This window comes from Athene noctua, chromosome 9, assembly GCF_965140245.1.
Source record: "Athene noctua chromosome 9, bAthNoc1.hap1.1, whole genome shotgun sequence".
Taxonomy (NCBI): domain Eukaryota; kingdom Metazoa; phylum Chordata; class Aves; order Strigiformes; family Strigidae; genus Athene; species Athene noctua.
In genome coordinates, this window is record NC_134045.1 from 963119 (window position 1) to 1107297 (window position 144179).

Below are 144179 nucleotides of genomic sequence, written 5' to 3' on the forward strand. Positions count from 1 at the left end.
AACATACCTACTTTACAACTTCACGGTTGTAAAGTCTTATCTCTGCAAAACATCTTGGCACCCCAGGTGGGACATTCTCTACTCAGCTGCCGGGACACTGCTGAAGGGTGGACGTCTGAGGTGCGCACCCCGAGCTTTTCTCAAGGCACTCCACTCCCAGCTGTCCACTGCGGGAGTAGACAAGGACCGTCTGAATTGCGGACAAAGGTATGTTTAAAGGGTAAAGGGCTGCTGGTAAGACGTGCAGAGACGTCTGTCACACAGCGTAGTCCCAAGGGAAACCGCGGAAGGAAACTCGGGGTTCATGGGAGTGTCATTGACAACCTCGGGATTGGTACTTGTTGCAACTTGTTGAAACTTGTAAGATTCTGTCTGGTTTTGAACTTATGCCAAATTGTTAATGGTTTATGATATATGCTATACAGACTTGGTTATTTTCATGTCTTATGATGTGAGTGAAAAAGTGAGACGGGCCCTTTAAGCGCGAGTGAGAGCGGCCGCTGCTCTGTGTCTGTGTGCCTACAGGCCTGCAGGGCATGAGTGAGAGCGGCTGCTGCTGCTGTGTGTCTGTGTGCCTGCATGGTGTGGGTGAGACCAGCCACTGCTGTGTGCCTGTGTGTCTGCAGGGGCAGGGTGTGAGTGAGATGCTGCCGCTGTTGTGTGAGTGAGAGGCAGCCTCTGCAAAACAAATGAGAAGTTTCTATCTGTTTAAATAATGCACTGTCTTTGTATGTCTTGTGAAAACATTGTATGAATCGGAGATGGGAAAGTGAATCCCTTCTCTGTCGGTTTGGGTTAGATTTGGTTGAATTATTTGTGTAGAAGGAATGAATGGTCGGCACGGGGAAATGATTTATACCTGCTAGAAGGATTGTACACAGCTCCTTCTGGGCGACTGGTAGTACCAGATTGGGTTCGTGGGAGAATCCCCTGCTTTCTCTGTGCTCCTCTGCTCCTACCTTTAGTAATTTTCATCAAGCTTGGGTATTAGCAGAGTGCGTGGATTGTCGATGTAAGGGGTATTATGCGTCTGATAAGAGGAGGTCAAGGTGTGCAGAGTGCTGGGAAGAAGAGGTGTCGTTAGACCGCTCGGTTGAAAAACAGGAATAGATAATTATTGTGTGGAAGAAGCCATAAGATACCGGAACTTTGGGAAGTGAAGGAGGAAGAGTGGGAGAAGGTTAGAAGACAGTGTATAAGTGGAGAGAAAGGATTTTGGGAAGGATAAATAAAAATGGGAAATAAGCAGGGAAAAATTGTAAAGAAAAGCCCATTGGATTGCATACTCACGAACTGGAAAGATATAGCGGGGAGGGGAAGCACGGAAAGCAAGAAAATCCTGATTAAATATTGCAATCAGTGGTGGCCACTTTACAAACTAGAAGAGGAGGCAAAATGGCCACTAAATGGAACTTTAGACTATCATACACTGTTACAATTAATATTATTTTTACAGAGGGAAGAAAAGTAGGATGAGGTGTCTTACGCAGACATGTTCTTTACCCTCTGAAATCACCCGGGGTGGCAGAGGAACTGTGGACTAGTTCCACCACAAAATCCTTTAGTGCTTGCCCTGGAAAAAGATTGTAAGGAAGAAATGAAAGGAAAACTATATTATAGTGGTGGGAGCTACTAGCCAAAGTGAAAAGGCTTATTTTTGCAAACCTTTGAAATATAAACTAGGAAAGCAGTTAGGCATACACAAATTTCTGTATACGCCATACTCCACAAAAGTGCTCCTAGGAAGACACTTACTAGAACAATTAGGAGCAACCATTACTTTCAACAAGGGAGAGATTACTCAGGAGGTAAATGATCAAGAACTCATATAACTCATGAGCTTATCTTTAACTAGTGTTCCCACAGAAGGAGAAATCAGTGAGGAAATTATCAATCAAGTGTACCCTGGAGTGTGGGCTACTGACACACCTGGAAGGGCAAAGAATGCCTCACCCGTAGAAGTAAAACTTAAGGAAGGACAACAACCGGTAAGAATTAACCAATACCCTTTAAAAAGGAAGATCGGGAAGGGAACCAGCCAGTTATAGAAAATTTTTACAAATAGGATTATTAAAGGAGTGTAAATCTAATTTTAATACTCCCATATTACCTGTCCGGAAACCCAATGGGTCATATAGGATAGTTCAGGGTCTGAGAGTAATAAATAGATCTCCACCCAGTGGTGGCAAACCCATACACTTTGCTAACAAAATTAACTCCTTAGCTAATCTGGTTTACTGTTTTAGACCTCAAGGATGCTTTCTCTTGTCTCTCTCTCCTCGAAGCCAGTCAGAAAAGATTTACATTTGAATGGGAAAATCCTAAGAGTGGACATAAAACCCAGTTGACCTGGACGGTGCTGCCACAAGGATTTAAAAACAGCCCCACTAACTAATTGGTCAAAGACCTTGAAACTCCAACTTCACCTGAAGAGGGAAAGCTGCTGCAGTATGTAGACGACATCCTAATTGCCACCAAGACAAAAGAGGCCTGCATGACCTACACGGTAAGCCTTTTAAATTTTCTGGGACTTCAGGGCTACCGGGTATCTAAAAAGAAAGCCCAAGTGCTGCAGAGTGAAGTGATCTATCTGGGCTACGAAATCAGTGCTGGAAAGAGAACCTTAGGACAAGCTCGGAAAGAAGCAATTTGTCAGACTCCGAGGCCACAGACAGTGAAAGAACTGTGAACGTTCCTGGGAATGACTGGGTGGTGCAGACTATGGATTTATAATTATGGATTGCTTGTTAAACCTTTATATGCACTAACCGCCACTCAACAGAAAAATGTCCAATGGAATAAGAAGGCTATATGAGCCTTTGACCTGTTAAAAAGGCTCTGATGTCAGCTCCGGCCTTGGGACTCCCAGATGTAAGTAAGCCATTCTTTCTCTTTTCACACGAGAAACAGGGAACTGCATTGGGAATACTGGCATAAGACTTAGGCCCGTATCGTCGGGCAGTTGCCTATTTCTCCAAGCAACTAGATGCCTACGAGCAGTTGCAGCAGTGATCTTAAACATACAGGAGGCACAAAAATTCACCTTAGGTCAGAAAATGACTGTATTTATATCTCACACAGTGTCTACAGTATTGGAAATTAAAGGGGGACATTGGCTTTCGCCCCAAAGGTTCTTAAAATATCAGGCGGAATTAGTAGAACAAGATGATGTGGAGATTGTAGTAACTAACATTATTAACCCAGCTTCTTTCCTGAGTGGAAAGACAGGAGACCCAGTGCAACATGATTGCCTGGAGACCATCGAGGCAACATACTCAAGCTGCACAGATCTGAAGGATGCCCCTCTGGAAAATGCTGAGAACTGGTTTACAGATGGGAGCAGCTATGTCCTGAGTGGCAAAAGGTATGCTGGGTATGTTGTCGCTACCACCCAAGAAATACTGGAATCAGGACCGCTGCCTGTGAGTACATCTGCACAAAAGTCAGAGATAATCGCTCTAACCCGTGCTTTAGAGTTAGCCCAAGACAAAACTGTGAACATTTATACAGACTCAGAGTATGCCTTTGGAGTAGTTCATGCTCATGGAGCAATCTAGAAGGAAAGAGGACTGTTGAACTCACAAGGGAAACACATCAAACACGGGAAGGAAATTTTGAGGCTACTGGGAGCTGTCCAACTTCCAAGAAAAGTGGCAATCATGCATATTAAGGCCCACCAAAAGGTGAACTTGGATTTGGAAAAAGTAAATGAACTGGCAGACAGAGAGGCAAAACAAGCAACCAAAAGAGAGGTAAAAATGAAGGGAGCTTTAGTTCCTGATGGGCAAGTCATCCCAGAAGGTAAGCCTACTTATACGAAAGAGGATCAAAAGTTAATTACAGACCTGGAAGGATCATATAATGAAGAAGGTTGGGCCATCACTCCCCAAGGGAAGGCAGTAATTCCCTCTTGTTTAGCTAGACACCTGGGACGAGAGGAACACAGGAAAGGGCACTGGGGAGCGGAGGCCCTATACTGATATTTAGTCAAGAGTATTAGAGCTAGAAATCTCTATACCATAGTAAGACAGGTGACTCAACAGTGTGACCTTTACCTCCAGACTAATCCTAAGAATACCCCCCCACTCTAGAAGTAGGCCAAATTGGAAAAAGAAATGGACCAGGACAACAATGGCAAATTGATTTATCAGAACTGCCAAGAAAAGGGGGGTATTGATACCTATTAGTATTAACAGACACCTTTTCAGGTTGGCCAGAGGCATTCCCCACTAGAACGGTTAAAGCCAGAGAAATAACTGAAGTATTAATACAAGAAATAATTCCATGATTCGGGGTTCCAGTGACCATATCCTCAGATAGGGGTTCGCACTTTATCTCAAAAGTAGTCCAGCAAGTTAGTTGCTATCTGGGCATAGATTGACAACTTCACACTCCATACCGTCCCCAATCTAGTGGTCAAGTAGGGAAAATCCCTTTATAACACAAAATTAAACTTCATGATGTCCTGGTGACCCTGTGTGACCCCTCTTCAAACAGATCACCATTCTGAAACACCTCAGCTGCTTCTCCTGTGACACTGAACACCTGACAAATCTTTCACTGCCAGTGGTCCTGCTGCCTCTCCTGATCTGTCACATTTTCATCACCACCTTCAGATGCCTGCTGCTCACCACGGTCAGTGAAGGATGAAGGAAAACAGGACCATGACAACAGTAACCAGAGCAGAGTATTAAATACCTGACAGCAGAGCTCTGAAACAGAAGGCACAGACAGCAAGGCATTGCTGTGCACAAGCTTTCACAGTGCAGACGCAGGATAGACAGGGTAAGGATCTGCTCCCCAGCTCTGGAAAACCCAATCCCCTCAGCAGCAGCACTACTGACACCTGCAAGCTTCCTTCCTTAAGTTCTAAGGGCAGAGGAGCATCACCTGGATTCAGATGCAGCCCACCTCTGAGATGTACTGCCCTTTTGAGTTGTTGCATTTTTGTTTTTAAAGAGCAGTTTTAAAATGTGTTTCCATGAAAACCAGGCAATCACTAAAAACAGTTTTCACAGGGAGAAAACCAGGGAAAAGGAGGAGGAGGAAGTCGGTCGGCCTGGCTGCATGAAATGGGGATGACAACAAGCAGAGATACAGGGCAAAGCAGAACTGAACAGGAGCTTGAAGGTGACAGGAAGAAAAAAAACAGGCAAAATGAACTGCAAAATAAGGAGACTTATTTTGTTTAAGTCCTGATTAATTATTCTTTATCAATTATTCTGATGATTAATTCTATTTCCACATGGGCATTTTGTCAACATTTAAGAAGATGCATAGGAGACCCCAGGAGAAGCCCCAACACTCACCTAGGAACGAGGCCACGATCTGCAGACTGACAGCACATCGGGCGGGACAAGCTTGCAAAGCAAAAGGGTGGCAGTCGCTTACATCAATTTACAGCAATCCACAGCCACATGCAGTGAAAAGCTACTATTTTCTGCAGAGCTGGTGCAGAGCAGAGAGGCGCAGATGAAGGAGCGGCTGCCCAGGCAGGCTGAAGTAGTGCCCCCCCACGGCTGGAGCTCTGCCGGCGGTTGCGGCCTCAGAGCAAGTGCTGCTGCCGGATTTCCCAGCCAGAAGCACTCCAAGATTCCCAGCACACAGACACTTGTCCTTTAATTACTATTCAATTAGTTCTTCTACCTTAAGTGTGTGAGACTTCTACTCTGCCTGCAGATGTCAAGAGATTATTTTCTGACAGCAGAGCAGGTCGTTCAGCTTGAAAAAAACAGGATTTGTCTTTTGGCAAAGGTGCAAATTAGGAGCTCTACACAGAAACACCTTTGTCCAGAAAGCCAGAGGAGCCGCAGGGCTCTGCAGAGGGGCTGGGCTCCAGCACACCCCCCTGCTCACCCCCCCATCTCTCCCAGCACCTCTGAGCTGGGAAAAACTGTCCCACAGCCAGAAGGGAAGAGCCCGCCTGGGCCAGCTCTGGCCCTCGGGCTTAATGGTGGCTTCTGATCAGCACCTCTTGGCTCTGGTGACTGGCACCCTCTGATGCACTGCTCTGAGGCGTTTCATCAGATTGAACACCCCCACCCCAAATCACCACAGAGAGCATAGAATATTAAATGTGTCACTTCTTTCACACTTGAAGTAAAAATAAAGGGCTAAGATTCACTTTACCTGGGGTAACCTGACAGATAAACCCTGCAGACACAACAGACCCCTACAGACAGCAAATCCCCACCGAGTTCAAGGTAAAAGGACAAGCGCAGTCACACATCAGAACGTCTCAACAGCCCGACCTGTGACAACAAACCTTTTTTTTTAAGAAAAAATCAGAACCATGAAAAGGTTTGGTCTTTTAGACCAAAGCTTTCCCCTTCCCCAGTGATCCCACCCCCCCTCCAGGGAAATCGGGCCCAGCCCCTGCGCTCACCCACTGCTAGGCCGGAGCCACCACCACGAGTGCTGGGGCTGCTGGGGCTGGTGCCACCTTTGCAGGAGAAAAATTCAGCCACCCACCGAGAACAAAGGGAATGTTTTAAAAGGACAAACTTGAGCGTCCTATTAACAATGCACTCAGACCTCTGCCAATTGGTCCATGCACTGCAAGGGGCACCTTTTGCGCAGAAAGCGATGACAGTTACTTGGTCGGTGGTGGATACATCCATTCCTGCTGCCCCCACGGTTTGTGCTTCAAGTTGTTCGCAGAGGATAGGTTTGATGGAAATTGCTGGGGCATTGAAGGGAATACTTGTGTCAGGGTGCGTCCTTTCACACTCGACTTCCCGTTTCCCAACATTAGTTGTCCATTAATATGGTATTTAGATTTACAATGTTTCACGAAATATCCCATTTTTCCACATCAGTGACAAGGCATTACTACGGGACCAGATGGTTTTATTCCTTTCTTCTCAGGACAATTGGCTTTTAAATGTCCTGTGTGACCGCAGCGATAACATTTTTGTTCTTTCACTCGGACAGCTGACAGCACTGGCTAAGGCTGCCATCTTATGTTCCACTGACCCAAACTCAGCACAAGCAGTAACCATGGCTGCCAGGGTTGGAGCCACTGGCAATGCCTCAATTATCTTTCTACAATCTTCATTAGCATTATCCCTGGCTAACTGTTGTTAATGTCAATCTTAAATTGGCATCATAGACCTGTTTCTCTATGGCTGCTTGTAATTTCTCCACAAATGGTAGAAATGGTTCTTTTGGCCCTTTGTCTGGTTTCACTGCTAATAATTAAAGCATATGACTAAGTATTAGAAAACAAGGAAGATACAGAATATCACACTTACTTAATGGGGTACTAACATTCAGATCCCCAATTGCTAGGGAACCCTGGATGCAGCGAGGATTTAGAGTGCCCTTCCTCGCAATCCGGAAATCCTGACCGATGCGTCCATCCGTAGGTGAGGCATCCAAGGTCCTGCAGGCAGGTCCAGCCTCTAAATCAACAGGCAAAAATAACTGGCAATTTTCTTTGAGTGGAAACCTCTGATTTCATCTGTCTGTTGGGTTCCACCCTGAGCCTGACCACCGCTCAAGGGGGGAAACCAAGGGAGTTTCTAATAAGGTTAAACATTTGGGTTCTTAATACCGCTAAACAAAGGAAGTTGAATACACAGAATAGCTTTTACTAATCAAAGCAAAATGATTGCTGTTTAATTACAATTGCTAAATCATAAAAGTCATAAATCAAAGCCAAAAGCATAAATCCTATACCATAAGCCGTTTGCCATTTACCACAGATCCACACCTGACCGATATCGACTAAATTATAGAGAACTCCACACTCCACAGCTGCAGCTGGGCTGCGTCTCACACACGCAAAACAATCGCCCCTTACATTTATTACTCACACAACATAAAATGACAAACACTACAAACATCAAAACACCACTAAGAGTATATAAAGCCATTGCCAGTTGATTATGTGGTGTATCCAGAGAATTCCCCTTTCTTTGTTTTAAAATCAGGGCTTTTAGTGTACTGACCATCAGAAAGATTTAAAGTGTCTTTTTGGAATGAACGAGGGACGCTGCCTCACAGTGTCAGCACCTTTTGTAAAAGCTGCCGCTTTTGGTGTTTGGGGGGGGGCGGGACAGACGGACGGGGGCACGGTGCCAGACTTAGCTGCAGGCGGTCGCTCTGAGGCGGGGGGGGGGGGCCTGGGAGGCCTGGGGTCACCGCCACCAACCCCGCGCTTGCAGGAGGTGAGGTGCGAATGCTGAGAACAGCCATGAGCAATTGCCTCCAGTAGACTGTTGTGAGTTTTAAGCCCATCCTCATTAATGCTTTTCTGTAGTTCTTTAATAGCAGAAAAATGCCATCCTTATCAGCAGGTGGTGGACATGTGGAAGGGGCTCGCGGCTCTTCTGGAGGTGTTTCAGCCATAACACATAGGATTCGTCCGAGAATCGGATCCAGTAAGTGAGGTGGCATCGGCTGCAGCTGCCGTGGCAGTCCCATCACTCTGTAACTGTTTCAGGGGTTGATGTACCAGTAGCCCTGTAGTTAAAGACGACACAGCGATGGCATTCTTCCTTACGGCCGCCTCAAATAAGGCGCTCCCTGCCTCTTTCCATATTTCCAGATCAAGAGCAGACCGTGCATCTGCAGGGACCCCGTTCCTTTTGCACCAGATAAGGAAAGTGCGCAGGGCTTTCTCCTCGTCAGAGGGAGGTGGCTGCAGAGGGCTCCACAATGGGAGGCGAGGGGCGGCTGTCTGAGGGGCTTTCTGCTCATTCGGTCTTTGTGGAGGAAACAACTCATCTTGTGCTTCCTCATCAGAGTCCTCATACAATTCCCTCGCCCTCAACCGCGTCTACGTTTGGGACGGGCTCCCCCCGCTAGGTCCACATCTTGAACTCTCGCCGCCGGGACCCGGCCCGTGGACACCCCTGGATTATAAGGAGTTTCCCCTGAGCTTGCTTTCTCCGCCTTAAACTCTTTTAAAGTCTCTTTTAAAAACCTCCAGGTTGTAAGGAGGTCGACTGCATTCTTATTACCCCGTGTGCAGGTTTAAGCCCTGCCAGGACCGGAGAGCACGTTGCCATTGCCCCTTCCCCACCCACGGCCGGTCGGGCTGGAAGTTAGGCACAGACCCCGGGCTAAAATAAGAAGAAATTTAATACAACAGTGTGATAGAACAATCTGAACAACAACAGTAGCAATGGCAACAACAATAAACAGCAATAACAGTGAACAAGACAAACGATATACAGAGAAATACCGCTAGCTGGTTTACGGAAAAAAAGGTTCCCACCACTGAGCCCGCCAAAGAGCCCGCTAAAAATGTTCCGCCCCTGGACCTGATGCCAGCATGGTATGAATAACCCAGCTGGAGATCCCTTCCCCCTCTCTCTCTGCTGGGGAAACCTAACCCTATCCTAGCTGAACCAGGACACCCCGAAAGGCGCACTGCAGCAATTTCTGTTCCAGTTCTTCCCATTTGCTCACACTAAATGCAGTGCCAGTGCCAGCTTCATACCCTTGCGCTTTGCTCCACAACAACATTTTTCGGAGCTCTACGTCACCCAATCTGACTCCCCTGCGCTGAAGCATCAACTTCCACATTGTCAGAATCATACCCTCCTCCTTAGAGAGGATGGCACCCATCGCTTTGTTCCCAGCCACTCACCTGGACGGTGTCAAATTCCAAAAGGTTGTCGGGACTGTGCAGCTCTCCCCGCCGCTGCGCTTGGCTGGGCTCCATCTCCGCAGCTCTTCCTGCCGCCGTTATTTATTTCCTCGGTGTTGGGATCACATCGGGGTCACCATTTGTCGTTGTTGAGACAGACACAACAAACACCGAATTGTGCAAAACGGCTACTTTATTGTTCCAACAAGCCTTTTTATGACTTTATGAAGCGTATGTGTCCATGTGTGACTGGTTTTGGTAGAGACTAAGAGTTCATGGCTGGATGCCCTCTTCTCTGTTCCTCTCCTTGTGGGCAGTTCCTGTCTGGCAGTTCCTTAATCTTCTCAGCTCTTCTCGGGACTTTCGAGCCTCTTAAGGGTACGTGGTTATCTGCTCAAAGTCAGTATCAAACTTACATTCTGATCCCTCAGACCAGCCCAGGTCTCCCATAGTACCAGTACTGGTTCCCAGCTCCAAGCACGGGAAGAGACACTGGGCGGCTCAGGCAGCATGCTCTGCCCGAGCCAGAAGGTCGCTGGGGCACAAGGGGCAGCCCTGGCTCTGAGTTCAGGGAGGAGCAGTGTGGGAGGCTCCCATGCCCCAGCCTTACCGTGGGGGTCCTGGCTGATGGTGGGATACAGGCAGGTACCCCTGCAGTGCACCTGGTACTGTCGGTTCGTCCCCAGCACCTCAAAATGCAGCGTCTGATCAAACTGCTCCGGCACCGTGGAGCTGAACTGGACCCTCAGTTCTACCTCGCCGTGGGCAGGCACTATCCACCGGCAGCTGCTCAGCCTGGCAATGAAAGAGGAGGCTTCAGACATTGCTAACGAGCAAACGAGAGAAGGAGGCGGCTCATGGACTCGCCATCCCATGGAGGCCCCGGCAGAGGGTCCCTGCGGGGCTGGGGACGATGGACCCCGCTGGCAAGATGGACGTGAAGCAGAGGGATCACCTCCTCCCTCACGGCTCACCTGATGGATCTCCCCGGGGATGGGACCGTGTCCATGTCGCTTTGGTGTGCCCCGGGGCGCTGCGTGGGTGCTCCCGTGCCCGGCGCCTGGAGACCTCTCCTGCCTGGAGACCTCGCCCGGCTGGAGCTCCGCTTCCTCCTCACAGCCTCCGGCCTGCCCGCGGCTTTCTCCTTCCCCGACTGGCCCCTGCTTGGCGTGACCTGCTCCTCTGACACCTTCACACCAAGGCAGAGAGGAAAGGGAGAGAGGTGAGACCTGCCCTGAGACACCCCCATCCCAGAGAGAAAGCTGCAGGTTTGTTAACAGACGGGAGAGAGAATAAACCACCAACACCTCTGCCCATGGATTTGGTCTTCCGTATGGGACTTTGTTTTGCCTACAACACCCCTCCTTGCCCAGGACCCTCTCCTCAAGGGAAGTTGAAGGGTTTAGCTGATTTTTATTTCCTCTCATCTTACAGAACTGCCCCATGTTTCAAGCAGAGCTGTCTCTTTCAGACAGACAGGAGGGATGCCTGCAGACATGGGGCCCCGTCATGTCTTCACTGCCCTTCCCGCCCCCCATGCCCCCATCCAGCCTGGACCCTGCCCTGGCACCTCCACTGCAGGCACATCCAAGAGACTTCTGGTGTTCTTCTTTTCTTCTTCTGCAGTGGCACCTTCAGGCACGACAAAGGCGAAGTGCTCGAGGGCTTCTCCTGCTGCAGGGACCATCCGCTTCTCCGGGTAGCGGATCACGGAGTAGAAAGCCGTAGGTGGAATGGGAGGCCCCGAGGGACCCAGTCCCAAGTCATCCAGGATCTAAAGCATAAGAGAAAACCCTGTTTATGCTCCCGTCGCCTTCATCCTCACAGTCCCTGAAAGGCACTGAGCTTTTGGCAATGGGTTTTTTATGTAGATGGAGTACAGTGATTTTTTATGCCCAGCGGGGTGGGCAGGCTCCAGAGCAGTGCCAGGACCTACAAGTGGGACCTAGAGAGAAATTTGAGTGACTCGGCTGAAGGAAACAATGACCAGGAGCTGCCCTGCCCTGGGACCACTGTGAATGATTTCCAGACTGGGAAACTCTCTGAACAGAGAGGATGAGAGCCCCCCCTCTTCCCCCCGACCTGAGGGATGGCAAGAACTTCCCCAGCCACGTGGCTGCTGTGAAGCCATCGTGGAACATCATCAGTGGCCTGGACAAGGCTCTGTGCTGTTGTCACCTGGCGGGACACAATGCACCAGGACCCAGACCACGGCAGGCTCAGCATCTGAGCCTCACAGGGCTTTACCTGCTCTGCTGCTGGCAGCTTGCCACTCTCCAGGATCGCCCTCGTCACATCTGCAGAGCTCAGCACCTGGATGTCCAGGCAGGGCACCCCGACGTCCTGGCCTCTGGATGACCCTTCTGCACCTTCCCCTTCCAGCCCAGATAACTTGGAGTCCTCAAGAGCCTTCAGTTTTTCCAGACGCTCCTTCTCCAGCCTCTCCTGGTGCTCCTTCTCTCTGTCCTTTTGGCTCCTGCAACGGCGCTGGCCTTGGACTTGCTGCTGTACCACCTCCTGGTTCAGAGGGGACAGCAGGATACCCCGAGCCCTGTCCCAGGATGACAAAATATGTGTGACATCCTTCTGCGATGCCTCGTAGATAAACCTCAGGGCCAAGTTCTTGCTGTCACTCTGCACCTCGGTTTTGGTTTCCCCCTGTTCTGGGTCCGCAGGTTGTACAACCTCCACTGGGCAGAGATCTGTCAGGGGAGCCTTGCTCTGCTTTTTCTTATCTTCCTTGTCACTTGCAAGAGAGTCTGGGTGCTCCTTTGCAGATCCCTTCCTCTCTCCCCCCTCGGTGACTTCGGACAGGTTGCCGATGGATGCGCTGGTGTTGCTGGTGGATGCGTTCGTATTCTGGGCAGGAGGAGCAGGAAAAAGCGGTGAGCACTTCCAAGCACCAACTCAAATGCTGTAGGACAGCGGCGAGCTTTGAAATAGCACGCCACGCCTCATCTGAGACCTGTGCTAGGTGCTCTACAAATCCCAGTTCAGAGCGCAGCTGGTACCCAGTTGAGCTCAACTGAAACTAAACTCCCCAGCGCCAGACTGATGAGGAGTCCTGCAAACCAGCTGAGAAATGGAACAGCTTCCCTGACCCAAACAGGGAACTTAAGACACCTCCTTACTCCTGTGCAGTCCTCCGGGCACGTTTCTGGTGTGCTGAACATCCATTCCTGTGTCTGGCTGACACTTTGGGAAGTCTGGCTGCTAATGAATACCTAGAGGGCCTGGTGGTATCTCCTGCCAGACAGGTAGCAAAAGACACCACATCCCAGGCGGGTCAGGGCTCAGAGGTGTAAATCACATGCAGAACGGGGACAAATGCTGGACTAAAACTATCTAGGGCTCGGAGTTATGTGAAGCCATGACTCAAAGGCAGCATGACCCTAGAAGAGCAGCTCTACCCAATAAACCCAGGCAAAAATAGCCCTGGTGAAGCAGCAGCAGGATCAAACACTGGCTGCTGTTTCCCAGCTCAGCCCCGTGTGTTACCGACGGCCAGGTGCTCATCCCCAGCACTGCGGGTGGCTGCTGGCTGCGCCAGGAATGGTTCGGCTCAGCAAGAGGGGCCCCAGGGCTTTTACTCATCTCTATAAACACAACCACCCACCTGCCCGACTCCAGGCTGGCTTTTCTTCCTTGCAGCATTATCTTTCCCAGGCTTTCTCTTGGCCCACTTCGATGACTTCTTCAGCTCTTCTTCCTCCTTCAAGCGTTCTAGCTCCCACCGGTGCTTTTCCTCAAGCTCTCCAGCCAGCCGCTCCATCTCCCTTCAGCAAGACAAACAAAACATCCCCAAGAGTCACTGCCAGAAATCTGGGCTCGTTGCAATCCCAGCTGGTCCCGCACTTCATTCACTGACCCTGAGGCCAGGCACAACCGTTAGACCAGCTCTGTGGACTTCCCTCAATCTGGGGAGGCTGGGACATCCAAAGTGAGGGAAGGCGGGAGGGGACCTCCAGGGCCAGCCAAATCTAGGCTTTGCTGTCACAAGGCCTAAATTGCACTACTTCTCCAGTGAGGTCCACCTGGACACCTCCAGCAATGCTGCCAAAGAATGACTGATCCAGGGAAACAAACTTCAGCTGGGGCTGAAGGAAGTGCTGACACACAGGCTCGCTTTAAGCAAGTCCCTCCCCAAGTTTCAGGCAGGAGTTAAGAGAGCCATAAGCTTATCCTGTGTATCCTCCTGAACAGGGCTGCTTTGCTGGATCAGAGCTTCTTCCAGGCTCACCTGCTGCTGCAGCTGAAGCTGAGCCTAGGAGAAACCAGCTTTATGGCTGGTGTCACTCAGTAAAGGAAAACCCTGGGAGCTCAGCAGTGCAAGGGCCTCACCTACACCAGGACTGGGATCTAAACCAAGCCAGCACAGCTGTGCCTCACACCAACCCACACCACAACCCCTCTGGTTTGGAGAAGAAGGGCGATGAAGAAGATGAGAATGAACATCATTAACTAGAGACACCTGTAAGCACAGTGGCAAGGCAAGCACAGAGCCCAGCTCCCTGCAGCCTGTGTCCAAGCCGAAGGGCTCACCACTAAAGCGGAGAGAGGATGTTCTCATCTCACCGGAGGAAGGTGCCTCCTCTGCTGGGAACCAGGGAGGTGGAACTGGCAGTCCTTGTGCTGCTGGTAATTAATGCTTTTGGCCTTGGTAACCCCTCTGAGCAAAACCAAGGTCTCCGGAGCAGGGAAACCCTTTGGGGACACTATCCTGGGGAGACACCCATAGAAAGCTTACAGACCTCTTCTTCCTCTCACGCTTGACTTGCAGTATACTGTTATCAAACTGAATTTTCTCCTCCTCGGTGAGGGCATCATACTCGTCCTCGTCCATCTCCCAGAGGCGTGCTTTCTCCCTCCTGGCAGCTTCTTCCCGCTCCCGTCCTTCAGCACAGACCAGAGGAGAAACCGTCAGTGCCTGCAAGCAGAGCTTGCTGCTCTGGGTGAGCTGCCAGGATTCACAACTCTGTCCTGACCCAGCCTATCATCCTGCCAGGAGATACTGGCGAGCTCACATTCCCGCTTCAAAATTCAGACAAGCCCCCAAACTATCGCTGCTCAGTGAGTTCCCGTGCCTTGCCTGGCTCACACGCCCCAGCGCCGTGGACGGCTGGCCGGTGGTTAGTTATTGAGCCACAGCAGCTTACACTTGTGCCCAAGCTTTAATGTTAGAGACTGAGGTCAGCCTCAGCATAGCTGTATTTTAAGCAACTGTGAGCTGAGTGCTGGCTACACCGAGGCAGAAGGTGGAAGGATTAATAAAAACCCCTCTTACAAGTTCTGCTGGTAACCCAGATACACATGGGTAAGGTTGAAGGCTTGAGAGAGAACATGTCAGAGTTACGGAGACGAAGAGTCTCACCTTCCTGCTCTTTTGCAGCCATCTCCCTGGCTTTCCAAGAAGCATAATCCTGGAACAGGTTCACAAAATAGATGTAAGGCCGATTTCTGACAGCTCTGAGCAGGCAGAGGAGAGCAGACGCCGTGCTGCGTGCATAGAGGGTCTCCAGGCCATCAAACACCACTCCCTGGTAGCAGTCGCTCAGCTGCAGATAAAGCCAAGAAGGAAGAGAAAGTCAGCTGTCGCACGCATTGGGCTCTCAGCCAGTCACTAAAGCCTGTCGTCAGAGATCACCAGCCATCACAGTTCCAAGTGCAGCAGCTCAGACAAGCTCTGATCTTCCCCCGCGCTCTGCCAGCTCATGGCATCTGCAGCTTCACCCACGGATCCCTGCACGCAGCCCAGGACTCCTCCAAGAGCAGGCACAGCCCTCCTCCTCCTCTCTGAATTGTACCTCGCTGCCTGTCTCTCTGGAGCAAGAACGCCCCCACCCCACGTACCTGCAGCCTGTCAGAGAGGACGGCCACCAGCAGGTCCTCGGGCAGCACGCAGCTCCTAAAGCCCAGCTCTCCTGATGTGCTGCCACCGATGCTCAGCGATCGCTGCGCAGGAAAGCAGGGAAGGGGAGAGAGGTGAGAACTTGATGAGCCTTGCAATGTCGAACACCACCAGAAAAATCAACCGCTTTGGAAACCCCCAAACAATTCCAACTGCTGGGCTTGGAGCTGGGGTTTCTCACTAGCAGGAGACTAGAACAAAACTGCAGGCCAGCAGCTCCAGGGGAGCACGCTGGAGGGTGCGTGCGTGGCCAGCAGAGACCCAAGCTCGCAAGCCCCCAGCGCAGCATCCCGCAGCTTTGCCCACGGCTGCAGCCACATTAGCCAGGACTGCACTTTGCCAACAAACGGCTGAGATGCCGTAGGGTGTTTCTGCCAGGGTTTCATTCCCAGCCCGAGCCATGCCCAGCCTGCCCAGCTGGCTCTCTGCACTACAGACCCCTGCACCAGGCTCTGGGTGACACAGAACCTCCACTGGAAGCGGCCCCTTCACTTCTCAGAGGCAACAGAAAGGTCCCAGGCATCAACCAGTGCAGGCCGTGCTTCACCTGGGAGCCCGTCAGATCCATCAGATGCTGCTTCTGGGATCGGGCTGTGGGGCCATCCCTCTTCTTCTCGCCTGCCGCAGCTCTCACCTGGCCTCGGGAGCTGACGGACTGCCGGCTGACTTTGTCCACAGAGCTGGACCGGCTCGTGTCTAGGCTGCGCTTGGCCTTGGCGCGGAACTGCTTGCTGAGGGACTCATCTGCATTGTGACCTGCGGAGGGGACAGACGCTCAGTGGGGAGCAAGCAGGCACCTTCCACCCCAACGGACACAGCCCTGAACCCTGGCAGGGACACGGCCCTCGTCCCCCAGCCTGCCGGGCACTAGCAGCACCCATCTCCAGAAGCAGCTCCTGCCCTGCTTCTCTTTTTAGCATGGTAAAGCACACCACCTGATACTGGATTTTAAAGCCAGACAGTTTTTAAGGCACAGCTCAGCGTCCCTCCTCACAAATGTGCACGCAGGTGACGCCGCACAGTAGCTCCCCTATGGATCAAGCCGAGGCTCCATCCTCCAGGAGCATCATTTCTGTACCTTGCGCCCATCCTGCACTCTCACGTGGAGACGGTAACATGCAGCCCTGCCCCAGCTGCATCCCCATCTCCACTGGAGCCAAATCCTCCGCATGGGCTAACCCCACCTGGGGCCCAGACCCTTCTTCCTTCCGCCAGCTCCCAACCCAACCAGGTTCAAAGCTGAGCAATGCAAAACTTCCCCCACCAGAACCAGGGTCTGGCCTCACCCTGCAGAGCTCGGGGCACCAACTGCCCAACCAGGTTTTCTAAACGTCTCTGGTCTCAGGTGGAGAATGGCACCACATGCACGAGCTGTGTGACCTGACAGCGTGTATAGGGAAACCTCTGGAGAAAAGAGTCTCATCTGAAACTCTGGGAGGTTATTCTTCCCTTCCTCTCGTGTTTCTGAAGCCACACTCAAAGTCAGGGCTTCTTCCTTGTTCAGGTGGGCATCAGTTCTGCCTGATGGCCACGAGGAGTCAGCTGGATTCAGCTTTGAGGAAATGTAAAAAAACCCTGAGAAAAATTCAGGTGTGCTTCACCACTCCTAGGAAAAGGAGTGTGTGCTGAGAAGCCCAGAGGCAGTAAAAGTGCCCCTGTCTGAGCCCTTAAAACAGAGATTATTTTTCTTACTAACACGAGATGCTTTATGAAACGGCTTTGCATTTCTGCACGCTGCACCCATGTTCCCTAAGAGACCCAAGGGCTGTCAGACTCCCTCTCTGGAGCAAGCAGAAGCGGACGGTCAGGGTGGGTTTCTGAAGCGCTGCTCTGGGTCCAGCGTGTCTCCTTACCGGCACCCTCTGCCTCCTTGCAGCTCTGCTCGATGGCAGCCCCGATGCACAGCTCCTGGGCGCGCAGCCCTGCCGAGCTGCTCCTGTCCGAGATGGCTTCTGTCACCACGGCGTCGATGGACAAGCAGGCAGCGCCGTAGTATTTGGACAGGGCAACCGCTGCCGCTGTCTTTCCTTGAGAGAGAGGAAGACTGCTTGGTGACACTTGCACGTGAAGCGTTTTCAGGGACAGGCTCTAGAAAGTCCCCAGACAGGATTTCAAAGTTTCAAGGACAGTGGGAAATCAAGTGCCCCTTTAGGGGAGACCACGAGGGAGGGAGCTGAGCACGGCTGGAAGCGTTGTCCTCTAGAGCCAGGCGGATCACCTCCACCTCACACCCAGCTGAGCGCTTTGTCCCTCGTGGGGACCTCAACCCTGGGCCAGGACATTGTTTCGAGCCCGGTCCCGCCACCCCTGCGCTGGCCGGCGCTGCCTCAGGCAACGTCTGGGCACAGGCTGGGGGTCAGTGTGGGCGAGGGACCGCGCCCATGAGGCAACCTGGGCACTAGGCACCGTGCTCCCACCAAGCAACGGGGACACGGCCACCCTGTGTGGGGGGAGGATAGCCTGGCTCTGTGGACACGGGGTGAGCCACAGCACTTGCCCCAGCTGGTGAAGGCCTGGGAGCATTTCATGTACCAGCAGGGCTGTGGCTTACCTCGCTTCGCTTCAACTGGTCAACCAAGCAGCACGGCCCACCAGGACGTGTCTCTCCTGCTCCCCCCACCCTCCTTGCAGCCACGGGCTCAGCTCACCTACCTGTCAGGGGTGCCCCATGGACGATGACGACGATCCCTCTGCGGTCTCGGGCCGCGCGCCCCTCTGCAGAGATATCGATGCCAAGGTGGCGGGCGATGGCCCTATGCACAGGGCTGTCGGTCACTTCTCCCGAGGCCGCCCTGCTGCTGGTGACGCTCTGCCCATGCTCTGCTGTGCGGAACCAGATAGAAAAGTCAGCCTCCTGCCTACCTATGACCCTGATCATCCTCCCCATCCCCTCAGATCCTGGGAGAGAAGACTCTGCTGAAACCAACACATCTCACCATGCCCCTCCTTTAGGCTTGTGCAGATCAGGGTCTGCCCTAGATGGTGGTCAAGGTGCCTCTTCAGAGTATAGGAAATGGGCTGGCAGAAAGAGGAAAGAACAAGCCTTTGGCAATACCTAAAAGGACAGGGCCAAACCTCCCGTGACCTGTCAACATGGTCCTCATGGGAGTTTGGTCCCAGGCCCTGCTGAGTAAGGGGCGGACAGGCAGAACCAGGCATTTTACACCGTCCCAAGGGAGAGGCTCCATTTGGACATCAAGTGATTATCAAAAGCTGGATGCTTTAGGAATATTACTCCAGGAGATGTAGCTGGGCTCTGAATTCACCACAACAGCATTTGCAAAGAGCTCCCACCTTTGCCCTTAGGAGGTCACCAAAAGCCATCTCGGCTTGCAGTGTCACGCAGGACAGAGAGCGCGCTGCCCTGCCTAGGAAAGGGAACCGCATCACCCTGATCCCAGCAGCTCCTGGGGCAAAAAGGTGCTCATTTGGCAAAACTGGGGAGAACCTCTCTGGCCTCTCACTTGTCCCTGCCCCGTCTGCAACGTTACCCATCCCCTGTCTTATCTCAACAGCTTCCTCCTCCTCCTCCGCGTTCAGATTTAGAGTCCACCTCATTGGACTGGCTTTCATCAAACACGGAGGAGAAAACGAATGAGCTCTGGGATGAGACAGCGTGAATGATCCCAGCAGAGGACTTTCTTCCTTGATCTGACAGAGACTGGACATTTTCAAAGTCTGCGTGTTACAAGGCACAGACTTTCACGCTGGAATTCCTCCACCAAGCTGGGGAATGGGTGGCTGCTGAAAGCCTGGGCTTCCCGTGGAGAGCTCGGGGTGTGCGGGCTGGACTCCCCGCTGTGTCCACACTCAGGACAGCCAATGCCAAACCCTCACCGTTGTCCTGGCCTGCTGGTTCCCCAGTCTTGGACTCCTCATCCTGCAGCCTCTTCTGCTCCTGATAGTACTCCTCCACCTCTGGGGGCAGCTTCTCACCCGGGGCACGTGGAGGCAGCAATAAGGTGTTACGGCAGTCATAGTCTTTAAGCATCTGCAGGATCTGTGCATGTAGGGAATAGAAGACATATGCAGGACGTGTTTCTAACAACACGGACTATCCAGGCCCCTCCACAGTCTGCCAGCAGAGCTGGCTAACCCTGAAATGCCACCAGGCTTTGCCCTGGGGACTGTCTCCATCTCCCTGGCATGAACCCGGGAATGCTGGAGCACTGTGAAGCTACGGGAGCGTGCACATGGGGACCAGAGCTTCCCTCTCACCTGCTCCTCAGCAAGGTACTGCTGGTCGAACTCCAGCGAGTAAAACTCGATGGGGAACTCGCATGGGTTCTTCACCACCACCGTCCCCTCTGCTCCACGGCTGTGCGGCAGCAACGGTCCCAGCTCGAGCACTGGGGGGCTGAACTCCAGCCGTGGCTCCAGCCCACGCCCCGAGACCTGCAGCTGGAGGTTCTGGCTGCTCTGGCAAACAGTAATCTTCATCTCACTTCTGTAGGACTTCTGAAAAGAGAGAGGCACAGAAAGCTCCTCCATGAAGTCCCAAGTGACAGGGCCGCAAATTCAACTCTTTCCCCAGGGCAGGGGTGTCACCAGTACCTCTAAGGGAATGGAAAACAGATATTTACTTCCAGCAGGGGCTACAGCATCTGCATGCTGGCTCTGAGGAACTGGGATGAATCCTAATGTGAAGTCTAACTGGCTATTTTGGTGTCAGATGAATCTAAAATGCACTATCAGATGTTTTCACCTAGTCACAAGGGAGTGTGATGCTCATGAGAAAGGTCCTCAGGGTTACGTTTCCCAGACACAGTCCTGGCACTGCTGCATCAGGCAAACATCAGCTCGATGAATGAGGCAGGTGAGCTCTCACTGGCTAGAAATAAGGGTCGACTTCTCTGCTCAGTGTTTGGCTCTTGTCAAAGCCAGACACAAGATGGTTACACCTCTACAGCAATTAAAACATCCCTGGGACTGTTCCCAGGCACGGAAGCACCTGTGTCCATCCTGTTACCCACTGCCAGTTTCCAAGCCACGGTGGCCACAGGCAAACTGCCTTTGGGAACGCCCCGTCATTGCAGCTGACTCCCAGAGTGCCTGGGAACGCGCAGGCAGGCTGAGCCAGAGCCACAGGGACTGCTGGCAGCAATCACTCCAGGTGACTGTCCTGCCGTGCCCAGGAAGGTGCCCGGTGGCTGTTTTGCCTGCTGGTACCAGCAGCAGGACTTGCCTAGACTGGCCCTTGCAGGGTTATCCCCTGTGAGCGCGCCAGCTGCTCTGCACCAGGGCGCTGCAGCCTCAAACAGGCACCTGCAAGGGGGAGACGAGGGCAAACAGGCAGATTTCCCCCCACGCGCCGAGAGGCAGCCAGCCCAGCGTGCCCTGATGCTCTCTGAGCAAGCTCCCCAGGGGGATTTCAAAGCCCCTCTCAGAAGAGTGTGCTGCAGGGGAAACTGAGGCACAGTGGGTACAGGGCTTGCAGAAAGCTCTCTGTGGAGGCAGACGCCGTCTCCTCCTCCCCGTGCTGGGCTCTCGTTACCACACTGTCCTGCCAGACCTCCTGGGGGTGACACTCGCCCATCTCACCTCTTCTGTGGGCGAAAACCTCACTCGGACGTGGCATCGCTGTCCTGGAGCAAGGGTTCCAGCCGAGGGCAGCGCCTCGAAGACACACGGCTGGGCTTTCAGCTTCTGGGGCACCTTCTGACGCACCCTCGCTGGCCAATGCTTGTCCACCTGAGCACAGAAAACAATTGTGTGAGGTCTCCTCAGTCTGCGAGGACAGACCCTCGGTTCCCACAGTGCTCTGAGACACCGTCACGGTGCTGAGGGCACCCACAGCCAAACCAGCCGAGGCCACCCCTGGCCTGAACTGGAGGGAGAACACGTCAGCAGGGCAGGCAGATGGGGAGGCACCGTCCTCAGAAGAGGAGGAGCGGGGGAAGGTGGCAGAGAAGTGAAGCACCAGCTAATGCCCAGGTCCAGGTGAGCCAGCCTTGCTCTGTACCCTCCAAAGCTTCCTCAGACGAGCTGCAGCCCAAGTGCTCACGCAGCCACAGGGGCAGAAAGGGCAAGAGAGGCAAAGAAAACCCAGCCGAGAAGGTACGTGTTACACATGGTCTGTGCTTTACCTTCTTAACAGGCTCATTTATAGTGATGAGCCAGTTACAGGGGACCTGGACCTGATTGTGGAGCTGGATGGTTTCCTCCTGGCACTGCCCACACTGGAGAGTGGAGAACTCCAGCCTGTCCCTGGAGACGCAGAGGGCTGGCATGGCCACGCTGGCACGGAGGCGGACGTGGAACGTGGGGCCTCCTGCTACCTAGGGAAGGACAGAGCATCCAGCTGAGAGCCACGGTGACATCGGCTGCTGTCCCCAACCTGCCCCGAGAGGCGCACGGGCACAGTGGGGCGAGGAAGCACGCCGCAGGTACCTTGATGGGCAGGAGCACGTCCACCTCTCCCAGCGGCAGGTTGGCACTCTGTGGGTCGAAGCGCACTTCAAAGGTCTTGCTCTCGCGGCAGGGCAGGTGCTTCACGCTGTCCAGCTCTACACTGAAACCCTGAACAGATGAAAATAAAGCAGCTGAGATACATAATCCACATGAACGTGTCACAAGCACATTAAGGCCATATGTCCTGGCTGACAGCTGTGTGAAGGACCCCTTTGAACCTGTGGAGAAGACTGCCACTCCTTCTCCCTTGTCACCGCACAAGGAGAAAGGGTTTTCACAGCCAGAATCCAAGACCCACATGGTAAAAAGGAAACATCTGTGTTGAGGAGCTCCAGCCATTCCTTCACTAGGCATCCCAGGGAAGGGTGCCCAGACCTCTCCAGAGGATAATTTCCAATTTAGATTCCCCCATGCCATGGTACTCTTCAAAAAACAACTTAGAGGAGGCACCTGATCACCCTTCAGACACGGCGAGGCACCGTTTGCTGGTGCTGCAGCCTTACGTCACGGCCTGTTTCGAAGCCTGTTTTGATACAACAGAGGACCTCACAGGCTGTCTCCTCACTAAAGGCTGAACAGAAGTGCTATGGCATGATGAACTTTAAACAAAGCACTTCCAAACCACAAAGGGTCCATCTGTTTGCAACACAAGCCCATGGGGCACCCATCAGATGATGCTCATGGTAGCCAAGAGCAGAAGATGCTGAGAGGTGACCAAGGTGATCAGCCCATCCAGCCCCTGCAGGGAAGCATTAGGGCGGGCCCGGGCGGGCCGGGTCTCTGAGCGCTGCTGGCCTGGAGAACTCAGGCTCTAAAGCACCAGGCAGCAGGTCCCAAGGAGGAGAGAGTTACACATACAAGCACTCAAAAAACCTCCCCATGCCCAGTGGCTTAAGCTAATCTGTCAGAGACAGCTCCTTCGAGCCCACGTGAAGGCTCTCCAGCACTGGTTACCTGTGCCACGCAGGACCAGTCCGTCAGCGCGGAAGGACACAGGGAACTGCCCGGTGTTGGAGATCGTCACGACGTGCGTGGGGGTGTTAACGAGAATCACATACCCAAAGTCCAGGAGGTACTCGGGCAGCTCAGCTCTGAAAGGAGGAGTAAGGACAGTCCTTAAACCACAGCCTGGCTGCATTTCCAAGAGCATGAAAGATGCAAATAAAATGGGTATTTCTGGATTTGCTGCCCTAAAAACTCAACTCAAGCCCGTGAAACCCCAGGCCTGACCACCTGGTAATAAGACTTTGGTAAGTCACAAGGAGCATAGCACCTAGGTTTTATCAGTTACCAGTAGGACCTTAAAATAAAACTAGTTTAAAATGAATACTGGTGCCAGGTCCTCTGCTATGGAAAGCCACTGTAGGTAAGCCCAGTGGGCCTCCACTGGTCTCAATGAAACTGTTAAACCCTATGTACAGCCCCAGCCTGAAAGTGCTTCAAGACAGAATCACAGAATCATCTACCTTGGAAAGGACCTTGAAGATCATCTAGTCCAACCGTTCACCTAGCACTGACAGTTCCCAACTACACCATATCCTTAAGCTCTAAATCGACCCTACTCTTAAACACCTCCAGGGATGGGGACTCCACCACCTCCCTGGGCAGCCCATTCCAACGCCTAACAACCCGTTCTGTAAAGAAATACTAAAGAAAGACATCTCGTCTAAACTTTCCCTGGCGCAACTTGAGGCCATGCCCTCTTGTCCTGTTACTTTCTACTAGGCTAAAGAGGCTCAAACCCAGCTCTCTGCACCCTCCTGTCAGGTAGCTGTAGAGGGTGATGTGAGGTCTCCCCTCAGCCTCCTCTTCTCCAGACTAAACCCCCCCAGTTCCCTCAGCCGCTCCTCCTGCGACCTGTGCTCCAGACCCTGCACCAGCTTCGCTGCCTTTCTCTGGACACGCTCGAGTCATTCAATGGCCTTTTTGTAGTGAGGGGCCCAAAACTGAACCCAGGAATCGAGGGGCGGCCTCACCAGTGCCGAGTACAGGGGTCAGATCCCTCCCCTGCCCCTGCTGTCCATGCTATTTCTGACACAAGCCAGGATGCCATTGGCCTTCTTGGCCCCCTGGGCACACTGCTGGCTCCTGTTCAGCCGGCTGTCAGTCAACACCCCCAGGTCCCTCTCTGACTGGCAGCTCTCCAGCCACTCCTCCCCAGGCCTGTAGCCCTGCTGGGGGTTGTTGTGGCCCAAGGGCAGCCCCCGGCATTTGCCCTTATTGAAGCTCATGCAGTTGGGCTCAGCCCATGGCTCCAGCCTGTCCAGGTCTCTCTGCAGAGCCTCCCTACCCTCGAGCAGATCAACACTCCCACCCAACTGGGTGTCATCTGCAAACTGACTGAGGGGGCACTCAATCCCCTCATCTAGATCATCAGTAAAGATGTTAAACAGGAGTGGCCCCAAAACCCAGCCCTGGGGGACACCACTCATGACCAGCCACCAACTGGATTTAACTACGTTCACCACAACTCTCTGGGCCTGGTTGTCCAGCCAGTTTTTCACCCAGCAAAGTGTGCGATTGTCCAAGCCTCAAGCAGCCATTTTTGCCAGGAGAATGCTGTGGGAATCGGTGTCAAAAGCCTTGCTAAAGTCAAGGTAAATTACATCCACAGCCTTTCCCTCATACAATAAGCAGGTCGCTCTGTCAATAGGAGATCAGGTTTGTCAAGCAGGATCTGCCTTTCATAAACCCATGCTGACTGGGCCTGAGCATCTGGTTGTCCCCCATGTGTTGTATGATGGTGTTTAGGAGTTTAGGATGAGCTGCTCCATCAGCTTCCCTGGCACAGAAGTAAAGCTGCCAAGGACCTTGTCATAAGATTCGCCTGCACAGGAAATATTCACTGCTCAGCAACCAGATCTGTCCCCAAAGCAGCACCAGCAGATGTAGTAATCAACACCTACAAGATTCGTGGGAGGGTCCTTTTCCAGAGCAATCTCACTCGGCAAAGCACCTACGTGATCTGTTTTGCAGAGCATCTTCCTGAACTGGAGCCTACCGTGCCCATGCCTCCTCATGAGGAGCAGAGGCAAGGACCGAGTTACTGAGGTAAGCCCTGCGGTCCCACCAGCATCCAGGCCACCTGATTTAGGGTTTGTCAAGGGTGTGTCAGCCTCTGCGACTCCCTACTCTTTTTGCTCATTATGGTCTGTTAGCTGGAACAGATGCCAGCTTTGAGTTGCCTCTTTCAGATCTGGTCAGCAGGGACGGTGCTGGTGCTGTCTGGAAGGGCTTGATGCTCTGCACTGGCCCCCTCAGCCCTAAGAGCAGGACCCAGCGCCTGTGGGGAGCTGAGCACCTCCAAAGCTCAGGGTGGCTCTGTGGCAGTGAGGACACTCAGCTGCTCACAGGGAGCACGGCAAAGCTACCAGGATCAGACCCTTTCTGGAGTCCCCACTACCCCCAGCTCTCAGGAGCAGGGGTGCACTGCTGGGTGTTACCCTCGGGGCACCTGGAGACAGGGTACGGGAGCCCCTACTAACTTGAGAAGCCTCTGACGAGCGTGCTGGTCAAAGGCAGTGGCCTCTGGGGGACCAGAGGTGAGAGCTTTCTGCTGCTCCAGGGTGTGTTCTTCCATCAGCAGCTGCTCCATCTGCATCTGCAGCCCAGGGTCCAGCTGAGGGAAGGAAAGGCAGCGGCTGGTTAGCAACGGTCCTTCCCAAGGCTCCCCCCTGCTCGTGTTGGAGGGGTGATGGGGTCCTTCTGTCTCGCTGCTCAGTGTCTGTGACACCTCCTGCTCTCTCAGTCAGGGCCTCATCTCAGGGGCAATGAAGTCCAGCAACTTCGCCTGCCCAGTCACTGTTACAAAAGCTGATCTGGCCAGACAGACAAGCCAGGAACCTTCCAGAGCTCCAAGTCTTTGCCTGCCCCCAGCCAGTGCCAAAGCAGCTCGGACAAGAGCTCTCTTGTAAAGGGAGCCACGATAAAGCTGCTGTCTCTTAGAGATCAGCACTGGCAGCACAGTCCCAGAGCACAGTCAGGCTGCTGCTATTAAGCTCTGTAAACCTGGCAGGGCTTGGGTTGTGAGCAGCAAATCCCCCAGTGATGACCTACATCCCATCACGAAGTGCCATAAATTTCATCACTTGAGCAGGGTCTTCAGGATCTCTCCCTGGGGCAGCCCCGGGGGCACTGCTGAGCTGTGCAGGATCATGGGCAGGTGTGGGCAGGGAGGTCCCAAGTGCCAGCAGGGCCCCGGGAAGCCTGCTGCGGGCTGCAAGGGACCCAGTGACACCGGGGGAGGGTGGCACGCGTCAAACGGGGCAGCAGCCATTCTCACCACGGCGTCCAAGGGATCTGGGGGTGGCTCCGCAGCCACAGCCGCCCCCAGAACTGCTGCTTCCTCTCTCTGGCCATCTTCTTCTATCTTTTCTATCACCTCCTTGAGGACCTTCTCATATTTTTCATTTCCTGAAGGAAGAAAACATCCACAAATAGAAGCGGGGCACAGAGCCATTCCCCTCAAAGCTGGGAAGCCCCACTCCCCCGACTCTGGCCTCTCCCAGAAACACCCTCCCCAAGCAATGTATGGAAAGTCCATGCTGCTTCTCCTCTATCAACCCTGATGTTCATTCCCACTCATCTTCCTCCCCACATGGGAGCATCTCATCCCCTGCAATGTGCTGCAAATCCAACCCTGCCAAAATCCCTGCCAGCCTGTGCTCAGCTTTCCAGAGCATTTCTGTCTAGCCATCACCTTCCCAGGACTCCGACACATGCTGGAAAGATCTGCAGGATGGTTCCTGGGGCAAAGCCCACACGGGCTCATCTGCCAGAGGCTCAGGAAGCAACCGGGGGTTGAGTGTTGGTCTGACAGCCCTGAAACCTCCAGGCTTGGTGGAGGCAGGTGTGAGCTGCCCTACGGGCATGGGACATGGCAGAGCAGATGGGCCGTGCTCACCTTTGATGTTCCTGGGCAGGTCCAAGTAGATCCTGGGAAAGCTCCCCTCTCCCTTCAGGGAGATTTCTTCGGGTTCCAGGTGACCCACTTGGATCTGGAAAGTCCTGCGGAAGGCTCCAGGCACTCCTGGCAGGTAGTAGACTTTGAGCACTTGCTCCTTGCCAGGTCCAACGTAACCCTGCAGGGTGTGGGAGAAGAGGGAGGGAATGCACCAGAGAGGGTTTGGTGGAAGGATGGCTCAGAGGACAGACACGCCAAGAAGAGAAGGCAGGTTCTCATATATAAGAAAGTATCAGACAACATCCCATTCTAGCTTTCTTGTACCCAGCAGCTGAGGTCTCCTACACCAGGTCCTTCAGAGGGCCTGTAGGGATGCATTCCCCCAGGACAGACCCACAGACCACCCCCTGCTCAGCATGAGCACAGCTCTGCCCCTAACAGCGTTCATCCTCTGCTAGCAAGAGCCAGACTGAAGAAATAAAAGCTCTTTTAGCAGCCACTATGCAAAATAAGGGAAGTGCCCACACTCTCAGCATGGCCAGCAGCTCCTGCCACAGCACATCAGCAGTTCCCAGGCTGGTGTTGAAGGGCCTGACCCCTTACAATGATCCAACCAAACACCTCCTGCCTATGCGGTTACACCGGGGTGCGTGAGCCTATCCAGACTCACGGTGACCTGCAAACATGCATCTCTGGAAAGGCAGGAGCAGAGACTAGGATGAGATCTGGGGAAGGCGTTGCCAGGAAGGGCACCTCCTCTCCGGGCTTCCAGAAAGGCTGCCCCAGCCCCAGGCTAGGCTCACGACAGCCTGGCTGAGAGCAAATGCAAGCGGACAGCAACACAGCCCTGGGTGACGGGACACAGCCGCAGCTTCCCTCAGCTCGCCCTCTGCACGCTGGGCTGGACCCTCGGCTCCCTGCTCCCCTTCAGGCTGCAGGGAGAAGCTGCTGATTTTTTTACTATGCATTCTCAGACTACGTAAATGAATTCTGAGAAGCATTAGCATAAGACTGCCTTTTTCTGCATATGTGTGCTTTTTGTGTATATTAGAGAGTTTTGTCAGTAGGTGTGGCACTTGTGGTGGAGCCATCCCCAGCGGTGCCCAGTGCTGAGCAGTTCTACTCAATCCTGACTGCTGAGTGAAGCTCTTTGTTTCAGCACCCTGGGGGGGGGTGGGGTGGTGCTCCCATCCCAGCCAGCCTCCCCAGCCCCCAAGGGGGAACGGAGCCCGCCGTGGGTCTGTAACACACACACACACACCCCCGCTGTGGGGCAGAGCCCCCCCTGCCGTGGGTGTGAAGGGGGAGGAGCAGCTGGAGGATTTGGGGCTGGGGGCCTACACCCCCGTGGGGCTCGTGCAAAACTTCCTCCAGCTCCTGCACCTCCACGTGGGGCTGCCCTGGTGGGGCCATGGCCCTCAGTAAAAAGGGGGGCGCTCCGTGGGTCCGGGGGGGTGTCTCGGGTTTGTCTCTGGGGAGCTGGAGGGGATCTGGGGGGTCTCTGTGTGTCCGTGAAACGGCCCTGTGGGGCTTTGTGTGCGGGGAAATTGTGGGGGCTGCCTCGGGGCCGGTGTGGGGGGGCTCCCTGGGGGCTGCCCCTGACCCCCCCGCCGCCCCCAGGGACGCTGGGCCCCGCCTGCCCGCCCGCCTGCCCGCACCCCCCCGCCTCCAGCGGCTGCGCCGGCGCCCGGCCGAGGCCCGCGGGGGCAGCGACCAGCGGCGGGGGGGAGGTGGGGGGGGCTGAACCCGCCGCCCCGCAGCCGGGGCGCTCGCCGGGACGTCACGGCCCCCGGTGACCCCCGGGAAGGGCGGGGAAGGGAAAGGCGAGGGGGGGAAGAGGAGGAGCCGAGGGAGGACCCCAACCCCCCCCAGAGCCGCCGGGTTCGCAGCCCCCCGGGCGGGGGGAGGCCGCGGGGCGGGCGTGACGCCACCCCCGAGGTCCCCCCCCCACCTTCCCGCCTCACCGGAGCCCGCAGGAGCGGCCGCAGACGCGGAGCCGCCGCCAGGACGGCGGCCCCGAGGGGAGCGGGTCCGCCATGGGGGGTGCGGGCACGGGGGCGGGGCCAGCGGGGCGCATGCGCAGGACGCGGAGTGTGGCGAGACGCCGCGGCCGCCATGGCGAGTGTGGGCAGCCCGTTCATGGGCGGGGCCGGCGCCGCGTGAGGGCCGCGGGGCGGGAAGGCGCTTTCCTCCGTCAACCGCCGCCGCCGCCATTTTGGGGGCTGCGCCGGTCGGGGCGGGCGCTGTTGCCTTCTCTTCCTCTTCCTCCTCCACTTCCTCTCCTCGCCGCCGGCCCCTGAGATAGGCAGGGACTGCCCCCTGGGCGCCCCCTCCCTGCAGCACCCCCCCACGCTTGGGAGGGGTTCACCGAGTTCTCCTTGGTACCGCCATTCCTCTTCCCCCCCCCCGCCGGGGATCCCCTGACAGGGCACTTGGTATGATTCGCGGAAAAAAACCCCCACAACTCGGAGTTATACAGCAGGTATGTTTACTCCGGCCGGGGTGCAAGGGGATTTCTCCACAAAGCTTGCACACCCACCGCACATTTTACCAAAAACTGACAGTGTGGATATCCATATTCATTGGATTGCGTAACACAAACATACATGTGCATGAGTGAGGCTGGGTTAGTTCGAGAGGCTGGTGTCAGCAGTTGATGTCATCTTTGCACCTGCGCATCGCCTCCTGGTGGGCGTCTTTGGGAGGAAGGCTCGTAGTCTTTCTCACTTTGTTTTTTCCCCAGAGCATGCGCAGATTCTCTTGGCCAATTTCTTGAGTAACAAGAGTGTTTTTCAGACGGTTTACTTTTTATCTTACCTAAGAGAACCAATTGAACCTCTACCATCTGTATATGGCTATCTTTACTCATTAGCAAAATTCCAACTGGTTAGATCCACTTGTTCCTCAAGGCCAAAAGTATAATATTTTGCTGAACATTGTAATCCTTGGTAGATTTTCAGTGAACTGCTTTGTTTTGATGAACACAGCAGTCCTTGGTAAAATTCCACAGAACAGTCTGGGCAAGCAGGATTCTTAGCAATATTTTAAAATTACTATAACTTGCTATAAGTAAGTAGATAAGTTGCTAAGCAGTTTTCTATAAGTAAATAAATCTCAAAGCAAGTAATCATTTCTCTGTATCAATTCCCCCCTTTTCTTTTCCCTAAGCAAATTCTTTTGCAGTCAAAAGGGGTTTATTATATTTTATTACTGATATTTAAGATTTTGGTAGCTAATGGGGAATAGCCTGTAAATATATCCCACTAGTAGTGTTTTCCATCTGACTTCACTCATTTCATGGCTTGATGTATTCTTTTTGCCTCATGCTGGACAGTAATTAAATTTTCATGATGCAAAAGTTTTCTTCCATTCCAATAGGCGTGGGTTGCCGATCTTGGACTAATTTATAATTAGATCTTAACAACTGATAAGTTGTGACAGGAGCAGTATAATTGAAACCACATCCTGTAAGACTAACGAAATTGCAGATACAGAAGTTCAAAGGATTACTTGTATCTATTATAAGGTTATCTAGTTGTACACAATTCCATAGGGTTCTTAAACACATTCCATACCCATGTAAATTATAATAGTCTCTGTTGTTTCATTAGGGTAAATCTCAAATTGGCATGTTGTCATATATTAGAACAGAGAGCGGTTGCTAAATTCATCCCCAGTAGATTCTTTCCCATAACGCCTGTACGTCCAAAATAAGCATCTGACCAAGGCCCTTCCCAAGTACTTTTTTAATTACAGTTCAGCAAAATTCTAAGCACTTATACCCGTGTCACCATTTTTGGATGCACAGCTTTAGCAGTCCCCCAGGTGTCGATTTCTGTTTTGGCTTAGGGGCCGCCTTCACTCTGGTGTGGTGTATCCAGGATGTCTGTTCTTTAACCTTGGTTGCTGTATGGGAAGTTGTTAACACCTGAAACGGACCCTCCCATTTTGGTTCCAGAGGTGAATCTGAAAAATCTCTGATATATACATAATCACCAGGTTTAATGTTGTGTACAGGCCCGTCCAGACAATTCCAAGGACCAATTTCTTTATTTCTCGCAGCTGCTTTTGTAGACTTACAATATTTCATCTCCAACCTGGGTTGGTGTTTCTGCTTGTCTGGGTTTGGTTCTGATTCTTAGAAGGCCTAAGGGCAATGCTTGGGGCCAGGACAATGTAGCTTTCTGCCCTAGTGTTACTATTTGTTGTTTACTAAGCTGCTGGACGATTTTGCTACAAATGTGATCCTTGATCTGAGGATACTATTGCTGGAACCCCAAACCTTGATATTATTTCTTGTAACAATACCTTAATTAATTCTTGGGCTTTATTAGTTCAGCAAGGGAATGCTTCTGGCCAGCTGGAAAAGGTGTCTGTCAAAATCAAAAGGTACCAAAACCCCCCTTTTCTTGGGAGTTCAGAAAAAAATCAATTTGCTGTTGTTGCCCTGGGTAATTTCCTTTCCCTGTTCACCTAGGTTGGGTCTTTAGTCCTGTTTTAGGATTATTTTGTAAACAGATTTCACATTGCTCTGTCACCTGCTTGATGGTGGTATACAGATTTCGGGCAACCGTTTGCTGATGAAGATATTTATATAAGGCCTCTGCTTCCCAGTGGGATTTTCTATGTTTTGCCATCACTATCGTCCATAACAGTGCAGATGGTACTATTATTTTGCTTCCAGGAGTCTTTGTTCCCTTGCCCTCTTCCCTGTTTCCCTTTTAGATATTCAATAAGTTTTTGATCCTCCCTAGAATATTGAGGCTCACCATCAATGTGTATTTTACCGTCGGGGACCAAAGACTGCACTTCTCTTTCACCTTTCTCAGCCACTCTTTTGGCCTCATGATCTGCCATAGTGTTACCAATTCATGGCTAGAATTTCTTCTTTGGTGAGCTTTGCAATGCATTATAGCCACCCTTTCAGGTAGTTGCACTACTTCCCAGAATTTGAGGATTTCTTTGGCATGCTTTATATGTTTTCCCCGTGCAGACAAGAGTCCTCCTTCTTTCCACGCTGCCCCATGAGCACGGACGCATGGACCACTGCGAAAGCATATTTAGAGTCCATCCATATATTAATTTTCATACCGTTGGCCATCTCCAGTGGCTGTGTTAGAGCTATTATTTCTGCCTTTTGTGCTGAGGTATTTGGAGGAGGAGCTTTAGGTTCTATTACCTGATCTTCGGTGGTTACCGTGTATCCTGCCTTGCAGATACCTTGTCAAGTAAAACTGCTCCCATCTGTATACCAGGATTCACCAGCGTCCTCTAATGGCTCCTCCTTGAGGTCTGGCCGACTGGAATAAACTGCTTCTATTGTTTCCAGGTAGTCGTGTGTCACTAGTTCTCCCGTAGTTCCACTGGGAAAAGAAGCTGGGTTGACAGTATTAGTAACCTCTATTCCTATATCATCCTGTTCCACTAGGAGGGGCCTGGTATTTCAGGTACCTCTGAGGTGAAAGCCAGTGTCCTGACCCAATGTGCATTTTTGTGCTTTCTGGATATTTAAAACTACTGCTGCTGCTGCCCTCAGGCAGCTAGGCCATCCTTTGCTTACTTCATCAAGTTGTTTAGAGAAGTATGCCACTGCCCTTCTATCTGGCCCCAAATTTTGGGCCAGGACCCCTAGGGCTATTCCCTGTTTCTCGCGGGAGAATAACCAGAAAGGCTTAGTGATGTCTGGTTAACCCAAACCAGGGGTATCCATCAATTTCCTTTTCAGCTGATGGAATGCTCTGTTTGCCTTTCTATTCCAAATGAGGGTTTTCAGATTTGATTTCAATATTCATAAAGGGGTTTTACCATGAGTCTGTAGTTATATATTTACAGGCAACATCATCCGGTCGTTCCTAGGAACGTGCAGAGCTCTGCAGCTGTCTGTGGCTGAGGGCTCTGACACATGGCCTCGCAGTTCCTAGGGTCCGTCGACCAGCTGTGACCTCATGTCCAAGGTAGATTACTTGCTGCTGAGCTACTGGAGCTTTCTGTGGAGAGACTCGATAGCCATTAAGTCCCAAAATATTTAATAAACTAATAGTCCATGTAATGCACATTTCTTTAGTCTCTGTGGCTATTAAAGATCATCTGCGTACTGCAGGTCTTCCCCGATTTCATGTGGTCACTCCCATTGCAGCAGATCTTTAGCTAGTTGGTCTTCAAAAAAAGAGTGGGGCTATTTTTAAATCCCTGGGGTAGCACAGTCCATGTTAATTGCCTCTTCCTTCCGGACACCATGTTTTCTCATTCAAATTTGAACAGTAACTGAGTTTTGGAGCTCAAAGGCAAGCAAAGGAGGGTCCAGTACAGTGAACCTCATCCCAGTAAAGATTTTGGTGAATTTGGCATATATTCCTAATTTGAATTTTAAAGATTTCAGAAAATATGCCTTTTCACTTTGGCCAGTAGCTCCCTTTACCATTATAAAATCATCATCTAAGGGTGTTAAAGCTTCATTTAAAACCAAAAATGTTGCTCCAGTATCAGCTAAAAACTCCCTATCATGCTGTTGTTTCCCCAGCTTTATTACAACCAGTGGATCCGCTAGGGTAGATTCCCCAGGTCCCCCCCGTCAGTCATCATCTTTAACATGGGCTTGTATTCTGTCTCTTCCCCTCTGCTTCTCTGGGCGCTCATTTTGCCAGTGTCCTTTTTGCTTACACCATGCACACTGGTCCCTTCCCAAAGGCCGCTTGCGTCTTACACTCTTAAATCCCCTGCTTTCTGGTCGTGATGCCACTAATGCCCTCTTTTCCTTCCTTCTGTCTTCCTCCCTATTGCTAAATACTCTCCGTGCTACATTTAACAAGGTCTCCAAATCCCTATTCTCTGGCGGCTCCAGCTTTTGCAACTTCTTTCGAAAATCCCGTGCTGATTGTCCTATAAATAACGACACTAACTGTTGCATTCCCACCTCTGATCTTGGATCTAAGGGTGTGTGCCGCCTCATGGTATCCCGCAGCTTATCCAAGAATTCTGAGGGAGTATCTTTGGGTCCCCGCCGAAGGGCATATAGGGCCGACCAATTAATTGCTTTCGGTATAGCCCGCTCCATGCCCCTTACAATCCAATCTCTGTATGCATTTAGCAGTCTCATATGGGCTGCTCTGTTAGGGTCCCAGTATGGATCCTGTAAGGGGAAGTGATCTTTTATATCTTCGTCTGTACCCCTAAGATGATCGGCAGCCAGATCTTGGGCTGTTTTTAATATTAATTGTTTTTCAGTTTCTGTTGTGTGATCCAATAATAATTGTATATCACTCCAATCCGGATCATGTTATTTTATCATAAACTGAAAATGTCGAGTCACCCTAACAGGGTCGTCTCGGTACCCCTTCGCTGTATTTCTCCAAGTTTCGAGATCAAAGGAAGTGAATGGGACTTTTGATCTGACAGGGCCCGATCCAGCCCTACGGCCTCTCTCAGAGGAGCCGGCACCACCGCCGCTTCTCCCGTCTGTCTCCGATACGGGGCTGTGACGGGGGGGGAGCCTGGCTCTGGCGCCTCCAAACTTTCACCCTCCTCCTGCCGGCTTCCTACCGGTGGTTTATAGTACTCTGGTAAATCCTTTATTTCTGCCCCTTTCTTTTTTCCCTTCCTTCTTATTTTCTCTTTCCAGCCAGCACTAGTGGATCTCGTGGGGGTGCCAGGCCACGGTCTATCTGATATTCAAGATGGTCTCGGAGGGTGAAAAACATGTCTGCATAGGAGACTTCATCCCACTTTCCTTCCCTCCTTAAAAACAGCATCAATTGCAGCAAGGTGTTGTAATTCAAGGTCCCAGAAAGGGGCCATTTCTCCCCCTCATTCAATTTATATAGGGGACACCACTGATTGCAATACTTCATTAAGGTCTTCTTATTCGCACTTGTGCCTGGAGGTCCCCCTATCTCCTTCCAGTGTTTTACAATGCAGCCCAGGGGGCTCTTCTTGCTCTTTCTAACTCTTCCCCGACTCTGGCCGCTTCCCATCTCGTCTGCTTGACCTTAACACACTACCCGATTAAGCTGACAATATCCTCCTCAGGCAGATGGTACAAAGGTGCCCTCTCCCCACAGAGTACGCACCTAAATTGAAGACAACAGTGAACACAGGATTACTGCCTCCCACTAGAGGAGATATTTCACCTGTGACACTTAAAACCCTGAGCCCCAACAAACAGCAGCACTGATGACCCAGCGGGCAGGCACTAGGGCTCTGTATTAAGGAATGTTCACTCGTCCTACACTACCCCCGTACAGAGTCTGCCCTGCGCTTCGTTCCTCCCCGGCCGCTTCCCTGGCGGGATAACAGAACCGTGGGTCAGAGGACTCCGCAGCTGCAGCTGGGCTGCGTCTCTTTTCTCACATGCGAAACAACCACACAACCACACAAAGAGGCCCCTTACACTTATTACTCACACAGCATAAAACGACAAATACGACAAACATCAAAACAATTACAACAATTACAACAACTGCTAAATCATAAAAGTCATAAATGAAAGCCAAAAGCATACATCATATACCATGAGCTGTTTGCCATTTAGCATTTACCACAAATCCACACCTGATTGATATCGACTAAATTGTTATAAACGGTACCAGATTTTACATTTGATGGTAACACGGCAATGCCACACCACTCCCGTAACACCATACTAGGAGTACCCAGGTCGACCCAGGATACCAATGTGGTCAGAGTGTCAAAACCACTCTGTCACCACGGACCCACAACCACACTACTTGGGGACTCGCACCCCAACCCCAGGGGGAGCACAACGGCTCTTTACCTCGCGTAGGTCGTCTCCTTACGACTTACAGGTCTCCCCTTTCTCCCACATAGCTGATCCGCAGCCGATGGATGGTCCTTGTCTGTCCCTGCGAAGATCGGCAGAGCGAGGGAGGGTGTCTGAGAAAGAAGCCTCGGGGCGCGCCCAGAGCGTCCCCCTCTCAGCCGGTCCTGCAGCCGGACAGAGAGGGTCCCATCTGGGGTGCCAGCTGATTCGCGGAAAAAAAGACTCCACAACTCGAATGGAGTTATACAGCAGGTATGTTTACTCCGGCCGGGGTGCAAGGGGATTTCTCCACAAAGCTTGCACACCCACCGCACATTTTACCAAAAACTGACAGTGTGGATATCCATATTCATTGGATTGCGTAACACAAACATACATGTGCATGAGTGAGGCTGGGTTAGTTCGAAAGGCTGGTGTCAGCAGTTGATGTCATCTTTGCACCTGCGCATCGCCTCCTGGTGGGCGTCTCCGGGGGGCTTTGGGAGGAAGGCTCGTAGTCTTTCTCACTTTGTTTTTTCCCCGGAGCATGTGCAGTTTCTCTTGGCCAATTTCTTGAGTAACAAGAGTGTTTTTCAGACGGTTTACTTTTTATCTTACCTAAGAGAACCAATTGAACCTCTACCATCCGTATATGGCTATCTTTACTCATTAGCAAAATTCCAACTAGTTAGAGCCACCTGTTCCTCAAGGCCAAAAGTATAATATTTTGCTGAACATTGTAGTCCTTGGTAGATTTTCAGTGAACTGCTTTGTTTTGATGAACACAGCAGTCCTTGGTAAAATTCCACAGAACAGTCTGGGCAAGCAGGATTCTTAGCAATATTTTAAAAATACTATAACTTGCTATAAGTAAGTAAATAAGTTGCTAAGCAGTTTTCTATAAGTAAATAAGTAAATAAATCTCAAAACAAGTCATCATTTCTCTGTATCAGGTAGCGGGTGATGGGACCCCCTGACAGGGTGGAGACAGGGACCCACCCACCCACTGGGATCCCCCCACCAGGGGGTTTTGCGGGCAGGACCCTTCGGGGACCCCAGGTGAGGGGTGCACCCCCATTAGTGCCACCGCTGCCCCCTTAACTCGTTATTTTTGCTACACCCCGCTCCCCAAAATTTCCCTTTTTCTCCCCGTTTCTCACCCCTGAGGTGATGGCAGAAGAGGCTGAGTCCAGCACCCCTGTCCCTGTGGAGAGGGCTTCACCCACGTCCCAGGGGGGTCCCCTCCCCATCCCGGAGGCCTCTGAGGGGCCCCCTGATATCCTGAGGGCTCCCCCCACACCGCAGGTCCCTTTGAACCCCGGGGGGGGCGATAGGCCCCCCCAGCCCCAACTCGGGGTGCTGCGTGCAGCACTGGAGGCAGCTCTGTCCCGGGACCCCAGAGAGGCGACGCCGGCCAAGCTGAGCCCGATTTAGTGTGCATTAGGAATAGGCTGGGGAAGGCCGTCTGGGTTACTCCTGCATCGGGTAAAGCTAAACCCATACGTGGGATTACTTCAGCCCAAGGACCTGCGTGCACTTGATGGGGATTGCGGAAGGATGGAGAGGTCTGACGTGTGCCTCAGGTAGATTTAATTTTAGGTGAGAATAGCCCATGAACCAGACTGTCAGATAACCCTGTTATGGCAATTGGTGTCTTGCAGCATCCCTGTGCCACATCCAAAGCCTCCTGCTCCACCAGCTGAGCCAGCTCTGCCTCATTCCTCAGCCTTAGAGACTGTCATGACAGATGGAACCTGAAGTTACGGACTAAATGAACTCAGCAGACATTGTGGAAGGATGGCCCAGAGACTGAGGGAATGAGATCTGTGAGACCCAGGGAAGGGTGGTGGTTCCTTAGGATGTTTGGAAACCTGAGCATGATGCCAGTGGTATGGAATAAAGGTTGGAGACTGTCCTGCTTTCGGCCAGGATGGAGTTACCTTTCATTGCAGTATTTCACACCATGTGATGCCATGCCCAGGGATAGGGGGGGCTGGGCTCTCTCAGGCACGTGCCGATATTGGGTCTGGTCTGGTCGGTTGTTGCTGGGGGGGGGCGGTCACTGCGCTCAGTAAGGCACTGCTGCGTTTTACCCATTTCTTTATGCACTCAATATTTTTACTAAGTATAACAGGAGAACAACATAAATTCTTTCTTTTTATGCAACCTATGAATTTTCTTCTTTTTTGTCCCTCCCCTATGTCACTGGGGAGGGGGAGGTGAGCAGCGGGCACGTGGCATCTGGCTGCCGGCTGAGCTCAAACCTCTACAGCCTTCAACTTCCAGGGCACCTTCTGACGCACCCTCGCTGGCCAATGTTTGTCCACCTGAGCACAGAAAACAATTGTGTGAGGTCTCCTCGGTCTGCGAGGACAGACCCTCGGTCCCTGCAGTGCTCTGAGACACCGTCACGGTGCTGAGGGCACCCACAGCCAAACCAGCCGAGGCCACCCCTGGCCTGAACTGGAGGGAGAACACGTCGGCAGGGCAGGCAGATGGGGAGGCACCGTCCTCAGAAGAGGAGGAGCGGGGGAAGGTGGCAGAGAAGTGAAGCACCAGCTAATGCCCAGGTCCAGGTGAGCCAGCCTTGCTCTGTACCCTCCAAAGCTTCCTCAGACGAGCTGCAGCCCAAGTGCTCACGCAGCCACAGGGGCAGAAAGGGCAAGAGAGGCAAAGAAAACCCAGCCGAGAAGGTATGTGTTACTTATTGTCTGTGCTTTACCTTCTTAACAGGCTCATTTATAGTGATGAGCCAGTTACAGGGGACCTGGAGCTGATTGTGGAGCTGGATGGTTTCCTCCTGGCACTGCCCACACTGGAGAGTGGAGAACTCCAGCCTGTCCCTGGAGACGCAGAGGGCTGGCATGGCCACGCTGGCACGAAGGCGGACGTGGAACGTGGGGCCTTCTGCTACCTAGGGAAGGACAGAGCATCCAGCTGAGAGCCACGGTGACATCTCCTACTGTCCCCGACCCTCCACCTGCCCAAGAGGCGCACGGGCACAGTGGGGCGAGGAAGCACGCCGCAGGTACCTTGATGGGCAGGAGCACGTCTACCTCTCCCAGCGGCAGGTTGGCACTCTGTGGGTCGAAGCGCACTTCAAAGGTCTTGCTCTCGCGGCAGGGCAGGTGCTTCACGTGGTCCAGCTCCACACTGAAACCCTGAACAGATGAAAATAAAGCAGCTGAGATATACAATCGACATAAACGTGTCACAAGCACATTAAGGCCATATGTCCTGGCTGGCAGCTCTGTGAAGGACCCCTTTGTACCTGTGGAGAAGACTGCCACTCCTTCTCCCTTGTCACTGCACAAGGAGAAAGGGTTTTCACAGCCAGAATCCAAGACCCACATGGTAAAAAGGAAACATCTGTGTTGAGGAGCTCCAGCCATTCCTTCACTAGGCATCCCAGGGAAGGGTGCCCAGACCTCTCCAGAGGATAATTTCCAATTTAGATTCCCCCATGCCATGGTACTCTTCAAAAAACAACTTAGAGGAGGCACCTGATCACCCTTCAGACACGGCGAGGCACCGTTTGCTGGTGCTGCAGCCTTACGTCACGGCCTGTTTCGAAGCCTGTTTTGATACAACAGAGGACCTCACAGGCTGTCTCCTCACTAAAGGCTGAACAGAAGTGCTATGGCATGATGAACTTTAAACAAAGCACCTCCAAACCACAAAGGGTCCATCTGTTTGCAACACAAGCTCATGGAGTGCCCATCAGATGATGCTCATGGTAGCCAAGAGCAGAAGATGCTGAGAGGTGACCAAGGTGATCAGCCCACCCAGCCCCCGAAGGGAAGCGTTAGGGCGGGCCCGGGCGGGCCGGGTCTCTGAGCGCTGCTGACCAGGAGAACTCAGGCTCTAAAGCACCAGGCAGCGGGTCCCAAGGAGGAGAGAGTTACACATACAAGCACTCAGAAAACCTCCCCGTGCCCAGCGGCTTAAGCTAATCTGTCAGAGACAGCTCCTTCGAGCCCACGTGAAGGCTCTCCAGCACTGGTTACCTGTGCCACGCAGGACCAGTCCGTCAGCGCGGAAGGACACAGGGAACTGCCCGGTGTTGGAGATCCTCACGACGTGCGTGGGGGTGTTACCGAGAATCACTTACCCAAAGTCCAGGAGGTACTTGGGCAGCTCAGCTCTGAAAGGAGGAGTAAGGACAGTCCTTAAACCACAGCCTGGCTGCATTTCCAAGAGCATGGAAGATGCAAATAAAATGGGTATTTCTAGATTTGCTTCTGTAAAAATTCAGCCCAAGCCTGTGAAACCCCAGGCCTGACCACCTGGTAATAAGACTTGGATAAGCCACGAGGAGCATAGCACCTAGGTTTTATCAGCACCAGTGGGACCTTAAATGTTTAAAAGGGATACAGGTGCCAGGTCCTCTGCTAAGGAAAGCCACTGTAGATAAGTCCAGTGGACGGACCTCCGCTGGTCTCAATGAAACTGTTAAGCCCGATGTACAGCCCCAGCCTGGAACTGCTGCAGGACCTTGTAAGATTCGCCTGCACAGGAAATCTTCACTGCTCATCAACCAGATCTGTCCCCAAAGCAGCACCAGCAGATGTAGTAATCAACACCTACAAGATTCGTGGGAGGGTCCTTTTCCAGAGCAATCTCACTCGGCAAAGCACCTACGTGATCTGTTTTGCAGAGCATCTTCCTGAACTGGAGCCTACCGTGCCCGTGCCTCCTCATGAGGAGCAGAGGCAAGGACCGAGTTACTGAGGTAAGCCCTGCGGTCCCACCAGCATCCAGGCCACCTGATTTAGGGTTTGTCAAGGGTGTGTCAGCCTCTGCGACTCCCTACTCTTTTTGCTCATTATGGTCTGTTAGCTGGAACAGATGCCAGCTTTGAGTTGCCTCTTTCAGATCTGGTCAGCAGGGACGGTGCTGGTGCTGTCTGGAAGGGCTTGATGCTCTGCACTGGCCCCCTCAGCCCTAAGAGCAGGACCCAGTGCCTGTGGGGATCTGAGCACCTCCAAAGCTCAGGGTGGCTCTGTGGCAGTGAGGACACTCAGCTGCTCACAGGGAGCATGGCAAAGCTACCAGGATCAGACCCTTTCTGGAGTCCCCACTACCCCCAGCTCTCAGGAGCAGGGGTGCACTGCTGGGTGTTACCCTCGGGGCACCTGGAGACAGGGTACGGGAGCCCCTACTAACTTGCGAAGCCTCTGACGAGCGTGCTGGTCAAAGGCAGTGGCCTCTGGGGGACCAGAGGTGAGAGCTTTCTGCTGCTCCAGGGCGTGTTCTTCCATCAGCAGCTGCTCCATCTGCATCTGCAGCCCAGGGTCCAGCTGAGGGAAGGAGAGGCAGCGTCTGGTTAGCAACGGTCCTTCCCAAGGCTCCCCCCTGCTCGTGTTGGAGGGGTGATGGGGTCCTTCTGTCTTGCTGCTCAGTGTCTGTGACACCTCCTGCTCTCTCAGTCAGGGCCTCGTCTCAGGGGCAATGAAGTCCAGCAACTTCGCCTGCCCAGTCACTGTTACAAAAGCTGATCTGGCCAGACAGACAGACAAGTCAGGAACCTTCCAGAGCTCCAAGTCTTTGCCTGCCCCCAGCCAGTGCCAAAGCAGCTCGGACAAGAGCTCTCTTGTAAAGGGAGCCACGATAAAGCTGCTGTCTCTTAGAGATCAGCACTGGCAGCACAGTCCCAGAGCACAGTCAGGCTGCTGCTATTAAGCTCTGTAAACCTGGCAGGGCTTGGGTTGTGAGCAGCAAATCCCCCAGTGATGACCTACATCCCATCACGAAGTGCCATAAATTTCATCACTTGAGCAGGGTCTTCAGGATCTCTCCCTGGGGCAGCCCCGGGGGCACTGCTGAGCTGTGCAGGATCATGGGCAGGTGTGGGCAGGGAGGTCCCAAGTGCCAGCAGGGCCCCGGGAAGCCTGCAGCCGGCTGTAAGGGACCCAGTGACACCGGGGGAGGGTGGCACGCGTCAAACGGGGCAGCAGCCATTCTCACCACGGCGTCCAAAGGATCTGGGGGTGGCTCCGCAGCCACAGCCGCCCCCAGAACTGCTGCTTCCTCTCTCTGGCCATCTTCTTCCATCTTTTCTATCACCTCCTTGAGGACCTTCTCATATTTTTCATTTCCTGAAGGAAGAAAACATCCACAAATAGAAGCGGGGCACAGAGCCATTCCCCTCAAAGCTGGGAAGCCCCACTCCCCCGACTCTGGCCTCTCCCAGAAACACCCTCCCCAAGCAATGTATGGAAAGTCCATGCTGCTTCTCCTCTATCAACCCTGATGTTCATTCCCACACATCTTCCTCCCCACATGGGAGCATCTCATCCCCTGCAATGTGCTGCAAATCCAACCCTGCCAAAATCCCTGCCAGCCTGTGCTCAGCTTTCCAGAGCATTTCTGTCTAGCCATCACCTTCCCAGGACTCCGACACATGCTGGAAAGATCTGCAGGATGGTTCCTGGGGCAAAGCCCACACGGGCTCATCTGCCAGAGGCTCAGGAAGCAACCGGGGGTTGAGTGTTGGTCTGACAGCCCTGAAACCTCCAGGCTTGGTGGAGGCAGGTGTGAGCTGCCCTACGGGCATGGGACATGGCAGAGCAGATGGGCCGTGCTCACCTTTGATGTTCCTGGGCAGGTCCAAGTAGATCCTGGGAAAGCTCCCCTCTCCCTTCAGGGAGATTTCTTCGGGTTCCAGGTGACCCACTTGGATCTGGAAAGTCCTGCGGAAGGCTCCAGGCACTCCTGGCAGGTAGTAGACTTTGAGCACTTGCTCCTTGCCAGGTCCAACGTAACCCTGCAGGGTGTGGGAGAAGAGGGAGGGAATGCACCAGAGAGGGTTTGGTGGAAGGATGGCTCAGAGGACAGACACGCCAAGAAGAGAAGGCAGGTTCTCATATATAAGAAAGTATCAGACAACATCCCATTCTAGCTTTCTTGTACCCAGCAGCTGAGGTCTCCTACACCAGGTCCTTCAGAGGGCCTGTAGGGATGCATTCCCCCAGGACAGACCCACAGACCACCCCCTGCTCAGCATGAGCACAGCTCTGCCCCTAACAGCGTTCATCCTCTGCTAGCAAGAGCCAGGCTGAAGAAATAAAAGCTCTTTTACAAGCCACTATGCAAAATAAGGGAAGTGCCCACACTCTCAGCATGGCCAGCAGCTCCTGCCACAGCACATCAGCAGTTCCCAGGCTGGTGTTGAAGGGCCTGACCCCTTACAATGATCCCAACCAAACACCTCCTGCCTATGCGGTTACACCGGGGTGCGTGAGCCTATCCAGACTCACGGTGACCTGCAAACATGCATCTCTGGAAAGGCAGGAGCAGAGACTAGGATGAGATCTGGGGAAGGCGTTGCCAGGAAGGGCACCTCCTCTCCGGGCTTCCAGAAAGGCTGCCCCAGCCCCAGGCTAGGCTCACGCCAGCCCGGCTGAGAGCAAATGCAAGCAGACCAACACAGCCCTGGGTGACAGGACACAGCCGCAGCTTCCCTTGGCTCGCCTTCTGCACGCTGGGCTGGACCCTCGGCTCCCTGCTCCCCTTCATGCTGCAGGGAGAAGCTGCTGAGTGGGACAGATCCTGCCACTTGGTGCCCTGAGCTCCTGGTGCAGTGCAGAACACAGCTGCAGCTAAAGCCAGCCCTGCCAAGCTGCCAGCGCCGGTGGGGCTGTTACAGCGACCGACTGCGCGGGGCCAAGCAGAGCTGGGTCTTGGGAAGCTGGCAGGAAGAGGGCGTCAGTGTGTCACCCCTTGTAGGAGACAGGCATGAGGAAATGTGAACGCCATTTGGGTCCCTCTTCCCACTTTAAAAAGGGACTAGACAGGAATGCTGCTCCAGCCCAAAGACAGCCACGCAGGACTGAGAAGTTCGGACGGTGGGATGCTGCAAACTCCTCACTGTTCCAGCCCTGCTCCTGCCTGGCCCCCTCACTGCCCCACAGAGCTCCTGCAGAGCAGCAAAGCTGGGGAAGTGGGGGACCGGCACAGGGGCTGCTACAATTTCTGTCAAAGCAGCTTCATGCCCAAGTGAGAATATTTGAGTCCCACTTAGTGCTGGCAGGGGCCTGGCAGGGTGTGCTACAGGCAGGGACAAGGGCTAAGCCCTGTCCAATCACACCTGGGCACGGTGACCCCCAGGAGAGCCGGCACAGCCGGAGCGCTCAGCAGTTGGGGTCCCCAGAGCCACCGAAGCGCTGGTGCCTCCGGCCGGTGGCTGCTGTGTGACAGCAGGGTCACCCGCTGGCAAGGGCACATGAAGGGAGGCCATTAAGAACACGATTGCTGGACCCCACCTGCCCCCCGGCAGCGGCTGCTTACAGCCCTGTCTCTCCTGTCTGCTTTTATGGGTTGTTTTCTTTTTTCTAATTTTGTGTTTATCCCCTACACCCCCCTCCTGGGCAGCCTGACCCAGAGCCAGGGTCAATCACTCACTGTGCTGGGCAGGACCAGGGGCACGCCGGGCAGGGGGCTGTCTGTGGTGCCCATGCCAGGACTTAGCACCACGTATGTGAATCCTATCTTCCCTCTGTTCTGCAGGGTGACATCTGCTTCACCGACTTTGTTAAAGAGCTGAAGAGAGGACAGAGGAGTGGCAAGCTGGAGGCACAGGCCACTGGGATGTGTGCAAATGAACTCAACGCAGGAGAAAAGCAGAGGCAGAGGAGATACGGGCACTTGATTCTCCCAGGCTAACCTGGGGAAGCCACCGCCACAGGGCACCCCTTAGCCCTACGCAGGAACAGACACTGATGGTGGCACGCAGAGGGGCAATGCCAACCACAGAGATCAGTCATAAGGAAAGCAAAGAGGAGACAAGCTCTCTGCACCTCATGGTGTGTCATCTCACACCCAGCTGGGACAAAGGAGGTGGCATCAAGACACTGCAGAAGAAAAAGCACCTGTAGTGACAGCAAAATGGGAGACAGGGCCACCCTTACAGGGCCAACAGCTGGAAATATCTGTGGGGTTTTTAACTGGAAGAAGTGGGGATTATTCTAGGACATTCTCTCCAACTACAGTGACTGGGAAGCCCAAGTTAACTTTCTCCTGGGTTTACTTTGCTGATTAATAAGAGCACCTCCTGGGACCTCAGGCTTTAGGAGCGGATCAGCAGATGGACGTCTTGGGGCACGTCCCTCTGGAGATCACCACTGGGACCCTGCCTGCCCCAGGAGGCGGCGTTAGTTACCTTGAGGAGGAGGAATTCCCAGCTGGAGGGGGGCGGACATGGTCATTAAAAACCAGCTTGGATGCAGAACATATCACTCCAACGTTGCACTTCCAAGCCATAGAGCCAACAAAGTAGTTGGGAAGGGGAGAGAGCCCCAGCCCTAGGTGGCAGCAACACGCCGGTGATGGTTTCACGGCAAGGACCTCTGCCAAGAGAAGCGTGCGGTACCTGCAGCCCGCAGTCGATCTCCGTGACGTCTAGGAGATAGTTGATGAGTGAAGCCTCCCCACTCAGTGCGATCTCGTAGGTCGGGCCTCCCTCCACCCTGCACAGCGCCGTAATGTGGGCGACAATATTTGTGTGGCCAAAGAAGGTGAACACGACCCGCTGGCTCTCGCCTGGCTGCAGCACACCGTAGAGTGGCAGGACATCGAAAACCTGGAGGTAGGCGAGGAGAGATCAAGATGTCCAGCATGGAAATTGATGCAGAAGAGCAGCCACGGCTTGGAGCAAAGTACAGACGTGGCTGGAGGGGGCTCTTCCTCAAACACAGGCAAAATCATCCTAATCTCATCCTGTACCCATTCCACTTAGCAGTGGAGGGGCCACGGGAAAAACCTTCTCCCATACTCACTCATTAACGCATTAATTAATACAGTACATATTAAAGTAATTTGGGATGTCTCCTGGCAGCAAGAAATTCTCTCTGCTGCAGAACTTGCCTTTAAAAGCGCCTTTTACTGCCCTAAGCAAAACACAGTATTCAGAGGTGAAAGCTCTCAGAGCTGGGGGGAGGACTCCAGCCCAGCTCTTCTGACTCCTGATGCTTTTCGCTCTCTCCGATTCGCATGCTGCGCGCTCTCAAGATGCTACAGCAAAAGCTACCGCAGAAATTTCCTGTTGACCACTTGATTAGCAACAAGATGAAGAATGCCCTCCATAGCTGCTGCACAGGTCAGCCCTACGACACGTCCTGCGTGGCCTCTCCAGTGACCGGTTGCTTCAGCAGTGCTGTGCGATGGGCTTGGAGAGACGTGAGGCCACTCTGCGAGCAGCATCGAGGGCCACCAGTCCGGGGGGGAGGGGAGCTACAGAACTGCTTGCCACACTGGAAACGTGGCACAAGATGGATTCCCACTTACCTCCTCCATTCCCAACGTGACGGGCTCTGCCTCCACAAACTGCATCCGTTTGTTGATCCCCACCAGGCTCTGGGGAGGCACCAGATCCTCCACAGCCCCTTCCAGCTCCTCAGCAGGGGATGGCAGCACCTGCAAAACAAGCACCATGGGCTGCAGCGAGCACCTGGCTGGTCTGGGTGAGAGCACTCTGCTGCAGGCTCCGCCACCTCACCCAGCCAGGAGCAGCTGAGATGGGACCTGGGTGCAAATCAAGTACGGGTATGTCCGTGCCAACCATTGAGTGGGTCCAAGCCCACCCACAGGTGAGACACGGGCTCCATCTGCACTTCCTACACGCAAGCTTGCATGGGGAAGCTGAGTGCACCCAGCCCTCAGTCCTGGCAGAGACCTCAAGGGCATTTTGTACCCTTGTGCCAGACCGACTTTGATCACTCCTGCCCAGGGAACGTGCCCAGAACCCCATGCCTAGACAGGTTGGGTTCTTCAGGACAAAAACAGGAACACAGCTGCAAGTGAGAAGTATCAAACCAGGAAAATAAGGACTTGGCACAACTATCCAATTTCAGAGAGTGCTTAGGTTTCATCTCGTGCACCCATCAGTGCTGGAGAGCTGAGAATCTCCACCAGGTCATTACCCTGAACGACACCTCCCTGAAGAAGGTGGCTGAGATGTTCTTCTGTCTCCCAGCAGCTGAGAGCTGGTGTTTGACCTCAGAGGTGCCATCTTTCAAAAGGAACCTCGTCCCTGGGCTTCTGTCCCCTATTTAATAAGCGAGAGCTTTGTGAGTGCTTGTGAAATGTCGTAATAGCTGCTTCTTCAGTAACATGAAGAAGGGCTTTGTGCTGGGGCCTTGACATCAGTAGAATCTGCAAGAATATTTCTGGGACATCTTTACACCTAATCGGAGGCTACATCTCCCTGGTAGATGAAGCTCAGAATCAGACGATTCCATGCTCTTTCTCTCGTCTCCACATTTTCAAGCCTAGCAAAGCTTTGCCAATCACATATTCCCAAAGATTCTAACCCGCATCTTTCCTAGGCCTATGGTCTCCCACCTCCCCAGGGAGGTTATGTGGCTATTGCCTTGACACAGTGACACAAGCAGAAGATGAAGCTGCAATCCCGATGTATCCTTTGAAGCACTTCTGGATCCTACTGAGCCACATCTACTTGAATTTCTCTGGTTTATTTCTGCATACATGGCAACAAAGCAGGAAGTGAAGATGATTCCATGCTTCTGTCCGAAAACATTCAGCCACACTATTCTTTTCGTCTACGGGGTATCATTTCTCATGATTCAGGGAAAATGTGCCGTTATAATGTTAAAATGACCAATATTTGGATGTGAGCAGGTGCAACCCCTCTCCTTGAACTTAATGCCAACGCCAGTGCTTTCAGAACTTCCCATGCTTTTCTGCATCCTTGTTTATAGCCGCAGGAGCAGCCTCTGTCCCACACAATGCAGAACAAGGAGCCAGTTCCCACTAGCACGGACGTCAAGCTCCAAAGCACCGAGGTTCACCAGGAAGGTCAGCAGACCAAAGGCCATTTTCCATGCCAGGAGGAAGAGACAGTGACTTTGCAAAGTCTCGTTTTATCAAAGACAGCTCTGTGGCCATCCCTGCAATACTGCAGGTCTCAGGGGTGAGAAGGTGGTACCTGGAGATCACAGTACTTGGCACAGCTTGATACAGGAAGGAAATTGGAAGCCTTCACATCACGATGCAGATAAAAGGCTCATTTTACGGCATAAAAACAAGCCAAAAAACCCCAAACTCAGCATAGGTCTGTAGGATCTCAGTGGGTTTCTCCAAGCAAAATACCCAATTTCTCCCTCCCCAGAAGCCCCATGTCCAGCCGCTGGCCCTGCTGCCCAGCCCACCCTCAGGGCACACGAGAGCAGGGCAGCTAAAAGGGGGATTGGCACAAGCACGGCTTTTCGGTGGCAAGCTGGGGGAGGCAACGCAAGCGGTAGGTGTACAAGAAAATCTACCTTTGCTTCCAGGGAGTCATCTGCATCTGCTGGCTCTTGAGCAGGATCCCCTGCGGCTCCCAGGGCTTCAGCTGGCTCCTCCACACCTCCATCCCTGCAGACACCGAGCGCTCCGACCAGGCTCCCTCCTCCTTTGGTGGTTGGGGTTTGGTGAAAAATTTAGGTACCAGAGGGCTGAACCTGGAAAATAACATGACTTTGATTGTGGACCTGCAGTGGGAGGGAGGGAAGCCTGCACGAGCAGCTCCTCAGCAGGATGTGGCCCCCGGCTGGGCACTGGTGGTGTGAACTCAGTAACGGGTCTGAGCCAGCAGCTCCCAAACCAGGATGGAGCAGGTCAGCATACGGGGCTGCCTAGGGATGACGCTGGTGTAGCGGCGGTGCAGGCAGCTGGCAAGTGATTGCAAAGAGAAATGGAAGAGGACACGGGTGAAAGCCTTGTAAGGAGGTAAAAATCACAGCAGGAAAGGAAGAGACACACAGACTGTGCAAAAAGGTGAGCGCCTGAGACACAAAGGGGCAGATCCAGAGAGCAACAAGCCAGTGCAGAGCCACCAGTGCCCTCCTGAAAGCACCCACAGCTGCAGACTGGGCCTCCCCCACCCAGAGGGCCAAGGCGAGAACTTCTGCAGCTCCACCAGGTGCTAACCCGGAATATTTCCCCTGACACCACCCGCAGCTGCAGGTCAGCACAAGCAAGCAGCAACGCCCGAGGCTTTCTCCAAGCACATAAGGCAGGAGCAGGGATAGAGCCCGGAGCCTGCTGTGCCCTAACCCCGACAGAGCCCAGCGCCGTGCGGGGCACCCACGGAGCCTGGCACAGGACACCCCACACACGCAGGGCAGCGTGGAAAGACCCGCTGAGCAACTCCGGGCAGAGACACGGCTGAACAGCCCGTTGATCCCTGAGGAGCGCCGAAGCAGCAGCGATCGGTGCTCCAGGGAAGGGAGCTTTGGGCATTTGTAATCAATACACGGCACGCGCTGGTGACAAGGTGCAGCTCCCTGCTGTGCCACCGGCATGCCCTGGTTGTGACACAACGGCTCCAGCCGCACCTCGCGCTCAAAGGGCAGCAGCTCTGCTGAAACAAGGCTGTAACCGATGTGGCATGATCACCTCCCCAGCAGCTTCTACACACAAACCATTTGAGGACCAATTTGGCAAATGGTTCAGCAAAGCAGTTCCACAGCTCATCTTACTGACAGAACTGAGTTGATAGTTTGACCAACACGTATCAGTAGAAAGTGTATGGTTTAACATTTTCAAACAGTCCCAGTGACTCAGACTACATTCCCTGTTTCAAATTGCAGCAGGTGCTCACGGTAACTCTGTTCATCCTTCCAGTGCCCCATGGAGGGACACGCTGGAACCGTGCCTGCCTGTCACCACGCCTATCTGCAAGTGTTCCCGGGGGCAAACGAGCCCCGTCTTTCACAGCACTGTGGGTGCTTCATTCCCAGCCGGGAACTCAGGGCCTTTAACGACGTGCTCCCAAATGAGTATTTGTCTCTGGCTTTGCAGCTTATCTTTAAAGGCCGGTTTCCATTTCTGGATTAGAGGCTCTGCTCCTCACAACCCCCGAGAGATCCCACCTGACTTGTCCTTCCTGCAGCCACATGCAAGAACAAGGCTCTGCCCAGGCGAGCTGCCCCAAGCAGGGACCGATGAGCAGCAGCACCGTCACCCCCCCCAAGCCGCCCCTCTGCCTGCTACTGGGACCCCATGGGCGACCCCAAAGGCCACCTCGGCACCGTCCACGTGGAAGAGCAAAGCAGGGCTGGAGGTGACAAAGGCACAGGCTTGACCCTACAGAGTATCGCCCATCTCCAGTCCCACCAGTGCAACCGCTCCTCTCAGCTGAGGCACCTTAACAAGTACTGGGGAGCCCTGAGGGATGACCCACCTGCTCATCTGATGAAATAAATCCAGCTCATCTGCAACAACGGTGCCTCCGGGCAGCCTGCAGCTGAATGCTGCCTGTCCCTGGTGATAGGGAGATGCCCACAGTGTAGGGGCAGACACATCCAGGGCCAGGAGCACTCGAAGCCCTCCAGCTACACACCAGTCCATGCACCAGTTCAGCGCATGGCTCTGCCCATTGTCATGGTGGTTGTCCCAAAACTGCTAGCTGTGACCCCTCCTAGTGAGGAAATGAAAGCGGCTGTCAGAGCTGCTTGTGATAAATACTGCAGGTTAAGAACAGCTCCTGAGGAGAGGTAAACCCCTGAGATACAAAATCCATAATCACTTATGAAATTAGTTTTATAGAATGGCTTGAGGCAACTTCATGGGATTGTGGTACCTAGACAACAATATTTTTCACTCTAAAGCAGAAGCCCTCTGGGGGCTGGGAGATGATGTGATTAGTGAGTCCTGCTGTGGAGAAGCACAAAGCACGGCGAGGGACTTCTTCCAGTAAGGGAAATCAGAATGAGCATTAAGAAGTGTGACATGAAAAGGAAGGGAGAGAGGAACCCAAGGTGTCAATAGAAAGCTGTCCCCTGGACAAGAAATCTTCCTGGTGCTGAAGAAAAGGGGGTTGTCTTCAAAAAGGAGAAGAAAGGGGAAGATAACAAGATGCTCAGCATCAGCCCAAGCTTTAGGCAGCTCTTCCCCTCCAGCACCTCCTGGCCAAGGCTGTGAATGAAGGGAGGAAGGCAAGGAGCAGAGAGCAGCTCCTCCACCAGCAGAGAGGACCCATCCCAAACCAGAGGGGCCGAAGGGCTGTGGATGTGCCTCCACCAGCACCGTGGAGCTGAGATGGAGCCTTCTGACATACGCAGTTGTCCCGATCCAATATCGGGGGAGGGTTCTTAAACAATCCCGAGAGTGAGATTAAGACACAAACGAGGTCAGATGCTGCATAACCTTAGGAACTTTATTTCTATAACAACTAATAAGAGCGATAGGACAGAGAGGAAAAGCAAGGAAAAGGTCGGAATCCCTAAGCAAGAACACGGTAGAGGCGCAACTAATTACCGCCACCACGACTGGGGATCCGGCGATGTTCTGTCGGTCCGATGATGCTCCACGTTCCTGGCTCCGAGTTGGTTCCCCTCTTCTTTGGAGTATGCAGTCCGCTTTTTTTATAGTCACCGTCCCCACAGTTTGTCCGCCCATTTCCACGGGGCTCGTTGTTGTAGGTGCCACCCCGTGGTCCTCCGTGCGCGCATGCCCGGGTGTCCATGGTGGTCGTGCTGGCGAGGGGCCAACCTGTCTCACCGCGGTTTCCCCTCCACCCGGCTCACGCGCTCGCGCGCGTAGGCGCAGCTCAATAGATGACTGCTGATGTTCTTGTCTAGGGCGGATGTGGTTTTCGTCGGGGACTGTGTGTTTGCTCCTTTACGTTGAGTCAGGAGGTGGTCGTCGTGGAGACAGCGATGTTGAGACATACTAAAAGTCCAAAAAGTTCCTTACAGCAGTTCAGCAGTGTCTGATCGATGGTGGGAGTCTCTGATGATCGGCTCCAGCAAGGTCAGACAGATGGATGGTTAAACTCTATTGATCTCACCCTCATGAGACCTGATGTTTGATTCCCTTGCTGTCAGGCTGAGTTTAATCTGATAATTTAGAATATTAACAGTGCTTAATGTGGACCAGAAATAATATCTGACATGCTGCCCTTCTGCCAGGCTCTTAATGAGCAACTTGAGGTGTCAATAGCTTGGAGACCATCTTCATTTCCAGCTCTGCCACGGAGAATCACATGGTGTCTGCTGAGGGACCCACAGAAAGTACATTTCTGCTTAATTAACATACAGAGCAGAAAAGGGAGCTGCCACAACGTCCCCAGTGCTAACGAGCCAGTGAAGGGGCTACGCCAAACCCTTCGGAGCAGAGGCTGCTCTCCTGCCAGATGCTCAGGACCCTCAACTGCTACCGACTCAGCAGAGTTGGGTGACGCGGAATCCCCTGGAAGAACAAGCACCTGCAGGCTCGGGTCCAAAGCCAGTTTAGGTGGAGACGGGGTAATTAAAAGCTGAGAACTGATTCAGCATTTACATTTCCAAAAAACTAAACTGGTTCTAAAAAAAGAAAAGAATAAAGACAGACAGGCAACTGGCCAGCAAGTGGCCCCAGAAGAATTAATTCCACACAGGCTTTGCTGTAACATGCATGTATTTTCTAATAACAGAGAAGCAAGCACTGTTCTATCATCAAAATTAGATTTTCCCTCTAGCTTGCAATTAAACCCTAATCTAATTTACCAGGAGCTGACAGGGTCCTCCAAGCTGAGCTTACAGCTCTGCTCCTCCTTCCCTGCCCACTTCCCTCCACCTGCTTTTGTGGGCTTTCCTCTGCATTTTAGGGTCTGTTCTGGAAGGTGCTGTGCATCAAGAAGGGCCACACTAAAGACTGGTTGTTACTCAGTAAGATCCGGCTGTGAACAGGCTACCCCCATGCCCAGGTCTTCTGCCCCAAGCTCTCCTCATAGCCACAGCTAATCTCCAGTTCCCAGTGTGTCCTCTGAGCCAGATCCCAATTCTCTAAGCAAACCTGTTTGTTGATGATCTCTATTATTTGTAATGGCAGCACTGCAACACACAATGGTTAACTTTGCTGGGTTTCCTAGGGTGCTATGGAAAAACCATTTGCTACTTAATTAAAACTGCCCGGACTAGATTTTGTGCTATGCAGAGAGGCCACAGCAGGAAGAACTGCTAGAAATGTTTTTATAAATGTGCTCCAGCGCGACTGCAAGACTGCTCTTGGGCTTGTAAACCACAGCCCAGCGCTGGCTGGCCCTGCTTCCCAGGACGTTCAGACAAGTGCTCCCACCAACGCCTACAGCTGCACCCACAGCTGCAGCAGAACCTGCCCTTTCCCTGTAAGACACTAAATGGCTGTTTGGGGAATGTGATGGTGCAGTTTAACGATGAAAACTCACTTCACCAGTGTGGTGTTTGCCTCAGGCCACAAAGGTCTGAGAAAGCAGCTTTCCAACAGCAGCCTTCCTTCCCAGGGGAACCAGTATGGGGGCTACAGCAAAGCAGCAGCAAGAGACTGGGGCAGCAGCACATGGTTCTGGTGGCAGTGCCTGTGTAGGTTCTTAGTGTAAAATGACAACACATGGGGTTGGCAGGGAAGAAAAAGAGGTCACATCATACATCTGCTTGTCCCAGTGCCTAAGTACAGGTTTGTAGCTCCAGAAATAAAGCAGGACTCTAGGATATGGACGATGCAAAAAGTGTTGGTAGCATCTCACAGCCCCAGTTTGCCTGGTGAACGTTGTCTCCTTCCCAGCGTCAGACTGGTGGAGATCACTTGTTCCCTGAGCACCTAAGCCCGACCACGGCTGAGAAGTGTTACTCCCCCAGGGAAAGTTGAAAGCAGTTTGTCACACCACAGGCAAACAGCTTTGCTCTCTGCAAAGCACAAACAGGAGACGAGGAAGGAGAAGAGCTTCAAGGAGAGAGCAAAGGGGCACATACCTCATCTGGCTCACGCGGCTGTCCATCAGGAACGACCAGTGGTACTGGACAAGAAGCGGGCTGCAGTTGGTCATCTCGATGTAACGCACACCTTCGGTGTCGTTCAAGATGCAGCCAAAGTCCAGGGCCGTGGGCTGGATATGGAGATTTGGGAAGCAGACTTCTCCCCGAACGGTGACCTGCTCCTCATGAGGATGCTCCAGAAACTGTATCTTCAGAACCTTCTCCACTACCCGGCTACACAAATCCTCTTCATAAGCAGGGTTAAATCTGATGGAGAGATGAAGTTCCTCCCCTACCTCCAGCTTCATGGGCTGCAAGGAAATGAAGAGTATTAATCACCAGTGTGATGAAGTCCCAAGGTCTGGCAGCACGAAACGTGGAAATGTTCAATGTGTGACCCCAGTGTAGGCTTCTCAGTTCATCCTGAGTTTTCTTCACACTGTGTGTCTGACTGCAAGCCCCACCACGCTCTGTCTGAGACTATCTCAGGCCCATGTCCCTGTGCTCTGCATCAATACACAAGGAAAATAAATATTCTACTGCTGAATTCGGGACCCACAGAGGCGATGTGATAAATACACACTAAATCAGCACTTGGCACACCAGGGCCTTTTGCCCCAGCTCTAGAGGAACTGCTTTGCCCTCCCAGCACAAGCAGCATGGCACTGCAGCCTCGCCCTTGCAGGGGCTAGTCACTGGCACAGCACAGAAGCAGTGGCCGTGCCTACAACGTTTAACAGAGCCCATGTCCAGCCCCTTCCTCCAACAACAGGGCAGGGGCCAGGCAGCGGCTGGAGGAGCCTCCTCAGCCTTCCTGGAGGCAGGGCTGCCCCTGAGGAAAGCCAGCTGCTCTGGAGGGTATCTGAGAATGGCTGCTGGAGAGCTCAGTGACTTCCAAGAGACACCGTTATACACGGCTTGCCCAGGCCTAGCTGCCTGCTCCCCTCTCCTCACGTCTTAGAGCCAGGATGTATTTCCCCAGTTCAGATGATATTTCGTTTCCTTCAGCAGCTTGATTCAAATCTGACTTAGGTCAGGCCAGTCTACCACTGAGTCTAAAGAATAAACTTCTCTACTAGAGGACCTCCCAACAGAAACGTACCACCACACCCCCCCTCTTCAAACCCCACAGCGGGAGGGCCCACGGCTGCTCACCTGAGCGTCTGCAGAGAGGGGCTGCCGCTCCGCGTCACAGATTAAGAAGGGCTGCTCTAAGGCCAGGACGACGCTGAGTGGCAGGGCCGAGGCGTTTCTTAAAGACAGAGGCTGGTGCTGCAGAGTTAGGACATCACCAGGTTGCTACAGAAACAGGACACAAGGGGAAAAAACAACGTGAAGTGGCCATGGAACTCCTCCCTTTCTGATGCATTTCAAGTTTTTCAACCACAAAAGTACATACACCTCTATTTACTATTTTTATTAGTTTCTACCCTTCTAGGTGGTTTTTCTCTAGGTATATCAGATCCTTTCATGTTTAGAAACCACAGCATCCCCCTGGGACAGGGAAACACTCTGGCACACAGAGGAGGGAACAGGACCCCTAGAGGAGGTCTAGTAGCCTCATAAGAGCAGTGATGCTGGTCAGAGGAGAAAAGCGAGCAGGATTTGGCCCACAGTGGAGAGCCTGCAGCAGCCTAAGGTTGGCTTTGAGCATCTACAGGCACATACAGCCAGCGAGAAACCTCAACAGTGGCGCTGCAACGGGTGTCCTGCTGCCCCTGCTCCAGTGACAAGCTGTCTGTAGCCTCAAAGCTCAACTCCGCCTAAGCTATTTCTTCCTGTTTATGCATTGCTCTGGGCTTCCTGCATGGTTTATATAAACTAGACAGTGTTTGGGCAACTGGTTCTGGATGGATTGGTATCAAACAGCTGCAGTGTCATAACACTCAATCAGAGTGCATGGCATCAAGCAGACCACAGGCAGACATCAGGGACAGCTGAAAAGCTTCTAATTAAACCTGAACTGCCTCCTCACAGGATTTTGTGCTTCTCTGGAAGCCTGGGAACCAGAGGAGAGACCTGAAAACACAGAAACTAAATAATGAAGTATCTTATTTTTCAGACACCTCACAGGAGAGGGAAAGGTGATGCTGGAGTGAGAATCCAGAGGCTAAGGGGCACCTGCTTTGCGCTGGTGTTATCATCACTGCAGCTGAAGGATGTCTGCAGGTCCTTTGAAGAAGGTGAAGCTTGGGGAGTTGCAAAGAGCTACTACACCAACAGCAGAGAAGGCAAAGAGGGACAAGAAATGACAGGTTTTTCTCATCAGCCTGAGGAGCTGACAGGAATCTCAGTTCTTCTCAGCTTCCCTACAGGATTGGTGTTCAGACATCACCGTGCCTTGGAGGATCCCCAGAAGCCTCCCTTCACCCCGAGTACAGGAACTGGTGTCTCTCTAGAAGTAGCCATGATCCCCCTCGGCAGAGCAGCTGTTCTCTCTGTTTTACTTGGGTGAAGTTAAAAACCAGTCCCATCTCTGAAAACACCCTTGCTTACTTTACGAAGCCCCTCAGGAAGGGTGAGGAGGGGGTTTAGCATCGCTCAGCTGCAGCACTCTGCTCGCCCACCTCAGCCCCAGCACACGAGGTGGCTGTGCAAAGCCCACGCTGTTCTCGTGGGTCCCACACATCTCGCCCTGTGCCCTCGGCTCAGCAGCTCAACTCGGTCTCCACATCAAGAGGGCGGAATACAGCTGGTGGGACTGCTCCCAATCCCGGAGGAGCAAATATTGATCTCAGTGTTAATGGCAAAATCTTGGTCCTGCTCAGCTCAATAGTCAAAGCCCCAGGGACTTGGAGAAGCCATTTAACTCCCTCCTTCGAACACAAGCACACCCCCCACCAGGCTTTCAGTCACCAGCCATGCTCTTCAGTGCCAGGATGAAATCCAGAGACTTACCTTCTCCACCCGGAAAGTGATTTCCCTGGAGGACATTTTCAGGATGGGAGCGATGAACTCGCAGGTGACATCCACTTCCATTATCGGAGCCTTCTCTGCCTTGCTCCCCACGACGGCGTGGCACAGCAGCCGCTCCTTCACCACCTGCACGGAGGAGTCACCCGTCACCCAGCGGGGCCCAGCAGGGCGTCCCCAAAACGCACTGCGTTTGCTGCCCACCCAACCACAGACCCTGTTACCGCCATCAAGTTACAGCCACGGGACTCCTCAGCAGCCCCCTTTTCTTTTTATGCTGCATCCCATTTATTCTGCTCTCAAACGTCCGTAATGCCACACCCCACTATCCACAAAAAGCCCTTGTGAGTCATGTGCTGCTACAACTGTAATAGTCCCAGCCCCAAATTATTACTGTTTTGATTTGTCCCACTGCCAAGCATAATACTTACAGAAAGCTGTAGGAACTGATTAAAAAAATAATAATACAACTATATTAAGGGAAACAGGTGACAGAAGGGCCAATGCTAGCAAACTCTCCCTTGGAAGCTTAGAGGACAGGATCCATGGGAAAAACACAAATAGCCAGACTGTCTTCAGGTAAAGAGGGGGCCACTCCTTCCTAGCAGGTACTGTGCCCTCCTAGAGCTGGTTTTAAAAGAAACCTCCCCAGGAAAGAGAGGTCTTGCAGTTCACATGCAAACCCTCTGCTTAAGCTGAACGCTCTTTTTCCTGTTTTCTCATGGTTTCAGTTCCCCATATTCCTGCCTTCATTTCTCACTCTTCCCTCTGATACAACACCACAACCCAACTCCTCCGCAGAGTCTACAGACTCAAAATCATGCGTGTTGCGTGGGCTATGCAGGGAGTTGGGCTTCTGACCAACCTCAAGAGTATTAAGTTCTCAAGACCCGAGGAAGGTGGAAAGCCCACTCCCAGGGTCTTGGCTTTGGCTGCAGGAGGCAGGCAGCCACAGCTCAGCTCACAGATCCCCTTTCGGCTTTCCAGGCAAGACAGCCTCACCTGCACCCTGATCATTTCCTTTCTGGTAGCTTTTCCCTGCTTCAGCAAAACCTTTGGGCTCTGAACTGCACAGGGACAGTCCCATTGCAGTCAGTTAGGTGAGTAATCAAGTATTCCTCAAGCTACCACCAAGGCAGCCCTTTAAAACACCTTTCAAAACACAAGTATCAGCAGGAGCTTGATGCAGATTTATTCCACCTTTGCCTAAACCTCTGGTCTTGGAGAGAGGGAACGCACACCAGGGTTAGCTGGCAGCTTCTCTGCAGAGTAGGATTTCCCCTGAGAAAGAAGGGTCCAGGGAGGAAAACACCCCGTGACCCTGCTGAAATCTCCCCCTGAGCTGCCATCCAAGGGTGCTGCGAGACCTGGCTGCCCTTGGCACCCCGGGACTGGCTGAGAGACTGGGGCGAGCCGTTATGGAAATACTGACAAAGTCAAGCTGTCAATTGTAATGATCCCTGCAAACAGTTTCCCACGTGGATGAACATCACCCGATCGCTACAGCTGACACACTGTGCTCATTCTTCTGCTCCAGGACTCAGTGCTAGACAAGCCCTCTGCCCATGCTTGTCTACAGAGGAAAAATGATGCTACTCCCAGACACTCCCTCCCTTCACAGGTGTTTTGTTTTACTCACTGCTTCCCCCAAATACATTACTTTGATCTTTTTAATTTACTTTCTGCCTGTGCTCCTCGTCTAAGCATAACTTATTTTCTCTGCCCTTCCTTTTTGCCTCAGCACATGACACCTTGTAACCTGCCATTTGCCCCTGGAGTAGCAATATCTCCTTCAGTCCGTGTTTTGGTATCAGCAGGTTGGGTTTACAGTAGCCATGGAAACATGAAAAAGCCTTAGGAACTGACAGTGGCCAGCAAGGAAAGCAGCTGGTGCTGCCATGGTAGCTTGTGCTGTTAGAACAGTTTCTTGAAAGCACTTGCTCCTGATGGGGAAGGCTCAGCCCTCGGCGGGGACCTCACCTGAGGAGTGCTGGAGAAGCATTCCAGCACCATCTCTGTAGTCTTGCCCGGCATCAGCTCCACCCTCAGCGGCTGAACCTTAAACCCAGGGCGGGCAGGTCTGGGGCTCTGGGAGGAACCTTGGCCCTCGGTGGTGCTGACAGCAGGGACACGATGACGCCGGCGTAACGAGCCAGAACCTGCTGCTGACCAATAGAGCCGATGGGCACGCCGTCCTTTGTTTGTTACCTTGAAGTGGTAACAGCAGGGATCCAGGCTGGAAGAGAAGGAGAGATGGAAAAAGTCACGGGAGCTGCTATCTCCCAGCGGTCACCCAGCTTCAGCACCGTGATGGCGTTACCTGACTGCACACTCAGCAATAAAAGCACCTCCAAAAAGGCTGACCTAGCTCAAAGCTTCAGCAAAAGCCAGACCTTGGTTGCCCCTAAGTTTATCAGCATCCAGCAGCTGCTCTGTTTGCGTACAGCAAGTAAGAACTGCATGAAGATCATCATCTCAGCTGCTGCAGACAGAGCATCACCAGCCTAGAGACCCTCCGGTGACCTGGGCACCCCTTGCCTCCCTGGCGGGGCCCCTGCCCTGGCACCCCCAGTCCCTTAGGGAGCATCCAACCTCATCACCCCCAACACATCGTCCCTTGCCTGAACAGTGCAAGTGGTGCTGTGGTTTAGGAAGATAAATGCACTGTGAGAACACAGGATCAACAGAAGTTTCCCCAAATCAAACATGGCAGCAAGACCAGGTCTGGCTGCTGAGGGGATGGAGCAATGATGAGAGGTCAGTAACTAGAGCTAGATATAAACCAAAATGAATACTCAGTGGAAATTGATTTCTTCATGTAAAGAAACACTAACTGCAGGCTCGTCTGGAGTAATTATTTTACCCTGTATAAATCTGAGCATGACCAGGACGTGAATTGTTCCTGGAACAGTTACTGGTTTTCTGAAAAGGACAGAATACACGGCTTACAAAATGCCTGCCTGCCCCAGGCAGCTAAATGCACAGACCTGAGAGTATAGAACAAACCAGCCTTTGAAAAGACTGTTAAAACATGATGCGTACAAGCTTAGTGTGAAATGGTTTCTGTGGTGGGCAGCACAGACGAAAGCCTGGAGAAGCTCTGGGTGGATGCAGAATCTGTGGCTCTGGGAAAGCCCAACTCATCTGAGATGTTACCTGGGTCCCGTCTCAGCTCACCTGGGGCAGCTCTGCAGCCGACAGCAAAGGCAACAACTCCAGAGTCTGCAGAGCAAGACGTGAAGGGGGGCAGAGGACCATGACACAAATCACACTGACATCGCCCACTCCGTTGGGTAGCCAGTCTGTGGCTGCACAGAGCACAGGACACGCTGGACAAGCACCAACCCCCTGCAATGTCCCTGCTCTTTCTACCCTAAAATTTAGGTATTGGACCACTATGGACCCTCTGCAGCCAGGGAAAGGAACAGGCACCTCAGGAAGACTATTCTTCTCATCTCAAGAGGTCTCCAACACAAAGCAGGCAGCACTTTGTAAAGGTTTCTTTTTCTCCCATTTACGGGAACATGCCTGGTTTCAGACAGAGGCATTAGGACCAGTGAATCCCCTCCTTTGAGCTAAGCTCTTTCATTAAGACGTTCCATTTATCCCTCCCAAACTCAGGGGACTTCTCCTCCTCTCCCTTCCAGAGCTGGTCCTGCAGCCACCCTCGCCTGCCCGCGCCTCAGGCTCCGCTGTGGCGGTGACGCCGAGGAAAGCCGGTGGGAGAGACGAGGGAAGAGCGACTACGTCTGATGAAGAGCAGCCCGGCAGGGGAGATGGGGAAGGCGAGCAAAGTGAGGGGTGATACGGGGCAAAGAAATTCTGCTGCTCCTCCAGGACTGCTGGGCACAAAACAGCACCATTAATTCAGTCAAGGACCTGCTAACAAGCTACCACCAAGGTTTTCTGCTGTGACGAGATGATACTCCATAGTGAAGGGAAAAACAAGCAACATTGTTCCAAAGGGAAATACGTTTATACTTGTAATGTAGCATTTCCCACCCAGAGGCTTCCAGGACCTGCTGTTTTCCTCCAAATCTCTTTTTGTTCCAGTGAGGAAATAGATGTATTATAACTAAAGACAAGTCAGGGACAGTTTAACAACTGGTTTCCATTTTGGTGGCTTTTGAGGGTACCTAACAACTTTCAGATGGCCATAGAAGGTTTCTGAAGGAAGCCCTGTGGCTTCAGGAGAACAGAGCCAGGACCTTGAGCGCTGAAGAACAACCAGCCTGAAGGACTACAGCAAAACTGCCCCTTGCTGAGCCCACGGCAGAAGCTGAGAGATACCCTACCTGAATTGGGGTCCCAAGTTGAGCTCCGGAGCAAAGAGTTTGTCGGTGACAATTGTGGTGCCAATGCCAACAGCCCGGACGGGGATCATGTAGGTGTGGCTGTTCTCTATGAACAGGTTCACCTCGTCCTTGAATTTCTCCGTGTCATCCAAGCTTGCTATGACAGCCACAGACACCTCTGTCTCAGGGGGAATCACTCCTTCACTGGGTTCAATCCTCCAGCACGAGCATTTGCCAGCCTGTAAGACAAGCCAAACACTAACTTATCATGGAAACCACGGACCCTGGGCTCTTGTGGGGTGCAGGAAAAGGAAGAACTAAAGATATGAGGATAAAAACCAGAAAGGCTCCATTTCCCTAAATCCAAACTAGTGTCTGGAAACAGCAAGTATGTAGGAGCTTCTACAGCCTGTATTTTACCTTCCTTTAACAGACTCACTTCATTAACCCAGTGTTGCCCAACCCAAGGGATGCTCATCCTCAGGAGGAGGTTATTCCCCCTCCGCTCTCTTCTGGAGCGCACGCCAAGGGAAGCTACTTCACCTCTCCTGGCTTCCTGACAATGGGCGCTGGGTTAGCATAAAGGCTCAAGGCCAGAGGAAGCCAGGACTGCTCAAATCCCACCGCAGCAACCACACAGCTGGGGGATACTGCTGAGAGCCTGAAGAGTAACTCTGCAAAACCGGCTGATCAAAACCCTGACACCAACGTCTTCTTTCCCAAGAGGTACTCAGTGCTTCTCAACAGCCCTCAAAGAACTGAAGCACTCGGTTCCCACTGATCATCAGCTGCAGTGAGGTGCCCCAGTGCCCTCTGCTTTGGAAAATTCAGCTATAAATGTACATAGCAGGGCAGTAAAGCAAAAAGCAGAAAGCAAACTGGAAGGCACGTGCCCTGTAGGCATGGCCCGGGCTTCCAAGCACTCTCTTCCCTCTGGTTTCTCATGGACCTCCCTCCACAGTTGGGGCAGTGAAGGTGCTGAACCCCAGACCCTCTAAAACCACGTTCCCAGGGAGCAAGCCTGCAGAGAGGAAACACACACCGTGCTCCCTGGCCCTCAGGAAACACACGGGGAGGCAGATGTACGGCTTCCGAGTGTCCATCACGGTGGGGGTGGTGCCTGCACCCCACAGTTCAGTGCTGTGTTTGGGATGAAGGCACTGCTCACCCAAAACTCTGCACTATTCTAAGGGAAGAGGTTCCCCTCTCCCCACTTTTTTTTTTTTCTTTTTTTTTTTAATGGAAAGCAACAGTGTGCTTGGAGGCCTGACATGATCCAAGCAAATGCTTGATCCAGGTGAAGTTAGCTCGAGTTTCCATCCAGGGGATGGATGGGAGGGATGGGATGGGAGGATGGATGGCTGCCCTAAGGGATGACTGAGGAGGAGCCACCACACTCTTCTCTTGAAGCTACTTAAAGCTAGTTAATTAAGGGATCTGGTCATTCTGGCCTTGCACGAGTGAAAGAGGAAGCAGAACTCAGTATTAAAATGCAGCTGTACTTTGCCAAGCCACAGCTCTAGTGAGAGAGCATTCACACCTTTGTCAGCTGACCCATCGCTCCTCACGGAGGCTGCACATGAAGGGGGAATATAACCCCGTCCCACATCAGTTGTGCACAGAGCACCAGGTGTTTCAGCAGTCCTGAGGTGGGGGACCCTGTGTTCTTCATTTCAAAGCTACTCTTTATCCGCACAAACTGCCAGTGGCAGAAGAGAGCCCCAGACGGCCCCGAGCCCCAGCAGGAGGTGGAGGTCAGGGCACGAGGCTGGCTGGATGCTCCCACCAACCACCAGCCGCCTCCTGGCACCTCAGCACCAGCATCTCCTCGGCAAAAGCATGGATGGGGACCACTTTGGTTTAGCCTCTGCCCCAGAGCACCATCAAGGGGATGTTTTGTGAAATCAAAAGGCAGAGCCTCTAAAAAAAAAAAAGTAGTGTGGCACTCACTGCCACTGACAACGGAGCCTAACTTGCCAAGCTTGGTTCAGCCAATAGCAGACTGCTGAGCGAGTTAACAAAGCTTGTCTCCATTTGTGTCCCCAGTCCAGAGCTCACCCCTCCAGATCCCATCTGCGCTTCCTCGCTGGGCTGGGGAGATCAGGGCCACCTGGTTTGATAACCAAACTCCTGCTTTTCCTTTGGGAAAAGCACCCGGCTGAGTCACTCTTGCTTCTAGGAGCATAATTGCCTTGAAGATTCTACCCTTGTTTAATTCAGTTCACCAACAGATGCAGCACGATACGACAAGTTTAGTTTCCCTAGACAAGCAGGATAACAATTTCTTCCATTACTGAAAAACAGCAATTCTGAAAGGGCATGAACTCACGTAAGACACCCTATGTGATAAAAAACAAACTGTCCCCTGTGGCCAGGTTTCAGGCACCTTTTCCAAGGTCTCCTCCACACCTCTGCCCCCCTTTGTCACATGACAGACCCAGCACAGTGGTTATGCAGGCAGAAGAAAGCTGCCGCTGATTAACAAAAACGACACCTCTGTCTTTTCTTTCCTGATCACACAGGCATGATATGCAGCTGCCTTCCGTGGTGCCAAGAGATGTCAGTAGCTGAACAGACGATCCTCAAGAAGACAGAATGACTAAGAACAAGTAGGAAATGATCAAAGAATGATGCTTTTTCCTTTCTGCCTTTCTGCAGGGAGAGCAAACACTTCCATTAACCAATACAACTATTTTACACTTGCCAATGTGGAAAAAAAAAAATCAGACACTTGGGGAAAGAAGATGGCAGCAGCAGCAAGGAGGAGAAACAGCCATCTTTTTCAGCAGGTCGCATCAGTCCCCAGCTAAGCTGCAGCAGCCCCTTCACGCTGACCTGTTCCTCCGGTCTCTTCTACCCAAAAAGGCGCAAACCCTCCCCTTGCCGGATCCAGAGGATCCTCCAACAGGGCTGCCTGGCAGCTGGGAAAGGAATCTGACAAGGAAAAGCACGTCAGACACACACACAGGATTCAGCACGGGATGACACACTGGTCCCAGGGGTCACAGACCTGCAGACACCCTGGCACGCAGGGATAAGCCAGCAGAGGACGAAGCTACAAAGTCCCTGTGCTCTTCTTCACACCCACAAAAGCTCCATCTTAATGCACAGACTTGGAGGGGTTTTATTTATTTCTTTCTGCTGGCAGAGATGTTCAGTGCTGCTCCCCACAACTCAGAATATAACAGACTCAACTCATCCAACAGAGAGAAGAGGAGATGGTATGGGAAAGCCTGTGCACGAGGGGTACTCCAGGTAATTCCTTAAGTCACTACCCCAAAGTGAAGTTATCCACAAAAAAGCATCTTGCCTTGCTCAGATAATGCTCTTTTCTCCCATAGAACAAGAAGAAACCTTGACTTGACAGGAACAGCAATTTGCATGTGATGGTTGATACCACCACCAAGGTGGCACCATGGCCATCCGCATTAGAGCATTTTCCTGTTTCATACAAGATACCAACCTTTTACTTGCCCTGTTGCTGTCCCTTCATTTAACCTCATTCGGTTTGTTGAGCTGACAGTCAGCGTGCTGTAACATTGCTGATCCAATGCTGCTGTGAGAATTTCAGTCATAGCTCCTTCTTTTGAGCAGGGACCATGATCTCTAAGCCTAACTGCAAACAGCCACAGTTTCGAGATCAGCCATCAAACAGGAGACAGGGAAATCACAGCTCACCGTCCTGCAGCAATCTCCAGGCAGGAAATCAAAGCAGCAGCTTTTCTGTCTTAGAGAACAAAAGACTTGGGCTCAGGGGTACAACTGAATGCAGGATGCCCAAATCACTCACCAGCTGAAATAAGGGACAGCCTCTGCTCTCAGATGTACGTGTGCAGTTCACCCTGACGCCTGACTGCATCTCAGATTTTATCTCCAAAACCATTCAGTCCTCTCTTCTTCAGGAGCAAAGGGCCACGGCGTTCTCTTGGTCTCAGAGCTCCAAACACATGACTCTTAGAGCTAAATACCTTCCACAAGATAAAGGGACAACTTGCAACACTGATCCAGATGCATTTCTGCTCACACATCTATGCAAATTCTCTGTTTTACTCAGGGATCCCCCAGCTAAAACTGCCCCCAGACCAGGCTCCTCTTGCTGCACTGTGATGGAATACGTTGCTTTCTCAATCATATAGTGATATGCAAATGTTGCATATAAAAATCAAGTCACAGGTTGCTTGTCAGTCATTTTTGTTGGAAAATAGCCCCACAGATACTTTCCATCTTTGCCCTGAAGGATGCAGGGATGACACTCTGATTGGAGAGGTGGAGAGTTTGGGAAGCATCTTGTAGAACTTGGATACTGCCGAAATTTGTCGTACTTGGATGAACATAGACAACTGGTTCTTCTCCAGTGCTCACTAAATGGATTTTCTGCTCCAGAAAGCAGGTAGGAAAGATCAAAAAAAACAACGAACAGAGAAAGTGTGAAAAGATTAGACAGCTCTAAGGGTACTCCTAGACTGGGGGATAATCATGGCTGTTTGAAGTTTTCAGTGTTGTAAAACCGAAACAGAAGCCCTGGAGCAAGTGTGATCCCATCTGAAAGCCACAAGCTCCCATTATCAGGGGATAAAGAAAGGCCCACGTCCCCTGGAACTCACCAGAGGGGATCCTTCACTCCCAAACACTGCAACATGAGCAACAGTGTCCTACTCTCCCGTCACCTGGGCCCCCAGTGTCAATGGGACCCCACCGAGCTGCGAGGCTGGACAATCCCCCACGGCACGGGGCTGGAGTACCACACAGAAGCGTCCTCCTTGTGCTCCTGTAAGGGACAGAGTCAAACGCAACACACAGGAGTGACCTTGGAGGAAACTTTGAACTCCTCAACATCTACCACAATGGCAATTCACACACATTTTCAAAAATCCCGAGGAGAAAACAGAAAGGTACAAAGCAAGATGCAAGACTTGTATGGGCTTAGCATCCTCACGGGGTCCAAAACCTGCTGCACCCACAAACACCCACTCCTGTGCTGGCAGCCTCTTTGCAGCAGCTTTTCACAGCCCTCTAAGTTCTCCTGCATGAAAGCACCCCAAAGACTAGAATATAAACTACTTCCTAAAATGTTTAAACTGCTTCCTGAAGTTTATATTCAGGTAGCTTCTTTCTCTCAGCAACCTTTAGGTTTGAATATAAACCAGCAAGGCCTTATCCAAAACTCTTTTTTTCCCTAATAAACGCTTGATAACATTGGAGGCCACGAGGCGGATGCAATGCCAAACCTGAGGAAGAACCCCGTAGCAGCCTGGAAGATTGCTGTCGTTCACAAGGGTCAGCATCTGCTGGTAAGGGAATTTTAGGAAGCACCGTCCGAACATCACGACGGGGTTGAGCACTCGCAGCGCAGGAACCACGCATCTAGGCAAAGAGATGACCAAAAGGGAATTAGAGATGCCGAGAGAATGTAAAGTTTGTTTACTCCCCGAGTAGCGTGAAACAGAGCATGACACATTTGTCAAATAGACACTTAATACCCCTACAGCGATAAATGGCCTTTAACTGCTTCTGACTCCACCACCCCCTGTAAAGGTGGGGCAAACCCCGGGACTCGGCCTCGCAGAGGCTGCCAGGTGCCCGGGCAGCGCACGGTGCCCTGTGCCAGAGCTCTCTGATCAGCTCTGCCCGCTCTTTGCCCCAGGAGGCTTGCAAGGACCCTCCCAACAGTCCCGGCAAGGCGTGAGCTCTGGGGCAGCCTTCCCCCCGAGTGCTCACCAAGGCTCAAAGGGCACAAGACCCCAGTGTCTCAGTGAGAACGACTGCCTCCTCTCCCACACCGCTGTTGCCCTGCCTGAGAACTCAGCTCTTTGCCCGGCGATGGAGGGCACAAGCCACCCCCGGCCTCAGGCAGTGGGGGATCACCCTCTCCCAGCTCCTGCACCCCACGGCTCCGTGCACTCTCTGTCCCCATTTGCACTTGTTTTACAAAACTGCAGCCCAGGCACTGACTGGATGACTCTGCCTGGGAGAGGGAACAGCACAGTGAACTCATCGCTCTTGGAATTAAACCGACACCCACCGCAGCACAACAGGGCTGAATCTGCCTGCAGCAAGAACAACTTCTGGCTTAAGTCTGAGAACATTAATGCTCAAAAGAACCAGAGGGAAGCAGAGAAATCTGAGCTCACCTTCAACATCAAGGACTACTTTCCCCTTCATAAGATCTTGCTTTGAGCTTCCCCTCACCAGTCCTGCCATAAGCCCCTTTCCCATTCCCATGCGCCTTCGTTAAGTGACCCAGACACCAGCTCCCAGCAGGCTGCTCGCTGCGGCCCAAATGGACGTTGTATTTTGGCTGCAACCCAGCACAAGTCCACCACTTGCAGGAAGAAGGAAAGATGGCCCTTTGGAAATTTATTACACCCCAAGCACCAAAACCCAGGCCAGTAATGAATAGAATTACTGTTCCCTTTAGAAAAAGGCTCAGGGCCACGCCTGTCCGTGGAGCGCAGGTGCTGCTTTCAGAACACTGCCCATCTCACATCTGGCTGGGCAGAACTACGTCATTAAGCAACACTTGTCACTGGGAGATGGATCCAGCAAACCACGTGCAAGGCAGCATGGTGCTGGATGCACGAGGAGAGACGACGAGCTGCAAGGAAAACATCGATACCTGGCTGTGAGGAGCAGCGCCGACACCACCCTGCCAACACCGCACACATCCACCACCAGAGCCAGCTCGTAGCTCTGCAGAGTGTTGGAGCACAGGGTGACCTGATGGAAGAGAAGAGCACCGAACACTTCATCACTCCCAAAAGCCATCGTGCACCTGTGCTGTCCTCCGGTTCTCGTTCCATGGGCAGGAAAGGGAGGATTTTGCCCTAACTCTTCTGCTGGTCCATGTGCAGAGCACAGTTGCTGGGAGTAACAAAAGTCTTCTGACAAATCTGCTTTGTTAAATACACCTTGCACTTACCAGGGCACATGTAACCACTATTAGATTAATGCTCTACTCCCCACTGTATTAAAATTAAAAGACTAATTTTTAATCTCAACTACAACAGCATAAATGCAGAGGCAATCTGTTGAATTCAACAGATTAATCTTTACACTGGGAAGCTGAGGGCAAAATGCAGCCCAGCAGGTGCTGTGCAGTTCATGGCTGCCAGAGATTTTTCAGTCCCCACTGGAGATCACGGCAGTGAATACAACTCATTCTGCTCATCAGGAGAGGAGAAATAAGACCGGGAAGAAAAGCAAAGTGCTTTATAGAATGACATCTCTCTTTTTAACAGCCACCTTCTGTCCTCACCCTTCCTCTGCTCGCTTTAAATCAAAGAAACTGCTCCAAGCAGCTCTCAGAAACAGATAATGGCTTCTGCACTTGACCATATGGGACATGATCTTCAGCTGACGATTCTGGAAACAAAGCAGTGGTCCTTCAGAAAAGCCCCAGAGTAACCCAGCTAACAAAAGCCCAACACCAGTGCAGATATCCTCCCCGCGTTACGCTCAGAGCTAGCGGTGCTAAAGCCCTCCCATCCCTCAGTGGAGCTCCAGCTCCACCCGCCGAGCACGTACGGCCGGACTCTTCCCATACCTGGATATCCAGGAATCCCAGGGGGCGGATGGTCCCTCTGTGGGGCTTTATGGTGAATTCACTTGGTCTGAGGTGCCATTAGGCTCCCTTTCTCTGGAGTAGGTGAGTGTTGTCTGTCATCTGAGCCAAACTGTTGACACTGGGCTCTCCCAAGCCGTCCCCAGGAACACGAAGGTTGAAGGTGAGGGGCACCAAGGAGGTGTTAGTGAGGCGACACGACAAGGTGTGAGGAAAGCCTAGAAAAATGACACAAATATGAATTTATGCACCAACTGTCCCGTGATTCCTGGTGTGAATATCCTGTTGTGATAAAATCGGGCTTGGAGTTTAGCTCTTTTCAATCTGAAGTACAGCTAACTGAGAAGTTACGCAAGGAATTAGTTGTCACTTAAGCTCCCTTTTACGCTGATCACAGAGATTGCTTCCTTGGAAATGGCCACTCTTGGCGATGCTGAACCCCACAAGTTTCTCTCTCTCTAGCTGTGAGGAGCTCTCTCACCTGCTCCCAAACCTGCACCAATTAGTTCTCACTTACAAGTGTCCATCCAGACAGACCATTTATTCTGAAAATTCCATCTGTAAAATGCCCTGTGAACTCTGTGAATGCTTCCACACTTTTCAGTATATAAAAGCAGGGTATTGTCAACAAGGAGAAGCTACAGTAAAAGGAAGGAAGGATGAAACTGGGAACGACAGCATGATGCAAAGCACTCTAACGCAGTTTCTCGAGGCAGGACCCTTAAGGCTTCTCCCGTCTGGGGCTACCAGACCGAGCACATGACAACTCACAGCCCCACACTGGAGGCAAACCTGATGCTTGCTCAGAAATCAGCGGGAGCCATGTTCCACCTCACCCAACAAATGGGACACGGCTTCTACACTGCACACTGCCCCGCACAGGTCGGCATCACTTGAGCTGTGATACTCGCCTTCCCTCATGGAAAAGCAGTGACACAGCCACACCTGGGGGGGTGTTCTGCAGAGACAGGACATCAGCCCACAGCCTGCTCTGGCCTGGACATCTGGCTCGGCTGGTCAGCTCTGCGAGAAGGAGACATCTCCCGTGGCCTGCTCACCAAGCGTCATTTGAATACAGACGGGGAGGAAAACCAACTGCAGCCACAGCGGGGGGGTTCTCCATGTCCAACCACAGTCACCACTGCCCACCTCCAGCAGTTACTCCAGCAGGGAGGCAGGAGGGGCACAAAAAGGACAAACACAGACTTCGCAATCCCAAACGAGACCAAAGTCACCAGACGCAGGTCAACAGTCAGCAGCACAATACAATAGCTGCCGTCAGCTGAAAAGCCCTTATTAACGAAATGAGATTAGGGAGGATGAATCTCCTGTTACATCTCCACATTTCTGTCTGGTGTGTTTCTTGTTGTTTTATTCAAAAGGAAATAAAGAAGTGGCAGAGTGGTGATGGAGGGAGGGGAGAAGCGGCTCAGGAAAGGCAATGAGTCTTCTTAAAAAGTCCATGAACAGCACGAAAACACAGAGGCATCCTGGGCACAGAATGATAATGGCCCCTCAATCAATCCACAATGGATTTCACATTTAAACTCTAGATCATCTCAGTCAAAAGCCTTTTGTGAGCCTGAGATGGAGAACCAGAAGCTGCATTTCAACGGGGACGCTCTGGATGCTCAGCCCCAGGCTCTGTCAGCAGAGCTGGGCCTGTGGTGGGGAAGGAGGAGCCCGTGGTCTGAGGACATCAGTGCCTGATTCAGAGCTACTGCTTGGGCATGTTACCTGGTGGGTGACAACGAGGGGCCCTCACAGCGTTAATTAACATCTGGCACTAAAGGTCAGGCGGGTAAATGGTATCCCTGCCTTGCCACAGGAACATTGACCCAGAGCAGCTACAGGCCAGTACGTGCCTTAAACTCCCTTCTGCTGCAGGCCCATCCCCTGGGCCCTCTGGGACAAGGACTTTCACAGTCATTCTTCTGCCAAGGACTGGGAGATTGGGGCTGAACAGACTCGTAGGACACTGGAAAATACTGACTTTATCCCTTGGTCCTACTTGATCTCATGATGGCACAAGACTGCCTAAGCAACCAAACAGCCCTGGCTTTGACACCCAGAAGGCTGCTATGGAGGAGCACAAGTGACAGACGGTCTTATGTTAAAGTGCTCCAGTTTGGTAATTCACAGAGCTCTCAACCTGTGGCCCAAGCCCAGGGCACACTCACCGAAGGAGACATCACCGAAGTGGAGGGCAGGGACGTTGAAGTGAAAAGTCGGTCCAGTGACACAGCCCCTGCAAGGACAAAGACAGGCAGAGGAGGTGCTGGCTGGGTTAGAGAGAATGGCAAAGCGCTCAGCTTTCCGTACCGCTTGGGTGGGTAAAAGCTGCTCTCAGAACCAAGGTGGGTTTCAAATCAACCTGTCACCCCCGTGCTCAGCACAGCACCCATGTGGACAGCAGGCAGCCAAAGCAAAGTGGTCAGCACCCGACAGCTGCTGCTGAGGCTCAGGGCACCACGGCAGGGTGTGCCCCCACGCTGCTGCTGGCTCCAAGAAGGTCCCTGAACAATTATTCTGTAATTCTCCCATTTCCTCTCGCGGACAATTATACTTCATTTGCTGCTGCAACTGCAAGGTTCAGACTGGAGTTAAGGTTAAAAAGCCTTGGCTCTTAGCGTGAGGATGCTAGGATCCAAGCCAAGACTAAGACCTTAGACAACACCTTTTTTTCTCTGTTTCATCCTAAAATGAGGTAGGTGGGAGATGATTACCCAGAGACAGCTACAGATGTGCCCACTGAGCTCCTATAACCCTCCTCACCTGATAGTCAAGGTCACAGGCTCAGGGGATCCAGTCACACTGAACCTGAATTCCTCTGTGAACTCCCCCAGGCTGGTGGAACTGAAGGAGATCCGGATGACCTGGAGCCCGTCTGGAGAAATGATGCCCTCCTGGGGGAGGAAGGTGAAGCAGGAGCCCAGAGCTGTAGCTGGAGGGACCAAGTTGAAGGCAGCGTCGATGGCTCCTTTGTTAAACAGGACCACCTGCAGCAGCAGGAAAGCAAAAGGGAAATACATAAGGAATCTTCCTTTCTTACAGAAGGCTGATTTGTTTTCTGAATAAGCAAATAACGTTTGTAAAAAGCAGAAGATGCTGTGTGCTGCTGCTTGGCAGAAGCCAAAGAAAATCCAACAGGACAAGTTCTGCCTTTGGGTTTTTCATGCAAAGCAGCGACAGCTTCATAGAAACAGTCACTCGGGGTTTATTCCACTGACACAGAGCAGCCCACTTTGACTTGTAGCGCAGAGGAGCTGCTCAGCATCACCAAGTCGATTCAGACCTGTCCCTAAGAGCAGCAAAGGGCAGCTGCAGCTTTACTAGTGAATCATCACACAGCTGATTCTGCTCCCAACGAGTCCGCTCCTGCCGAGGGCACAACACGTTGCAGCCAACAAGTTTACTGCAGGTAGGAGACACCTCAGGGCAGCACGATAACCAACTTCAGAAGCACTCCTCAACTCTGCTACGCTATGTAATTTAGGATTCTTATTTTTTCTTTAATGGGATACTTTCTTAGTCTCTGTTCAAACAGACGTGTCGGAAAGGATGAGCGTGCGGTGCACAGCAGCTCTATCTACTCCAAAGAATTTCTCTTTCCTAAATATTTACAGCCACCATCTAAGACTTTACAGTTATCAGAATAAATGGCAAATTTAGAACTAAGCCGTATTTTGTTGAACACTCGAGAGATCTACTGCCTCAAACAAGTGACACAATCCCGCAGCACTTGTTGAGATTCAGCTCTTCTCACATTGGGTGAGAAATGCCCACAGCTGCTGCGAGTACCAGCACGCTGTCAGTCACCAACAAACCCACCCAAAGCAAAGCAGTAAAGGTTCTGATTGCTGCAGGGTCAAATCCTGCCGTTTCCATGGAATTAACTGTCTGCTTTGGATTTCTTTTCCCTAATTTTTGTCCTTCTAAAACCTGGGAGAAAAATTAAGACAGAAGCATTTTTTAATTTTGCAGCTGCTGTTAAAGATATTCATGTATTCAAGCTCTGCAAGGGTAACCTGGAAACTACTCTCTCCTCTCGCGTCTTTTACACCTCAGTTACAAACTGCACTCAGGGACTCTGCACTGAGCTGAGGTTTACCTCCAGTCTAGCTGCTCAGCACAGCACTAATGGTATCATCTCCTTAGTCACATTTGCTCAAGTAATTAAAATAATAAAATGATAGAGAATCAACAAAGTATCACTATTAAAAATGCATAGAGAGCACAATATTTTGGTAAGAAAACACCTTAATGTGTCCTTCCCTGCCACAGTCAGGCTTTTGCAAGTATTGCCTCATTTCCTACCTCTTTCAGTTGCTCTTATTTTTTTGCAGAGGACTTGACACCGTTGCAGGGGGAGGCAAATATGTAGAAAGTTCCTTTGTTTCCCTTCCAGAAATGCTTTGCTCTTCATAGAGATGCAGCAAATCTGAAGAGTGGCAAGAGACTGGTCAGCAAGGGGAAGCACTCCCACTTCCGCGGCCAGACCCCGCTCTGAGCCAGAGGCTGGACAGATTTCCTCCAGCTCCCAGGACCAGCAGCACGCACTGACCCGAAAGCTGGCTGCAATGGCCTGGAGTTCAAACTCAGTACATTTGTTCCAGCTGCTTTTTAACAGCCCGAGTACAAAGGTGCATTGCATCCAGGGCTGAAACAAAAGCCTCTGAATATTTATCTTTTTGTCCCAGTGTTGCTTTCATGTATCAAAGGGGTATTTTTTCACAGGAAACCTCCCCGCTTATCTCCAAGGAAAGTTGCCAAAAAGCAGGGATTAAGACTTCACAGACAACATATGCACCTTTCAGATCCCATCAGAAGTATTCAGATTCTGGGAAACCCCCCAAATTTGCCTTGTATGTCAGAGTCCCTGCTCACAATGACCGGAGTTGCCAGAAATCCCACAGGCCCACGAGGCTCACTGCTGCCCGGGGAGCCATCAGGATCCCCCCCAGCCCTCGGAATCCCGACTGCTCACCTCACAACTGTGCTCTAATCCAACAAACACCTTCCCGATGTCCAGCTGCTCACAGCTGAAGCAGAGCCGAGGCCCTACGCCTTCCCCTTTGATGCGCAGGGGCAGCCTGGTCTCGCGGCCTGCGGAGAGATTTCCACTTCAGTACAGTAATTGCCTCTGTTATCCCGGACTGTCCAGGCTGCCTCAGTGCTCCTCCCTGACTCTGGCCTGGATGGGAACAGCTCTAGGTGCTCCAGGAGGAGACACAGGACTCTTCCCTGCCCTCAGGAGATATGCCTTGGGGCTGGCTTCTAATTTGTAACCAACCCCTCGGTCTGGTTTCTCATTCAGCCATCAGTTTGCATCCGGAAGAAGCGATGCTGAGTTTAAAACACAGTCTCTGAATTTCTTCCCATGTGCTTAGATGATCTCTGCAATCCATTCAGTGAAGGCACAAAGCTCATGAAACAGAACTGAAGATAAAAGTATGCCATCTGATGCAATTGGAGACAAGAGCACAGGAGCCGAGAAGTACAAGCCCAGGCAAGGCGAAGCTCCCTGCTAACGGCGCTGTGCACGTCTGACAGCTGCCTAGAGCAGGCAGAGCATCTCAGCACTGCCTGTGCCTGGCACACAGCTCTGTGCCCGGGGCTCCAGGGCTCACCTCCTGCAGCGGCACCTACATAAGACAAGGCTTTGTGATCTCCAGAGAGCAGCACTCGCCTGTGCCCACCGTGATATCGAGAGCTCAGCTTTGTAAAGACACCTTACCTGAAGCATGCTGAACAGGTATGGAAAACCTCACTGCTGAGGTCAGAGAAGCCATGAACATACTGCTAATACACACAGCCCTTGCTGCAAAGGGAACCGAGACTGCAAGGCTTATAGTTACACTCTAAGATGCTCATTTTCTTCTGTAAGCCTGCTAAGATGACAGGGTGGGATATTTCTAGCAGCTGCAGCTGGGAGGCAGGAAGACACTTTGTGAACACAAGCCCTGGGTAATGCCTGTAGGTGGCATTTGCCAAATAAACCCTGCGCAATTACAGTATAAATAAAAAGTTGTTTCATGACATTTATATCCCTCAGCTTAGGGCAGTAAGGAAAGCAACAAAGCAGCTGGGTTAGTGACTTCAGCACACTCCAGAACAGGCGCCTGGCTGCTGGAGGACCACGGGCCTCGCACCTCTTCCTCTTAGATGGGGAAAAACCATCATGTTCCCTGGATGGAAGCTTGACAGTGCTCTCCCAGTCTTGAAAAACACCTTAAGCAGCACCATGCAGAGACAGAGAGGAAGGACGAGGTCACCCGAACCCCGCAGCCTGCTGCAGGCACTCCCTGCCCCAGGCTAGCACAGTAAAGCCATCACCTCTCCCAGGGCAGAGATGGTGCAGCTCACGTGGGCCACAGACAACTGCTCCCAGCAAAAGACATGATGGCACTTCTGTCAGACAGGGTGAGTGTAAAGCTTGCCTAGCAGACTGCTCGGACTCCAGGGAGGCCGCTCACCCCGCTGAGCACAGCAAACCCTGTGCAACGTACCCAGAGGCACCACAGACTCAGAGCCACAAGGTGACAATTCCCACGTGCTGGCCAGAGGTGTCCTTCTACAGCCAGCCCGCACTCAGCAGGGCTCAGCCACCCAAGGTCTGGCAGTGTCGGGGTAGTGAGAGGGGATCCAGGCTCTGGAAGCACATTTGTAACTCAGCTCCTACCGCCTCAGGAGTCTGATGATGCATCCGTGTAATAAAGACTCCTCCTGGAGGCAAATGGTCTACAGGGACGTGGTGCTCGCCCACTGAAGCTGTTTAGCTCTGGAGCTCTTTGGCTTCTACAGGCACCTGGCAGCAGAGCAAATGCTGGCAAACCCACGGCATGAGAACTTAACCCTTCACTGCCTTGGTTGCTCTGGGATCAGTGATCCAGGCTTGTAGCCACACACCCTGAGGGCTGGCCTTGGACAGGAGACCACCTGGAAAACGCAGGGGCAGTGGGCACATGCCAGCACCCTGCTGACCACTGACCCTTCCTGCCAGCTACACGAGAACCGAGGGGGCTGCAAGACTACTTGCGCCTCCACCATGGGGAACAGAAGCAGGAGAAAGGAGCCGTACCTGAGATGTCGCAGTAGAACGTTTGTTGATAGACTCTGACTTCTCGGGGTCTAAAGATCACATTAATTTCAGCTGAAGAATTTGGCCAGATATCTCCCTCCTGAAACAGAAGGAGACAGCAAACCATTTATCTTCAAATGTCACATTTCTTGTTTTCAACCACAGCCCTGTAGCCTTTACTTAGAACATCACTGAAGAGCAGGGAACAAGCAACAGTTATCAACAAAATTTGTGGGAGTTTTGGAGCAGCTGCAAAAAAGCTTTCTAAGTCTCTTACCTTTACTGGCATCTGGTAGAGGCATTTTGTTAAATTGGGGCTATAACAAAGCAACTAAACTGGCTCACACTCCAGTGAATCCAGTAAGATTTCTCCAGAGGTACCAGCCAGTTTAAGAAAAAGGTCCCTCTCGCCTCCAAACCTTCCTGTATATCCCTGTAGCTCTATGGCTACATGATGACTTTTACTCAGGTCAGGAGAGATTTAACAAATCAAAGAGAATTTCCCATTCTTAGTTACTAAGGTGCTGCCTCTTATACCCTTCACCTGTACATGCCCCTAAGTATTTAACGTACTGCGGTGAGTGGGGCACGCAGCACCAAGCAGAACGAGCCCTCCTGCCTGGGGATAAAAGAACAGGCTCCTGCCCGCTGGCGGCTGCTTCTGCCCCGAGCCGTGAGCAGCCAGCCAGCACGCAGGCTCCTCCAGCTGACGGATGACGTGGGAAAGGAGGTGAGAGACACATGCACCCTGTTTCTCTCTGCAAGGTGCACACACTCCTGTTTCCCTGGACTCAGGCTCAGCCAAGAAGAGACGGGATTTGCTTACAGCTCCACACCTCTTTCAACCAACAGGCTCTTTTCCGTGTCATGCTCTTGCTCAGGGATTTAAGTCTGGGCCATGCTACCCGTGTGTCTGCAACTCTCTGCTGCTTCCTCGGGGTCTTCTCTCTCTGCTTCTCACCTAAAGAGTCCTGGCACTGGCGTTCAGTCCCAGGGAGCCTTGTCACACAGTTTCGGAGGCATGCCTGGTTTCTAAAGGCTCTCACTTCTTGCAAGTGAGACACCACTTACATCCCCTGAACCCCTAGCATTACAAATGTTTCTTTGTGTGTTTGTTGACATAAATAGAGGCACCTCTGACAACTGCAGTAATACTCTACAAGGAAGGAAAAATTCAGTTTATAGAAGGAGACAAACAGAGTTCTTTTTCTATCAGCAAAGCGAGGCTTTGATTCTGCATGCTGCTGGGTATCCTTGCTGCTTCGTCCAGAAGAGTCATGAACTGAGTGGAGCCTCTGGCACTCCTGCAGCATAAATATTAAGTAACTATAATACTTCCCATCGAATTAGCCCTTATAGCTCAAAGGACAGCCCCCACAACAACTGAAGAGCTATGACATGGGGAGTTATTGAGCTGCAGCTGCAAATAATTCCCTAAGGCACAGCCTGCTCAGAGTCAACAGAACAGAGGGAAGAACTGTGAAATAACTCACAGAAAATACTGTGAGTTATTTCTCCTGGGAAATTAAAATGGGCTGTTGAAGAGGTTCCTTGCATTCCTGCTCCCCCACAGGGGAAAAAAGAACTGCTGCTTGAAAGGAAACGCTACATTACCCACCCTTGCAGGCTACTGCTACACGCGTCCGAGCCTCGGGGCACCTCAGGAGCCAGCCCCATGCCTGGGCGACGTGTTCTCTATAGGATGGCAGTGGAGTCAGAGCATGGAGAGCCACCATGGATGGTAACCAGGACAGATGTAAAACTATGCAGTGCTGTGAACACGGTATTGCAACACTTCTGGCCTCAGACAGGCTGCAACTGGCAGGTGGCATAAAATACAGATGGTGGATGTATGATGGAATGGCACAACCACTCCAGCTGTCCTACCCTGGCTTTGCTACAGCATAAAGCACGGTGACACGGGAGGGCATGGCACACCGGGACTCACAGCTACAGAAGTGATCTCTCTGCAAGAGCCTAACCGTAAATACATACAGATCCTATTACTCCTCCCTCAGCCCCTAAATAATGAGGATCTGCTAGATCTCCACCAGTCTGAGTAACAAAAAGCTGGTCTTGAAAAGCCAGGCACCACCAACTGCTGATCAAATCACCTGCTTTGCTTTGCAGAGGGGGAAGGCAATCCATGGAAGGAAATCCCGCTCAAAGCAGTCAAAGAAACAAAAGACAGAGCTGGCAACAGAAGTACTAAAATGACACTCAAAGTGCATCCTCTCAGCTCAGGGCACTTAGGAGAAAGGCAGTGCCAAAGCTAACATCTGCCTCTTTCCATAAATAACAGAGCCCCCAGGGAGCTGTGGGATGGACCACAGCTCCCACTGGAGATGGTGACTTCCACCAAAAACCAAAGTGCTCTGCAGTAGCCTCTCATCTGGGTGGGGACCAGCTTGGTTCCCCAGCTGAGGTGCAGGTTTGCAGCAACAAACACCACTGTCACCTCCTGGCCCAATCTCTGGATTAACAACAGGAGCACCTTTGTACCCTGGACATCTTGACGACCACCTCCATCAGCTCAGAGTTCACACGTGACACTGAGGAGTCACTACCAGGCAAGGACAGGACAGTGAGGACTTGTCAAGGTCAGTGTAGCAGTAAGTCCTCGTCCTCCCTCTCCTCTGCTTGCCATTTCCAAGGAGTCAGCTCCCACAGGTCTGCAATGGGACTTAGAGCCGAGCTGTGGCGGGGAGGATGCAGCAAACTGCAAGGACTTTGTCCCTTGGGAGCCACCTGGGCCTCTATCACAGCTGCCTCTGCTGACACATCATGTGTAGATGCAAAAATAAAGCAAATCTGAGATGTGCTCAGAAAGTCAGAGCTGTGTATCAGATTGTTTCCCACAGGCTTGGACGACTGCTCAAAATGTTCTCGGTCACATTGTAACTCCAAAATCACGCCTCCTCTTTTCTGTTGTTATTTCCATCAGCGAGTAAACCCTATACAGACTGAAGGGACCTGCTGCAGCTTCTACAGATTGCAGCACCTGCAAATACTGACACCTAACAGTCACTGACATAGCAAAGCTTCTGCACAAACCCTGCAAAGCCATCCCGCTCAGAAAGTGTTTCCAAGACTGGTCTCCATCCACCAGCTTCCTAACCCCTGGAAGCAATTATTTCCTCCAGTCACCTGTTACAAGGGTTTCATTATTTCTGCGGGGTGCTCCCATGCATCATGGGTGAGAGGTGGGAACAAGAGAGCAGCCACTTTTGGTCAGAAGGTCTGAGGCAGCAAGGTCCCATCTCTGGGGGGCCTCTCCAGAAGATTTACATGGCAGTGTGTCGCGGATGAAAGTATTGACACGGTAAAGATTTAGAAAAATAATCTAGATTTATTAATAACTAACAACTATTTGTCAATACAAAATAACTCAGAAAGAAAAGCGACTTATTCAGGTTCTAAAATGACAATATTCACTCTAACTTACTTAACGGTACCTTAATTTATACACATATGTACATGCGCATACACAAACCAGACATATACATCCAGAAACAAAGGGGTTTGGATTCGGTAAAATGAACACAAAAGGGACAAACACAGAGGAACAAGCGTAAGGGTACGTACCCACACACACGCACACCCACCAATAAACAGGTGAAATAGAAGCTAGCTCAAATAAAATTTCCCTCTCCAGTTTAGAGCAAATACTCACAATGCCTTGGCATTCCTCAACGGGCGATAATTGAGACTCGAGCGGGGGGACTTCGCCCTGGCCTTCCGTCTGGAGCAGATGACACCTTAAGGGTTTTGGTACCTGAGAGGCGTCCCAGCTCAGGGGAGATGGTGGTCACAGGCCGCTGGGATCCAGGAGAGCTCAAAGGGCCTCTCTGGTGGTCGCAGTTTATAGGACCCAAGATAATTGACTTTTGTCAAATGCTATCTGGTGCCTTCCGGCAGTTGCACAAGAATTTGAATAACATGCAACCCTGTTATTGTTCCATCTGACCACATCCCAGGCACAGGTGTGTCAGGCCATCAGGAGATGATGGGCCAGTATAACCTTTTCCGAGCAATCAGAGGGGGGCAGGAGCCAGGCTCCTCAAGGTTATTCAGTCCTTATCTCCATAGATTGGTGTATGGCTCGGGGGAATGTGGATGGAATCACACCTGGCACCAAGCAGCCCAACAAGGACAGCAGGGAGGGGTAGGAATTGCACCACCACACAGTGCCAGAGGGGTGTCTGTCCCAGGTAAAAGTTACAGGGCTGTCACCGGAGAGAAGGTTGTGGAAGCCAGCAGCAGTGGAGTTTTAGATTTTACATTTGATATAGGGGAGAAAATACTAACTATCGTTTGATGTAAAGACATCCATATGCCAGGGGGAAAGACAGGCATGAGCAAAAGTGAATGTGAAACTGATTGTTCCATAAATAATGGAATTCATGGAAATCAGAAGGTTGATAATGCTGGACAATACAGAAGGGGAGAGACTCATGCGGTAGCCCACTTATAGTCAGTCCTAGAGCAAACTGACAGTAACACTAACACAACCATTCAGGAAAGGTTTCCCTTCGGGACTTGAGGCCAGGCTACACTTTGTCCGTATGTCACTACATGGAGCGCCAGGACTCGGCGCTGTGGGCAGCCAGACTTCTGGACCTCACCTCAAAGCATTCAGGAGCTTAAGAGCAGGTTAAGCTACTTGTAGAGACAGTCTGACTGTAAAGCAGCAGGAGCCCTGGGACATACAGGGTGCTCTTAATGCTCAGCTGATCAGCTCCCTCTCTCTACAATATTCCCACCACTCTGACACAATCTCTCGGTCACATCATGCTGCTGTCAGCTACGGTGGTGTGAAACTGCAGCTGTGCCAACATTGGTGGCTCTCAGCCTTATGTAGGATATAGGAGTAACTGAGAAGAGGAGATGATCCCCTTCCTTGAAAAAAAAAAAAAAAAATTAGTTTTACCTATTTTAAAAGGAAGAAGAGGTTGAGATTATCCTAGGATTTACTCCAAGATGAAAAGGGATTTTGCATTGCTCGGACAGTGGGCATTCTTCATCTCAACCCAGGGCAAATACTCAGAGCCAGGGCTCTGGCTGACTGAAGGATATGGAGTGTTGCTTGCATAAACAGAAAAGGCCCCAAAAAATTCTGTACTTATGCTCAATGAAACTCAAGAAGACTGTTTAAACATCCAGCCTTGTGTCCAGGCTCACAGATGACACTGGAAGGGAGATTGAGCCGTGGTATCCATCCAGGTTATATGAAGAGATTGGTATGTCTGCGATCACACTTGGGTTGAATTTGGCCTCCTTTCCACAGAGGACCATTTCATTCCTCAGGTCAATATGCGAACTGAGAGCGCTCTAATATCCTTTGTTAATCCCCACATGCTACGTGTAAGCTGTGCCCTCACTCATCATTATTGATGGCTCTCAACAGTGTAAGGACACTTATCAAGTGCCCTTAATTTGTCGCCCTTGCAGCAGAGCTCAGCTTTAGGCAGCCTCTCGCTCTGTCAGGAGCCCACAGAAATGCTTTTTGCAACCAGCTCTAGCAGCCCTCTGGTGTTTTTTCTCGGCACATCAAGCCAGCTGATGCAGGGACCTGCCAAGTGACCTCAGCCAGGGAGGAGAAGGAAGGGAGGTTCTCAGCTATCACTTACCAGCGGCTCAAGCATGAACACATCATCAGAGAAAAGCATGGGGTCTCCTTGCGCCTTTGCCCGCTGGTTCTGGAAGGGGCGGGAGAGAATGGGAAGGCGTTCTTGCAGAGCAGAGTCCACATTGCACTCCCTCAGACAGCGATCCATCTTGCCCTCTTTCTGCCTCTACAGCCATGGGGAGAGACAAACCAAGCAGATCATTTAATGAGCAACATATTTGCAGAGACTCGTGTGAGCACAGGGGCAGCAAAGCGCTCGGGGAGGAACAGCAGCAGCTCAGTGAGGGGCTGACCCCGAGCCGCGGGGTCCCCCACGGGTCAGATTATCACTTGCTGGCCGCCACCACGGCACGCAGGTTTACTCCACGCTTACAAGCTCAGAAGAGGTTTCTGAAAGCCAGCAGCCCTCGAGAGCCTCCTGGCTCAAAGCCTCTGCCACAACTGATGGAGAATCCACCGACCACCCCAACTGGCTTTTCCTACCACAGAGCTAGCTGCCTGGGGGAGCCAGATCAAGATGAAGGAGCACCCACTGCAGGGCTTCCCTGGCAGGGGGAGACGCAGCTGGGTTTCAGCTGCAGGCCACTGGCATCACTCCTTTTTCCTTCCCCTTTGGACCTGCAGGGATAAGCAAGCTAAATGTGCTCTCTGTGCCCTATACCGCCTTAACCAGAGGATCCCAGAGCAAACAACAGCAAACCAATGAATTCAGGCATCACATCCCTTTGGTGAAACCAATGGCTTTATGTGCATGGAAACAGAGGCCCTGAGAGGGGAAGGCACTTTGCCTGGCATCACCCACTAAAGTCTGGACCAGGATCTCTGAATCCAAACCCTTATGTCCAGCCTTGAACCACCTTATCTTTTTCCTCTTTTTGGCCATCTCTGTAGGGCTATGACGCAGTTCATCTCTCCCTTACTTGGCAGCTGTAGCAGAAATCATTCTAGAGTTTAAAGATCACAACCAAGAGATAAGGGAGCACTGCTACAGAGCAGTTGCTTCCCAGCTGGCACATCGCTGTCCCCTCTGCATGCTCCAGTCCCCGGCCATGAAGAACCAGCAGGTGACAACTCTGGGGGGACGAGTGGAAGGCTCCATGTGTAGCAGCAGATCGAGGCAATGTAGTATAACCGGGATAGCAATCATCACCCAGCTAAATTCAAATACAGTTCCAACGGAAATACGGTCACGGATGTTACCAGCTGTACACAGACAGAGCCTGGGGCAAAGGCTGGCACCAGCACCAAAAGTACTTGCTTTGGCTCGCCCCCCCTGGAGTGCAGTGGGGAAAGTTTCTCCACGGCTGACCTACAGCCCTGCGCGTGAGGAGGGCTTCCCGCCACCGATGAGCAACCCCCAGCTCAGCCTCCATCAGCGGACAATAATTCCACCATTACATCCCAGAAAGTCCTGCAGGAGGGACACACAGCAAACCCCTGGATACACCACCTAAGGATCCAGGTCTTCTGGGGTCACAGCCCAGAGCAGGGTCCTGCACTGCCTCCTCTCATGGAAAAAGTCCTCTCTGCTCTGAGATCTCTAAAGCTTCTCTGGCAGCAGGACAGTGGCCTTGGAGCTATGACCATCCCTGGGATTGCAAGGAGGAAGAACAGAACGTCCTGGTCAGACTCAGGACATAAACTGGCATGAGAACAAATGTAATTGGAAAAGAATCAGGTTGAAGTGAACTCTGCAGAAACCTGGTTGCTTCTGAGGGGAAAGAGGATCACTCAGGGTCCAATCTGAGACAGGCAGGTGAGAGGAGAGTGGTAAAGGAATAGTCCAGGCAAGTGCCCAGAGAAGGCAATGAGGTTTTTTTTTAACACATTGAGCTTGCATGGAAGTCACACACTGTGTAATTAAAAATAGGGAACAGTGGAAAACTAGTTTTGGTCTTCAAGGCATTTCTGACCCAATTATGTTGAACTTTAAAAAGTGCTCCAGTTTAAGGCAGTTTCCTGATCAGCTGTGAGCTACCTCCTATACACCTACATCCATGCAAGTCTTAAAAGTCCCACAAGGATTCCCTTAATCACCCAAACTTTTAAGTGTCATTTCCAGTTCATCCCCCCGGGCTATAAGTGTGTCTCTGCTGCCTGAAAGGGGAATTTCAAAGCTTCACCACAGACACCCTTGGAAGAACCTGCCCCATCTCTCAGCACCATGAAGACACAGGCTGCTGCAGCCCAAACGCGCTCTGTCCCGTGCTGCCCTGCCTTCCCTGCAGAACCCTTCACCTCCAAATTCTCCCCAGTCTCTGAGGAAGGGTAGAAATACCTCGTTGTGCTGGAGAGCGGGACAGTGCAAGGCAATCCAACATCCTACAGCAGGACGGCCTCAACTTGCTGGGCCAATGAAGCACCTGACCCTGCACATTCCTGGAGAAGGAGCCTGCCACCTTATCAAAGCTGGAGTGGAAGAAGCTGCAGTGAATATCATAACAGTTGTGTTACTGCCGCTGTGTTAAGTGCTGCTACTCAGTGCAGTCCCAGGTGATGAGGGCTGACACTTTCCTCAGCCTCATGGACCCCCCATAGCCCAGGGGTCTCTGGACCTCAGTGGTTTGGGGCTCCCACGAATACCAATTTGTTCTCTGAGGAAATCCAGTCACTGCAATCAACCTTTCCTCCCCAAAACACCATCCTCAGCTGGAGTATGGATGGAGCTGGAATGCGAAGCACTGAGCTCCATTACCCTAAAGCCCAGGGACACGTAACCTACTGCCATAGATGGTTTACTTGTCCTAAACCATTCAATGCACCAACACCCCTGGAGGCCATACGTTCGTTTTACCCTTGGGCAGTGTATCTTACTGAAATGAATCTTTCAAACGAACCTCAGCTTCTGACGATCCTCCTCTTCCTGAGTGGACTTTGATTTCACTCCGATTGTGAATCACCACACATCTGTGGTTTGACAGCGTGAGGTAAGTCTCAACTGTCAGGGAGCTCCTGGCCAGCCCGATGCTGACATCTACAGCTGCTCCATAAGGCTTGTGTGAATGTCTTCACCTGGAAAAAAGCACAGGGGAGTCTTTGCTCATCTCACTTGCTGATGGAAGTACGAGGAATAAAGCAAACCACCAGTAACAGAAGAAACTGTTACAGGTTTTAGCTGTATTGGCAGTTCCACAGATCAGCACATTCATCACATCCTGACAGCTGAGAATGAGGATGTCCTGGGCACCACTGTCAGCACCTTATTTCTGGGTGTGTTTGTAGAGATTTAATTCCCAAGGTGACAGTATTTACAGTGATATTTTTCAGATGTGCCCAGGTGGCCGTTGGGTTGCCATCCCATTCAAGTCACAGGGAATTCTGCATCCAGGTCATTCAGGTGACTCTGAGGAGTCCTTAATCCAGGAGCTGAAGCTGAGCGCTCCCTTCCTTGTCCTGGGTGCGCAGAGCCACAAAGAAGGCTCTGAGCCTGGGTCTGGGATCCACAGCAAACAAGCTGAGACTTGCTTGAGGAGAGCTTTGCTCAGAAACTCAGCCCTCCCCGTAAATTGTGTAGGAATTTGATGGAAAACTATGTATTAATCTGCCAAATACCCAGGTGGTTCCTCAGCAGGCTTTTAGCATGAGGCTAGAGGCTTCCAGCGGGACTAAAGCCACTGAGAACTATTGCTGTGCCCATCTCTTCTGGGGAAGCTGCTTTCTGGGGCTCTGCACCAAGAGGAGACAGGACAGTAACGGAGCAGACATTCCTCCCTGAGGGCTGGCTCTTCTTGGACACGCTGCCTCCTAACATTCACATACGAGTACTGGTTCTGACCTCTCCCCTCAGAGAGGGCGAGAGCCTGCCCCCAGACTTTTGCCCCCAGACTTTTGCTTCTGCGTTAGTCTCGCAGAGCCACCGAAGGGAAATGACCTGCGTAATTACTCTTACTACCGGCAGCAATAAAAGCATCCCAGTACAGAGGGTCTGTCAGCCACGTACAAGCTCAGAGGGGCTTTGCTAATTACTGAAGTTCCCTGTGCTGACAAAGAGATCCCCAGGGATGTGGTGACTGATGGGGAAAAACTGCGCAGAGGAATTTCAGCACCACACAAGAGATCGCCTGGATTAGAAACACATTTTCGCACCTTGATACAGGGTCCAGTGGGCACTGCAGGCACCCACATACAAGCACAGAATCTGGTCCTGCACCTTGAAGACCACCCATCAGACCATAGTAGGTACTTCTCGGAGACAGGAGTCTAATGTGAGTCAGGATTTAGGGAGCTCTGAGCAGAGAAGCCTGCCCATCAGTACTTGCCGAGACCTTGCCTGTTATTGTCCTTCAGAAAGATTCGTAAGCAATTTCATCATGATATATTTTGGCATTTACGTCTTGCTTACTTTCACCAGGCAACAGCTCCCCATCTTGACAGCTGGGCATCCCGTGATGATACCAAAGGCCAAATACTCCTGACAGAATTGAGAAACACGACTGACAAGTGAACAAAGCTGGCAGTTCTGTGGTCCAGGCTCTCAAACCACCATGCTGCCTGTTCTCCTGAACCACACCTCTGGCACACGCAGTGTGCAAGGAGGCTGCAAGACACTTCAAGTGCCGTGGCGTGTTTATCTCCTGCAGCCAACCTTTCTTTGGTCTACTGGGGCCTTATAAAATCACTTGAGTTTGGGAGAATTGATTTCATCCAAACCCAAGGAAGACAATAAAATTACTGGTGATTGAATTGCCTCTTCTGTCCACTAAGATCTATTGCAGGAAAAAAAGAAAGGTCGTTTAATCTTCGCGTATATTATTTGTTAGTAATGGTATAACAGCCCAAGCCAAGTAGCATAACTATTCCAGTAAACCCAGTCTGCTACAGTCAAAGCATCCAAGACTCCATCTCCGTGCTGAAAAATCCCATGTGGAGTCAGCATCTCACAAGCTCTGTATTTCCCTCTTTCACTGCACCTAGGCTCAAGTTTCATGTCCTTGGATGGTCTTTGCACGTCCTATGGGAACTCACGCCTCCACGTAGCATATGGGTACTCCAGGGAGGGATGGAAGGGGGCTCGAGGCAATGTGCCTCGCAGGATAATTTCCTGAGCTTTCAGAGCTTGGTGGGGACATTCCTAAATGGATCTTATCTCAGCCTGATCCCCTCTAGCCCCCACAGCACAAGGTCAGCAATGTCAGGAGAAGGCAGTGCTGCACTGAGATCTGCTTCCAGACACCCTTTTCAACTCGAATGTACTGGGATGACATTTATCTCTGTGAATGTCATGGAGCAGAAACTGGTTATCCTGCCTTAACAATGAGACAACAGGAAGAGACTTTCTCTATTTATACTATTATTACTTTTTATTACCATGCTATGCAGTTAAGAGCTGGGTATGGACATGCAGAGGGAGGAGAGGCATGAAGCCAGACTGCATAACGGGGAGGGCTGTGGTGGTTTTCTCCCTTCATGAAAAGTGGTCAAATATGCGGCCATGCTTCTGGTAGAAACCATGGCAAGGGAGAGCTCCAAACGGGAACAGCAGAAGGATGCTGAATTGGCCCCATGGCTTCACTTAAGAGCTCTTCCCTGGAGGGAAATGCACAACAAAAAACATCAAAGCCTTTAGATAAACGAGTAACAGGCAGAGAATGTCAACATAAAGTGACCAGATACAAGAGCTGAGGGGAAAGGTTAGGATTGGAGATGGGCTGAAAAATGCACTGAAGGTGAAAGCAGACAGTTTATGCTTGATGCCACAGAGAAGGAAATCCAGAGAAAAGCAGCAAGGAAATGTGACATGAGCAGCACGATGGACTAGGAAATGGTGACATCTGCAGCTGACTTGTGAATGGGCGAGAGCCTGAACATGCTCAGGCCAGAAAACACAAGTTTAAATTGTTTAGGTACAGAATAAAGGATACAGAGGTCACTTGATGGACCTATAAGCTTAGACAGATCTCTCACTCCCTTCTACTTCACTAATCCTCCTCCTCTTCCTCTCACATGCAAGCATGTATTTTTAAATACTCATTTAAGAGTATTTAAAAGCAAATTTCAATGAAAGTCAAGGCAACTTAATTAGAATAAAATGCTACCTATATTCAAAGATTTAAATCATCTGTCTGGAATTTCAAAGTGGCTTTCAAAACTTCATCATGAAATTGAAGAGGTGGCAGATGCCCTCAGCTGACAAGGGAAATCATATCAGCTTTCCATCCCTGTACACATGCAATCCAGTTGTTAAGAATATTTTTTTGTGTAGGTTGAAATAAAACGTTTGCAGTGCTTCCCACTTCTTTATAGCAAATCAGCACTGAAATATTTAATTGCTGAAATTCAGAAACTCTTCAAATCCATATCAAGCAGGATTCGACATGTGCCCTATCACTCAACAGAAGAGTTGGAGAGTACATTGCAAAAAGATGCTAGACTTTACTGAGTATTTATTTTGGTGGCAACAGCTAGATCTGGAGATTCCAGAGGAAAACTGTGCAGTGATTTACAAGTTCCTGCCTACGTGTTTCCACCAGGAAAAGGAGCAGCCACCTTAAATAGCATCCTAGAACTCTGCTTAAATAGCCTTGCCAGGCTTTGGTGGAAGCTTCTTTTGAACCCTCATGTTTCACAAGTAAAGAGTAGCCTTTTGAGCCCTGTTTTCCTGGGGAAGAAGTTCACTCAGGTGCACCCAGTCAGACCAGTGGTCTTTGCTGCATTCTTGACCTCAGCTCCTACACCAAGGCCTCCGAGACAAGCAACTCATCACGGATTACCAGCCAACTCAACCAGTTTCCCTGCAGCTGCATCACCCTCTCCTATTCAGTAAACGGAGAAACTGGTGACTGTCTTCTGAGACCAGAAGGAGCAGGACAGGCTGTCCACCACACAACTCATGTCAGGCATTTGATTCGGGACCACCGGAACACCACGTGCTCGCAGCTCCCGGAGCATGGGTGTCTTTGGCCGACACTGGTATGGAACCACTTCAGAAGGCACTCGGGATCAGGAGGTTGCAAGCTGGATACTTACAGATTGGAGCACTCTCCAGGAAATCTGGGAGAGAGAAAGCTCTAGAAGAAAAGGCCCCCAACCCATGCACCAGACACTTGCTGCATCTTTTGCCTGTGCCCTCATTAGCACGCTGCTTTGGGGCTGTGGTGTAGATTTGAAGCCAGTGTCTGCTCATCTCCACCTAAAAGTTCATTCTACTTAATATTTGGTCCCAGGCACCAGACCAAACCTACTGGAAAACAAAGTTCCTGGACCACACAGAGTTCTTGTCAGGGCCTCAATACCAATGGCTTTGATCTACGATCTCTAATGGCACTTGCACATAAAGACGCAGCTGCTGGTAAATTCTTAAATGTCTCTCTCACCAGCACACAGCTTGCCCATCTCTTAACACTGCATTTGGTCTACAGGAACCGAGCTCCTAGAGCTGTCGCCTGCCACGCAGCATCTTACACAGCCCAAGGGCAGCCAGGCTGCCTTCCTTCGTGTGCTCTTCCTATCTAACAGAATCCATCTTGAGAGATGCTCTGTTGGAGACACCACTGCAGTACAAAACCTCGCTGCAGCACATGGAGTTTTGTCAAAGGTTGCATCATGCTTAAAACACTAAGCAACAGCAAAACCCACGTGTCCTGCCTGTTTGCAGCTACGGCTGCAATACAGCAGCTCAGATGCTCTGGTTCCTTTTTGTTACCAACCGTGTTATCATGCAACAGTGTTTTACACAAAGAAGACGAGCTCCTTTACCTCTCAGTGCTGATGCGGTAGCGAGCCTCCCGGTTACCCACGTTGCGAACCAGCAGAGTTTTCTGGGAGCTGTACTTGACTGGACAGACGGAGAAGCTCAGCTGGTCAGGGAAGTCCAGGATAGCTCGGGCACCTAGAGCTCGGATTGGCACGATAAACTTTTCCCTTTCTGTGATGCAGGTGAGCTGGTGGAAATAATCCTGCAGGGAAAGAATCAGTCACAGCACAGTGCATTTAGTCCCATCCCAAGGCAGAAGGAAAACTGCTGTTTTCTATGACTCTAACAGTAGCATCCAGTAATGTCAAAGTACTTTTTAACTTAATGACCTTTCATTCCTGTAGCGTGACTTGAACAGGGCTGTTAACTTGCAAAGAAGAAACAATCCCATCGATTCACCTGCTTTCACAGAAACCGGCAGAAGCAGACAAAATTATCTGATACTTTGGAGGCACCAAAATAGAGCAATTTTGTAGCAGGAACCCTGTTATTTGCAGGACGAGACTGTGAGACAAGACACACACCAATATGGTTAACAGTCAAGCTCCAACGTTTATTAGAGAAACAAGACGTTATATATTCTTGTGACAGCAAATCCGTGTGTTGCTCTGGCGCATGCTCATTTCAAAAACTCGTTCCTCTCAGCACTTTCAACAAGCGCTACTAAGCGTGCACAACTGGTAGATAAATTTCTGCTTTGTTATTCTACAGATTCCTTTCTTATCTGTTTCTTCCCTAATGAGTAAAAATACTTTTGCTTTTAGCCGTCATTAATCTAGAGGCTGTTAATCTTCTAACACAATTGCGTCATTAATTTAGACATCGTTAATCTTCTAACTTGAATGCTGATGACACTTTTACATTGTCAGTGACGCAGACGGTTCGCGACCCGGCATACGCACCCACAGGTTTGGTTGCAAACGCTGGTTAAAGGAGCATTGATGGCATTGATAATATTATTGATGCTGGTGTTGATTCTTCCTTGCCTGTTCCAGTGTTTGCAACAGATGCTGCAAGATTCAGTTGAGCAAATATTTAAGAAAAGAGGGGGAGATGTAGGAGTCTGGGCTGCATTAGACGGGAGTTAATGCATACAGGAGGATTCAAGGACGAAGGCAAAGCTAGCAAAAGAAGGAATGGCTGTGGTCAGCAGATGCACACCGGTTTGAGCAAAACAAGATACAAGATAAGGAAGTTTTGGCAACTTTTGGGCTTTGTATACGTAAATACAATTAACCAAAGCAGATGCTTGTAGAAGCGCGTGGACAGTGCGTGTAGATAACATGCAGCCTGTGAGAGGACAGATAAGCACATGTACGGAACTTAGTTTACTATAAAAGTAACCAGAATCCGAGAATAAACGATCTGATCATCATATTGGTGTTGTGTCGTTCCTGATCCCGCATGAGAAGATAGAGACCCTGGCAGGTTTATATAGCTGCACTTGCATTAATTTCTGCAAAGCAATTAATGGCCTTCTGTGATTAACAAACTGTATTTGCTGTGTCATGTTCTGGAGTGAAGGTCTATTTCAGATTTCAAATTTCAGAATTCTGTGTACTAGCACTCCTCACTCTTCCAATATTTCAAGGGAAAGGCAACTGAGCCAATATATTTGGGGCTTAAGATAAGGCTAGGGCTTTTAGAAACATCTACGTGACTGAAGTGCACACATCTCACTGACAGGAACAATAGCAATGAGATTTCTTTCAAAAGTGTGAGAGCTGAGTACAGAGTGTGAGGGCAACCACTTTCTCTTCCTCCTTTCAAACTCAGAAGCATTAATGTTCCATGTAAAGTCTTGCCAGTCCTCTGCACTTCACACAGACCTGACCACCCTTACTCAAGAAAAAAATAAGCTTGGAGAAAAGTGCAAAGAAAGGCAACTAGTGAGATGAGGGGAATGGAAAGCCTACTGTGCAAAAGGAGAGAGAGATTGTGACTTACCAAAAGAAGTTCAGAAAAGTGTTAATTCATGCTCAAGAATAAATTGGGTGGATCAACGTTGTAGGGAGAAAAAGAACTGTTTAAGCTCAAGAAAATAACTGACGGTCTACATCACACATTCACATTCAAGCTGGAAAGTGAAAGGTTTTCAACAATAAGAGTACTGAGTTTCTATTTCCAGTTTGAGGGGAAAGAAACAAACTGCAGTAGAGTTTTCTGAACACAAAGGAGCTCGATCAGTCCATGACTTAGCCGCCTGCAGCAGCAGTCCCTGCCAGGACTGTGTGACGTAAAACAGCTCCGTTGCGAGGATTGGGGATAATTAACTGAACATTGTGGAAGTGTCTCATATCGTAGAAGGTGTTCTGCCCCCAGCTGTGCTGAAAACTGAACAAAGAGGGGTAAATGGATTGTCCACAGTGTTACGTGTTTCACCTGTGTGTGAAAGAACTGACCTTCCCATTGTGAGTCCTGGCGAGTTCCTGAGTTCATTTAGAGATAAAATGAATTTATTTAGAGAAAAAATAATCTCAACATTTAAATAATATGGGAACCTTTATACCCATGACTTTACCGTTATATAGTTACTATGGTTATACAGTTACTCTGTGCATAAAGTTATACCTACTGGCAAGACTGTGGGCCTATAGTTATATATACATAAACATGTAATAGTGGAGATTTAACAGTAAGTGTATAAAATACATAATGGAATGAGATTTTTGCTTGTTCTTCACTTGCTACTACTTTTCCTTCCTTTTGTATCCACCTCATGCTTTTTATTGAATCCTTTATCTAACTCGTGTCCAGGAAAAAAAGCTTGTTCATGTGCTCCTGCTGAAGTAAGGGACAAGAAAAATAGCTGCAGGGTTAAGATTATGTAGTGCTTGTTTTGCTTAGTAAATTACAAAACGTTTAGCTGCCCAAATAAGGATAATTGCTTAAGCGATCACGGAAATACTTCTTGACAAGAATATATAGCCCTAAGAACTGATAGAAACCAGCCCTGCGGGATAGCATATAGCCCTACAGAGACTGCGCAAGGAACCGGGGTAAAAAGTTCAACGGTGAGGAAGAGGAGCTACTTCATCCCTGAGACCCCAGCCCATGACCACCGGAACACACTGCGCAGGCGCAACTAGGGGGAGACCAGGCTGGAACATTTGAAAATGATTTTCAGGTTCTGTTGGAGAATGGCTTGCAGAGAGCAAGGCCATGGGTCTCTGCAGGAGCTGACTGCAGCCACCTGAGGTAAACAAAGGAAAAACCCAGGGCTCAGTTATGCTAACAAAGGACTGTTATGTTAACAAAGAGAGAAACTGAGGTACAGAACAGCCTTGATGGTAAAACAACCTTGGGAAAGGAGGCAGGCCAGAAGAGGGAAGATGTTGTGACATGTCTGAAATGCCACAAGGGGCTGGGATATTATAATGTAGCCTGTTACATGTATCCAATAGATCTGTGAGTAGTGTGCATGGTTATTGCAGAGTGCTTATATAAGGGGTGATTTCTTTCAATAAAGTTGAAGCTTGCTCTGTCATTCACATTGAATCGGCTGCTTGCTTCCTCCGCCCGCCGCAAGTGGCGCACCGAACAGGGTTACCCGAACCCTGCTTTTCCACCAAACAGAACCCGGGAAGCGGCGGAACGGATTTTTGGAGCAGGAAGGCGATAAGGTCGCTGCCAGTGGCAGTAGATGTGTGCCATCTCCTAAAGCGTCGGGATTTGTAAGTCTGACATTGGGGCAGCTGGTCCGGCTTCAGGAGATTTTGCAATCCGAGGAGGGCTACCCCGGAATAGGCCACAATAGGGATTTACCCAGGAAAGGCCAGGCCGCAATAGGGATTACCCAGGAAAGGCCACAGGAATAAAAGGCTGAATAGGGATTGATTACCCAGGAAAAGCCTTCACTGGTTGTTGGCTACTTGATCGGACTTTAAGGAAGGTCGTCAAGCTGCACCAGGAATTTAAGGAATTTTTGCCTGGGCAGGAACAAGGAACGACAAGTAGCCCTTAAACTTTTTTGCTTTTTAGAAAAGCCGGGATTAAGTCCGATAAAAAACTTAGCCGTGCCGATTGGTCTGGGCAAGGCTAAGGGACACTTTAAAGAGCCAAATTTATTGTTTGAAGAAGCAGAATGGTGTGATAATCTTTTAGACCCTGACACTGTAAATCCTGAAAAAGAATCTGGACTGTCTGCTCTGTGTCCTCCCTTAATTGGGGATGATCCATAGATAAAACTGAGGCGAAAAAAACGTAAAAGTGAGGCGAAAAAACCTTGGCGCAAGGGAATATGGACATGGCAAGAAAAATTCTTACTCCTGTAAGCTATGAGCCGGGACATCAGCCACGTTGGGAGGAACGGCATTTTTCTGTTATTAAAGATTTAAGCATTAATAAGAACGGGCTGCAAAAACTCAGACCACAACAGCTGTACTGGAGGCGATGGCTCAGGGATATCGATTGGCCCCATAAAAATTGGCTAACACTTCTAAGAAAAAACCGGCATTCACGCCAGCACAGTGCTCTATCTGAAAAAACGAGCGTGTACATCTCCGTGCTCGGCGTTCGGAGCTGGCGGCGGCGGCCCGGGGCCTCCCCGACCCCCCCGCGGAGCGGCCGCCTGCGGCTGAGCCCGGCACTGCGCGCTCGGCACCCCCCGCCAAAAGCGGCAGGGGGATGCGGCACAGGCTTAGTGCTCTTAATGGAGTCCTCGTATTGGTGATAGCTGTCACTTTATGTTGTGAGTGATGAGTGTCAGGAGCTCCTCTGTGTGCCCGTGTGTGTGCGTGCGTGCGTGCGTGCGTGTGTGTGTGTGTGTGTGTGTGTGTGTGTGACGCGGCCGCTGCAGCCGCGGAGTTATCTGGGAAGCGGCCGGCCAGGGACTGCAGGGTCCTAGTGCCCGCCCGCTGGGGCATCGGTCCGGCGGTTGGTTTGGGCTCAGTGTTCTCATAGTTACAGGTGAAATACCTCCTCTAGCAGGAGGCAGTCATTCTGTGTTGATTGTTGTCTTGAATTTAGGTGCATGCTCTGCGGGGAGAGTGCACCTCTGTACCATCTGCCTAATGAAAATATTGTTAAAAAATCATCTGCAACCTGACAGGGGTTGTTTGTTTTACCAGGGGTTGTAGATGCTGATTATGAAGAGAAAAATCAAAATTATGGTCTGTACCCCTGTGTTCTGTAACAAAAAAGTAAAAAATTGTTCAGCTTGTAAAGAAGCTGCAATTACTCAGGATTTGGATCAGCAGGTACCCCTTAAATATTTCTGGACTTAAACGTGACACAAGGTCAACTTCTGGTAAAATGTACGTTCATTAAAGCTAAAAAATCTGTCGAGCTGACAGGCATTTTAGATACTGGTGCAGATGTGACCATAATATCTGTGAGCAGATTGGCTGTTAGCCCTGGTACCTCAAATGCTTTTCAGGGTTGGTGTCATGCTGTAACAATTTAAAGCAAGGATCTCATTCATGTTAGAGGCCCAGAAAGCTGGGTAGCAAATATTCATCCATTTATATTGGAAACCCCTATTGCATTTTGGGGTCATGACTGTATGACTCAATGAGGAACTCAAATTGCATCAAATTTGTCTTAATCACCACTGTAGCACAACCCACCCTGAAACCCACCCTGACACTAACCTTGTGAACCGAATCACCTGTGTGCATTGTCCTGCAACAACTTAAAACTGTTATTAAGACTTTAAAAGATTTACAGACACTGTTAGGAACCATAAATTGGATACAGCCGTTGTGGGCCTAACTCATGATGATCTGCATAGCCTTTTTGATATTTTGTGAAAAGATCCTTCACTGACATCACCCAAAGTACTTACAGAGAAAGCAAAACAAGATCTTCACCGTATAGCTAACAAGCATCGCAAGTACACTGCATTCCCCCACAGGACAAGCCATCGTAGAAAGAGCGCACCAGACGTTGAAAGTGCTTTTGCAAAAACAAAAGGGGGGAGAGAGCTTGGCTCCAGGTCAACCATTTGCTCTGCTGTAAAACACATGCTTTTTTTCCACCAGAATGTCAGAGCAATACAAAAACAGTTTTCTTTATCAAAGCATCCAGCTAAAAACATCACTGCAACTTGCCCTGAATACCAGACAGACTCCATCTCTTCAAACCTTTTAAACATCTCCCCTGTGTTACAGGTGTCACCAATATTGTGTCATTTTTCATCACAGATACCAGATCAACAAGAAGTCCAGAGCAAAGCTCAAGTGTTAACAAAAACCTCGAAAGGGGTAACTGGGAAGGACCATTTCCTTTAATAACCTGGGGAAGAGGTTATGCTGGTGTCTCCACAGGTCTCATCTCCAGTGGTCACCAGCAAGGTGTGTGCAACCACAGCTGAGGGTGAGAGGCAGCCAGCACTCAGGATCCAGCTGTGGGTGCTGTGGGTGCCCCTGTGCTGACAGTTTGTGATCTCTTTGACTGATCATTTAAGCAGAATGTCTGGGTAATGTTTGCTACTGCAACAGGACAAACTACACTACAGTTGCCAATTCTTTTAAGAGAAAATGCTAACAGTAATTGTAACTCCTTAATGAAATATATTGGCTTATTAGTCACTAGTGAAAGATGTAGTTTAGATAAAATATAGTTATTAGTAAGGATAAGATGCTGTAAGAATGTGTGTATTCCACTGTCTTTGTTTAGTAATATTAAGAATTAAGAGCTCAAGTGTTTAACCTTATTTAGAAACTCCCTTGGTTTTCCCCCTGGAGTACTGCCCAGGCTCCAGGTGGAACCCAACAGGAGGATGAAATCAGATGTTTCCACTCAAAGAAAGTTGCCAGTTATTTTGGCCTGTTGATTTAGAGGCTGGACCTGCTTGCAGCGACTTTGGATGCCTCACCTACGGATGGACGCATCGTGTAGGACTTCCAGTTTGTGAGGAAGGGCACTCTAAATTCTCGCTGTATCCAGGGTTCCCTAGCACTTGCAGATCTGAATGTTAGTACTCCTATTAATTAAGTGTGCTATTCCATATTTTCCTCACTGTTTATTTTGTAGTATTTAGTCATCTCCCTTGAATATGGGTAATATGGGATGCTTTGTACTTAATAGGGTACTTTTAGCAGTTTATTGTGGTGATTAGGAATAGTATTATTGATTGTAGTAATTATTAAAATAGCATAGAGTTGTATAATGAGAAATATTAGTAAATTTATGCTTGTGCAGCCTGCACAAAAAGAAAAAGGGGGAATTGTTGGAGAACGGCTTGCAGAGAGCAAGGCCATGGGTCTGTGCAGGAGCTGACTGCAGCCACCTGAGGTAAACAAAGGAAAAACCCAGGGTACAGTTACGCTAACAAAGGACTGTTATGTTAACAAAGAGAGAAACTGAGGTACACAATGGCCTTGATGGTAAAAACAACCTTGGGAAAGGAGGCAGGCCAGAAGAGGGAAGATGTTGTGACATGTCTGAGATGCCACAAGGGGCTGGGATATTATAATGTAGCCTGTTACATGTATCCAATAGATCTGTGAGTAGTGTGCATGGTTATTGCAGAGTGCTTATATAAGGGGTGATTTCTTTCAATAAAGTTGAAGCTTGCTCTATCGTTCACATTGAATCGGCTGCTTGCTTCCTCCGCCCGCCGCAAGGTTCATTATAATATGAAGCGGGGATAGATCATGTATATGTATAGGCGCATCATGAATATGCAATGTTTTGTAGTATAAAGCTAAGACAAGGTGCCATGAGAGGTGTGGACATTTGTGGCGGAGCAATCCCCCGTGCACTTAGCACTGAATAAACATACCTACTTTAAAACCTCATAGGTTTTGGAGTCTGTTTTCCACGAGTCACTGTAGTTACAAAAGCATTTTCTGATTTTTTGAGACCCACTCTGGCTTCTTATGTATCTTCCAGACTAACTTTGGCATTCTGCTTTTCCTCCCTTTTATGTGGCCTTTCTTGTTTGTTTTTTTCTACTGCTGTGTTTGTTATTTCTGTCCTTTCATGCTGATAGTCTCTTTTCATTCTAGGTTTTGAAAAAAGTACAAGACAAGGAACATCCCACCAGGGTAAGTTAGACTTAAGAGCTGAATGAAAACCTTCTTTGTCTTAGTGGAATATCCCTTTCCCAGTACTTTTCTTTCCAAATACTATCTTCCTTCCCACTCCTATTGTGAAAGTTCTTACTGCTGTTCCTCCATTATCTTTCCTCTCTGTTAGATGATTTCTTACTCTTGTTTTCCTCTTTTTGACCATTACTCTACTCCTCCTGACTCAGTGTACAGCCTGAGTACAATTTTGCTAGTTTGTGTTGCCGAGGTTGGATTCAAACCCCTTATTCATTCACTGAAGTTTCCTTCATACTGGAGATATTCTTCTGAATATAACAAATGTATGTTGCCTACTGCAGAATCTCAGTGCTGTGGATTTATAGCAAGGAATTTATGTGAATAACTGTGCCACTTTACTCCTAAAATATGGGAAATCCTGTGTCAAATATAATACCATGCTCAATTCTTAATTATTACTTAAAACCTACTAGTTTACAGGCACTTTGTTTACAAACACACTCTGAAGGCTGACCTTACCTAAAAAATAATCTTTTGGGGGAGATTTAGATGTTTTAGTGTAATTTTGATAATTGATAATTATGATAGATGAAACCTACATGAATATAGTTAAACGTGCATGCCCGGTATAATGGTTCAGTTCTGATTACATTCTGCAGAAAAGTCTTGGGGACTGAGATATTCTCTTTTCTTCTGGGGTTATGATGGACAAGGTTGGTTTCAGTGGACCTACTGCAACTCTGACCCGTGTAATGTCAGGATGAACAGGGCTGTTGGCTTACTCTGAATGTGTAAACTGCTGTAGGCGTTGTGCTGCTGTTGCAAAGGCAATTAATATTTGGAAGGTAAACAGGAAGAAACTCTAAGATGGTAACTGTTTAATCATGTTGTTAGAAATCTAAGGCAGCCCCCTCGTGGCCATTTGTGTTTGGAAGCAATTGTTTCAAAACCCATTTAAAAGAAGCCATTGTTTGGAGGAGAAAGGAACACTTCCCGATTTAAAATTTCAACTGTGTACTGGTACAGTTGTTAAAGGTGTTGATAACACCAACAACCTTATGTGCTAATACAGGTCAACCCAGTTTTTGTGTGGTATGGATCTGAAGTGATTGAATTGCCAGGAGCGGCTCTCTAAAGCCTGGCCTACAATGCCAATCCTGGCTTCAGTGCTGGCAGAGCTATGATACGTGAGCAGAATTTACTATCCCAAATCTGCCTGCTTGCTCTCAGCAGTTGGAGTGCATGCAGGAACTCTTGGAGCTGAAGGAGCGTCAGATACCACTGCAGGAGCTGTGGGTTGTGTATGATGAGTCGGGAGAGTTTGATCAGACAGTACTAGCTGTAGAGCATGTCAGGTAAGAAAATGCTCATGGTTTAATTTTTGTCTTGAACAATAGCACTCTGTTAGTATCCAATGGGTGGTGCCCCGAGTTCTTGTGGTCATGCTGGCAGTTTCACAAGCCAAGCTTTCCAAAGGAGATCTGATGACTGGTACTATGAGGAGGCTGCTCACAAAGAAAATCTGTGGTGTCCTCTACAGCTACAGGTGATCACACAATCACAAGGCACATTCAGCTGCAGCTTCTTGTCAGCCTTTGTGTTAAAAGGGGAAGAAAAAATTTCTGTTGCTTTCCCTCTCTTCACCCCAGATTTCCTTGGGCTGCATCACCTTGCTGGCTCTAGTGCAGTGTTTCTTTCTCTTCTATAACATTTTGGTGGATTTTTTTTGGTCCCATTTTTCTTTTTCTACATTTTGCCTCCTCCCCTAAATTTGCTTTTTATTCTTCAGGTGTCTGTTCACATCTTCTATTTTCTTTTCCTTTCTTTATCATCTGTCTGTCTCTTCTCAGTCTCCCTTGATTTCATGTACTATGCACTGTTTGAAAACTGTCTACAAATAGGCCGTAGATAAAACAGGAGTGACCTTTCCATCTAGAAAATGGTCTGTTTCAGAAGTGGTGGGTGTGGGAGGAAAAGGGGAGAAGAGACATGCTCTGTTGAGAATTAGTGGTGAAGATAAAAGCTTGAATGATGGAGGAGACAAACTCATTGTCAAAAAGAAAGCTTAGTGGAAGGATTCCTGGCCAAAACCAAACAGTGAAAAAGCCTCAGGACTTTAAGAGTGTAAGTCTTGTTTTCAAATCCAGCTTTTAGGTGTTCATTCTCTTTTGAAGAGAGTGGGACTCACTATTTTGAATTTTGAACTTAAATACACAAAATGAAACTCTTTATGCGGGTAAACAACAGACAAGAAAGGTAACTTCTGTGTCTACTAAATAGTTCACAGGACAGTAACATGGAATTGGAGGGAGGTGATGCTTTGAGGTAAATTCTTAAATTGGTTACCTTTTGTGTTTCTAGTGCTGCTGCCTCTGCTCAAGTATATGTGGCCTTCTTTATGTGATTAAATGCTTACTTTGCTTCAAAAGGTTCTTCTACCTGTGCATCTGGAGGATCTGGGATGAGGAGGAAGAAGATGATTTTGATTACTTTGTGCGGTGTGTTGAGTCTCGACTGAGTTTGTAAGTGCAAATATTTGATATTGTTAGGGTAAAAAAGGCAAGGGTGGGAATAGTGATGTACAACTAGATTAAAAAAACCCAACCCCGTTCACTAGTACATCAAAGCAAGTTTGTTCTAACAGCATTTACTGTCTGATAGTCAGAGTTTTGTATGGAAGGACAGTATGACTGAGGTTGCCACTTTGATTTCTGAACCCTCGGTTTTTCCCTGTAATCCTTGACCTTCCATCAGATGGCACTCCAAACCCAGCTATAGCCTCCTTCAAATTGCGGGCGTATGAATTCTAATCCTAATTAAAGCTGGAGTGGGAAACTCTGATACCTCTGGGCATAGAATAAGAACCAGAATGGAACTGAATATAAGCAAAAACTTGTAAATTGGTCATGCTGAAGGAGGAATGTGTATATTTCTTTCCGTAGTGGGATTAGTTGGCATTAGGTTTTCTGAAGGTGGCTTTTTAATGCTGTCCTGTCATATGGAACTGAAACAGTGCACAAAGACACAATCTGGTTATATTTTTGAGGGTGCTAAATAACCAAAGCATACCATAAAACATACTTGGAATGAATAACTGACAAGTGATTTTTAGTGTAGGTTTTCCCCTGAGATTTGACATGCTATCTTTTTCTTAATTCTTTCATGAGAGTTATTTTTCAGTCCCTTTTCCTTACTTATTATAACCTAGGATCACGAGTAGCCAGAAGTTTGTGTGTCATTCATATCCAGGTTTGATACTGCTATGATGCTGGGGAACTATGTCAGTAAACATTTGTTAGCTACCCTGAAATGCTATTTAGAATACAGCATTACCTGTGCTAGAATATAGCATATAGCACGTGCTTTACAGAGAAAACTGGTATAGTTACCCACAATACAAGGGTGGCTGCAGGCCTCTCTTTTGACGGCTCTGTGCCTGTGTTTTTCTGAGATCGTCCAAGTTAGAAGGAAGCGTTATATATAGATACTGTGCATGTTTCTGAAGCGGTTATACGTGTATGCTCCAGCAAATGGCTGTTCTTCTGAGGTTTTGGAACTTTATGGAGACTTTGCATGGAATGAAACTGGAATGCAATGATGGGCCACAGGATAATGTTTGGGGTTTTTTTAACACTGTGCGTGGCCTTACAACCATTTTAGTGAGACTCAAATGCTTAAACAATGTCTTGAAGCAGAGAAGTAAGCATAAACTTTTCTTATTCTCCCATACCATGCTGGACATTTTGTCCTCCAAGCTACGCTGACGTTGGTGCTATCCTGTGTTATGATCTAAGCACTGATCAGCTCAAATAACATTAATCCTCAATGCATGGAGACATATGATGCTTTAAACTTTTTAGGTCTCTGGTGTGCGGTGTTTTAATGAGACCAGACAGTATCTTTACACTGCACATTAGGCACTAGTCTTCTGAGGCAAGTAAAGCTGTATGAACTGTTTCAGTAAAGCCTGAAAAAACAAGATAGCTGTATGCACTTTCATAGTGACCAGCTCTGAAATGTAGAGCATGCGTTTCAGGGTCAAAGTATGTACAACATTGTTTCCTTCAAATATTTTATCTTTCTGTATTGCTATAAATTCTGCTGTTAATCTCACTGTATTGATTTCCTCTGTTGCCTCTGATAACCCCATTGCCAGAATTTTGTGAGGCTCTTTGTGTTTCTGTATGCCCTGTTTATTGGAACTGTATAGCTATTGACTGCTCTGACTACAAATTTTCTTGCTCTTTGCAGCATGCTTTAAGTGCACCCTTTAAAGAACCTCCAAAATTTGAGGGAACATCTTTGCCCTTGTTTCATGGAGTATCTTGAATAGAGCTATTTACACTGTATTCAACTGATTCCCTACAAAAATGGTGTGAGATAATTAAATCTTGTTTTATTTGTATCATTAATTGCTGTCCAGCTTTTCTGTAGTGACCGTGATTGGTCCTACATGATTGGCCCTGGAGTTCTTGGCACTGTCTAGCTGGCAGATGTCCTTGTCCTTCTGACTTTGCAAATGCCACTTTGGGTTGGCATTGTCTGGCCTGCAACTTCATTTCTAGAGAATGCTTTTGAGATAGCGCAAAGTTTACTATGCAGCGCCTTCACATCTTCATCTGGTGCTGATAAAGCCTTTCTTACTCATTTAGTGGTTTTGTCCAGGTAGTTGTTTAGATTGTTGCTCATAGAGACTTCACATTGTAGGACTTTTCTTCTATTATTTCAGGCATTTTCTCAGTTTTTCTAATAAATGCATTAAAATGGACTAGTTTTTATATCTAATTACCTTCTAAATTCTTACTATTTTTTTATAGCTGTGCTTATGCCTTGTGTTTAGATGAGTTTCTGATAACTGTGTATAATCTTTCAAGGTGGATGGGCATATTAGTATGAAGTAGTATGTTTGTGTCTGTCCAGACTTTTGGTTTTGCTGCTTTCAATAAAAAATTGAGCAGTGTTGATACAGACTGCAGGGAATCTTGACTAAAGTACTGATGCAGAACTCGGGTCTCTGGGTTTGTATTTGATCTTGCAAAATTGTAAATGCAAAATATAATGATCCCTTGCTCTGAATTGCAGGCATTATGACATCCTTGAACACCGTGTGCCTTCTGGGCTTGTAGCTGATCACCAGAACTTGTTGTCTCAATGCGAAGAGCTTTACAGGAAGTTTTTAAATGTGAGGAACAGCATATCAAGCAGTGATTCGGACTCAGAAGTAGAAAACGTCTCCATGGTGGAAGGACTAAAATTGTATGAGAAAATAGAGCACTTAAAAGCTAAAACTAATTGAGAATCCTCTGCTGAGGTACTTAGTGGATTTGTGTGAGGAGGAGGGCCATATGGGGAAATATACATGAATGTTCTTTACTGAAGAAAGAACTGATGGCTTTGTTGCTCTTATTTTAGGTATGTGTTTGGTTACCAAAAATACAGTGGTCTCCAAGCTAAAGGACCGAGACCAACAGGTATCAAGATCGTTCATGTTGTACCCTCAACCACGATGGCGAGTCTGCTGCAGTCACTGATAAGGGACAAACTTTGCCCTGATTCTTGTGGTGAAGAACTAGAAATACAGGTAGAGTAACAGGAATTGTCTGTCTGCTAATACTTTTTTCTGCTCAGGAAACAGTGTGGAAGAATAATTTATCGTGTTTAAGATACTACATTTGCACAGTGTTATTTTTTTGTCAATTTAAAAAAAGCACTGTAACTTAAGTGGTAGGACTGGATGATAGAAATAATCTTCTAATTCATTTGTGTCTGAGTACTCTATACAAGCAGTTTTCTTCCTGTGTGTGTAGGAAATGAGAGAAACCACTTGTGATAATTCTACAGTGAAAGGTGGTAATGCATAATACTTACATTTAGTTTTGAGATACTTATGTCTTTTGGTGCTACTGATAATGATCTAGAGTTTGAAGAAAGAAATGTCATTCTGTTCCTTTAGTTCTGTTCAGGAGATATATTTATTTTAGAGCAGTCGTGGTTAGTTTTACTGAATTCAGACAGGACTTACCACTTCAGCAGTTAAGAACGGTCTGGATTCTTTGGACCCAAATGAAATTGCTTGCTGTATTCCGATCAAGTTCATGAATTACAGATGACCAAAATGGAGCCACAGGGCAAGGTCCTGGATTAATTTTGGGGCTATAAATCTGACTTGGCAATTGAAAAATGCTCTTACCCTGGAATTTGCTGGGAAGCAATAAATTTGCAGTCTTTCTGTAATATTTGTTATCCTTCAATACAGAATCCCCCAGTAATATTGTGAAGGATATCAGCCTGCCCTCTTTGGGCAAGAAAAAGGACCATGTGGACCCCATATTTGCCACTATAATATCTAAATTCTGTTTTGGGGTGACTGCACCAGGGGTGAAGTGTTACATCAGTGTTCAGACCAGCTCAAATCTAGTTGCTGAGTTGTTTTTCTTTACTTTGTCATCTATTTTTTTCAGTAATTCATGGCAAGTCACTCGAGGCACAATTGAACTGTTGGCCTGGAACCAAGGCTGTATTGAGGTTTGCTTTCTGGTGCATGTGCTCTTCAATCTGTGTCTCTGCCCTGGTGTTCTTCTCATGGGGGACTGGACATGACACGAACATCAAAGGAATGTTTTAAGGCTGTTTTTGTCCAGAGAGTCCTATGATGCTTGAATGCAAAGTAGAAATTGTGTATTACTGGTGCCATTTGGGGGTTTTTTTAAGCAAAAGCAGCAACATTTAATTGAAAAGGAAGCTTTAAGGGCATAAATGCATCCATTTTTATAGCATTCTTCAGGAGCTGATTACATTGTTTGTCTTTTACAGTTTCACAGTGATCCACTGGCAGCTGTAAATGCCTGTTATGAAGGAGACACAGTCATCATCTGTCCTGGTCATTGTGGTAGATGGCATGTTCTGCATTGCTGATTCAGTTGAACTAGAAGGTAGAAGGTTTGCTAGCATAAAAGTCTTTAAAACAAAGTAAACTGAATGGCTTAAACTAGCTCTGCGTAAGGATTTACTTTTTGCAGTGTTTGGCAGGAGCTTTTTCTTTTTTCTTCAAAGTGTTCATATTGCTGCTTATAGAGCCATGTCTAATTGCAGGATGGAGTAAGCTGTTTCATTAGCCATACTTCTGCAATAAACTGCAAATTTTGCCAATTAATAGCAAATTCATCATTTCCTCCTAAGTATTTGTCTGGATAAATCCTGATTATATAGATATTAGAAAAAAAAAAAAAATCAAGTCCCTCATGTTTCTGTTGAATCCTCTCTAATCTAGGAAGCACAAAAGTCGTTCTGAGAGTCTTCAGTTTTTAGAGCCAGTAACTTAAGAGTACTTGAGAGATGTCCTTGTTCTTCTTTGCATGGCTTAATCTGCTTCATAGGTATACTGAGACTCACTGCCAGTATAGCACTGGTTAATACAGAGGGAAAGAGCCAAGTGCTGTTAGAACTTACTTTATGGCACTTGTTGCATGTCAGTGATGGGAGGGGGCACCAATGTAAATCTGCATTAGGTGAAGTGCCTGCGTAGAGGAGGGAGCTGTTAATTTGACATGTGTATCTTTTCTTTAGAAACAAGACACAGCATATGTGATTGTTTTTCTTACAAAATATTTGTGTTTTAAGTAATTCTGCTTTGTCTAGGATATGTTCCTATCTCTTCCTCACAATTCTTGATTTCTCAGTGTAATTCCTTTGCTTTAGGCATGCATGCTCTGTTGCAGTGTAATAGCCTGTATATCACTGGGGTTTGTGCAGCTGTTCAGATACTTATTTAGATTCATTTTTATCTTGTCAAAGCTTCTTAATGGGGAGAAGGCCGAGAGTTTAATTTCCTGCTGTTCTGGACTTTATTTTTCTTGCCCTTCTTGTTTTATGCGTGTCATTTTCTTTCTTGCCCTTCTCTTGTGTATGTTTGATTTATATAGATAGGCATGCTGACAGGCAATGCACCTGCAGGATAAAGGACCTCAAAGTGCTTTATTTATCTGCAAAAACAACATTGTTCTAAAATTTGTGTGGGGTGAAATTTATTGCTTTTCTAGCTTTGAGGGAACAGTAATACAAATGGTGCAATAGCACACCTATTAAAGGATGAGCTGCTCTATTTTAAGGAGCAAGGTGTATAAATATGTATCTTTAGTACAAACCACTCTGAATAATGAGTATGTGTCAGGGTATTTAATCGTCTTATATGGACTTCTGTTAAAGAAGCTTTTATAGCAATAGTAGCAGCCAGAAATGTTTGAAGTAGGATCATCAAGAAAAATTTTGCTGGCACTAATCTGAGCGGCTGGCTGTTTTGGTGGCTTTCTTGGGATGAAGGTGTGACACATCAAAGATATAATGTCCCTTTGCTTAAAGCTTTCTTTTTTTTTTTTTCCAGCCACTATGCAAATCAGTACTAAGGTTGAAAGTGTGAGGATTAGTAAGTCAGGGATAAATAAAAATTGACAAGAACTAAGTAAGGTTAAAGCTTTAGCAGCTCAGGAAATTATGTTAAGGATAACCTTAACACTCGACAAAAATGTGTAGCAAAGGCACCTAAGAACTTCCCTTCTGCTTGTACAGTAGCTGTTCAAGCTGGATGGGAACCTGTAGTATCAGCCCGTCTTGCATCTGGGATCAGTGTTACTGGATGACAATTGCCTTTAGCTCTCTGGAGCCACTTAGCTTACAGGCAGGACATACAGCCGTGACCATGTGTGAACACCACTTGACAGCAGGTGAACCTTTCCTTTATTCCTTGTCTTGTCACCGGCTTCCTTCTTACTACTAGAGCTGCTACTTCAGAAGTGAAGTGTAAAACAAGCTAAAAGCATGGTTAGAAAAACTGCAGGTAGTCTGTAAGACAATTATTCCTAAAACTCTTGCCTTGGATAATAACCTCATTCAGTAGTGGTGTGAAGTTAAACTAGACCTGCCACTTGCTGTCCTGTGGTGCTCTCTTTATGTACTGGAAGTAAACTGCCCCATGCCACCTCCTCCTCAGGGGTGACTGTAAATTAGTAGCAGTGGGAAAAGATTTCTAGATAGCATAGTGTATTAAAGTATCAATCACTTAACTTTGCATTAAATCTGTCTTTAAGACTTTCTGCCAACTCTTGTTCAAAGATTTTTTTTTTTCTTTTTTTAACCTTTCTACTTGCACATTACAGTATTTATTTATGTAGTTGGTTAAAAGCTAGCATCCTGCTCAGGCACTTCTTATCTGAGTTTGTGTGTGCCTTCAGAAAATGATCGGACTCATGCTGCTTTAATAGACATGGCATTATTGCTTTCCTTATCATGATTCTTGTCAGTGACAAGCAATAAAAGCTTTACATGCTCATAAATTTCCCTTTAAGTGGTTGAATGTTGACACCTCTGGATGGCTTAGTAAATCAATGTTGGCATATGCTTGTGAAAGTTTCTTTTTAATCTGAATTAATCTGGAAGCCCGTGTAGCACAGGAACATTAAATTTTGACCCAAGTTTCATTTAAATAGGGAAGTTGAGTAAAGCTTATAAACAACATCAGGTCCTTTGCACTTGTTTCGTTGTGTTGTGGTGACTTCTTCCCCCCCCCCCCCCATGCTCTTTGGAACCTCTGCCTGCTCTAGTGGACTTCTGTACTTCGAAAGCAGACTGCAGGTGCCTGTATGTCCTTGGTTACTGCATTGCCCTGCTCTGTTGTAAATTTTTTAGGGAGTGAGAACTTTGGCCTTAGCAAATGTGAACTCAGTTACACTTCAACTGTTTAAAATAACTTTGTATTTTATTGTATATCATTCAAGTAAAGTAACTTTTGATTTTGGTTTTGAGTGCCTGTACCTTGGTACAGAGGGGATGTAAGATGCAGCCTGGCCATTGGGTGGACAGTCCTATTCAAGATATTAGACCTCAAGTTTTAAACATCTCTATTTAATTTAGGTGTCTTATGTACTGAGCACCTGACTTACCAGTTATTCACCAGACTTGCATCTTTCACCTCTGCTTTAAGGCTATGGCCTGCCAGATGATATTGTAATAGAAAAACGAGGGAAAGGAGACAACTCTGTTGACTGTGCAGGACCCAATATATGGATCTCCAATTTGAAGATAGTACAACACGATGCTGTGGAGGGTATTTTAAGTAAGTATCAAAGCATCTTAACCTTTTTGTGAATCTTTCATAATTTACTGTTAGAATTAAAGCTGGGACCCAATGTTGGAGTTTACTACTAGTTTTAACAATTTTGTAGAGAAGAGACCTAAATGTATAAATAACAAGGCTTCCTCATTTTTTTTTAACTTACAATGTGTACATCAAAATGACTTCTACTCTTTGTTCTTTCAAGCTATTATGGCTCTTGTGTTTTGTTCGTATACCTGGATAAGATCATGTGACTTGATCCTTTTTCTGCTGTTAAGGAAACCTGACTGACTGCTGCACAGCCTGTGTCAGGCTACCTGGAAAAGGAAATAATTCCTCTTTCCAGAGAAGAATCCTCATGGCAATATTCAGCTGTAGCTGAACCCAGCCAGCTCTCCGCTGAGGAATGGCACAGGCTGTAGAAGTAGTGTAGAACTTGGTTTGCTGACAGCACATTCAAACTGGGGCTCAATCCTAAATTTTTATTTGCTATTGCCTTCTGTGTTTGTAGAAGGTGCTAATTAATACTTTTATAAGACATATATATTAATACTTTTATAAGACATTTGGTTTTAAGCGTGTTGAAGTGTTTATTACCACCTGTATACATGTATTTAATATCTTACTAATTCAAAAGTCTCTTAGGAATGTAACGAAAAGAATAGTTGCTGTCACTTTCCAAAAAAAAGCTAAAAACCCTCTAAGACAAATCTTTGACTAGTGCTCCCTTGCAGCAGTGTTTCTGCTTATACTAGAAAAACAGCATGAGTTCAAACCATGCATGAGCAAATCAGTAAAACTAACCTGAAGTGGATAAAATGAAAATATTTGCTACAAGTCCATCTGCCTGTAGGAGGGGTTTGCCTTTGCATAACCAATTCATTTAACAATATTTGTTTTCTGTGTATGTAGATGTCCACCATGGGAAAACCACTCTGGAGAATTGTGTGTTACAATGTGAAACTACAGGCATAACAATACAAACATCAGCTGAGCTATTAATGGAAAACTCAGATCTATATGGTGCCAAGGTACAAATTCTTAACTCTGGCTTATTTTCCTAAATTAAGATAGGATTTCTGCTTGGAAATAATAGCCTGTAATGGGGTGACTTCTGTCGCTCTTGAGGGAACATTTATAAATTCATTTTGGACAGTTACATGTTATTGAGTTTGAGATTGGTCCCAGGGGTCTTGTAGCCTCCAACAGTATCCAGTGAAGTGTCTCATGCAGATTTGTGTGTGAAGGCATGACACTGATGTAGTAACAGGGCACATCTGTGAAATAATCATTGCTGCATTGGTGGACTGATTCATGTTCTGCAGTACTTTTGAAGTGATTTTCTGTTTTCTCTGCCCATAAATAATTTTCTCATTAAAGCTTGCATTTGTTCTGCAAATGAAATGCCCCTTTTTGGACACATTGTTCATTGATTCTTACAAAAGGATGATAAATACAGAATTAGACTCTGACTAGGACATTTCAAAGAATGATGGGGCTTTGAGTGTTGAGATGGATGACTAAAGAACAATAAAATAATGCAAGGCTCTGCAGTTACTCTTTACCTGAGCTTTTATGGACTGATGGCAATACTATTATCTATAGGGCCTCAACCTCAAGCGTTGCTGCTTAAGTTGGTTAACAAGGTCATGGAGCTGGAGTGCATTGGGCAAACTGGTAGATGAACACAAATATCCGCAAAGGAGTTGTCAAGTTAAATTGGAAATGTGCCCGAACTATTTGTGAACTGCTATCCATTTTATTTTGTAGAGTGCTGGTGTGGAAATACATCCGGGTAGTACGTGTGCCCTGTTAGACAATGGCATACGCCACTGCAAGGAGGGAATACTTATGTAGAGAAGTTTTTGGAAGATAACGGCCACCTGGTCCTTGATACTGACATGAGTAACTCTCTGCTAGCTGCCCCTGTGTAAAGAACTTACTGTTCAATGTTCCTCTCTGGCTTGCCACTGCATAGAGAGCTATTGCTTAGCAAATTCCTTAACTAGAGATATGGAGTGAAGTTGAAACATTGAGTAAGAGGTCTATAGGCTTGTGCTTCTTGCGTGTGCTTCTTGCGTTGTACCAATGAAATATGAGTTATATTGTGTGGACAGTAGCTTAGAACCAATCACAGCTTGTTTAGCTGTATGCGATCACGCCTTAATAGTATATAAGATGCTCTGTGCTTAATAAAATTGGATCAAGCTGGCAAACCATATTGATGTTATTCTTGATACCCGGGCTTTATCCGTTGACAAAATGGCGCCCAACATGGGGCTGCCGCCTTCTTAAAACATCGACCAAGACGTGGCGGTGAGCGGAGAACTTCGGATAAAAGCGGCGCAGGGAAACGCAGAAGCTGGTGCACAGACGCACTTCTGGAGTTAGGAGACAGTTCTGCAGGCTGTCTTCTGCGAAGGTAAGCTGCTATGGCACAAGAAGTGGAAGCAGCGATAAGACTCCTCACAAGTATACTCTCTAAGAGAGGTAGTGATGTGAGTCTGTCCAAGCTAAAGGACTTGGTGCAATGGGCACAGGAACAACAGCTTTGCCTCAGTGCCCCTATGTTATTTAATCTGTCTGAGTGGAGGGCTGTAAGAGATTTACTGTGGAAATTTACTATAAAGGGTGGAAAAGCAAGAAAGAAAGCAAAGGGACTTGGATCAGTGTGGTGGGAAGTGATTACTGCTTTACAAGAGATGAAAGCTGAGCGGAAGGTCGCAGCTGCAGCAATAGAGGCGTTACAATCAGATAACACAGAGGTGAACAAAGCAGCAGCCACCCCACATAGTCGAGTGGCAAAATTTTTTGTCTTTGATGTTACTAAGTTGCCAGTTTGTGGTATGTCAGGTCCTGTTGCTCCTTCTGCAGCAGTAGTCATAGCTTGTGTGGAAGGGGGTGGTACAAGCAGTGCAGTTTCGGTTTCACCTGAGAATAAAATGGAAGTGAAAGAGACTGCTTCTAAGATGGAGGACGTTAAGAAAGAGGAGGCGGAGCAAGGTGGATCTAGCTGCCACCCACGAGCATATCCACCTCTTCCGGTTTCTGGTGCCTCCTCTTCCTCATCGTCATTTAATAACTCTGGCAGTACCACGCCTCCAACAGACACGCCTCCAGCAGCTCCTGCTGCAGACGACCTAGAAAATGACAAACTGTTACATCAGCTAATGAAAAAACTGGAGGTGTTGCATCCCAGTGCTGAGATAAAAAAGGACTCTCTAAAATCTACTACTTGGTGGCTCTCTAATGAAGGCCCTGCAATTCCTTCTGCACCACCACCACCACCACTAGCAGCTACAACAAATACAGCTCCGGCTATACAACAACTTCCATCTTATCACACTACAGTATCTAACCTTGATCCTGTGCAACGACGATGGACTGGAGTAATTCGAGATGCTATTTTAGAATGAGGTTGGCAGACAGTTGGATCTTTAGCCTGCCCCATTATGGGAAAAAAATAAAACAAATTGTGCAGAAAGATTTGCATGGAAGCGTAAAACTAAAAGGAGAAAACACTGTAAGGCTATCATGATGTGGTTAACATTAATGTGGATTTTAGTAAATGTGTCAACATTAATAATATCAGGTCTGACAAAAATTGATGTCAGAACAAATATGTGGGTTACATGGGTGAATCAAACTGGCCAAGATTCATTTTGTTTGAGCCTTGCTTCTGCTACTGACCCTTTTAGAACATGTTTAATTGGATATCCCTATTTTGACCTTAAGGATTTTGATGGTATGATTCTCAACTTTACTCAGGCTCAGAATGTTTTTCATGATGTCATAGGGAATTGCATGACCCTCAATAACCGTATACAAACATGTAATGATCTGTCTTGGCCTTTATTTCAAGGACGAATAATCAATAGTCTCAACATCAGTGCCCTGAATCCAATACAAGAATTAGAATTAAAAGGATCCCTTATGGCTCATGAAAGTAAAAACACAGGAGGAATGCCATGGGGATGTTTTTACTTTGCAACATTTGATACTCATTTACGCTCCTTAAACATCAGTCCAGACAGACTTCAGCCAGGCTTGACATATAGTCGTTTACCCTACGCTACTGATGTTTCTTCTCCCTGGCCTGGTTTACGTCTCTTCAGTAATTATTGTGGAAGCATGGAGGCTTCTGTATTTTTAGGTTCACGATTACCAGAAAAAGTAGTATGGAATAATGTTAGTGCTAAAATGTTGCCCAAAGGGTATTTTTTGATTTGTGGAGATCAAGCCTGGGGAGGCATCCCAGGATATGCCTTTGGAGGACCTTGTTACATAGGGAAACTTACATTGTTTGCACCCAGTCAGCATGATCTCACACAAGGTAGAAGGAAAGCACGATCTCTAGGAATCCTGACTGAAGACTGCAAGGATAATGTGGAGCTAATGAGTAGAACTCAGTTATTTTTTGCCTCTTTGTTAGCGCCAGGTATTGCTTCTGCAAATGCTTTAGTTAACTTAGAAAAATTGGCTTGTTGGAGTGTAAAGCAATTTAATCTAACCTCAGAGATCATTTCAGCTTTACTAACCGATGTAGATAGTGTCAGGCATGCCGTGCTACAAAATAGAGCAGCAATTGATTTCTTACTATTGGCACAAGGACATGGTTGTGAAGATTTTGATGGAATGTGTTGTATGAATCTGTCTGATAATTCCGAATGCATTCACAAGGCACTTAGCCTGATGAAACAGAATATACAGCACGTTCAGCAACATCGCTCCGGATTTGATAGTTGGCTTCAGACTCTTTTCGGAAAATGGAATATTCCCCTTTGGTTAGGTAGCTTGTTGCAGGAATTGATTCGATTTTGCTTTTATATTATGATTGCAATGTTTATAATAGGTATTAGCATTTCGTGTATCAAGTGATTCATCACTAAGGTGACAAGCCAAGTCCTGATTGTTCAGAAAGAAAAAGGGGGAGTTGTGGAGAAGTTTTTGAAAGATAACGGCCACCTGGTCCTTGATACCGACATGAATAACTCTCTGCTAGCTGCCCCTGTGTAAAGAACTTACTGTTCAATGTTCCTCTCTGGCTTGCCACTGCATAGAGAGCTATTGCTTAGCAAATTCCTTACCTAGAGATATGGAGTGAAGTTGAAACATTGAGTAAGAGGTCTATAGGCTTGTGCTTCTTGCGTGTGCTTCTTGCGTTGTACCAATGAAATATGAGTTATATTGTGTGGACAGTAGCTTAGAACCAATCACAGCTTGTTTAGCTGTATGCGATCACGCCTTAATAGTATATAAGATGCTCTGAACTTAATAAAATTGGATCAAGCTGGCAAACCATATTGGTGTTATTCTTGATACCCGGGCTTTATCCGTCTACATACTTATAAAGGTTAGTTCAAAGCAAAATGTACTTGTTTTACAAAAGCTAATAGCTGCTAGAATTAATGCAGCTAGGTTGGCTTATAACCTTGCTGCCTTACCATGGAAATCTTAAATGTCACATACGATGATAATGGCACTTACTTGCTTTGGGTTGGTCCACCAAAGAGTACGCTTGTTTTGTTACTTGCCAGAAAGAAAATGCCTTTTGCAATATCACTTGCACAGGTAAATAATAAAATTCTAATCAATACAACTGATTCAACCTGAAACTGGAATATTTTGTATGCATTTGGATGGACATAATATGTTGGATTTTCTTTTTTATTGCTGTAGAACTCTTTAGATGAACATTATGACATTCCCAAGATAACCCTGGTCAATAATATGATCCATAATGATGAAGGATACGGTGTGGTCCTGGTTAGACCAACAATGCCCTCTGTCAAGGATGCTTCAACAGAGAGAACAAAAGGTATTTTTCTCTTCGTAGAAGAAACTTCTAAAACTAGTAAATGTAGCATATCTAGTAAAATCAAGTCTCTTAAATTTTCTAATAATGTCTAGATTGATTTAGCTGAAATAAATCTTCATAACTCTTAGAACAGTGGAATTGCCTAAAGGATGAACTTGCTGCAGAGAAACACTGTGAATGTCTGTGCTTCATGGTGTGTATGAACTTCCACTGCAAAGTCCTTACATACCTGATCTGTGCTCCCTGCTGAGCAGAGCCTGTATGACTGATGGCCTTCTTGGGTCATACAGAAACAAGAGTGCCACTGGCAAAAAGCAGATATGGCTTTTCTTACAGCTCTTCTGCTTCATGATAATTCTCTGCTCATTTTTTCTTTCATGCATTAGAGCTGAGATGTGCTCCCAGCACAGAATTTTTTCTCTGCAGTAAGTAAAATGTGACAACTGTATTTCTGATATTATGTCTTATTCCAGAACTATCACTAAGTGCAATGTGTAAACCCACTGTAATTTTCTCTAATATCACTATCACTTGGCAACTTGAAGTCATCTCAAGAAGAAACCTTTTCCTTAAGCATCTTACACTATATTTGGAATTTGTGGCTGTCACTAAGTAGTTATCCAAAAAGTGAGTGGGATGAGGTGAAAATGTTAAGACTGGGGAAAACTTAATTCCAGGAGTTTTAAAGGATTTGACTGCTTTGTTGATGACATTCTTACTGTTTCCTGACTTAGGAGATACACAACCAACACAGTCAAGTGACGGGACAGCCTGTGTAGAGGGCTTCAGGCAAGAACAACTACCTGAATGTGTAACTGATGAGTTGGAGCTTTATGAGCAAGCTGAGATTCCTGAACAAATTGGAGGCAGCTATGAAATTGCAAATGAACTTGGGGCTACTTCTCTGAAGAAGAGCCAGATGCACAAGAAAAGACTGAGTGAACTGGGAATCACAGAAGCTGATGACAACTTAATGTCACAGGAAGTGTTTGTTTCTATTGTGGGCAACCAGTTCAAATGGAATGGGGAAGGAAGTTTTGGTACCTTTCTTTTCTGACTGTCCTGACTCCTAATGGCATTGCAATAAGATTTGCACAAGCTATTATTTTCACTGCTGCTTTCCAAGGAGTTAATTTGTTCCATTAGCCTTCCGTGATGTTAATAAATGTGACAAATATTTATTAATAGTATATGTATTGCATGCAGAAACTTTACTTCCTTCTGCAAGTATGGATAACATGGCAGAAAACAGAACTCTAGCATGAACACTGCGCTTGTAATCTATGTGCTGCTGCTTTGCTAGCTCTGAATTCGTTAGTGTATTTATTTAACTTCTTATTGTAAAAAAAGTAATCTTCAAAGAAAATATAGAAAGGGCTGCTCATGAAAGAGTGGGCAACAAATGTGCAGCAATTAGTGATACATTGTCTTCCATAGTTTTTTAAAGTGTCATTAGTCTGCAGCTGACTCCTATAAGAATATGCTTTTTAATAAAGACATTTTAATTTTTTATATTGAACAGAAGCTAGTGAAATGCACTTCCCTAGAATGTAATGGATGGCTGTCATGTTTCATACTTGAAGGATTTTCTAGAAAACTTAGCATTTGGAAGAGTAGCATCGTTCAGTCTTTGTGTCTTTCTGTGCCCAGCTGTTCCAACACCCACCAGTGCATGTACACTTTTTCCTTAGGGAGGACAGCACCTAACTAAACTCCGTCAATCTGAATAAAAAGAAATCAAAATACATGTTTCACTAATAGAGATATTCATACTGTACCTTTCAGTGCATTATTTAAAAATTTTTAAAACTGCCACTTGTAGCAGCTGAGGTTTTGGAAATTAATGGAAAACTTAAAAAAAAGCTTTCCACTGCAATCTTGTATCAGCCCAGAGCTGTGGAACATTCAGTAAAACAAAGGCACTTCAGCGGCTCACTGTTGCTCATTATTAGTTTTGCCTTGAGGGAGAAATTGGAAGGAGTGCCTGACTGAGGACTCTTCCTTCTCAGTGGTTCTCTGATTACAAATCTAGATGTTGTCTTCAAACCTTTGTACTGTCTTGAAGAGTTGTAGGACAGTGTTAGAACTGGTGTGTGAAATGTAGGTAGGAAAATACTAACTCCTAAGTGATTCAGGATGTCTTGCGAAACAATGAAATATGGTGTTAAGAAGGGAAAATCATGTTGCCAGAAAATGAACTTTGGAATAATTTCTGAAAGTAGTTTAGCAGTTTTATGTCTTCTAGAAATGAATGTGTTGCCTGGAAGTGGATGTGAGTAGTCTAATCCAGAGTGTTCCCTTTAGCCACTCGTGAATTTTGATTGCCATCTCAATTTAATTCAGTACATGCTTTGTTTTTTGTGTGGGCAGCTGATAGAAAAGAGAAAGGCCTAAACGGAAAGCATTTTTTCTGTTAGGTGAACAACAGAGTTTATTGCAGCTTTCCTAGCCCACTGCTTCTGTTTTTGCTCTGCTCAGCACACTTGACTATGGGACTAAACTTTGCGTTTTGATGAATATAAGTGCCACTGCAGTATCTCAACATGCACAAACCTGTAAATGTTTGCCACTCAGTGACTTTAAATAAATACTTGAGTCAAGTGAAAGCCTAATGCTAAGACTGGCAGTAGTTTAGTGTCTTAAGCTATTCATCAGGTCACATGCCATGCTTCATGCTTTGATGTTATGCCTTTATTTCCCAAGTGTAATCCTTATTAAAGGACTGGGGCTAAAAACTAATTTTGTGATTCTCTTCTCTCATCTTTTCAAAAGCATAATTCTGAGTGAGCTGCCTTCATTAAGTGTAGGTAGCACTTCTTTCCCTTGCACTTAATTTTAAACCTAGCTTACCTCTTGCCAGCCTCTTGCCTTCCTTTTTTAAAATTCAGCTTTACATTTATGAAGATACCAATACAAATGTAAGTCTTCTGCTTCCAATACCAGCACGGTTTTGCCTGTTCCTGTGCCAGGTGCCAATGGTAGTTCTGTTGTGCAGGTTGTCAGTAGGTCAAGGAGCAAAATGTGAAAAGATGAGGCTGCTAGTACAACTTCTAACCATTGCCTTTGTGCAGGAACTATATGATGAAATTGTGCTTAAATTCTTGATGACACTTGAGCCTCAAGGGACTAAGCTATGAACAGAGCCTTTTCATCTCAGTTTTGTCCTTCCAATTACAAATATCTCCGATAAATGTTAAATTTCTTTATTTTGCAGCTTTAATTCCCATTTTGAAATGCAGAAGGAGAAATGTAAATATAAAGGAAAGAACTGTTGACTAACAGAATGTTTGTTACACTCAACTTTTGTTAGCAGATTAAGCATTTGAAATTATAAATTCACTTTCTGTAAATATTTTAATTTTTTCTAACATTTCAAAATTTTCTTAAATGTCTCAATTTTTTCTTAAAGGTATTTGATGTTATAGCAGTGACTAATGATCTGCTCTCCTCTCTGTGAACATTCCCTGCTTCCTAAATGAGAAACTAATTCCAGAATGCTTTCTTGTGTAGCTGTCGAAGAAGAGCTGGTGAAAACATTTAGTTTCAAGAAATGTTTAAGTAGCTGCAAAGTAGCTTTCTCCTAGGGTAAGATTTCCCTATCCTGTGTATCTAGCCTGTTGTGCTTGGTCTTGCTATATTTTACACATATTAAATGTGCAATTAAGTTTACCCCATGGGTTACCTAGTTGGTCTGGGCCCCACTTTATTGTTTTGCCTTTCCGCTATTTATTCCTTTCTCAAATCTTGGCAACCTTGAGCTTTGTCTTTAACCTTTTCCCTGTCCCTTTATGTTTTTACTGATAAATTACTGCTACGCAGTTTATTCCTCCTGGAAATATTTGTATGCAGCATGTCTTGTCCCAGCTTATCATACCTGAACTCTGGACAGTAGCACATGAAAAGTGTGTTAATCTCACCTTTCTGACAGCAAGTTAGATCTATATTCCTGTTTTCTGAATCCAGTTTTCCTGATGGATTCCTAGACAACACAGATTCTGGTAATTAACCATTGATATTTAATTCACTTAATCAATGTTAACAAAAATACATTCTAAGCAAAAAATTTTACAACTGTAGCTGTGAGCCTAGAGTATATGGAACAGTTTTTGAGGCAAATCAGTTGAGTTGGAGTTTCTAGTTTAAAAGTCAGTAAATTATTAATTAGACAAAAAACTAATAACTGGCTATATATTATATCAAATTTAAACAATATTTAAAAAAAAACTTGCTTACATTTTAATGAAAAAACATGGGAAGTAAAGCTAAAGCGTTGCAAGTTCTGTTACTTTTACCTCATCACCAAATTTTTTCATAAAACATTTATGAGCCATGTTAACTGAAGAGCTGCTACAGTATAAATTATTTTATATTGGGATGAACTTTATTGGTGTAAGGGAAAATATGCCAGACTCTGAACTCTGAATTTGCATCAGTGGAGGAAAAAGACCTAGAATACCTCTTAAGCAGCAGAGCAACTGAAAATGTTCTTTGCCATAGTACTAGACTTTCCCATGATTTTGATCTGGGAATGGCATGGAATGGCTCCATGCCCCACTCCCACAGCTGCCAAATGGGAGTACGCTGCTGCAGTACCTGTAGCCGCAGGGGTGTTGCCCCTTGCTGAGAAGCCCCCAGGCTGGGGTTCAGCCATGCCTTTTGCCCGTGTAGGTACAGTGGGCTGCTCCGACTGTGGCCCCACCTGGTGCTGCCTCAAGGCCCAGAGCTGCTGGTGTGCCTGGGGGTTTGGCTGGGCTCGTGGGCTTTGGTGGTGAGCAAGTGCTTGCCTTAATGACTAGATTACATGCAGATGCTTGCAGTCAGGCAAAAAGATGAAGGCCCTGGTGCTAGGGAGCGGGGAGGCATGTCTGAAGTGCTGTCTTGACTAGCAATGGCCTTGTGTAGCAGCTAGGTTGTTTGCTAAGTCATCCCCTAACAAGACAGAAAATGACAAAATCGTTCTTCAACAGTATTATTTTAATTTTAGATCTTCCTGCCTTTGTGGGACAACTAGCCGCTGATGTAGCAGAGGAAGCCCCGTCCTGCAGATGAGGCAGTGATGTCCCCGGAGCTTGTGGGGAATTGCAGCAGGAGGAAAAACCCCTCAGCATGAATTGGGGGGGCAGAGCCAAGTCTGAAATAACTACCTGCTTTCCTTTTAATCAATCAGTGTGCCCCTTGCAGCACTTCAGATAAGGAGGGCAACTGCAGAGCTTCAGATAAACTCTACATTTGCTGCAGATAACCACACCGCCTTGTCCTCACTGTTCAGGCTGGTTTCAAGAGTGTCAGGAATTGCCCAGCCAGCTATTGTACAAAACACTATATTCCTGGTCTGAGGAACACTTGGAGTTTTATACGTTTTGACTGTTAGAGAAACTTTTATTTTAATGTTAACAATCTCTCCCTACTACCTTCATCTTCACAGGAGGATTTTTTTTTTTTGTTTTATCTATGCCTTACAGCAGTCACATTTTCTTGTGGATAATGTGGTTATTAAATCACAAGCCTGTTTTAGTAAAAGAGAAGTATAAAATTAAAAAGAGACTGCTTTGAGAATGGTCCAAACAGTGGTTATTACATTCACCTGGAATGTGAGAATTGCATTCAGCTGTGTTCCGATAAATATTTATACAAAATAGAAAGCTTAAGGTTTTTTAACCTTGGAGTGAGTAGCTAAAGGGTTTGGCAATTGCTGGTCATGGGCAAAGTGTGATTTGAGCACAGCAAGAATCTAAAGGTAAGTAAAATTTGAAAGTAAATCTAACGGGAGTGGTTTGCTCCTTGTGCCATCCATTGGCTAATCTGAGTCCTGTCTTGTTCTCTGCTTTTGGATGTCATCTCTGCTCCTGTTCTGTGCCCCACCCTTGGAGGAGTAGGGGATCTATGCAGGAACAGAGAATCCTTCCTCCCCCCAGCCTGTTTTTCTGGAATTTCACACTTAAATTGCCATTATTTCACAAATATCCTAGTCAGAATACATTCAAGCAGCTTTACTTCAGCCCTTGATCTGCAAGTAATTAGGGGTATGAGTGGATGGAAAACTGACTGTGAGGCAGCAATGTGTGCTCGCAGCCCAGAAAGCCAACCCTGTCCTGGGCTGCAGCAAGAGCAGTGTGGCCAGCAAGGTGAGGGAGGGGATCCTCCCCCTCTACTCCGCTCCATCAGACCCCCCCTGCAGTGCTGTGTCCAGCTCTGGGGACACCAACAGAAGAAGGAGATGGACCTGTTGGAGCGAGTCCAGAGGAGGCCACAAAGATGCTCGGGGGGCTGGAGCACCCCCCTGTGAGGACAGGCTGAGAGAGGGGGGGTTCAGCTGGAGAAGAGAAGGCTCCGGGGAGACCTTAGAGCGGCCTCCCAGTGCTGAAAGGGGCTGCAGGGAAGGGGGAGGGACTCTTGATCAGGGCGTGTAGGGACAGGATGAAGGGCATTAAACTGAAATAGAGTAGACTTAGATTAGATGTGAGGAAGAAGTTCTTCCCTGTGAGGGGGGTGAGACACTGGCACAGGTTTCCCAGAGCAGCTGTGGCTGCCCCCTCCCTGGAAGGGTTCAAGGCCAGGCTGGACGGGGCTTTGGGCAACCTGGGCTGGTGGAAGGTGGCCCTGCCTGGGGCAGGGAGGTTGGGACTGGATGATCTTTAAGGTCCCTTCCAATCCAAACCATTCTATGATAATTTGGAAATCCTTTTCTACAAGAAAGTTAGGATTTAAAAGATTATTTCTGGAATGCCTCTAAATGCTAAGAATTTATTTTGTCATCCTTAAGGTTTCTTTCATACTGTTTTCACCAGAGAAGAGTTAGAGTATGGGTCGAGACCACATACCTTGTCACTGGAGGAGGAAAAAGGAGGGAAAAAAGGGATAAAATTCAGCTCAACAAAATTAACTTTTGGAGCAAAGAAAAATGTTACTGCATAACTACCATGACTCAATTAGAACAATTAATGCTGAAAGGTGCCTGTTTCTTATTCTAAAATAGAGGAGGTCTGAAATAAGTCATGTGAGATTAGATAACCTGATGTCTGTATGTTGTTAAAGTGAAAACTTGGTACCATGTTGCAGTAAGCTTGCCAGCATCAGCATGTTGTTTTGTGTCAGAGAAGATATTTTTCCAGTGCAAAGGAATTTTTGCCAGGTGGCCGAGGGGTTTTTAGAGTAATATTTTGCCTCATCTGCTGAAGCTACTTATAGGCTTTTGTTTGCAAGCATAGATTTTGTGGGTAATATGTAAAACATTGATGGTTAAAACATAGAAGCCAAAATGAAACTGGCAGGTTTTCAGGTTTTATAGGCTGGATAATAGCTTCTCTATAGTGCAGTTTGAAGGAGTGGCATGCAGGTTTTTTTTTATTTTGCTTCATCTATTTACTAATAAAAGAAATGTACCATTTACAGAATTTCTGAGAATGAGAAAATGTTCTGTGTGTTTGCTTTGAAACTGTTGTTGGATAAAAATTTTTCTTCAGTGTTTTAGTAATAATATAAATCACTGCATTTATCATGTTGGCACCAAGTGGAGTTGAGAGACTGTTGTTCCGATGTGTTAAATTTTAAAGTAAATGTTGTTCTGGATGACCTAGCTATTTTCTAAGAGGAGAGCTGCCTTGCTTTCGAGGGTGGATTGTGGCTTCTTAAAAACTTATTGGTTTAAGAAGTCCACTTTTTAAAGTCATATTTGAACTTGTTAAGGCAGGATAAGGAGTAATACAAACAGAAGGTATTGATCAATGCCTAATGAAGGTAAGCAGACCAAGAGTTAGCTGAGCTTATTTTTACACCAGCTAATAGGGGTGTGTTTTCTACTGCTAGAAAGCTAGCCGTGCATTCCATCTGTCCTTGTTTCTGGTTAGGTGCAAGTGTGGTGATGTAAGAAGGAATTTTATAGTCTGCAATTGGTGTTGCAAAGACTGAAAACCTGGGAGTCTTGGCTGAGGAGCCGGCCTAAGGAACAATCTGTCTGATTCCCCTGAGTTTTAGTGCAAGAGAAATTGGTGACAGCCCAGATATGGGAAGGTTCCTTGACTGATGACTGTGGGCAATCAAATGTGCAATTACAACTCCTGGTGAATTGGCTGATGGAGCTTTATTTTCACTTTCTAGTATACCTGTAGGCAGGGTAGCTGCAGCAGTTTAGCTATTATTGACTGCTTCAACACCCAAGTCCCCGGACCGATCTTGTTAGGCCATAGAGATCCCTATGCTGCATGGCGACACTGCCATAGGTGTTTGAGCTAGCAATTCTGAAGCTGCAGATGTGCTCCATGGGAAGATGCCAAAATGACACTGACTGTAAATAGACGTAATTGGTGCCATTAAATGTGAATGTCACAGCCAAAGATGTTAGAGCTGTTTCTAGATGTACCTCTGCCTCTGCTAAGGCAGGATCCGCAAAAAATATTTTGCTTAGGCATTTCAGTGCTATGTGGCTCCAAATCACACTTTTAATAGCACCCCTTTAATTTCAACCTTCCATATTTGTTAAAAAAAAAAATTACCAGAGAGGATAATTATTCCAAATTGAGTTTTTTGTAATAAAAGGCCAAAACTCCAGCCAGAGTTGCATCTAAAACAATTATAAAATATGATTGCTCTGGTCCAACTCATGTTAAAAACCAAACCAAAGCAAACGCCTGTGATTGAGTAGCCTCAGTTTAGATGACACCTGTTGGTCTTCATGTTTTGGGGTTTTTTCTGGGTTTTTTTTTTGGGGGGGGGAGGATGTGTTGATTTTTTTTTTAGTTAAAAAGAAGGGGTGGAAAGAAAGGAAGATGGAGAAGGCTAGTAATTTTGGCAGGGTTAGAGGGTAGCATGTAAATTAAGCACTGTAATGATCCATTGAAACAAAAAAAGGAAACGGAAGAAATGGAAATTAATGTATGTGTCCAGTAGATACCGCTTCAATGCAGCTCCACAGGCAAGCAGATTTCTTAGTTTACTTAGTGAATCGATCATCTAATTCTAGCAGAATAGCTACCTTTCCCTCCTTTTTACAAATGCTTTCATCCAAGCGGCTAGTACAGAAACATCAACAAAGCGTTCCGACTAATTTCAGCTGCTTTATCTTTCTTGTTTCCAGTTGATCTTGACTGGCTCCTATGATTGCCTACTGCTCTGTGTAGGTCCACCACCGTGCTTCATGGTCTGCAGGCTGCAGTTTGAGTCTCTCACTCTGTATGATGCAGTTGGGCAATTCTGGTAAATGATTGGGTGGTCTTAACCCACGCCAGTAAGGCCTTAATCTCTCAAGAAAATTAAAACCTGAAAGCAGTAGTAAACAGAAATACCCCTTTACTTGAGAATCCTCAGAGTCTTTCAGATCTTTCCTTCAAAAGCTTATGCTAAACAAGCCCTTTCGTTCAAACACTTTTCTCCAGGTTTGGTGTGCTTGTTTAATTGTGTGAAGCATGTTTGACACAGGTATTTATCCCATTAGCACATTCTTAGTCCTCACAGAGTCACCCTGTGCAGCTATTTTTAAAGGAAGTTTTATTCACTGCTGTGCCTACTGCAGCTTGGGAGAGAAATACTCCAAATTAAAGTTCGGTTTGGCTGGCAGTGTCCTTTTCTCTGAAATGAAGTGCCCTAATGCTCAGTGCTCCTAAGGCTTTCCAACTCCTTTTTTGTTATTGTGAAACAGAAATGGGATCATAACTGGAATATCGGTTTCATACTGGTATTTAAACTATCAGTAGTGTTTCACAACTCTAGGAAGGTATTTCCCATACCTGATTCTATTTAACTCTTATTCACATCTCTGTCAATGTAGATTTGTGCATAACTGTGCCAAGCTTCTGTTGTCTTAAGGCACTTCTTGCAGCCTCCAGATACTTTTCCTTTTTACTCCACCATGCGATGTCATAGTGATGTTGCTTTATTCACTTGTTCAAAGATATCTTTCAGTTTATCCTAGTTTCTACACTTTATTATATTAGCAGACAATAATTCTTACTGTTGTTAGGGCCTGGGAGCAGTTTTATAAACTTAGAAATCAGTATTTGAAAGTACAATGTATTTACATAAAAAGGAAGCTTGATACACTTTTTTTCTGCACAGATGGAAGATGCTGCAGCGCTAACATCTCTACTTTTCCTGTAGCTGACCCTCCTTTGTCTAAAAGCTTCTGGGTTTTTGGACTTATTTTGATACAGGTCCTTCTAGAAATACTTTCTAAAATGAATTTCAGGATTTGTTTTGTCTTTGAGATGTTTCAAACACATTCTTTAGGTTTGAGCCCATCTGCAAATAATGTTTGCCACTGTTTGTAACAAATGAGACATAACAGATCTTCATGCTTCACTTACATTCATATGTGTTTATAGACAGAGGAAGGTAACATGAGAATGCGGATGATTTGCTTAAAGGTCTGATGGTGACATATGACTTCTTGTTTAAGTTCTTTGAGGGTATATAACAGTGGTTGTGCCAATCTTTTTGATTTGCTTTTAGTGCTATTCGCAGGGCTTGATACTTGTTTACAAACTCACTAGTACATTGTTGGGTCTCACGACTACCCCACACCTATAGCTTCTGAATTATGTTACTCTCTTCTGAATTCAAAGAGTCTGCCTCATGCTCATGGTAATACAAGACAAAAAAAACAAGACCAAAACATGCAGAAAAAGAATAAGGTATTGCAAGACTGGATTTTTGAATTACAAAGCAGCCTAGGAGAGTGCGCCATCCTTTCCCTGCTTCTGGGTGTCAGTATTTGACTCTGGGCGCAGACAGAGCTTCTGAATATTTTTGTCTTTTTTTTTTTTTTTTAAGCACTTAAGGATCTCTTTCTTTTTAGACTTGTTTGAAGTATAAGGGTAAAAAGCAAGAACCCTTTGGCCTTAAAACAGGATGACAGGAGGTGTGAAAGCATTTGTCTGTCTTGCATCTCACTGCTTTTTTGGTCTTTAAAGTCCTTCCTTTGTGCTACCTGATTTGATTAAGAGGAAATGCACTGTAAAACACATGGCTGCCTCAAGAACATACCATTCAAATGTGTCTGTCTTCCATTCCATTTCCAGCTCTTGTGGGTGTTTCACAGACAATCGTGTTTTTCTTTTTGGTATTGTATCCTGTAGTAATAGATTGTTTTTCAGTTATGAAACTTTGCATTTGCTTTTGGATATGGAGAAGCAAGCCTGTAACTGTCTCATGGTGGGTACATGCTTGATGATTTTAATTAGAATAATTAATTTCTGACAGAGCATCTGAATTAACCAGATTTAGGTTGTCGTTTCAGTGTATCCATTTATGCATGGATATTTGGTTAGGATAATTTTTATTCAGTCTCTTTGGCCATGTACACCAGGCTTACTCTAGGTGTTTGCTGAATAGTATAGTTAAGTGATACAGTAAACTATCTCCTTGACTTTTTAAGTTGGAATTTATTTCAAATCAATAAAGAATTTGCCAAAAAAACCCACACAGGAGAACACTGATCTTGTTTTTTTCCCATTAGGTATATGAAGTGCTAGTATTTTTACTCCTAATGACAAATCAATTTCAACATTTCAATGCAAGGTAACTTTGATAATTCCTATTGTTTGAGGATGTTACTTCCCTGTTTTCAATTTAAACATCATCTATGTTTATCTTTCTTCAGTGACTGAGAATAATTTCAATAAACCAATAATTATTTCTAGTGCTGTATAGAATTTTCTTTGTCTACATTGCTATATTAGTGTGAAAACTTGTCTAAAACTAATGTTATAGGGAAATTATAGTAAAGGCATAGAGGAAATTATCTTTCACTTGATAAATGCATATTATGGTACATAAAATGATGTGATAGGAACCTTGATGAGACCAATAATGTGTATAAGGGCCCTTTGTTATGGTGAAATTTACCATTTCTCTTCCTCAACCTAATTCCACAAATAGCTAATGTGGAAAGCATTCTCAGAATCCACGTTGTATTATGTTTCATGTGATGTTTGGATCCTTCTTAGAATATAACTCCATTATAGGTTGGTGTTGCATTTAAGGTAATGAATTAATTTGGTAAAAGATTAATCTCCTTGGGTTCTAGCTGATCCTCAGAGATTAGAGGGGCTAGGGGTGGCTGGATTTATCTCTTAATAGCTATGTAACTATAGCTATTGGCTATATATATAAATATATATATATATATATTGGCTATATATATGACTGCAGCTATTGGCTATATATCTGACACCAGATGCTTGAACAGCCCGTATCCTGTAGGTCTGGCTGCTTTCAGGAGAAGCAGTCAGGTTCACAAACAGTGTGGTTTGTTCTTATGCAACATCTACAGGTTCTTTGAGGTTGCCTACGATAAATGCACGAACTGCAGGTTGGCTATATAGCACTACGCATGAAAAACGATTGCAATCACACACACTTAATGCCTGGGTAATCACTCGGCGTAACCGAGGGCTCAAATCTTACCAAAAGGCACCCCTTCGGGGGAGGGGCAAGGAGCACAAACTCATCAATCTCTCCCTCCGATTTGGTATCGGATTATCATCCCTCCAAGTTAGATACAAACTCGGGGTAGTATTTATCTAAGTATGTATGCGTGAGTGGGTGGGACTGTGGTCAAACCATTGCTTCTTGAGTAGTGACACAGCACATTTCTTGGCGCAAGGTGTGTGCTGTTCTTGTGGGAAAAGAGGAAGAATGAGAGATAAGGTCCTCAGAGTATTGCAAAGCAGTCCTTGAGAGAAGGGGAAGAGCAGGAGATAAATCTACAGAGTCATGTCAAATGTTCCTTGAGAAAAGTGGAAGAATGGGACCACAGCACAGCCTCCACCTCACTTTGCATTCCTCCTTGGTGCCATGGCAACACAAAGCACTGAATCTCCATCCCACCCTCTGTTTGCTCTGGGCACCATGTGTTAAGAAAATGTGTGTTTTGCAGCTTTTTCACTGTTTTGCTTTTCCCACTCTTCCAACAGTTGGATAGTCAGCTTAATTTAAGCTGTATCTTATAGCAAGGAAATATGCTCTGTTAGTTTTGCAGCTGTAGTAATGCTATTTCTACAAAACTTTGTATAAAATTGTTATTTCTGGTTTTATATATGCATTTGTTATTGGTCATTATCAGAAACAGCAGTTTGGCCTTACCTTATCGTGTTGCTTTTTTAAAATGTTATTCTGTTAGAGTTCAGTCTCTGAATTATTTAAGAGCACAGGTTTCAGATAAAGTCAGTAAAGTGTTTCAGAAGTTAAATCGGAAGTATAGAACCGATGATTATTTTATTTTTATAGCAACTTTACAAAATAACGGGGGAAAAACCTCATTCAGTGATATAAAGAAAAAAAACTCTCATATTTTAAATTAGAATTATAAAAGAGGCAGAAAAACAAATCTGAAAATTGAAAAAGGAGACTTTTTATAGGTTAGAATAAAAAATTTGCTTTAAAAGTTTAAATTACAAGAAGTCCATAGTAAAGATTTGGCAGAATTCTCCATTCAGAACACAATAAGATTAAATCTTACTTTACAAGGAAAATGAGGAACAAAAGGGCAGACTTTGAACACAGTGTGTTGAAGGATCTTGCAATAAATAATTCTGCAGAAACACTAGGAAGAGGGGGCAAGATATTTTTATCTGTATTAGTTGCAAAGTATAAAAGGAAAACATTTTTCTTCTCTAGACAGGATAAAACAGTATGCAAAAATCAGAAGTGAAAAATAGCATTTCTTGCATGTGTTAAAATAATGTGATCTGTGATCTTCAGTCTTCATAGCCAGTTCTAATGATGCACCAGTTCGCTGAGTGGAGGATTGTGCAGGTTTAACCCCTGCCGGGATCGGAGAGCACGTTGCCGTTGCCGCTCCCCCACCCGCGGCCGGTCGGGCTGGAAGTTAGGCACAGACCCGGGTAAAGTAACAAGGAGTTTAATACAACAGAGTGATAGAACAATCTGAACAACAACAGTAGCAATGGTAACAACAATAAACAGCAATAACAGTGAACAAGACAAACGATATACAGAGAAATACCACTAAATGGTCAAGGAGCAAGCCCGCCACGTGTATGGCAACCCCCAAAACCAGAAGCGAAAGTAAAAAGGTTCCGCCCCTGGACCTGACGCCAGCATGGTATGAATAACCCGGCTGAAGATCCCTTCCCCCTCTCTCTCTGCTGGGGAAAAACTTGACTCTATCCTAGCTGAACCAGGACAAGGATGGTGCCATGTGATCAGAAACATGACACTGATTGCAACACTTCATGAATAACCATTGGCTTGATGTGAAAACCGTTGTGTCCAGCTGTTTTCCTTAGAAAGCTGTTGTGGAATGTAGCTATGAGATTTACTAGCATTTTCAGTATTTTCCCTCCTACCTGTTATGCATTAAACAATCCTGCAACATGGCTAAATGCTGCTATTTTATTTTTTTTTTAATTGTGTAGTCTTTGTCTTCACAGCTTCCATTTCTTCTTCCACAAGTAGGTTGGATCCATTTCTAGCTCATCATTTCAGAGTACCATGACAGCAGGGCACTAACATCAGCCACGCAGGAGGTAAGGAGGAAGAAGGCCGCCAGGTAGGGAACTGGCAAAAGAATGTCTACTTGAAAAGCTTTTGTTTTGTTATGGGGGATGAAGCTCTGTTCAGGAGGGTGCAGTGAGGACTTGCCCTCTCCACTGATAGCACCAGCCGCTGCAGGAAACAAGGCACTTGAGACACCGAGGCTGGTGTCGAGAAGCAACAATCCAATAATGCCCCAGCGGGCAGGGCCCCCCACAGATGTACTGTGAAAGGCAGTACCAAACACAAACTACCCCTGCCTGGCAAAAAAGCAACAACATTTTCGCAAAACGTAACTCAGTTTTGTGAAAACATCATAATGTTTGTGTTAAGTGGTTTTAGTTAGTATGGTTTTAGGAAAACAAAAATTTTAATGAAAAACATTTTGCAATTAATTTTTCATCCTGCTCCAGGACATAAAAATCCATTGGAAACACACCAAATGGATTTTTGTCACTAACATCTGTTTCCTTTATTTTTCCTCAGTGACATTTATAGTAGTTTACTACTGTGTACTTAGATGATTTCAAAATTCTCTGTATTTCCCCCCATAAAATACTTTAGCTTTTTCCCTAGAAAAGGAAGAGCTATGCAAATTTAAGCTCATATAGCCTAGGTAGGTTGTTATCTGATAATTTTATTTCTGATAAATATATTTATAGCCAGATAAACATATAAATGTTTATTCAGAATGGAAACTAGCTAATCAAATAAGGGAGAAAAAACATCTCAAGGTCATTTAACACAAACGCAGGCAGCAGGTACAAATGTCATAAGATATGGCAAAAATCAGATTTTTTTTTTTTTTCCTGGCAATATTCCACCTCTTAGTGACATAGATAAGGGCAAAAAAAATGGTGCTTCAAATGGAATAGAAAAAAATAGATTAACAGAATTCCCACAGCATCTCACTAAAGAGACAGACAAAAGACACCAGAATAACAAACAACTAGGACAAATTTCAATCAGCTGAAATCAAGCTGATTTGCCTCCTTAAATATGGACAAACTTAATCAATGCATGCTACCGTGTTTATCGCTGGAAGCTGAGTATGATTTGGTTAATGAAATGGAGAACACTTTGAGTCAGCTAGTGGATTGTGAAAAGTTCATGTTCCTGCTAACCAAAGCAGCAAGGCAACCTTTTGGCCTGTGGCATAGTCTAATTTTTTTAGAAGAAATACAAATAATTAAATGATGATGAAATTATTAATCAGTAAGTAGTAACCTGGGAAGTGTGTCAGTAAGTGGGGGGAAGAATCCCAAATAGTGTAAGAAAAGCCATAGAAACAGTTATGCCACCAGCTCTTCAGAGAATTAAAATAGGAGGGTGAGCTGTCCCAAAAGCAAAGTGTTTGAAGAGAATTTGATCTAAATTTATACTAAATCTATTACTGTAATGCCAAATTATGTCAAGAGTTAAAGTTTAGCATGACATGCATAATTCACTATTCTAAATTTTATTCTGAAATGCTTCAGCTAAAAGTAGAAAAAAATGAACACAGAACTACTCTGACATTTCTTACCAAATTGTATATGTGCTTTTTCTCTTTCTTTGCTATACATCCCTTTTTTTGAGACATATTTTAGATGAATTAGTAAGATGCTTAAAATTAACATAGACTAAAATCATAACTTCTCTTGCTTAAATGTTTTCAAATCCATGAGACAGTAGTATTTTAGACTATATTAATCACATCTTGGGTGTAAAGTGGTGAAATGCCATGCTTTTCTGTAATTAAGGCTATTATTAGATGTTTTGTGATGTGCATTGTTTTCATTCTCTTACAATGCTGAAAAGAGGTTAAAACTGCATTTCAGGTGTAGGGAAATAGCTATAACTTTCTGATTTTGCATCATCTTAGATTTAAGCAGGAGGGTCTAGAGCATTTGAATATATCCCTTTTTATACGCAATCCAACTTTTTTAAAGGGGGGAAAAAATATCTGTAGGGGACTTACAATTTCAAATTCTCTCCACAGACACAACAGTCATATCTGACTTGAATATTATACACTCTGAGAATACTCCTACGGTTTCACTACAGATTGTAATGTCCCTTTAACAGAGCTTTTATTTCTTCTGAACTCTGATTATGTAAAAATACCTGTAATTTTTGAAAATATTTACTGTATAAGAGAAATAAAATCCAGATGTTTTACAAGTGAGTTTAATGCTGGCTGATGTGCTTGACTGACAGCACTAAAGACAGAATGCTCTATTTCATGTCTTAGAACAGACACATCATAGAGTAACGATGTGCCATAACTGTTAAAAATTCATAGTGAAAATTCAGTCTCTTGCTTTATTCATACTAGTTATGTATTACATCTGTTCTGATAATGCTGCCAGTAAAGCACACATCTCTCCTGTGATACAGTGACTTCTTTTTATTAAGGCAGAGACCTGTCTGCATATAAAATATGATTACATAAACAATTCATATAGCCCATGCCTGAAATTTCTGCAAAGCACTTACTGCAGCTGGTTACTATAGCAACAGGCAAAGGAGTCTGGTTTAAATTTGTTAGTTCACTATGGGAGAGGCTTTCTAGTTTTTTGTGTTTTGCTTCAGGTGAGAAACATGCTGGTGTAATATCTCTACACAAAGATTTAAACCTCATGGGGTTTTTTTTTGCTGTAAGTTAAAACTGAGTCCTCTAAGTTACCTCAGTCTTTTTTGTGTGTAAGACTGTAGAGATAATGTCGTAAATACTAGTATTGTGTTTGTCCTCCTTCCCTCCTGTAACACACATCTTAAAAACTATTTTTTAAAAGCGTGCACTAACTCAAGGTGAAAACACCAGGAAGAGTGTGTGGACATAAAGGACAGTCATCTGTAAAGCTAGGCAGTTTCATGTATCAGGGCACAATTAGGTCTCTCAAATTCTGGCACAGAAGAGAAAGCCACGGAGCAAATATCATTGACAGAGTTAGTCCTTTCGTGGAAGAAGGTAACTAGTAAAGTGTAGGGTAAGTTCCGGTGGAGGAAAAGAATGAAAATGAGTGAAGGATAGCTATACCCATTGCAGATTTGCATTGAGCCTTCCTCCTTGGACAGTATTTAGCTACTGAAAAATGCCAGTTCAGAGCAAGAGACAGAAATTCACCACTGACTTTGCAAAGCTGCTGGGGCCTTTCTACTGAAACAGTGGTAATATTGGACAGGTAAACGGGACAGTCTTTGAAGACTGAACGGTTCCTGCAAAACATGGGAAGGCATGATGAATGCAGATGTCTTTCACGTGTGTAAGTTAGCTCTGCATAAGGACCCACATACCTATGGCCCAGTGACCTAAAATCTATTTGGGAAAGGATTTCACAGTAACGGCAGAACTGAACCAGCCATACTTTTTTTTGTTCTGTGTGATTCTGCTGTTCACCCACTAGACATAAGCATCTCAGAAAAACCCTGATATTGCCAAAAATGGTAATTTGTTTGGATATCTCATCTGCATACAATGCAATGCCAAGTAGTTTACTGTTACATGATGAAAAGCTACATTTACTGCACATAGTCATATCTGATCTTTCTGATACTCCAAGAGTGTGGAAAGTTTCAATTTCTTCCCATCTATAACAAGTCCCTGCTTCTGCACCTACAAGAGGGAATGGATGCTGCAGAAGCCTTGAGGTCTGTATGGTTTTAGCTTAATTTTCTCCTTCATTTAACCACAGTATTTAATCATAGTACATTAGATTGATTTTAAATTTTTATTACAGCTATCTGGTTAGAAAAGAAACATTTCATAATGGCAGCACAAAATGTTAATCCAAAGAAGATTATTCTGCAGTATTTGTTCTATATCAGATTGTTCTATATCAGATCACTCTTTGATAAGTGGTGCAATCAATATAAAGAATAGGGAGTTATACGGCCTTCATGCTGAAATGTACATGGAAAGCTTTTTCATTTTATTAATAAAACAGCCTGTAGGATTCAAACAAATCCAACTCAACACTGTGATTCAGAAGACTGACAGATGAAAGATGCCTCCTGGATGACCTTGCTCATTCAGAGAAAGAACAGCAGTAATTTTCTTCTTCAATAGAAAATCTAACGTTTGTCTAAAATTCATCTTGTGATTATGATAAGTTAGCCATAGTTACCTGAACATTTCCTTTATTCAGGAGATAAGGTGTATAAATCTATGACAGAGTTGTCACAAACTGTTCATAAACAAGAAACTGTAAAGAGGATGTCTCAAATAACTTGAGTGGGATGCCCCACGGGGGAGAAGCAGAGCAAGCTCTGTGGAGGTGGGGTGGTGAGCCATTTCTCTCCCCCTCCCTCTTGTGGTTGCCCAGAGACAGAACTTGCTTAACTGTGCAGGTACAAGCCAGAGAAAATGAGAACCTTCTGGAACGACCTACTGCACATGCATAAGATAGATTGTATAAAGCCAATACCCCACGTGTGTCTTTGTTGACCCATCATCTACGGACCAAGCTGGCTACTCTGTGACAACATGGGATCCAAGGGTGGTGATTTCCCCTTTTCCTACCCCCTCCTCCTCTTTCTTCTCTTTCCTTTTTCTGTTCTCTCTCTCTCTTACGTATCTTAATGTGTATAAGTTTTGTAGGAATTTAATTGGGATCGGAAAATAGTCTCATCGTCAAAGTGGCTTTATTCATTCTTCTGATGGTTATCAGTTGATTGTGGCCAAATTGTCTCCATTCACTCACTGAAGTGGACAGCTAATAAAGCCACCAGTGCAATTGTTCTCTGAGTCATTGTGGTGACTCGGCCTGTCCTGCAGCTCTGCCGAGCAGGGTCTGGCTCCCCCGCTCGCACGCAGGCTCTTGGGGAATGCCCCCCTCGTAACCCACCGGGTGGGACAGGACACGAGCTGGCAAGCTTGCACCTTGGAAACAGAAGTAGGCATGTTAGCCATGGCAATCAGAGAAAGCTTGACAGAATCTCTTCAGCCATAGTGGCTTAACTCCACAGCACAGTCCGTCACGCTTTTGAGGGACAGACCCAACAACCTTTCCCTGTGTGGGACACTGTCAAATCTACCCAATGAAACCACAAATCTGGGTCTTTGGATGTTGCTTACCAACTCTATTCTAGATGATCTGTTTTGGGTTTTTTTGAACAAGCTGACTAAATATGATGAAATTTTCATGTTTTCTCTCAAATAGCCATAGAAAAGTGCTGTGCAGAACTTTGAGGCCTTCCTGTTATTCATTAGCCATACTGACAGTAAACCAGTTATTTCTTCTTTAATTTCTATCCCCTGGACAATTTCTGATTTTGAGCTTTACTGATTTTGCTTTTTATCATATGGTTACTTGGGTTTTCTAACAGACTTTTGTTGAAGAACTCTGTCAAAGGCCTTTTGTGAGCTTGAACAGATCCTGACACCTGGTTTTGGTGTAGTTATTCTGAAAGTTCATGTGGCTGACAGTAGCCTGCAGGGAGCATGGCTCATCCCTGCTGTTTGTGCCTGTCAGCAAAGAGTCATTAAAATTTTCATTTTAGTTTTTAAGTTAATTTATTGGAAGCTAGATAAGAGTAGAAACAGCACAAGCAATCTTCTTGTCCTCCATGCTAGGAAGTGAGGAACTGTTTTGGCCAGTAGTAAACCCATTGTGTTTCTGGTAGGTCCAAGTGCAATACTGTCATCTTCTAGTTCCTGCTGTTGTATCATCTTTCCTGTTGGAAAAGAGCAAGTTAGGAGCACCCAGGTTTTTTTGTTATTCTCATTGTGAGCAATGTCAGCTTTTCATTGTCTTAATTATTGAACTATTGTATGAGCTCTGGAATAATAAAACTGTCTCAGATTTCATTCATCATGTCACCCTCCCCTATGAAAATGTATTTGGGACTCAGGAATGTTAAAGCAAATAAGTTATGCAGGCCTTCAGCAACATCAGCCTCATCTGTTACTATTAGTGCATTCACATTCCTTAATAATCCTGTGACTTTTTTTTTTTTTTTTTTCCCTGGCTGCTTGCTTCTTTTTAATGTTTATCTCTATTCTGAAAAATACCCTTTTTATTTGCATTTTGATGAATTTTCCTGTAATTTCTAAAGCAGCCAACTAGCTGTGTATCTTTTCAATAATTCTTAAACAATCAGGTTTCTGGAATCAAGCTATCAGCTGTGCTGCTGTAACTAGGAAAAGATTTTTCTTTACTATAACCACTGGATTTTTCTCTTTTCTCTTTTTCAGCTGATTTCAGTAATCTTTCTGTTCTCAGGTATGTAATCTGCATCTCCAAAGACTTTTGCATCCTTTGAAAGTACTGTTTCTTAAAAGCCTATCTTCAGATAATCCTCATCACAAGAAAATTTGTACAGTGTAAAGAAGTGCAGGTAGAGGTGAAGAAGCAGTGGGGAACATGCAGGACTGGGGTAGATGTTCCTTTGGATTACCTGCATATAAATATAAAGCACATTGCTGTGGAATTACAAGTTGTTAGGTTTTTGTTTCCTTTATAGATTTTATCTACAGGGAATATACATGCAAAAGATATCTGAATATAAAAAAACCTGATTGGTTTTGTATTAATTTACAGCTTCAGCTAGGGCTGATGCCCTGCTTTGCTGGATGTTGAAAAGCTAAAGGGTCATGTTCTAAAACCAGCCCCCAGTGCTCACGGGCAGTTGACTTTCTAGAGATTACATATGAATGGGTTGTACATCTTGAAGACCCTGAGACACAGGCTTATAACTGCACCATAATATTTGAAATGAGAATGCCTTTTATGAGCCAGCTTCAATAGTGAGTGACAAATGAAAAGTTTTATTTTTCATCTCTTGAAATGAAATCTTATCAAGAGCTGATCTGACTTTTGTTTGCTCAAAAGTAAACTGCTAACACTTTACGTTTACATAAAAGGCTTTTCACTTCAATCTTCCCACCTGATTTACTATGAAAGTTATAATGCTGCAATAAGTCAAAACTGTTGTAAAATTCTACTCTGCGTAAGTCCAGATGTGAAACTCTTGTTTCAGTAACATCAGTTTCTAACTAATAGCTTACATTTTTTGGACAGAACATTCTGGCTTGTTGCTGATCATCCTTTTCTGGTAATCATTTAGCAAAGGGCTTAACAGAATGAGAGAGCTGGTAGGACACAACTGGCATTTGAAATAAAGTACACTTTAGTCTGGAGCAATTTCAGTTTCCCAGACAGGCGTAGGGCAAAACACTAGTCTTGTTTCCATGTATTGTGTATGCTTGAATGCTTGCAACAGGAGGCAGAATGAGCTGAAACGTTAGAACAAGCTTGTATTTTTGTGTTGGCTTAGCTGGAATAAACAAACATTGAAAATGTATCATCTCAGCGACAGAGCCCATATATGCTGGAATAGGAATCCTGGCAACTAAGAGGAAAACGCCCAAGTGAACACTGACAATTTAAACTATGCTAACTACGCCCGGTGGGTGTTATTTCTTCACAGTTACTAGACTGTCTTTAAGCAAGCTCGCAAAAGCAAGCACCCAGTCAACCTTGCACATCACTTCTTGGTTTAGAATTTGCCACAGAACTACTTACTAATATGCTGTTAACGGCTGCCAGAGTAGGAGAGATACTCGAATCTGTTGGGTATAAGGTTTGCAAGAAGACTGGTATCTTTTATTAGATATGTTGAAAACCGGGAAAGCCGACACCCAATCACCTCGATCTGTGGTGGCTTCAAAGGATAACTGAACACCACAGGATTTGTGTGAAGGGAACAAAATGTCTCATAAAATCGGAACATTTCAGTAAGGGGGTGGTAGTGACAGTGAAAGATTCTATTTATAGTCCTTCTAGTCTTTAACAAAAATAGTGGGAACAGTTAAAGGCATCATTTTAAAATGGAGAGCGTAAAAACTGCTCAGGAAATCCAGTGGGGAGAAATTTAGGTGTGCTTCCAATTTATGTAGGAACAATGACCAATGCTTAACCTTAGTGTACAAGGTTATAAGAATAATGGTTGATGCTCATGTGATCAAGCTATTTCTAGGCTGTTAGGTGTCATACCATCATGCAGTAGGGTCATTTACTGTATTATTTTCTCTGCCTGCAGTAATTCATACAGCTTTCTTCCAAGGATTTGGTTATTTCCATTACATCTTTATCCTGAACTTGTATATTTTAAACAGACAAGACTGACAAAGGGGAGTAGAGAGGGTAAATGACAAATCATAAACAGAGAGGTAAAATGGCTTTCCCAAGGTCACACAAAAGGATTGTAGAAGAGTTGGGAGCAGATGCAGTCATCCTTGATTAAGTTCCCCCTTGCTGTACAAGAGCATTTTGATATGAAAATGAGTCATGAGTGTGTTTATCTGTGAGCATTTGATTATCCATAAAGAATTAACACCTTAATGAAAGAATTTTAGTAAATTTAGTGATACATTTATGCGGGAGAGCTAGGCACGCACACGACCAATGTGATCAAGCAATGCCCGTTTATTACAACTCAGAAAGCCCTTTTATAACGTTCTCCCGCACACGTGAGTAACATGCAGTACAAGTCCTCAAGACTGGACAGGTAACTTAGCCCGCGCTTTAAACCTTCTTATGATTGGATAAAAGGTGCCACATCAGCCGTGCCAGGCTGCCTGCCTTGTGGAACCTCCTCTTCCGTCCCAACCCCTGCCGGGGGTTGTTTGTCTCGTCGAATTTCTCCCCCCTCATTCAGGGTCACATCCTTATCACATTCTTGCTCGGCTGAGGCTCTTATCAGTCTTGTTCTCACGCAGGATTGCTCACATGTCCACTCTCTCGCAGAAAGTCCTCTTGAATCCCAACACATCTACTTGTCTCTTTAAGCTGAATTTAGATTTATCAGCAACAGTGTATGGATTTCTTATTACTGGTTTAAATGGATAAACTATTTGAAGCATTTGTCCGTTTCAAATCCACAAAGTCTACCAATTATACTACGTTACGTAATCTGTTCTTTCAGTGCGCTGAAGTTTGGCTCCGGGCCTCTTAATCCAATGAAGGTAATTTGTAAACTAGCCTTCATCCAGAGAACAGAAACAAAGTCATACATGTGTTTTCAATGGTGTAGAAAACTTTTCTGAAGAACTACTACCAAACTTCCACTTTACTGCCTGTTAAACTTGCTTCAACTGGAATATATTAAATAGATTTTGAACTTCTATTACATGCTTACTGTTTTGTCAGTAAAATTACTGTGATATCTCATGTGATCTGTCACAATCCCTTCTCTCAGCAGGGACTCTTTGCCAGTTATAATGTTATAAAGTGAAAAATGTTAGTGTAAAAGAGTATTATTGCTGGGCATTTCACTGCTCAGCCAGAACGTTAATGAAAAAAGGAACATGATGAAAAATCTTTTTTTTTTTTTTTTTTTTTTTCTTTTGGCATTGGGGGCTTATACCATGTTAAATTTGAATTTAAAAATATTTCTAAATATACCAGATGGTATACTAATCTATGATGTATTCTTGGCTTCTGGTCTGCTGTTGTGGTCTGGCATAATAAAATTTGTGTGTTCTGAAGCACAGTTGCTGGCTTGCTTGTTCTTACTTCTCAGAACTCTGCCACATGCAAATGCTTTTTGAAAATGATACTCATGCAATACATGGGAGTTAAATTACAACACCAAGTGTACAGTGTGTGGCGTGTGTGCTGCATAGTAACAGATGATACAGTGCAGTGACTGCTAAGACGACTGGCATCCTTACAAGTCACTGGATACTGCAGTTGCATTTCAGTGTGCTACAGTACTTTTTTGTAGGAGCTCGGCTACTGTCAAAATGCTTTGACAAATAACTTAGGAGGATGTCTAAGACTCCACCCAAAAATCCTTACACTGGTGTAATGTAATTTCTACAGGCACAGGATAGTTAAGCTAATACCAAATACCAGCTGAGATAAAATGTCATCAGACCTCAATCTTCCATGTACAACCAGTCTGAAAAAGTGTTTCCTTCCAGCTCAACAGGAGTGTGCACTGTATTACTGACATAATGGCTGTTATGGTTGCTCTCTCATATTGATGAGTCCAGGTTTAGCCATGGCATTTACTTCAATGCATTCTCTCTGTCCCCAAAAGGTAGTGGAGTATCTACTATATATCAGTCAAATCAAATACCTATATTTCTGCAGAATTATTCATTAAAGATCCTTTTTCTTAAAAAAAAAAAAAAAAAAAAAAAAAAAAAGTAGTGGTAGCAAAACATTTTTTTCCAGCCATATTTTTGTGTAATTTTAATGCTAATAGACTTTATACACAGAAATATATTTGGGAGTGAGAATCTTTCTCAAAACTGGGATAACACTTCATCTAGAAATTGGATTATAGTTAATCCAGCACCTTTCTTATGGAAGCCCTGACAAATATTCTGCTGCTTAATTTCGCTTGAATAACCCTTCTGTGATGTTTCAGTAATTCTTGAGTATTCATGTCTGGGAACATTAAGAATCAAAACATGCTCCTTTTCCCCTAGCATTGGCTTTGTTCATGCCTTTCATGCTTGTATCCAGAATATAGTTGGAAGGCTTAAATAGCTGTGGTCTGAGCTCTGTGAGTCACACCAGAGTAGAAACGGAGACAAGCAAAGGAATATTTTAAAAAGACTTGTTGTAGCATGGATTTGTAAACTGCATAAATTCCACAGGCATTTATTGTTGTGCCTTCCACAGCTAGTAAGATACTCATCAATCTATTCTGTAAGGACTAATCACAATGAAGCAAGGTTACTGTTTATTTCACTTAAAGTATCCTATGAATCAGTCCTTTGCATCCATCTGCTGCGTATGTAAACAGTTTGTCTTGTACAAACCTTGGTGTTTCTATATAGTAAGCTGCACAAATTCTATTCATTTGCTTGTGCATGCTGGAAATTATTTCCTTGACCATGAGTTTTCCATCAAAGCAGAATAAACCCCTTGTTCAAAATTAAGCAACGTATTTTTGAAAGTCTTGTGGTTTAATGATTTAACGCATGTTCATACTTTGGGGGTTTTTTTTGTGTCTTGTAGCTGTGAAAAATTTCATGCTGTAATATGAGAGTTTGTCATACCTCAATAGTCATTCTAATATTTCACATCTCTTTCGTTTAAGTATTTGTATATGTTTAGAAACAAAAATAAAGATTGAAAAAGGAGTTAACACATTTCAAATTCATGGCTCTATGGACAGCCTAATTTTTCAGTATATCTAACTGTGTTCATAGACAGAAGGACACCCAAGGATTACTTCTTGCTCTAGTTTGATCTGCCATTCAGTGAGGCAGCACATATGAAATGCAAGTGCGAGAGTTAAGACTTAGGGCTTTTTGCAAAGAAGTATATTTTTAGTTGCACATTTTTATTATATTGTCAAACAGCACAACACATTAAATTATGATGGTGATACATGGTGATGCCACTGCTAATATTTAATATGAGATTTCTTATTGCACTGGATACTTAAAGCCTCTTTCTGTGGACAGTTAATCTGCATTAGCTCTACTTAAGAGGATCAGTCAAAAAACTGTCTATTGTAATTAATTTGGTAAAGCTTAGATCACCGTACGGGGGTGTGGGGCTCCATCATAATCTGAGCTGCACACATACAAAGCAAAGACAAGCTAACACCAAAAAATCAAAGAGAAATGTCCTTTTCTGCAGAAGAATATAACATAAACATGATTTTAAAAGAATGATCATGGGTTAATGCAGGAGAGCTGAGCACGCACACGACCAATGTGATCAAGCAATGCCCGTTTATTACAACTCAGAAAGCCCTTTTATAACGTTCCCCCCGCACACGTGAGTAACATGCAGTACAAGTCCTCCAGACTGGACAGGTAACTTAGCCCGCGCTTTAAACCTTCTTATGATTGGATAAAAGGTGCCACATCAGCCGTGCCAGGCTGCCTGCCCTGTGGAACTTCCTCTTCCGTCCCAACCCCTGCCGGGGGTTGTTTGTCTCGTCGAGTTTCTCCCCCCTCATTCAGAGTCACATCCTTATCGCATTCTTGCTCGGCTGAGGCTCTTATCAGTCTTGTTCTCACGCAGGATTGCTCACATGTCCACTCTCTCACAGAAAGCCCTCTAGAATCCCAGCAGGTTAAAGCTCTGATATCCAGCCAGGCTTAGTGCATGACCAAGAGATTCATTGGAGGACTAACACTGCCCAGTGTCTTTTGAATATTTTGGTCATGTGGTACAGTGACAGTGGCAAACAGTCCCACCTCTGCCCCTGGAGCTCTTGTAGTTTTGTTGCAGTCAGTGAGACTACCTGCATACCTTTCTGTATGGGCAATTTAATGGGCCAAAGATGATACAGAGCAATCTGTACCATTGCTGCTCTGACACGCCAGAGTACATTACAGAGGTAATGGTACAAATTCCTTCTCAGCCTCTTACTGCCTTGGACTCTTGGAATATCTTTTTCCTTTCCTTGACAGAGAAACACACAGGCATCAATGTCATCCTGATTTATGCCAAGAAGTGGATCTGTGCTCCTTCAAGACGTGGTGTGTGTAAGAAAGAAAAAGATTAGGTCCTCCTCTGTGACAAAGTGCTGATTCCTGGGTTCCACTGCACCACCAGTTCCTGGCTCAGCCTCAGCAACCTGCAGAGTTACAAACATTTTGGTAGCTGGCACTTCCAGCTGAGAGCTGTAAGAAAGTTGGCTAAGCTAGCAAATCAGTGCCAGGAATGTCTGAGGTAAAATGACTTTGCACACACATTCTTTTCTCTTCTTTGGAAAATCACTTCAGTCCTGCCAAACTGGACAGATTAATCTGGTTGAAATAATGCAGTCTGTTAAATCTCATGCTATTTTTCCAGTGTATTCTATATATGCAGTTACATTGAGGCCGTGAATAAGAAGTAAAGTAGAACTGATTCATACCGGTTGTTTGTTGGTGTGGAAGAAATCTGGAATGTTAAATAGCTGTGTTCATGGTCTGCTGAAGCTTTACGTAGTATGAAAGACAGCATTATTTGCTGAGATGGTATTTTGCAAATGCTAAAGTATTAAAGTGATAAAATATCTAATGCTGATCTTAGATTGGTCGGTTCTAGGCTAATGAAAATAAGGGATAACTTCTATCCCTATGTACAAAGGGTTTAAGTTCCTCATAGGCACAAGCAGTGAAAAACTGCAGTGATTTATAAAATTTAAGATTAATTTTCAAAGGCAAATGTAGACATTTAAGGCACATTTCTAAGGGAGTGATGATACTGTGGAAAACTCTTCAGCTCTAGGCTAAGAATAGTTAGTAATTCTGCATTTATTTGTTTATTTTAAGCTAAGGTTGGGTCTAGATTAAAGATATACTGGAAAAGTTGTCTAATGCAAAATCACCTCATACTAACAAGTGCGTTCCCTGTTTTTCAAATGAAACTGATTTTCGTGAGGAACGTGCTTTTACTGGCTATGGCTGTAAGGGGCAGGTTCTGTAAGATTATTAATATGCCTTACATAATTATGCTGACAAAAACTTTTAACCATAGATCAGGGCTCAGTGTGCAATAGAAGGACTTCTACAGAAGGTAGAATATTTTTTAACAATTAACTTTTTAATCAATTTAATCAAGTAATTATGAAAAATGTTTTTCACAAGTATTGAGCCATGTTGATTATTTATTTTTATGTGGTCAATATGTTTAGGGTCCCTACCCAGTTTAGGAAAAGGATAAGGAATCCTGAAGCTTGCAATTGCAGACTGCCTGTTCCCTGCTTATGGGATTTTGCCTTTTGCTCAGGTTCAGGTTCAAATAAACTTGAAGAAGTAAAATAACTGCTAACATAAACTTCCTGAAATCAGTGGAATTACGTTAGGACTACTTCTGGGATCTTTTAAAATTTGGTTCATTATTCTTATCAAAATCAAACTCAGGTTTATCTTGCAGGAAATTGGTGGTCCTCAGTTTCCTAGCAAGCTAGTGACAGTAAAAGGCATTCAGATTTGGTGCAGAGAATTTTTGATGATGCTGAGCCTCTAGTTCTAGTTTTAAACATTTATGCATTTAGGGCAATGAAAAAAAAAAAAACCAAAACAAACAAACCAAACCACCAAACAACCAGTTTCAGGTTTTGTGGACATCACAAAGGTGATACCACCTGAGTCTTAAAGTGATTGCAGCTTTGCGGTGACTGTTGTTGTAGCTCTACTGCCTACATTCAGCAAAGTGTTACTGGAGATATACTAAAGAGGAAGCAATAAGCAAGCCAGGTAGGTTTAATTTTAGAAATATTCCTAAATGAAACTATATGGGATGACCTTGTTACTTGGCTTCTGCTTCAAGTGAAGATTTCTGTTGCTTGGATTTCATTACCTTTGTTTTATATTTGACATTTTGGGCTGTAGAGGGAATAATATCTTACGATCACTGAATGAAACATCTAAGGGTAGCATCTGGTGTCTGCCAGTTGTTTTGTGGCCTTTTTGACACAATGATTATTGATCCTCAGAGTCTTCCTGCTCTGAAAGAAATGTATGAAGTCTTGTACAATATCCTGTTTGCTTTATATGGTATCAATACTTACTTTGTCTTGACTTGAAAAACAAACAGAACAAGATTTTTGCCTCAAATTTTGGATGGCCTGAAAGTTAAAAAAGTAACTCTGTCACACATGCCTGATGTTGCATCTTGAACACTTAACAAAAGGCAAGTTACTATCAATGCAACTGCAAAGTTTTGATGAAAAACACTAGGACTTAAAATCTTAGCTTGTATTTGTATACTGTATGCCTTTGGAGTGCTTGTGTGCCAGAGAAAAAGATGAGGGAGGCTTAAGGAGACAGACATAAAAATCAACATATTTTCAGAACCAGCCAGTGTTGGAGTATATTGTGAAGTCACTGGTGGAGAGAGCCCTATTTAGCAGTTTTCACTTTGAACAAAGCCTCTGAGACCTCAAAAGCTCTACGGCTCCCCTGGGCTTTGTCTCATTTGTAAGTGAACAGCTGGGTTAAGGAACCCTATGTATTCCTCTGCCTTGGAGAACCCATGCCTTGTTCCTAGTTATCACCTGTGCTTGACCAATATTCATTTATAAATGCTGAGGCAACGCCCTGTAGAGCAAGAGCTATTGAACACCTAGTTATACCAGATTTTAATAGTGTTTGCATTCTGCATGCATGGAATTTATCCACCATGACTCTGGTCCAGGGTGGGTAAAGACATGGGAAGGTTGATTTCCACTCAATACTCTTATGTGTTAGCTGAAGAAAGTCCCCTTTAAAGAGCCTTTCTGCTTTGGGAGGGTTTCCTTGGAAAGGCACTGGTGCTTTCTTTTAGAAAGAAAACCCCATGCACTTGACCATCTTTCACAATAGTCTCTTCATTCTCAGTAGAGGTTTTCAACATATGTAGTGAAATGTGTACGCTCACAGCATACTTGCAGCACTGTCTATTTAAGAGATAAATACCCATTATTCACATATTAGAACAGTAGGTGGTTTTTTGGCCTATGGGAAGTGTTAAACTAATTTATATAGCCTGGAGATGGAGATAAATATAACATGTTCCTAACAAAATAACCTTGTCAGTTTAAAATCCGGAACTGTGTGTCTACCATTCGAGAGAACAAAAATAAATTGGTGAACTATTTTCCTCTGTGGAAATAGGAATATCTCTGATTCATTTTCCACTGCTTACCTTGGGGACAACCCAAGTAGAGAAGGCTGCCAGGCATCTTGTTTGGCAAAGGCTCTCTGCATCATGATCACTGCTAGGTCTTTGTTACATGAAGTTTGTGGAGTAACATGTAATGGGTAAGGTGGGAGTTGCGCTCTACCGAGAAACTGCTTTCCCCTTTGGTAATATGACGTTAATTACTGAGGACACAGATGAATACTTTGTATGTGCAGAGGACCATGAAACCATGAATAAATAACATCTCTAGCGATCAACTAACAGAATGGCAAATACATTGGTGCTACGCTGAACAGATGGATTCTCTGCCAGTTGTGATGACTTCTGCAGTAAAAGGGTCAAATGTGGTTTACAAAATTTTCTTATCCAGGAATGTCTTCCTGCTTCCCTCAAGTAGTGAATCAAGAGCAAAGGGATTCTGACAATATCTTGTCTTTCTCCTTCATTCCTGGGCTTTGGGAGATGAATAACATTTTATTACTTTTAGGGGTTGCTGAAAGGTCAAAGATTGTGAAATTTCATCCAGAAAAAAACAAACAAACCAACCCACTTCCCAAAGAAAAACAGGAAAGCTGTATGGATAGAGATGTCATGACCTGAAAATCTATTTGAAGGGCAATTATTTGCTTTACATGAAATGTGCCAAGCCATAGTGTCCTTAGGACTTCTATGTTCCTTCTGAAAACAGCAATCACTGACAACTTGAAGGGATTAGTAAAATCTTTCTGTGGCAGTTCTTTGTTTTGGAGTTTGTTTGCCTTGGTTTTTACTTCTGTTACATTTGATAAATAGCTGCAGTGAAAAAATTCAAAGAGGCTTTTCTGGAATGATCTAGCTGCAGGAGTGCCTGATAATGTGGAATTCTATACAGCTTGTTGTTAGTTTTCACTTTCTCCTTTCAAGAAGCATGAACAGCTGATTATATCGAATTGTATTTATTTCCTGTCACTACAAAATTTTCCCACGTGAGCTAGGGCTGCAGTCAGGTCTCTAGCATATGGGTCAGTGGAGATAAACTGCAATCAGGAATTCATAATGAAAGATACTGTACTTTAGCTCTGTTGCTGATTATCCTTGGTGCCTTTATGTCAATCTGGTACAAAGTGTCCAGAATTCTCTAGGGAACCACTGCACACAGCCTTGAATATGGCAACTTGGAGCTATGTTTGTTATGGAAAGAAGAGGAAACCATACTGTAGACTAAGGGATGCAAAATAGGTCTAGGAGAAATGTGGTCTCTGACGCTCCCACAGATAAATGGTTTAGACCTGTTGTGGGAAAGATCTGTTTGTATGATTCAGTCATGGAAAATGGACATAGAATGAGCTCTGTGGGGTAATGGGACAATGTGAGGCTGTTAGACCATTCTCTGGGCCCATATCATCAACTACGGATTATTCCTTAAGGGATGGGCCTAGTAGTGGGCTCTAGCATAACATACTCCCTGATCTGTAACCCACACATCTAAATGACACTCAGAAGCCACCTGTATTTTCATTGTCTGAGGTCTTAACAAGAAATTATGGGAGATGAAAATTTGGACTTATCCAGGGCTTTCCCTGGTTTGTTCATGTTGCTGAAAGGAGTTGCATGGGACTTTGTCCTGCAACACCCCAGAGTTTGCCCATTCGAATATGAGTTGAGTTTGGGGATCACAGGTTTGAGCCAGTCCTTGCACAACACAGATGCACTCTAAAGCCATCCAAGTTATAGAACTTGTGGCACTTGGCTACTATGTA

At 47.2% G+C, this 144179-nt stretch overlaps 1 protein-coding gene and 1 pseudogene across 1 annotated transcript; one reads left to right on the forward strand and one right to left on the reverse strand.

Annotated features, from left to right (window-relative positions):
* Positions 1 to 9871: 9871 nt before the first annotated feature.
* On the reverse strand, positions 9872 to 85134 carry LOC141963905 (hydrocephalus-inducing protein homolog). Its single transcript, XM_074913642.1, is given in 48 exon segments — positions 9872 to 9969; positions 10209 to 10393; positions 10573 to 10787; positions 11169 to 11372; positions 11846 to 12457; positions 13215 to 13374; positions 14350 to 14491; positions 14970 to 15153; positions 15449 to 15597; positions 16044 to 16262; positions 17360 to 17533; positions 18159 to 18329; positions 18998 to 19029; positions 19031 to 19184; positions 19317 to 19506; positions 19725 to 19964; positions 21048 to 21197; positions 21593 to 21784; positions 21897 to 22017; positions 22847 to 23008; positions 25403 to 25536; positions 26200 to 26330; positions 42164 to 42341; positions 43979 to 44116; positions 44946 to 45155; positions 45860 to 45988; positions 47854 to 47948; positions 47951 to 48033; positions 53287 to 53600; positions 54445 to 54588; positions 56188 to 56331; positions 58183 to 58438; positions 60498 to 60734; positions 64717 to 64871; positions 65102 to 65190; positions 65193 to 65265; positions 65726 to 65861; positions 67114 to 67214; positions 68041 to 68276; positions 70239 to 70306; positions 70834 to 71057; positions 73046 to 73164; positions 75140 to 75239; positions 80770 to 80932; positions 81980 to 82000; positions 83606 to 83635; positions 83637 to 83761; positions 85111 to 85134. Coding segments are annotated over 48 exon segments (7611 nt in total).
* A 12022-nt stretch (positions 85135 to 97156) lies between these two features.
* On the forward strand, positions 97157 to 113435 carry LOC141963906 (SHC SH2 domain-binding protein 1-like; annotated as a pseudogene).
* Positions 113436 to 144179: the final 30744 nt, after the last annotated feature.